At 44.7% G+C, this 144,179-nt stretch overlaps 2 protein-coding genes across 6 annotated transcripts; one reads left to right on the top strand and one right to left on the bottom strand.

Annotated features, from left to right (window-relative positions):
• Positions 1-3,553: 3,553 nt before the first annotated feature.
• Positions 3,554-67,933, top strand: Ptpmeg2 (Protein tyrosine phosphatase Meg2). Of its 3 annotated transcripts, XM_075681049.1 has the most exons (15): positions 3,554-3,856; positions 5,202-5,318; positions 6,822-6,965; positions 7,061-7,150; positions 7,301-7,425; positions 13,231-13,336; positions 29,138-29,248; positions 30,174-30,304; positions 43,879-44,119; positions 47,711-47,896; positions 52,037-52,116; positions 55,831-55,991; positions 59,776-60,011; positions 60,535-60,742; positions 66,736-67,933. In XM_075681049.1, the coding sequence occupies exons 2-15, from the start codon at positions 5,217-5,219 to the stop codon at positions 66,972-66,974; spliced, it is 2,160 nt and encodes a 719-aa protein (XP_075537164.1). In that variant the 5' UTR covers positions 3,554-3,856; positions 5,202-5,216; the 3' UTR covers positions 66,975-67,933. The 3 variants fall into 3 exon arrangements, with proteins under 3 accessions (XP_075537164.1, XP_075537166.1, XP_075537165.1); XM_075681051.1 differs by lacking the exon at positions 29,138-29,248; XM_075681050.1 differs by lacking the exon at positions 5,202-5,318 and having other exon boundaries at positions 3,555-3,856.
• Positions 67,934-80,797: 12,864 nt separating this feature from the next.
• Positions 80,798-116,649, bottom strand: LOC142572147 (uncharacterized). 3 transcript variants are annotated; one of them, XM_075681053.1, is made up of 6 exons: positions 116,089-116,649; positions 112,844-112,898; positions 112,315-112,405; positions 110,789-110,909; positions 101,550-101,621; positions 80,798-90,451 (listed from the first exon to the last, which is right to left on the bottom strand). In XM_075681053.1, the coding sequence occupies exons 1-5, from the start codon at positions 116,473-116,475 to the stop codon at positions 101,577-101,579; spliced, it is 699 nt and encodes a 232-aa protein (XP_075537168.1). In that variant the 5' UTR covers positions 116,476-116,649; the 3' UTR covers positions 80,798-90,451; positions 101,550-101,576. The 3 variants fall into 3 exon arrangements, with proteins under 3 accessions (XP_075537168.1, XP_075537169.1, XP_075537167.1); XM_075681054.1 differs by having other exon boundaries at positions 80,798-90,561; XM_075681052.1 differs by lacking the exons at positions 80,798-90,451; positions 101,550-101,621 and having other exon boundaries at positions 110,673-110,909.
• Positions 116,650-144,179: the final 27,530 nt, after the last annotated feature.

Below are 144,179 nucleotides of genomic sequence, written 5' to 3' on the forward strand. Positions count from 1 at the left end.
ATTTCTGGCGCGAAATGTAGCTGCGCGCGCACTCTGTCGGTAAGCTGGTCGGGTCCCGGCCCCTCCCCCCTGGAAAAATGAAAACTTTCCGCCTGTGCCTCCAAGTTTCTCCCCATGTATGAGCACCGTTAGAATGCATTGATTGTACACCTTTCTTTTCATTGATAGCGGTAAGCTTCCAGTCACGATCTGGCAATGTCTACCGTATGCACTCCAACCCATTTTTTATTCTTCTGTAAATTTCCTTCTCATGATTAAGGTTCCCTGTGAGTAATGACCTAGGTAAACGTGCTCTTTCACAGACTCTAGAGGCCGAGTTGCGATCTTGAACTCTTGTTCGCTTGCCAGGCTATTGAGCATTATCTTTGTCCTCTGCATATTAATCTTCAACTCCACTCATACACTTTCTCTGTTAAGGTCCTCAATCATTTGTTGCAATTCGTCCCCAATAACATTGCGCCTGTGAATTCTGTTTTGGCCAATTTTTGAAAAGAACAAGCTCAGAATATGTGTGTTGGATAAGGAAGGAATGCTTGTAGTGATGCCGGAAGGTGTGTGTGCGGAAATTCTGAAAAGGTGGTTTTGAAGAATTTTTATCTTATTGATGTTAAAGCATATAAGGTTAAGCAGCAGGCCCATGCGATGCTACAGGATAGAAATTTGGAAGGCCTGACGTCTCGAGTCAGGAAGACCAAAGGTTTAAAACTGCAGGTTTTTTTTTTTTTCAGTTAAAACCCCTAGACCGGATTTCCCATTCAGGGCCATAATTTCGGAAATGCGGAGTTGGCAATTTGTAATTTCGGGGTATTTGCAAAAACAGCTTGAGGTTCCTAACATTGTTGACCCTTTTTATGCTAGAAGCTCAGATAGCGTGGTTAATTTTCTCAAGACACAGAATCCTGGATCATGTTCGAGTTTTAGTAATGGCCGCGTTGAAGCTATGTTTTGTTCGCTACCTCATAGTGAACTTATGAAGGGTGTCAGGTCTTGTGTGGTTAATGATATTGACGAAGCCAAGTTTGGTGGGAATTCCGGAACATCTGTGGAAAGTTTTTTTTTTAGAATTGTTGTTTTATTTGCGCTTCGTGTATGTTGAATAGAAAGGGAGCACGTTGTTACAGAAGTCGGGAATTTGTATAGGGTTGAGGGTGGCCCCAACCTTAAACAAATTTTGTAGACGGGTAGGGTAAAGCTAAAGTTAATCATTCGCACCACAACTTATGTGAAACGTCTTATATTAAGATAGCTACGGACGATTACAAGTTACTCTCCTCCATAGTCATGCATTTTCTCCTCAACTCGTTCGCCGAGTGATCGGGGCTAAGCTCCACCTTCACTGGGTCTGCGTCATGATGGCACGTCGTGTCGTCGACTTCTGGTTCTCTAGGAGCGAACGCGCGAAGCCTCTCCAAACTCAACGCCAGCTGCTTGGCAGTCGACCTCGAGCGAGAGCTATCGAAGCAGCGTGCGTTGCGAGAATTCTGTCGCAGCGCCGAACATCGCAGCAAGGGGACACGGCCAAGCCCTGTCCCCTTGCGCTTGCAATACCGGACTCGCGAAACGCTATTGCGGTAGTAATCCTCCGGTGTAAAGTGACGGCAGCAATCGCACAAATCCTGGCGCCAATCGGATAGTGGCAGACCGATGCGCTGCAGCCAGTCCGCTCATCTGCTGCCTTGCAGAGGGACACGATGTCGCAGCTTGGGATATTGCCAGTCGCTACGTTTGCAGCCCACAACGCAACAAAGTCGAATCATGGTGCTTGCGAAAAGACTGAGACCGACTCTGATCGCGAAGCTCTCGTCCAAATGGAGCACGTTGTAGCACATGCAGACGACGCGTGCTGCGTGCCGGAAGTGCTTGAGCGTAGTGAGAAATTGTTCTTGTGCATTCTCTTTCTGCTACTTTCTTTTTATAGAAGCAAATTAACTAACATTACAACTATTACGAACAACACTTGTTCACCAGAAAGTTGAAAAAATTATCGATTACGCGCCCTGGGCAGCCAATCGGATAGCTCGCCCTACTAACGTCATTGGGGTAAATGACGTCGAATGGGTAGAGGTAGCTTAAAATTCAGCCGAGCGATGTGTTGCGATTGGCAGAAAGGTACATTTTTAAAACCTTATAATAAATTACACACTTTACGCGGTGAACGTAGATGCGTCAATTAATGATCAGAAGGACCTGCTCTAACGTCTCGGTACATAAATTTGTACAAAATTGTCAGAATCGTTTCAGGGTCCCTTTAAGCCGTATTTTCCTTAGTCGAGTTGATAATTGTGTTGCCAGTTATTTAGGAAATTTGGCCCTTAATATCTTTAGGCATGGTGATGATTTCTTGATGATCACAGAAAGAGAAAACCTAATTATATAGTTAAGCAGCTTTAAAGATTTTTCAGGAATGCGGTAAAGGTTTAAAATTTACTTTTGAATTGCCTGCCGTTGATGAGCGTCAATTCCTGAATATTAGAATGAGTTTTCGGGAGGACCATTTGTGTTGGGTACCGTTCGGCAAAGGCGCTTTTAAATTTTTCCTCACGACACTCTAAAATAGTAAGAAATGTTTACGCTGCGCTGCGCGCAGTGTTACAGAAGGCATGTTGAGGAAAAGTTTGCTTGCCCAGATTCAGACATTACATAACGCTGGCTACCCGAAAAGGGAAATCTTGAGGGCCTGTCTTAACCTTGTTAAATGGGTAAAGAGTGCCAATAAAGTAAAGAGAAAATCAAGGGATTCCGCGCACCGTGACGAAAGGATTGGTTCTGGTGTTATATTTGCACAAGTTTTCGCATTGCTTAAAGAAAGTGGCTAGTAGGTATGGGGTGCGTGTGGTCGTGTCCGCTCCCAACAAACTCGCAACTATTTGTTCCCGTTTGCAGAAAAAATTATGGGGCCGTGGCAAGGAATGCGGTTTCTGTTCCCAGAAGTCAAAAAATAGATACGTTAGATGTAATCTACCGTTGCTCCCTCTGATCTTCAAAATAAACTTCAGTCGAGTCAGCGTCAGTGTAGTGTTCTTTTCCGTCGTGCTTGTCTGTTTAGTGCTGTTAATTTCCGAAACATGAATTACCACCAACTCGCCCAAGTTTCTCTGCTAGTTCATTTTAAAAATAAAGAATTAAGCAATGTATTTCACTATATGCGCGTGTGTTGGCTCTTCGTTTGTCCCGTCTTTTGCAGTGTTCTCTTCAATGATGCCGCTTTACCAACTAGCTCTTGCTAGTACCTCATGGCATGCTACTGACAGGGTTGGTGTAAACGTACATCGTACTCTACAGAAAACAACCGATTATGAAGTGCAATGAAAATTAGCGGCAAAACTTTGAAATTTCTTATTGGCCACGTAGCGCCACCTTTTGCTTCAATGGGGAACAGGGCGCCTAGTTACATTTTGCGTTTTCGCCTTCGCCTGTCTTAATTACAATTAAGGTGCCTACACCGTGATTATAGAGCAATAATGCGGGTGTTTGGCTTATTAGGTTGCTGTATAGCTACAGCTTTTAAAGAATGAAATAAGAAAAAGAAAAGCAATACAGAAACAAGCTGATCCATAACCGCTTGGGCCAAGCTCTCAAAGATGGCCGGCGCGGTTCGGTGAATCGGATCGCGCAAGCGACCGCGTGTTTCCGCTGTTTACCGCGGGTAGTATTTATTATTTCGAGCTTTTTTTAGTGCTGGGCAGAGCGATGGATCGAGCTCGGAGGAACTACGCCACTCGGAGCTCGAGGCTAGCAGCCCATCGCTTGAACCAAACCGTAGATTGAGTGCTACTGTATGTCATCCAAATCATCTCTCGGGTAACGAAGAATGAAACACAACATGGCTGCGTCTCTCAGTTCACAGGAAGAGCAGGTAAAGCTGCCATTTTTCTGTGAACGCTGTTAAACAGGGTGAATATAATGGTTCCGTTTTGTGCGCCGAACTGGTCACGTTGGGTACGCCGATACTTGTCATTCGCTGTCTCACAAATTGCGTTATCACACGAAACCACTCGAGTTACCTGCGACTATTGGGTTCCACCACCTGCGCTCTTTCTCCTTTCCTTTTATTTAATTTACGACGACTCAGTGTTGGCCACGTAGTAGTCCTGGCATCACACTCGAGAATTATGGATATACTGAAGAAAAAGTACGGCTACCTTGCAAGCCTGACTTCGTCCATGTTTTCTGATATGTTCGTGCGCAGTGATCATCATCTATGTTCTTGTACTTCCTGCCCTATTAGACCGCAATTGACGCTCGGGAGTAGTGAGGTTATTGTTATATTAGTTTGAAACGGTACCACGAGTAACGATCCGTTCGTCGAGATGACAAGTTGGAACTCCGTCCTTATTGTGAAGTTAACGTGTTGTAATCTTATCAGTATCATATTTTGTGCACCCCCTATTAATGTGTGTCTATCTGTGCGTTATATTGCGAACCACTGCATTCGGGTTTATCCAAGCTGTCTAGTTTTGATATCTGGTTAGCTTCTCATACTGGGAGTAACATTTGTGTCTATCATAAATGGAATGGGTTGAATCCGCCCGAATATATAAACAGTGAATGTTCGCCTCTTGAGTCCTGACCCGCAGATGTAAGCAGATCATGTCACTTCAGCATTGTCTTCAGCTGCAAATAAGAACGTGCGTGTGTATCAGTGCCGCATCCAAATAAGACTTTCTCTGATTGACACGAAAATTTTTCCGCACTGTTCTGGAAAGAAATCAGTATCCGTGAGCATCATTTGTTCTTAGAGGCCACGCAGCCTTCGCAGGTACCTAGCTTTATATCCCGCGGTACCAAGAAGTGTTTTCGTTGACATTGTAGTGCTTGTCTGCTTCATATCACATGTCTAGTGTTACCGAGGCTGTGTGTCCAACATCCTGACATTCACCATTAGTGTAGCTTCAATGCAGAAATGAAATGAGATGGGCCATATGGAAAGACTCAGAATGAAGTGTGAGGACTGGCCAGTGCTCCTTATGAGACTCTCAAGGCATGTGCAGGCTAGCAGTGAATGCACTCGAGCATTAGCTCTGCTTAAAGAGTCTCACAGAATGAGAGTGCCATTTATGGTTGTAGACAACATTTGCTAGGAAAGTGCTTTGAGAGAGAAGCACTGAGAACTCGGATGGTCCAGCTATGGGTGTTTGAAAAGTAACTGTGCAGTGGAATTCGTGGTCTTAAAATGTGTACTTTTACTTACGGACGTGCAGTGATCACTACAGGAGATGCTAAATCCCTCCGCTACCAGCTTGAAGACATACGTGCAAAAGACGCTACATATTGCTAAACGCTCGGTGGCGGGTTGCTGGAGTTATCTGCACCATGTGGTAGGTAATGGCTATCTGTAGCTTCTGCAGTGTGTGGGGATCGTTCTCATACACCCGTCTTTTGAGTGCATCCCACAGACATTATCAAACCATAGGGGGGGAAGGGGGGTCTATTCTGTAAGTGTCCACCTAGTGAACATGTCCATTTTGTCTGCTGCTGAAGGGCTGATTGGCTGTGTACGCCAGTCCCCTTCTGACGCGTACCTCAGCCCAGTCAATCAGAACTCCAGCAGCAGATGAAATGGACATGTCCTCTAGGTGAACAGTTGCATGCTACCCCCCAGGTCTTGCGCTATCATATCGCATGTGAAACTGTGATGTCATTCACAATTTGTCAATTTTCTTACTGCACAGTTGTTTTTCAAACACCCAGTAGCCCATGCTACTGTTAAAGGGACACTAAAACACTTTTCATGGAACCGGAGAAAAGTGATGCCTTTTAGTGAATGTATTCCTGAAGTAATGCTTGAGAAAAAACTAATATAAGCAGTGATAGAAAAAGTGCAGTGTTTAAATTCTTCAACTTGTCGGTTCCTATCAATTGGGACAGTGCCAATAGCAACACCGTGCATACCACTCTTTTCCTTTTCATTTTTTTTCTTCTTTGTGCGGTGTGCTTATGGTAACCTTTCAAAGTTGTCTAATACCTGCCGTGATGGCGTTGTGGCGTAGGTGTTGTGCTGCTAAGCCAGAGGGTGCAGGATCAAATCCCGGCCACAGAAACTGCATTTCAGTAAGGGCAAAATTCAAAAAACGCCTGTGTACCATGCATTGGACGCACATTAAAGAACCCGAGGTGGTCAAAATTAATCCTGAGTCAACCATTATGGTGTGTCTCATAACGATATTGCGGTTTGGCATGTAAAACCCCAGAATTTAAATTTTGATTGTCTAACAAAGGTGCCAGAGTCGCAGAAGGGTGGTGACAGGACGGTCGGATGCGTTTGCTGCCCTTTCCGCCTTTCTTAGAAGATTGGAAGGGTGCTTGTGAGTAGCTTCTGGTCATGTACAATCGCCCAATGGCTAATAATGTCTGTGGGCCATCACACTGGCTGTAATATAATTGGTGGCATGGAATGAAGCAAGAAATAAGCAGAAGCGAGCAAGTAAAGAATTATGCGAGATTGTGGGGTCCTTGCTGCATGCAGCGAAGTAACGTTTGGTTTGCGTATTCATGGCAGCATGGTCTGTAGAGCGGGAACATTTTTACCATGCTCAGAAAGTTTTTCAGTCCCCCTTCTATGGCAGCAGCTGTTTAGTTGTGTAGCATACCCTTGGAAACTCATAGTGGATTAATCAACATCCTCCTTGAACTTCTGCGCATTGGAAGAGCTCAGCTAGCTCTGATTTCTGTTTCACACGGTGTTGTTGATTGTTAAGTGGTCCATCACAGAGTAATTCCTACCATCTCACTATGTGTATGTTGATCTCCTTTTCAATTGCCTTCAAATGGTAGAGCTTGAATGAGCCTCATAAATGCTATGCATTCTCTTCTCTCAACAGCTGGTGAAGGAATTTATGAAAGTGGTGAATGAACAGAGGTTGAGTCACAGTGCAGGGCCTTTGACATGGAATGCTGCTGTCAAATTCATGATGGCCCGAAAGTTTGACATTCGCCGAGCCCTGTCCCTGTATGAAGCTCACGAGGTAGTGTCTCATTGATGTTCAATATTATGCGGGCTGAGCAGCATCTCACCCAGTGCATAAATTTTTTTCTTTGTTCTTTTTCTTTTTCACCACAGATCACTCGATATCGAGAAGGGCTGTGCACTTTTGACCCTACAACTGATCCCTTAAAAGGGGAACTGGAAACTGGGAAGTTCACAGTCTTGGTGAGCGTTCCACTTTCTTTTGCCTACTTTCTTTAGTTTGCCTGTTCTTGCCTTGTTGCAAAGCATCGAGCATTGTCATCACAACTGCCCAGAGGTGGATTTGACATGTAGAGCTCTTCTTCTGTCTTATTACTACTGCACTGCCTGCAGCCGACACGAGACAGTTCCGGAGCTGCCATCACCATGTTCACAGCGAGCAAGCACTGGCCATTGCAGAGTTCGCACAAGGTCACCCTACAAGGTGTTGTCTACCAGCTAGATGTGGCCTTGGAGAGGTGCGTGTTTTTTACTGATCAAAGCTAATCAATCGTGCACCCACACCTTGAAGCATGCTTGAAGCCTGCTGGTGTAACACAAGATGAGTAGTGCCTTGTCACTGATAGGCATTCATTAGCCCCTTAACTGCCGATAATGAGGTAACTCGTCATCGTAGTGAGTATACTGTGGTGCCGATGACTAGTTAACTCATCGTGAACTTTACACAATTTTTACAAATGTGTGTATGTGCAGTCTCTTGTAATTTTAATTTTGGCAGATATATAATGCAAAATGAATTTTGCTATTCTTTCTTTCTTTCAACAAGACCAGTAAAAGTTCAATAGGCATTCCTGGCGCACTATACTTTTGAAAAAAATTTGCGCAGGATGTGCGTCTCCAAGAAATTTCACACTTCTAAAACATTTTTCAAAATTTGTCCTACCAGTTAAGGGATTAAAAGTTAAACAAAGAAGGAAAAAGGCAGCTCAGCTATTTTCATGCTCGAGTCCTGCCACTTTAGAAAATAATGCTCCCAGAGATGACATCATCAGCAAATTGTGAGTGTTAAAATCATTGATGTGCTATGAAGCAGCTGTTGTAGTACGTGATAGAGACATAGACAAGCACCAGGGACGAGGAAGTTAATAGAAGTTAGAGGGATTATGTAAAATACAGGAAAAGAGAAAGCAAGAAAAATAGTCACACAAGAGATTGCAGACTGGAGCAGAAAGTGGCTGTGTGATGCAACATCACTGCGTAGCAAGGGAGTCGATTGAGAATAGATGGGGATGTTTAGCCCCTCACAGCAGTGCAAGGGACACTAGTAGCATATTTATGTTGTCTACAAGTAATCCTGTTTCCGTTTCTTAACCCTCTGACCACCAAGCCCAAGCTGTACCTGACCTGGCTGTTTGCACTGATATCGGCAAAGACAAGCCGTACTCATCCAGGTCACAGCTTCTTCTGCTTTGTTTATAGGAGGTCAACCACACTCACCAGCTCAGTTCAGTTCTTGCAATTCACCGTTGTCATGGTGTGACAGCACATGCACCTTGCCCTAGCGGATTAGTTGTGAAACGTTTTGGAAGGGACGTGCGGCCAGATATTGGGAGAAGGTACCCAGAAAAAAGAAAAAAAAATGCATGGATGTACACTGCAGCAAACACTTGTGCCGTGTACTGTGTTGGTACTCCACTGGACTATAGCTCTGCTTCGGTGCGGTGCCGAAAACCTGCGTAGCGTAGGACTGCAACTCCACTTTAAAACAGAAAGCAGCTAGGGCTTCGTCCGGACTGCACCGTGAACCATGTAGTTGCCACCGAGCATTGATGGCTATCAAAGTTATCGCTAAACCCCTGTGTTACACTTGGGCGACGCTTCAAAAACATCACTTTGCTGACGCAGTCTTGCTGTTGCAGCGTCGGCCCTCTCTTGCTGGTGGTGGCAGCATGTGCCTGACTTCACGTACTCATTTAAGGGGTTGATAACACACGAGTTGATACGAGACCGAGATGCTGACGCCCACAATTGGCCGCCTATTCAGCACTGTGTCGCTGAGACCATTTGATCATAATAGGCCAACAATGATGCAACCGACGGGCACGAGTTCTCGTAGCACGATGGGCTTTTTTATCGACGGCACCAATAAAATCAATGTGCCGACCATGATCGCTGGACCGAACCACACGTGATCGGCTGTCAAACCAACGTGATAGCCACAGCACATTCTCTTGTATACATAATTAGTTGCATTCAGGATGCGTCGACATGCCTTTGAAATTGAAATGCACAAGCTTCAGTCCTCTCAAGCCATGCACATGTTGATCCTGTTTAGCGAAGGTTGGGTTAGGCCTGGCCCCATCAAGTTTGTGCACCCAATACTGATGGACCTGAACTTAAGAAATAAGCAGTTAGGATGAAGGAAACCGTTCTTATAGTTCACTTGTGGCCCTATAGTTATTTTATATCAACTACTCTTTACTTCGCACAGCATGTACACAATAAGCAGCAAGCGGTGACCCAGCGTTTTGCTAACATCCTTTGCTTTCGTCACCATTCCCGAAGGCTGTCGGTCGTATCTGCGTCATAGATTGTGGTTCTGTGCGTGTTGTTATGCTGACACATTTCTTAATTTGAGAGAAACACTGTTTGCCTCTTTGTCAAACGGGAAGAGACAGTGTATTCGGTATACCAGCATAAATGCACTCGGTTACCAACGGTGTCAGCGATGGCATGCACATTTTCGAGAGAGAAATACACGGCCTATAAGTGAGGGCTTATGCCGAGCACAGATTTCTCTAGTAATACTTCATGGCACATGCACACTGTAAGTGTGATGAAGTTAAACGAAAGCGAGAATTGGTGATAACAGCCCATAATATATGTGTCTAGATCATAGTTGCCGTTGCTTAAGTGGCTCGACCATTCATATTGACTTGTCTAGGGGTGGAACAACGCCACTCATATGTGCAAATATGTATGTTTTGCTACGTTTTGATGTTATTTTATGTCAGTGAAGCGGTGTTTCCACAATATCCGAAGCTAACAGCAATCTGAGGCATTAGATGTCGATGTAAACAAATGCACCGCTTTGGCAAATGTGACGTGGAAGGCTGCGCTCGAAGGCTTCTTGAATATGCGAAATGTTTAATGAATGCTTAAAAAAATATCAAAAGTGAGGTGCAAGCGCAGAAATCAGCTATAACAAACTCCAAGGCAGCCTTGTCGGCAGATGGAATTCGACGTGCCTTTATGGGCTGCACTGTTCGCACAACAGCGCACTCAGGCCTGTTCACCCAGTAGTCGATGGGTGAATGACATGCTGCCCTGGAGAAGCCATTATTAATTAATCGTGATCCACGAAACGCACAACCGACGCACACTCGACACGGGCGCAGGTATAAAAATTTACCGGCGAAAGCCCCGGCACCTTTTCCAAAACATTTCCACCGGCATGCGTCAGAGGGCAGCACAGGAACATAAAAAAGGCATATTTAGTTTTGGCACATGAACATAGTCTCTGATGATTTCAATTCCTTTTGTTATATGTTCAGATACTTATGCTCGGACCTTCCATGTGTGCTAACGGAAGGACTCTATTTTTCAAAGCAGATGTCTTCCATTAATATTTTGATAGAATATAATAGATAAGCCACACATGTAGTTCGTTTTTTAATCTGGATACAGTGTACAATAATTTGTCAGAACAAGAATGAATTTTTAATTTGTGTGCATACAGTCGAACCCACTTATAATAATATTCAAGCACCACGAAAATTTCATTGTTATAACTGGCTTGCGTAAAAAAATCAAAATAGGGGGATGGCAGAGCTGACGTGAAAAAACTATAATGGCGGGGAGGCCAGTGCCCCTCCCCACCACCTTCCTCCATCTGGGTGCTGATTGTGTTCACTCATTTAACTGCTTCCTGGGCGCTCCAATTGTGTGTAACAAGCAGCGGCTCTCGGCGTTAAAGAATAGCAGTGTTATAACAACTGCAAAGAGGGGTCACGGGTGGCAAGTGATATGCGAGCACCACCGAGGCATTGCTTTGGTGGCCCCAAAAGGGGCTTTTGAAAAATGCAAAGAGGTTGCCACGGCAGCCTGTCAGCTTGAGAAATCCGGAAGAAATGCTGAGACGAGATCGCCACAAGCATCTCGTCACATACTTCTCACTGACTTGCATGAGAAAACCCTATGTCTGTCAGCCTTGCATGCTTTATGCGACGCTTGCCGACATCATTCTCCAAGGTATCCAAGTGCTCCACATAGTTCAGTGGAAAGTTCTTCGTGAAAACAAAGCCCCGGAGGGACTGAATCATCTGCCGGGCTTCCTGTGAAGACAACATTGAGGCAGCCTGCCCTACCATGTGATCGCTACTGTCGTCACTGTCACTGTCCGATGAAGGCACGTTCGCAGTGATCACCTCCTCGGTTAGAAGTACTTAGTTTCCAAATCTATAGCCGTGCGCTTCTTTTTCACCAGCAATGTCATGCATTGCCGATTATCAGCGGGCGGATCAGCCTTCTTCCGTTTCGGCGGCGAGTCAAACAAGGCTGAGAAACCATATGGTCAAGAATGATTTCAACACAACCAACAAAGATGAATACGAGCAATTAAGCTGTTTACAGGACTGCGCTGAATGAGAAACCAGTGCGCAACTTGCAATTCGTGTTTCGGAAGGTGGCGCGGCGTAGAGCTATGGGCGCAGCCCATTCGTATTCAGAGGGGTGGAAGGGCGACAGGAGGGAGGCATGGGGAGAAAGCTGGAAAATGAATGCGCGGCAGCGGTTGGAGTAGCAGGCTATCGTGCAGCGGCTCAAATTTCTCTCCCTTTTTTTCTTTTCAAGGTTTTCCTATTTCACTACCTTTCGGCTCAGACACCCAGCAACCAGATTTCATCGTTATAACTGATAATGCGGCATCGGGACATTGTAGTAAGCAGGTTATTTCACCATAGAAAACATACAAAAGTTGACGGTGCAGCAGCTTCTCATTGTTATAACTGATATATTGTTCAAACCGATATTGTTATAAGTGGGTTCAACTGTATAACTAAAAGAACTGGGGAGTTGAATAGTTTTAAGCCTTGCAGCCATAAGGGTTTCTGTACAGGCCCGCTGCACAATTGATGTTAAGCACAGGCTTGTAATTGTTCTGAACTTGTCTCCATAACTTCTCATTTCTTGTTGGCCTAAAGTTGATTATACGGTAATGTTCTGCTGGCTCTCCTTGATATTGCGTTCACTTGCACACATGCAATTGCAATTGCCAGGTTCTGAAATGTTGCCTGTCCGAATGTTGACGATAAGAACACTAAGCATGAGTAATGTGGAGGAGGTTCAAATAATTGTAAGTAATATGCCACTATTTATCGCACTGGCATGCGACTGAACTGGGACAGACTATAAATAGCCCAACACTGTTCCCTGCCTTTTTTACTTGCCTCGGCATTCTTTCAACTACCACTTGTGGCTCTCTGTAACTTATGTTATTTCTCAGTTGTGCTGCATGTTGCACTAAAAAAGAAAGAAGAGAAACAAGGAAAACATAAATGAAAGTATGAAAATGCCAATCATGAATATGCATCAATTAGCCCCATTTACTACATTGCTGAACCTTATGCTATATATAATAATCTTATACTATCAGAAAGCAGTTTAAGTTCTTGAGGTGGCACATTGCTACGTTGTGATTCGTAATTATTTACTTAGTGTACTTGAATGTAGAAATTATAGTCACGATCAGCCTGTGACTGATGTGCTTCCTTCTGCATCACAGGCATCGAGATCCTTTTAGTGCACACAGTTTCACAGTCGCCTGATGGAACAATTGATTACCGTTGGCTTCAGAATAAAAAAATCCCATGTTTGATCGTGACCTGAGGGGACATATTTTTTTCTATGATAATGCTTACCATCGCCATGGCAACATAATTTAGGCAAGGGTGCTCTTGACTGCTCTTGGTAGCTTCCCAAATGTGGGCTGTCACCCATAACGATGTTCATGTATGTCACACTCGGATGGTCTGAGCAGATCGCACTCTGAAAAATACGATAGCTACCACATTCAGAAGAGCTACTAAGCTACGGTGTCTTGTTTCCAAATGCATCCTTAAAATAGATAAGCACATTCTTGCCGTGCAATTCAGATTAACACTAGAGTTCAGCGTATCTCTGCTTGCAAAGTTAGATACATTTTGACAGATTGCGCTTCCACTTTTTGTGCTCTTGGCCATCGTTGTAAATCTGTATTGTTTTGGCCAGCAGACGGTTCTGTTGCATTTTAATCTTTTCTTTCTTTCTTTTGTAACAATGTGCAGCCTCGAAAGCCAAAGATGCGGGATAGTGTTCATATACAACATGACCGGCTCAAAGTACCAGAACTTTGACTACGAGCTCAGTCAAAAAATACTGAATCTTCTCAAGGTGAGGGCTTTTGTAGGACACTGTTGCTTCTTTCTTTCTCTTTTTGTGCATTTCTCTTTGTGCATTTCTCTTAGAGCTTTATTTCATTTGATGAGTTACTCGTTGTGGAAACTTATTGGTTCTTGTGTGAACAAAGTGGGACTGTGACTTGATGAGATGTATGTATAGAAATTAAAGTGATGGAATGGCTCTCTTTCTGTCTTGACTTTTACAGATTTGCATTGTAGAGCAATGTTGATGCCAGTGTTGCTATGCAATATATAATTGTTCCTCTTGGTCATAGAAGGCATTTTTCACTTGTGTAATGCGAAAATTGTGTGCCAACATTTTAGTGCATGGGAAGAAAATACTGTCACGTGGTAGTGACGTTGAAGAACACAGTAGCAAATACTGTGAAAGACAAAACTAACTTTTATTGGGCGAACCTGTACCCACAAAAACAGGCTACACTTCTAGCACAACGATAGCGGCGAACACGGTCGGCGGTCGTCGAAAATCTCATCAGCGGGTCAAGTGCGTCGGCTTTTATACAGCAGTCATCGAATGTTCCAGACTAATCGTTGGGACCCGCATGCCTTCCACAAAGTTCTACAACATTCGAGTCACGTGATGAAATCAGATAACACAAGGTTCAGCGACAACAGACAGCGGATAGAAGCATCAATAACTTTCCAGAAACTTCGGATACATGCAGACGCGTCCCGCGCTGTGCGATAACATTTGTTAGGCGGCGAAACGTGGTCACCCGTTAAATATAAGTACACGTGTCAATACCCCCCTCTTAAAAAGCATCGACCCGATGCTGCAAACAAACGAAAGTAATAAAGAAAAGCACTGGTAGCAAAGAAAACAACAAAATATGGAAGTTCGTTAGCGTCCGTAAAAGTGTTTAAGACGCACCACGTGGACCACTTCAGATTGTGCGCGGCGTCGCTGTGAATGCGAAATGTCGTCTGGCACGACCTCATAGTCCAGTGCGCCAATACGTCGGATGACCTTGTAGGGTCCGAAATATCGTCGCAGTAGTTTTTCACTGAGTCCTCGTCGGCGTATCGGGGTCCACACCCAAACACGGTCGCCGGGCTGGTACTCGACGAAGCGTCGTCGGAGGTTGTAGTGTCGGCTGTCGGTCCTCTGCTGGTTCTTGATCCGCAGGCGGGCGAGCTGTCGGGCTTCTTCGGCCCGCTGGAGGTAGGTAACGACGTCAAGGTTCTCCTCGTCAATTACATGCGGCTGCATGGCGTCGAGCGTCATCGTCGGGTTCCTGCCGTAGACCAGCTTGAACGGCGTGATCTATGTTGTTTCTTGCACCGCCGTGTTGTAAGCGAATGTTACGTACGGCAGGACGGCATCCCAGGTCTTGTGTTCGACGTCGACGTACATCGCTAGCATGTCGGCGAGGGTCTTATTCAGCCGCTCCGTAAGACCATTCGTCTGCGGGTGGTAGGCCGTTGTCCTCCTGTGCCTTGTCTGACTGTATTTTAGAATGGCTTGGGTGAGCTCCGCTGTAAAGGCCGTTCCTCTGTCGGTGATGAGGACTTCTGGGGCGCCATGTCGCAGCAGGATGTTTTCGACAAGGAATTTCGCCACTTCGGCTGCGCTACCTTTCGGCAGTGCTTTTGTTTCAGCGAAGCGGGTGAGGTAGTCCGTCGCCACGATGATCCACTTATTTCCGGTTATTGACGTCGGAAAGGGTCCCAGCAAGTCCATCCCGATCTGCTGGAATGGTCGGCAAGGAGGCTCGATTGGCTGTAGTAATCCGGCTGGCCTTGTCGGCGGTGTCTTGCGTCGCTGACACTCTCGGCATGTTCTGACATAACGGGCGACGTCGGCGGTCAGGCGCGGCCAATAATACTTTTCTTGTATCCTCTATAGTGTCCGGGAAAATCCGAGGTGTCCAGCGGTCGGATCGTCATGTAGGGCATGCAATACTTCCGGACGAAGTCCTGACGGGACAATAAGAAGGTAATTGGCGCGGACTGGGGAGAAGTTCTTCTTCACGAGTAGATTGTTTTGAAGCATGAAGGAAGATAATCCACGCTTAAATGCCCTGGGGACAACGTCGGCGTGCCCTTCCAAATATTCGACGAGGCCTTTTAGCTCCGGGTCTGCCCGTTGCTGTTCGGCGAAGTCTTCCGCGCTTATAATTCCAAGGAAGGCGTTGTCATTCTCGTCATCTTGCGGCGGCGGGTCAATGGGTGCGCGTGATAGGCAATCGGCATCGGAATGTTTTCGTCCGGACTTGTAGGTTACAGTGATGTCGTATTCTTGTACTCTGAGGCTCCACCGCACCAGTCGTCCTGAAGGATCCTTTATATTCGCTAGCCAACACAACGCGTGATGGTCACTAACGACTTTGAATGGCCTGCCATAAAGATAAGGGCGAAATTTAGCTGTAGCCCAAACGATGGCGAGGCATTCCTTTTCGGTCGTAGAGTAGTTGCCTTCCGCTTTTGACAGCGACCGGCTAGCGTAAGCTATCACCTGTTCGACTCCGTTTCTTCTCTGGACTAGAACGGCACCGAGGCCTAGGCTACTGGCGTCAGTATGGATTTCTGTATCAGCGTACTCGTCGAAGTGCGCAAGTACCGGTGGCGACTGCATGCGTCGTTTGAGTTCTTCAAATGCGTCAGCCTGCGGCATTTCCCACTTGAAGTCAACATCACATTTAGTTAGACGTGTCAAAGGCTCGGCGATGCGTGAAAAGTTCTTAACAAAGCGCCTGTAGTAGGCACACATGCCAAGGAATCTATGCACTGCCTTCTTGTTGATGGGTTGTGGGAACTGTGCGATGGCAGCTGTCTTTTGCGGGTCTGGACGGACACCAGATTTGATGATTACGTGGCCTAGGAACAGAAGCTAATCGTAAGCGAAGCGGCATTTTTCCGGCTTCAGAGTAAGCCCTGACGACTTGATGGCCTCTAGTACTGTCGCAAGCTGCCTGAGGTGATCGTCGAAATTTCCGGCGAAGACGACGACATCATCCAAATAAACGAGACAGGTCTGCCACTTCAATCCTGCTAACATCGTGTCCATGACGCGCTGGAACGTTGCAGGCGCCGAGCACAGTCCGAATGGCATAACCTTGAACTCGTAGAGGCCGTCTGCAGTGATGAAGGCCGTCTTTTCGCGATCTCTTTCGTCGACTTCTATTTGCCAATAGCCAGACTTGAGGTCCATCGACGAGAATTATTTAGCGTTGCAGAGCCGATCCAATGCGTCGTCTATTCGTGGGAGGGGGTAGACGTCCTTCTTCGTGATCTTGTTCAGACGACGATAATCGACGCAGAAACGTAGGGCTCCGTCCTTTTTCTTTACCAGGACAACAGGGGATGCTCACAGGCTTTTCGACGGCTGGATGATGTCGTTGCGCAGCATTTCGTCGACTTGTTCTCTTATAGCTGCACGTTCTCGCGGCGAAACTCGGTAAGGGCTCTGGCAGAGTGGTCGAGCGCACTCCTCGGTAATTATGCGATGCTTGGCGACTGGTGTTTGTCGAATCCTCGATGACGTCGAAAAGCAGCCTTTGTATCGTCAGAGCAAACTTCTGAGCTGCTGTTGCTTAATCACGGGGAGACTTGGATTAATGTCGTAGTCTGGTTCGGGAACCATCGTCGTCCGGGTAGATGCGGCGGAATCCGAGAGGACAAACGCATTACTGGTTTCCAGAATTTCCTCGATGTACGTGATCGTCGTGCCCTTGTTGATGTGCTTGAACTCTTGGCTGAAGTTTGTCAGCAACACTTCAGTTTTCCCTCCATGCAGTCGAGCGATCCCTCTTGCGACGCAAATTTCACGGTCTAGCAGTAGACCTTGGTCGCCTTCGATGACGTTTTCTACGTCAGCAGGTGTTTCGGTGCTGACCGAAATAACAATGCTCGAGTGAGGCGGGATGCTCACTTGATCTTCGAGAACACTCAAGGCGTGGTGACTGCGAAAGCTCTCCGGCGGTATCGCTTGATCTTCCGACAGCATTATCGATTTTGACTTCAGGTCTATGATTGCGCCGTGATGGTTCAGGAAGTCCATGCCGAGAATGACGTCTCGTGAACACTGTTGGAGGATAACGAAGGTGGCAGGGTAAGTTCGGTCATGAACGGTTATTCTTGCCGTGCAGATTCCAGTCGGCGTAATGAGGTGTCCTCCAGCGGTCCGAATTTGGGGGCCCTCCCATGCAGTCTTAACCTTCTTCAACTGGGCGGCGATGTGTCCACTCATTACGGAGTAATCGGCCCCTGTGTCGACTAAGGCAGTGACTGCATGGCCGTCGAGAAGTACGTCGAGGTCGGTGGTTCTTTGTCTGGCGTTGCAGTTGGGTCTTGGCGTCAGATCACGACTGCGTCGTGTTGAACTGAAGCTGGAACGTCGCGTCGTCAAGTCGTCTTTCGTCGGTGTAGTCTTAGCTTCCTGACTTCGTCGGGACGGCAGCGTGTCGTCATTAGGTTGTCGAGATGGTTTCTTTGTCGGCTTCGTCGGCGGCGGAGGATCTGCGTCAGTTCGACGAACAGCAACCGCACCTCCATCGGTTGCTGCTTTTAGTTTTCCGGATATGGGCTCGCTGACCGGCCCCGGGCTGGGCCAGTGTATGGTCGGCGCTGCGGCGAGAGGTAGCGGCCTGGTGATGGCGAACGCGACGGTCGTCGAGAGCTCCACTGAGTAGTGGCGAGGTAGTCAGCGATATCGCGAGGGCGTTCACCTTGCTGCGGGCGCGGAGCGTTGACGGCAAAACCTCGCAGTCCCATTTCCCGGTATGGGCATCAGCGATACACATGGCCGGCTTCTCCGCAGTGATAGCAGAGCGGGCGGTGGTCGGGGGCTCGCCAAATGTCCGTCTTCCTCGCGTAGGTGCGCTGGGCGACGGGTGGGCGTGCTGGCGGCGGCGGACGACGGAATTGCGTCGTTGCAGGGCCCTGGCGCGGTTGTGGAGGGGGACCTTGACGGCGGGCGACGGCGGCGTAGGTCATCGCTTCTGGCTGGGGCTGCGATGACTGTCGTTGTAACTCGGGAACTCCGAGCGATCGCTAAACTTCTTCTTTGACAATTTCGGCGACTGTGGCCACTTGAGGATGCGATGAAGGGAAGATCCTTTGAAGCTCGACTGCCCTGATGACTGCCCTGATGGTCTCGCGCAGGCCGTCGGTGGCCAGTGACTGAACTCCGGCGTAGTTTGTCGAGCTCGTGCGGCGGTTGAATTGCCGGTTCCGCATTTCGAGTGTCTTCTCAATGCTGGTGGCCTCGCGAAGGAACTCTTCTACAGTCGTCGGTGGGCTTCGTATCATTGCGCCGAAAAGTTCCTCCTTTACACCACGCATCAGCAGGCGGACTTTCTTCTCCTCGGACATTTCTGGATCGGCGTGGCGGAGCAGACAGTTCATTTCCTCAGTGAAGATCGCGATCGTCTCGTTTGGCAGCTGCACTCTGGTTTCTAGTAGTGCTTGGGCTCTCTCTTTTCGCACGATGCTTGTAAACGTTTGCAAGAAGCCGCTTCGGAACAGGTCCCACGTCCTTAAGGTGGCTTCTCGATTCTCGAACCAGGTCCTGGCGGCGTCTTCCAGTGCGAAATAGACATGCCGCAGCTTTTCTTCGCTGTCCCAACTGTTAAACGTAGCGACCCTCTCATACGTCTCGAGCCAGGTTTCCGGGTCCTCGAATGTTGATCCACGGAACGTCGGAGGTTCCCTGGGCTGCTGCAGCATGATGGGGGACACTGGGGCTGCCATTGTGGTTGCCTTGTCCACAATCTTCTTGGTCTTCTCAGGTAGATGTCCGTGCTCTGGGGGCAGCTGTTGAAGACGGCGGCTTGCTCGATGCTCCGGGACTACGTTGGTGTTCACATTGCAGTCCGGGCTTGGATCACGGCTTGTCGGGGGCGTCCGGCATATGAACGAAAAGCACCTCCACCAGATGTCACGTGGTGGTGACGTTGAAAAACGCAGTAGCAAATACTCTGAAAGACAAAACTAACTTTTATTGGGCGAACCTGTGCCCACAAAAACAGGCTACACTTACAGCACAACGATAGCGGCGAACACGGTCGGCGATCGTCGAAAATCTCATCAGCGGGTCAAGTGCGTCGGCTTTTATACAGCAGTCATCGAATGTTCCAGACTAATCGTTGGGACCCGCATGCCTTCCACAAAGTTCTACAACATTCGAGTCACACGATGAAATCAGATAACACAAGGTTCGGCGACGACAGACAGCGGATAGAAGCATCGATAACTTTCCAGAAACTTCGGATACATGCAGATGCGTCCCGCGCTGTGCGATAACATTTGTTAGTTGGCGAAACATAGTCACCCGTTGAATATAAGTACACGTGTCAATACAAAGATAGTTAAACCACAGATAGTCAAATTACATATATGTGTGCCTGGATTAAACATCTCTCCTATAAGAATAGTTTTCAGTGCGACATCGATATCTTGAGGCTCTACATCTATACAGTGCTCCATTTTGTGCATAACAGGCAACACTGCAGAGGCTAGGGCAACTTTTCACACCAACTGCATTCACGAGGCATAATGTTGCCTTTATATGTTGCAGCTGAAATTAGGAAGAAATTATTACATAAAATGTGTTGCATATCTGGACCTATCCACTACGAGCAAAACGACATGTTTGTGCACCCTCACCTTTTGCGCAGGCTCAAAAGCAGAGTGCTCTTAAACAGAATATAGTTCGGCACATACTGGAAGTGAGAAATGTATAGAGACAATGCGGGACTTGACACAGCGTTAGTTCCATTGGCTGTACTCCTAATATACAGTCAAATCTCGATATATTGAATCACGCGGGACTGCCTAAGATCGTCCATTATTCTGAAAATTCGTTATAGTGAAAGCCCCAAAATTAATCATTCCGCCCATCAGCTCATAAGTTCATAAGTTGCCACCATTTGAGCTATCTGCAAAAACGTCGCTGTTGGCTCTCGGCCCGCGTTGTTGCTATTTTCTATAGATTCCGCCGCCACGCACCACTGTATAATAAGAGTGACGTGCGCAAAGCAGATGCTGAGAAAACTGCTGACAAATAGGAAGCTCCATGTTGCTTCCAAAGCACAGTGTTTCTTATTTGTTTGTTTTCACATCTCTTGCCATAGACGCTGCAGCTGTTTCAAACTATTCGTAAACGCAAGCATCCGTAAATGACACCATTCGGAAAGTGCACAGTGCGATCGTGCGGCATCCCCATGAGTACAGAGGTTACATCTCATGGTTATATTTCTGTGCGTAGCTAGTATGGCCACAGAAAGAAGTGCGAAAGAAGGAAAAGACACACCTCCATCGCTAGGCAATACTTGCCTGAGCAGAACATGCGCTTGCAAAACCGGATGCCTCATCGCCTCCAGAACAGATTTAAAAAAAAATGATCTCCCACGTTTTTTTTTTTTCTTTTTTTTTATTGAGCACCATCTCACATTTTCTCAACCCTTGTGCCATGGTGTCCGCTTTCTGCGCCTTGTGGTCTGCTAGCCTACTGTTTCGGCTGCTGTGAAAGATACACAGAAATCCAAAAGTCCCCCAGATTTCAGAATATTAGTTTGTAGCACTGAGACATTGAAACGACGAGGAAACTGAATAATGATTGTTGTTCTGAAAAGCTCAATATTCTGAAGTTCGTAGTACTGAAATATATTTACATTGACACCTTAAGAAGTCAGCTGGAGATTTTTGAAAAGCTTGTCAATCTGAAAAGTTCGTTAATGTGGGGCTTGTAGTAACAACATTTCACTGTACATGCCTGCCAACTCTCCAAATATGTCACGGGGCCTCCCAAATTCTGACCAAGTCCCCCGATTGTATGGACACAGCCATAAATCTCCCAATTAACTGCCTCAACCCCACAGCAAGAAACAAAAAAGACGCGTCATGCAGCACAGCCACATCATAATTGCCATTATGTGCTAAGTAGTTAGTGGAACTCAGATTCAAATTTAGCCCATTTGTATGCAAGCATTTGACTCATTTGATCAACTCACGCCCCTCAGTCTCCAGCAGCTGCGGAGCACCTGACCAAGGCAGCGGTCCGACCTGTAACACAGCAGAGGGTGCTCAGAATCTCTCGACCAGGACAAACCACCAATGGAAACTGACCCTAACAACCTTTTAACACCCGAACTCTGTTGAGTGAGGCTAGCTTAGCAGGACGCTTTGAGGCACTATCAGGCATTGTTTGGGATATAATTGGCCTTAGTGAGATTAAAGAACTGGTTAGACTTATGCAGTGCTGACTAACGGCCATGTCCTCTGCTATAGAGGTCTTGCAGGTAAGAAGCAATGTGGGGTAGGATTCTTAATTCATTAGCACATAGCGGGCAACATTGACGAATTCTACAGCGTCAATGAGAGGGTAGCAGTAGTTGTAATCATACTCAATAAGAGTTATAGATTAAAGGTAGTACAAGCCTACGCTCCAACATCCAGTCGTGATGATGATGAAGTAGATCAGCTTTATGAAGATGTTGAATTAACGATGAGAAAAGTGAAAACTTAGTATACTGTAGTAATAGGCAACTTCAATGCAAAAGTAGGGAAAATGCAGGCTGGTGAACAAGCAATTGGCACCTACGGCGTCAATTCTTGGAATGCTAGAAGAGAGATGCTGGTAGAATTTGTGGAAAGAAATAAGCTTTGAATAATGAGCACCTTCTTCAGGATGTGTAGCAACAGAAAGTGGACCTTGAAAAGCCCTAAAGGTGAAACAAGAAATGAAATAGATTTCATACTTTCTGCCAATCCCAGCATAGTGCAGGATGTAGAGTGTTAGGTAGGCTAAAGTGCAGTGATCATAGGTTAGTGAGGGCTAGGATTCACCTCAATTTGAAAAGAAAAGGAGTAAAATTGGTCAAGAAGAAACAGGCCACCTAGACGCAGTAAGGATAAAAGCAGACTAATTCAGGTTGGCACTTGCAGACAAATATGCAGCCTTAGAAGAGAGACGAGGGTGACATTGAGGCAATGAATGAAACCGTAACTTGGCTGGGCTTCACAAGCAGCAATTGACGTGGGAGGTAAGGCACCAAGGCAACCAGTAGGTAAGCTGTCCAAAGTAACAAAGGACCTTAAAGAAACGACAAAGAATGAGAGTGTCCAAATCAAGAGATCAGATAGAACTCGCAGAACTGTCAAAACTGATCAACCAGGAGAAAATAAGGGATATTCGAATTATAACGTGAGAAAAACTGACGAAGCAGTAACAAATGGACGCAGCATGAAATCAGCGAGAAGGAAACTTGTCATAGGAGAAGCCAAGACGTATGCACTTAAATATAAGCGGGGTAATGTCATCAGCAATCTCAAAGGTATGGTAAAAGTAGTGAAAGAATTCTATACTGACCTGTACAGATACCCAGAGGTGCCACGATACCTCCATTCGAAGCAGTAATGAACAGGTTGCAGGGACTCCTATAACTAGCGATGAGGTTAGAAGGGCCTTGCAAGACATGAAATGGGGAAAAGCGGCAGGAGAAGATGGAATAACATCTTCAAGGGGTGTACGGTAGTACGATTAAAAGACGGGACAAAAAAAGACACACAGGGACACACACAGCGCTGTGTGTGTCCCTGTGTGTCGTCTTTTGTCCTGTCTTTTAATTGCACTACCGTACACCCCTTGAAGATGCATTACCAACAAGCCCACATTGCAACCCTCATGGAATAATACTCAATTTAATCAACGATGGAGGAGACATAATGCTTGAAAAACTGGCGGCTCTCTATACGAAGTGTCTATCGACTTCAAGGGTCCCAGAGAACTGGAAGATGCAAACATTATACTAATCCACAAAAAGGGGGACGTTAGATAATTGAAAAATTATAGGCCCATTAGCTTACTCCCAGTATTATACAAAATAGGCACCAAGATAATCTCGAATAGCAACACTGACTTTAGTCAACCAAGGGAACAGGCTGCTTTAGGAAGGGGTACTCTACAATGGATCACATTTATGTCATTAATCAGGTAATCGAGAAATCAGCAGAGTACAATCTCTCTCTATATAGCTTTCATATATTACAAAAAGGCATGTTATACAGTAGAGATACCAGCAGTCATAGATGCTGCTGGTATCTCTACGTATTAAGTAATCAAGGAGTACAGGACGCTTGCGTAAATATCGTGGAAATTATCTACAGAGATTCCACAGCTACCTTAATTGTCCACAAGAAAAGTAGGAAGATACCTGTAAAGAAAGGAGTAAGACAAGGAGACAGAATCTATCCAATGCTCTTCACTGTGTGCTTGGAAGAAGTAGTCAAGCTATTAAACTGGAAAGGCTTAAACGACCAATGGCGAATATCTTAGCAACCTTCAGTTTGCGGATGACATTGTCCTGTTGAGCAACACTGGAGATGAGTTATAACAAATGATTGAGGACCTTAACAGAGAAAGTGTAAGAGTGGAGTTGGAGACTAATATGCAGAAAACAAAGATAATGATCAATAGCCTGGCAAGGGAGCAATAATTCAAGATCGCCAGCCAGCCTCTAGAGTCTGCGAAGGAATACGTTAGCTAGGTCAATTGCTCACAGGAGACCTTGATCAGGAGAAGGAAATTTACAAAAGAATAAAATTGGGTTAGAGCACATACGGCAGACATACTCAGATCCTGACTGGAGGCTTACCATTATGATTGAAAAGGAAGGTGTACAATCGGTGCATTTTACTAGTGCTAACATATGGGACAGAAACTTGGAGTCTGACAAAGACGCTTGAGAACAAGTTAATTAAGGACTGCGGAAAGAGCAATGGAACGAAGAATGCTAGGCATAATGTTAAGAGACAGAAAGAGAGCGGTTCGGATCAGAGAGCTAACAGGTATAGCTGATATTCTAATTGACATTAAGAGAAATAAATTGAGCTGGGCAAGTCATGTAATGCATAGGTTAGATAACCAGTGGACCATTAGAGTTACAGAATGGGTGCCAAGAGAAGGGAAGCGCAGTCAAGGATAGCAAAAGACTAGTTGGGGCAGCGAAATTAGGAAATTCACGGTCGCTAGGTGGAATCGGTTGGCGCAGGACAGGGGTAATTGGAGATCGCAGAGAGAAGGGAGGGGCCTTCATCCTGCAGTGGACATACAGTAGGCGGCACCGCCGCCGCTGCTGTTGCCGCTGTTGTCGTCGTTGTTATTGTTGTTGGTTGCATATGTTGCTGTAAGCATCTCAGCCAAATTTTGCAGTCGTGCTCAGCGTGTGGAGCTCACAAACAGACTGCGAAGTCACCTTTTCTTCAAGTGCTCTCTTTTCAACAGAAGCTTGCTTCTCATTCTTTTTTGAACGCTTTATCTTGTAATACATCAGATTCCCATGTGCGGCTGCTATTGGCCACTAGTTGACATCAATCAAGCAGGGTGTTTGGATCACTGTGCTTTTTCCTACTGTTACTGCGTATATTTATTGACCCAGTTTATTAACCAGGCTAAAGTAAATGGAAATCTGCTTTCAAATTTCTATAATAATTACATACCTCCAGGTAAAGTTGACTATTGTCTGCTCACACTCGGCCGCAGCCGCCTGCCTAATAATTAAACTTTGACCACCCTGCTTATCAGTGTCGTAGCTTTCGGGTCTCGCTAATTTCGACTAGTTTTGAACACTCAGCTAGCCTCAAACCATGCGAAACTGAAGGTCAGACCTCGTGCACGCTTGCCAGTGCAAGCTCGTTCTTGGCCACTCCTGGTTGTATGTCTTGGCAGACTTGACTTTGTACTGAGCTATTGATAGTGCTTCAAACTGTCCAAGTTGGATGTGGCTACTATCCCTTGGACAACCTGGTGCAGGGCAAAGCCGGCCCGCACCACGTAGCATGGCCAGGCTGGAGTATATGAGTGCAAGAGTGTACTCAAGCCCTGGTATGCACAAAGCAAACCAGAATCAGAATTTATTATTAGAAGTAGGGTCACATTACAAGTATTTAGTATGCGAAAGGAGGTCCCACAGTCAAATGCTGCCATAAGCACTACAGTGCATGTAGCTGCGGTCTGCTACGTAGCGTACATACTGCAGTCACCACGAGCTGTCACCACGAGTCCGCTGGCTGAGCACAATGCGGCTCACTAAAGGCAACCATGCTTGGCACATTGTGGGTGTCAAAATCGGAAGTAGTTGCATCTGCATGGCCATCCAAAATTAAACTTGAACTACGCACCACGGTGACGTTCAGTAGACTGTTGAACGTATTAAAGTACTTTTTTGGAGCGAAGAATTTCTGAAACAGTGTGTTTTAACTCCAAGTACATTTCTCGACTGCAATAAAAGATGGTTCAGGGCCACTTTGAGAGTGGAAAGGGGCCAAAAGAGCAACTGTCATGGGATGTAGCACGTTTTCCTTATTAAAACCAAAGCTTTTTCTCCGGTTTTCTTGACCGTGCCTATGGCCTGGCTGTTTCCTTGCTGAATAGGCCAACCATTTGCAGCAGAGCACACGCGCTGTTAGGTTCCTTACAGCTCCTCCAGATGGTGCTCGCCTCGGCGCATGCATGGCAGTGATGGCGCTGGCCGTGTGGGGGAAAGGAAAAAAAACAAACCACAAAGCTTGCCTTGCACATTGCGGCTGCACGCTAATGAGGAAGTGAACGCTTCTTGCGCTTAGAATGGAAATTTGAATTGCGTTATGTACATATGTGTGTGCTGCCTCTGAAACCATAGTGCATTCAAAGCATCCGTCATACTCGCTTTGAGTGCATGCATGTGTGCTCTTGTTTCAACTCCTTATGCACTCGCACAAAGCTTCACCGTATATAGATTCCAACTCATTGAATCTGCTGCAACTCTTTATACACGCTTGCGTGCGCCGTCTCCAGTCACAGCTATTAGTGCCAAGACGTCTAATACCTGTACTGGCAGCCATTAAGAACTCTTTATGACATTATTGTCGTGATGTAATTAGCAGTGTGGAAATAGTCGAATGTCACCGACTCCGATAAAATAGTGAGTGTTCAAATAATTTAATTCGAAAATTGGATATGTAGTAGTAGATTTTTCTAAAATTCGATATAGTATTCGATGTGGAGACCCAAGCAGGTGCCGAATTGGCCACACCACCCTGGCTGACGCGGTAGCAGTTTTGTCAGTGTTAGCGCCCATCAACATCAGCCCAATGTGAGGATCGCATGCACTGTGCCCAAACGCCGCAACTTGCAGAACAGCGCTGTGCCGACCATAGCCGCCACTGTCGGTGCAAGGTTCGTCCAGGTCAACAGGACTGACCAAAATGATAACATGACTCGGTGAGAGGGAAAAGCAACAAAATCAGCGCATATTTCGGGAAGTTCGAAGATTGGGCCAATTAGCTGCTGATAGGCACGCAGATCGTGTTAGGTAAGTGGTGATGTAGAATATGCGCAAACTTTCCGTGACCCTCCAGATTTTAGAGAGCAGCTCTTAGGTGCCCGTTCCTGCAGCATGCATTGGCCTCAGTATTGGCGCAACCGAGTGAACGAGCACAGCGAAAGATGAACGTATAGTGCAGTGGGGGGGATGAAAGATGCGAGGAGGAACGTAGAGGGCGGGGGGTGCAGCACAACGAGAAGGCAGATAGCGGATGAGAGTATGGCAAAAGGGTGAGGAGGAAAGTGGAGTGCCAGCTTGACCAGGCATGTAACCAGCACGGAAACAAAGTGTTGGCATGGGTTTCGAACACACTGTGCATGTGCTATTTCACCTGCAGTGTCACCGCCACTACAGAATGCGCTCAGCGCGAGCCACATGTTCCCGTGTTCATGCTTTCTCGCAACTGATGGAAATGCTTTGTCTGCCACTGTTGCTAAACGAGCTGCCCGAGCAGAGGCTCAGTGCCGCCGCTGAGAGCATATTGTCCTTCAGAATCCAATTCTTTGTCCTATAATGTCACCAAGTCAAAACATCTAAACAGCTGCACTCGAAATTTGCATTAGGGAGTATTGTAATCGTCAGTGAAATTTTTAAATCTTTTCACAGGTGGCAAATTACGCCGAAACTGACAGTAATACAGAGCGGATGGCATCTGTTTACCGCCGGTGCCATCTACTTGCGAAGCAGTGACCGAGTCACATGATACGCGTTTTTTTCGTCTGTTGCTCAGATTGACTTCACTGTAACTCACTTGCCGTAAAGTTGGGATAGTCCTGCGGTCCTTTGGAGAAATAACAAAAAAGCAGAACTTTCTATGGAATTTAGATTGCTGCAAAATGCTTGTCCACTATTAAACTGATAACCTCATTGGTATTCAATATGACAGAATGTCACTAATTCATTAGTTTCAGAGGAAGAAAAGCACTTGATTTTATTCAACATAAATTTATTGATAAAAATTTTCCAGCTGTAGTCAAGAGTAGACCGTGCAGTATATCTTGATTTCTTTGTACCTAAGTTACTTATAGCTTGCCACATTCTTGTTATGCAATGCTAGGAGGCTCCCGAGGATGTGCAACACCGTAGTTTTTTGCCCAAAATTTGTAAGCATTAAATTTTCTGAAAGACGTTCTGATATTTAATGTTCAATTCAATATTTGATTCGAAGTCTACTATAGTCAACTCTTGTTACAACCGACCCTCATAATCCGACAAAAAACGTCCGTTTTATCCAAAGTCCGTAATATCCAACATGCCTCATTTCCGAAACTTTCGTCATGATGTCTAATAACTTTATTGCAAAGAGTGAGTGACGAACTTCCAAAGTAAAAAAACAAGCAAAAATAGTCGCAGTTTCACCCAAAAGGCGAAGCATCGATTGCTATACCAAATTAAGCAAGTTAAGTGCAGCAGCAGCAGTGAGCATATTGACCTTCGTGCTATCTCTCGCTTCAATGTGAACTAAACGTCGAAAGCACAGCACATGCGAAGCTACCGGCACTGGGCACACTTTGTCCACGTCACAGATTGCTTTGAAGATGAGGCCCCTGCGGGTGCACGCTTTGTTCACACCGCAGATCACCTTCAAGATACCGCGGCTGTGCCATAAGCAGCAGCCAGTGGAATAGAGGTCCCCTCCACTGTGCCTTGCGCGCGAAACAAGAGGGCACATTCCTGCCCTGCCTTCCTCCCTCGCATGCACGATATTGAGCCACGATCATCAGCTGACCCTCGCAAGTCAGTTGTCAGCCCGTGTCGACATGCCAAAAGTATGTTTTATATGGCCGATTTTGAAAAAATATTGGCGCCAGTTTCGTCCGCTGTAGCTGATAGTCTGTTAACGCGGTCTGTTAGAAGTGAACTTAGCTGCATTAATAAATTAGGTGGGACAAACTAAGACTGAAATATGGTCCATTATAACCGAAAGTCTGTTGCATGAGGATCTGTTGCAGTGAGCATAGACTATATTCAGTATTCATACGTGCCTAGATTTAGGCCCTTCTTTCGTCCACCTTGCACACCTCGCTTGAGGCCATAACGGGGCCTGGTACACATTTGGTCACAGTATGAGCACCGAGGTGTCTAATAACTGTACTGGCAGCCATTCAGAGCTGTGCTTGATGTAGCTGTGGCCCACCAAAAGAAAGGGCGAATTATTGCTGTTGTTGACCCCCTCGACTTCCTACCCTTGTTTGGCAAATCTGAATTTTGAGGTCGTTATGTTGGTAGGTATGATCGTTATGTTGGTAGGTATGAATATATGAGTAAGTTAGTATCCAGAATTGGACATTGCATATGAAAAGGCAGTTAGCTGCAAAACATGTGGAGTGATACACTTCTGCAGCTACACTACTTGAGTAGCTTCAGCAGCATTGCCTGCTAAGTATAAAACGAAGCAAGAGATAATTTCAAGTTCTGTGCTGGTCTTGACTATGCTCTTACCGAGACTGTGGTCTGATGCATTGCAGGGCGCCTACCCAGCAAGGTTGAAGAAAGTCTTGATTGTTAATGCGCCATTGTGGTTCAAGGCACCATTCCGAATACTTCGCCTTTTTGTCAGGGAAAAGCTCAGGGACAGGGTGAGTTCAAGCTCTTTGAGCATCAGAGACAGTTTTACCTGAGTATTATGAGATGCATGCATTGCATGCGCTGATATGATTGCTATAAACTCTATATATATTTTTCCTTGTTGCACATCAGCTGTTTCTGTGCAAGCAAAAGTTCAAATCTCTTTAGAAGTTCTCTTGCATCACACTACAGGATTTTGCCATTGTTTGAATTTGAACATTTTGCATGAGTGGATGCTATGGAATGTGCTATGCTGAGAATGTTGTGGAAATGTTATAAAGATATTGCGGCACAATTTTGCATAATGGCTTCAACATTTAACAAGAATGAGGTGTTATTGTGAAAAGAAAGGACAAATAAGGTTTTTGTACCTATAATTTAAATGGACACTAAAGGAACTAAGCGAAGTTAGATAGATAAATTATTAGTCTAGAAGTCTATCATCATTTTATGTGTGCCTATATACGACTGTTGCATGGGCCACTGAAGGTCCCACTGCTGCTCAACTTGAATCACCCACACCAGAGTGGATGAGTCTGTGTAATCCCCACGTGACCTCCTCCTCTGCTGCTCTCTGTGAATCAGCTAGTGTTGACGTCACATGACAGGTACCTTCATTCGAAATACTATTAGGTGGTGCCACTTCGATTTTTGCATTTGCGTCATTTTCTCGCTTACAAAAGCTTCGTTCTCTCTACGAATTATGAATTCGTTATTACAGAAGCCTAATCTTTCAATCTAGCTCAGTTTAATATTTTTCTTTAGCATCCCTTTATAAAGGTAAATCATGTACTTGATTTTGGCATGCATATGGTCCCATTATTCTTATGCAGAGATTTTCAAGGTTGATGTACATTTTGTATTTCAAAAGCTGTCTTTCTTTTTTTATTTTATCCTTCATAATGTGACTTGTGATCCCGGATTAATCTCGTGCAGGTGACTACAGTTAGCCTGGAACAGCTAGGTGCACACATTCCATACACTTCATTGCCTCGAGAGCTTGGAGGCAGTCTGGCTATCAACCACAAGGCCTGGCTGCTTCATTGTCTCAAGTCCATGGCTAACAGGTAGACTAAAAATTTTGCTCATGACATGGGAACATATTGGTCAATGTTTTCTTCACACCTTTCTGTCGTAAAATGTGGAGTGATGCGCTGGCTAATGTGGCTATTTTGTGGTCCATGCCATAGAAGCTCTGATAGAATGAACTTTAATGAAATTGCATCATTGAAATGTTCATTGATTTGTACTTGTGATCACAGAAAATAATGACTGTCCATGCAAAATCACACTAATGGAATCTTTGGCTGGTCATTTCAGAGCGCTCTAGACCACCCTCTCTCTAGCAGCATTGTCTTTGGCTGGTTAGTTTCCATCGACCTCCTCCCATTTCGAGCACTCTTAGGCAGTTCGAGCCCTGTCGTTGGAGCAGTTGACGAAATTGAGAGCATTTCTCTCCACATCATTACACACAGCGTCACTGCTGTTCTCAATGATCCACTGTAATCTATAGGCCACTGTATGCTGATGTCTCAATGAGTTCTCGTTTGACCACGCTGGTGAGACGTTTTTCCCGGGAGCTTTGGGTAGGCGAGATCGAATGCCTGCTGCAGTCACGTGGTTTCGTCTCTGCTATTTCCTCCTCTTAAAGCGAATAGCACATTTGACTTGCATGCTTATCCTCCACCTCTACCTGGACTCTCATTCGGAGAGTGGAGGTGACTAGTCGAAGGGTACTACAAAGGGAAAATGTGAGCCGAGGAGGCCAGCTTAAGTTGGTTGAACAAGCTCATGGAGTGTTCTGATATACCGTAAAAACCCCGCGTATAATATGAGATTTTTTCCTATTGTTAGCGTCCCAAATTTTTGCCTTGGACTATATGCGGATCCGAATGAAAATTTTAGTCAGAAATTTGGGCTAGAAGTTTTGGTTTTGTTATTGATGTGTGGCTGTGGCTTAACTTTGTTATTGCTGCTTGGCTGCGGCTTGGCTTCCTTATTGCTGCATGGCTACGGCTTGGTTTCGTTATTGCTGCGTGACTACAGCATCGTTTCTTCATTGTTGAGTGTGCACCTTGGCAGCTCACGTGCAAACCATGCTTCGCGAAGTGCATCTTTTTTATTCTGCATTGAAAGACCAAGATGCCCGGACCACGAAAACAGTACTCAGCTACTTTCAAGAGAGAGGTTATTGTAGCCGCACAGGACATCAGCAACAGTGCGACCGGGAGGCAGTTTGACGTCAACGAGGGCAGCATTCGCAGATGGCGTCGACAGAAGGAAGCCCTTTTCGCATGCAGCAGAACACGAAGAAGCTTTCGCGGACCAAAGAGGGGGACATTCCCGGAAATCAAACTCGCCCTGACGGAGTTCGTACGCCAACTGCGAGCCACGCATCTAGCTGTGCGCTTATGCAGACAAAAGATAACGAGCTTGCAAGAGAAAAAGGGCTACCGAGCTTCGCCTTCAAAGCGAGCAAGCACTGGATTTACCGCTACATGTGCCGTGCTGGATTTTCCTTACGCCACTGAACTTTGATTTCGCAAAAGCTGCCAGAATCGTTTGAAGGGCTGCTTGCGGCTTTCCAGCGCCACATTATTTCGCTGCGCAAGTCCAAGAACTTCCAGATGGGGCAATGCTTACCAAACGCCGGTTTATCTGGACATGCCATCCCCCCTCACTGTGCATGAAAAGGGCTCTAAACAAGATTATGTCCGGTCCACTGGCAATGAGAAAATGCGAGTTATCGTCATGTTGTAGTGCACAGCAGACGGACGCAAGCTCCCACCCTATGTCGTCTTCAAGCGCGAGACAGTGCCTAAAGGTGAGGAGCTGTCAAAAAATGTGGTCGTGAGATGCCATGAGAAAGGCTGGATGAACGAGAATATTGTGCTCGACTGGATAAAGTACATCTGGTGTAGGCAGCCCGGCCTGTATTTTTGAGCATAAAAAGGACATTCTAGACAAAATCCAGAAAGATTTCCGGCACCAAGGTTGTTATGGTTCGCGGTGCATGACAGCACAAAAAATTTCGGGAGGGGGGGTGCTGAGGCCCCATAAGCCGCCGCCCCCCCCCCTGAAATTTTTCGTGCAGCTATGTACATGTGTTCGCACTTTTACGTTGCTCATGGTGACACGTGACTTTGAGAATTATTCAAGCCAGCATCTATTATATGTGTAATATGTTGCTAGAATTCACGAATTAAAGCTTAGAGAAATAATAAAGTTCAGAAACTGAATGTCCGCATGTTTTTGTTTTACTTTGCACCACAGCAAGAGAGATGTACGTTTGTTTCATCTGCTTGTTCCCATGTCCTGAATTCGCGCGCGCAGACACCAAAACTACAGTAAAACCTTGTTAATTCGAAATCCCACGTAATTCGAAGGTTTTCCGTGGTCCCGTATTTTTCAATGTAAATTTGACCGGATAATTCAAACTGGCAACCTAGCCAGCCCGGTTAATTCGTCGATTTGGGGTGCTATGCAGCAATTCCCGATCCCCATTTCACCACAAACCCGACGAAACAATGACCATTCGGAGCCACGAGGCGGCACCACATAGCAATCGCGATTATTTATAGATGAAGTGCCCGACCCGTAGTAGTTCTAGCACAAAAATCACCCCAAGGTACGCCCCGCGCATCGCCAAAATGCGCACCTGCAGAGGAGAAGGCGTGCTTCACTGCAACGCAGTGGGCATAAGTTTTTGTCACATGCTTTCGTCCCCCCACTCTGCACGCTCCTCGCAGTTACAGCATCTGTGCGTGTTCCGTGCCACTGCCACTGGCTTCCGTTCGCCCATTCTCTCACTGCACCTGCGGCGACGTGTCTGCGCGCAACACCAGTCTGCACCATTTCTTTGTGTGCGGTAGTTAGGGATGTTGCAGCTAGCGTGGTGTTCTTTTCTTTGTTTTTTTTTTTTTCTGAACTGTGCAGAAGTGCCAGTGAGTGAAGATTCCAAAGTAGAAGTCTTTAACGCTGCAGCAGAAGTTCTGCTTGATCCAAGAAGCAGGTAAGAACACGTGTTCCAAGACCGTATTGGCTGAGAGGCACAGCATGCCTTTCTCGATGTTGTCCACAATATAGAAGAACAAGTCGAAGGTACTGGAGGCCTACAGCAAGACGTATTCTTCGAAGCGGTCGCAAGTACGGGCTCCCTCGTGCTAAGATGTGGAATCAGCTTTACTTCGCTGGCTGCAGAAAGCAAATGCAGCCCACCTTCCTGTGAACGGAATGATACTGCAGGAGAAGGCCAACGACTTGGCTCTACAACTTTGGCACAAAGAGTTCAAGTGTAGCAATGGATGGTTCAGCCATTTTAAAGAACTCAATAATTTGACCTTCGTAGCCGTCTGTGGCAAGAGCAGCAGTGCAATCGAGAGCGTCGTCGACGACTGGAAGAAACACACGTTGGTTGCTTTACTGAGTACGTTAGCGAGTACGGTGCAGATGATGTGTACAACCTTGACGAGGCAGCCCTTTTTTACAATATGCTGCTTACAAAAATGTTCACAGCGAAGGACACTGCAGTCAAGGGTCGAAAGCAGGGAAGGAAAGAATTACCGTTCTGTGGTCAAGGGTCGAAAGCAAGGAAGGAAAGAACTACCGTTCTGTTCGACGCGAACAAATGCGGTAAGCACAAGCTGCCGCAACTCGTTGGAAAGAGTGGGAAGCCTCACTGCTTTAAAGATGCACGGCTGCCGCCAAGGGATGAGCTTATCTACCAGCACAACAAGAAAGCCTGAGTCACAGGTGCAATATTTGAAGATTACCTTCGGCAGCTTGACTGCAAGTTCGCAGCCACAGGCAGGAATGCACTCTTCGTTGTTGATAATTGCCCGACGCATGGTGACATCCTACACCTTAAAGCTATCACGATGGTATTTTTCCCCCAAACACCACGTCGATCTCGCAGCCAATGTACCAAGGCATCATTCACCACACGAGGAAGATTTACCGCCACCACCTTCTCAAGCGCATGCTACTTTGCTACGACAACAGCAAGGAGTACTCCATCGACTTCCTCGGGGCCATATGTCCTGTTGTGCATGCATGGAAGCAAGTGGAACCCACTTTGATCATGCGGTGTTTTGAACACGCTGGCTTCTCGAAGGAAAGCATCGTCAATGCTGATGCTGACTATTCGTGTGCACTTGATGAAGAATAAATGAATGTTTGATGTTTAATGGTGCAAGGGCCAAGTATGGCCAAAGAGTGCCATCCCCTTCTCGGCTCCTTCTTGATGAAGAAGGAGCCGAGTATTGCGACCGCACCAATGCACTCTGCACAGAGGATAGAGGACCCGCTCTCAGGGAAGTTATCAGATCTCTGAACGTTATCCGCAGTTTTGTTGAGTGCCACGGTGGAAATTCTCAAATGCTCTACATAGCTGGCCAACTAGAAAACATGACCTTTGGAGCCTCGAACTACAGGACACGGCAAACCAGCATCTCTGATTAAGTAATCCAAATGTTGTCGAATAAAGGTAGCACATTCCTGCAGCGAAATTTTGTCTGGTTTGCATTTTTTGTGTTCGGTTGATTCGAAAAACCACTCTATTCGAACATTTTTTGTGGTTCCGATGATTTCGAATTAACAAGGTTTTACTGTACGTAATTTTTCTACGATGTTCCAGTGCGGGATCATGCTCTATGATCCACTTGTGTCTGCCTCAGTATTCGTGTAGCACGGACTTATACTGCTAGTCAGGTGTGCTCGTGCAAAGCGCGCAAAATAGTGTGCTGTGCGAAACGAGACAATCGCAACAACTCGCACGTGACGCCGTCAGTGAAAGTGCGCCGCACAGCAAAAAATCGCAGGGAAAAAAATATGAAGGCAGAGCCCGTGATGTATGCGTCATGCGATCCTCGAAGTGTGGTATGGAAGAACGCAGGAAAGGAATTTAGCTTGCAGAAGCTAAAAGGGGCAAGTAGAGAGAACATCTATGTTTACGGTGAAGCTCGCCTCCTGAAATCATGTGTTCGTGACACTGAAATATTTTTTTTCTCAGCTATTAATGAGCCGATCTGAAAATGTTTTTTCGGCAGAATGCTCCCTAGAGGACACAGGGGGCGTAGCCATGGGGGGGCTTATGGGGCTTCAGCCCCCCCCCCCCCCCCCTGAAATTTTTTTCGTGCTGTCCATGGACTGTCGACCAAAGCAACCCCCGGCGCCAGAAATCATCCTGAATTTTGTCTAGAATGTTTTTTTCATGCTCGAAAAGACATTTCACCGCGAATATTGTGAACTCAGGCTGGATTTCGTGGCAACACTCATTCACCAGGATTCACATAACGCAAGCAGCCCCATCTGAGCAAAAAATTTCTAGGGCGTTTTGATGGCGAACGGGCTCGTCGCGGAATTGCGTGAAGGCCGCGGAATCTACGGAGCGCGTGGACGTCAATTCCGAAACTTTATGGGTATAAAGTTCTCATAAACTTTTGAAGTGAAAGGTGCATTGACATTTCGAAAGTTGTGCTTTAGATATTCAATTGCGGAGGTGTGTGGGTTTGATGTTGTTATAAACATTTGATACCAACTACGCATTGACTTCTCTAAAGTCTTTGATCGGAACATACGAGACAAGCCAAATCAACACACTATCAGACAAGTTGACAAAGCACGCAATGAGGTCCGATGAGACGAAGCGTTGTGGTGGTTCATTTGTGCCGTCATGTCGCATAAAAAATATCAAATTTTTTTTTTCACCTATGCCAAAGCATCCATGTCAAGATACTGAAGCCAGCCAGGGTAACTACAGTCTTGTCGATTGTTTTTTCTACTTTGACTTTTATTCGCGAAGACACACTGAGCACTCTTCAATTTTTTTCATTCTCGCTACCCTATACCCGCGGGCTGCCAGAGCCAGCCAGAGCGCATGCGTTTTTCTCATGTTGCCCCGACCACCATGCGGGGCACTGTGGTGCGCGTTTGGTTTTTCTCTGGCTGAGTGGATTTTCACCTGGCAGAGTTTTGGACACCTTCTGGCTAGCAGACGAGAAAAAGAAGCAATGGTCGCTCAGCGCCATCTCTGTGAGGACTCAATGGATTGCACCGCATTCGCTTGAGCGCAACCTCTTCGGAAAGTCTTGTCTCGCCAGTGTAGGATACCAAGCACTATGCGTATGGTTCTTGGTAGACCAAGCGTCTCACGTTTTCTTCTATATTGATTCGGTAGCCACATTAGATGCCCAAAGTAGGCATTGGATATTGGCCAGCTTACTCTCCTTTGTATTTTTTTTTTTTTTTCATTTCAGTGCGCCCACCCCACAAAAGGAAAAAAAAAATACATTGTTGCGGAGCAGCAAATTATTGCATGGTGAAAGTTCGATTTTGTTATTTCTTTTGCGGAAAGCAATTGGCCACGTGGCACTTAATTTGCCGGATACATGTAACAATATTATTGTGATAGTAACTATATGGACACTTCAGGTGCATTCCTGCTGTCGCCGTCACTCTAATGTTTCGTATGAAGTCCAAGGGCGATAACTGCGTGACCACGCGCCGCATGCTGTATGTGCGAATGAAAGCATAGGGGAGGGGGGAATGGGTGAGCCCACGATGGTGGCTCAGTCTTGTGTGTGCAAAGGAGAAAAGCGGGGAGCAAGCGCGCCGCCTTCCGTCGCGCGCGATACATCGGGGGGAGTCGATGGAAGGGGGGCGGGATCTAGGATTCTGTGAATCTGTGATTGCGCAACATGTTTATTTGCCATGTTTGATGCATTATATACAATGACTTACTCTTAGATATGCAGATTTATTGGAGACTTACATGTATACTTAAATATCTTGTTACGAGGTTTTCTGTATACATGAAGTGAACTTTCTTTCCAGTGACACTTTTTTTTACCCTTTATCAAACGTTTGTATATTCCAATGTGTCTTCGCATTTCTAATGAGCGAGGGCGGGTCAAGTGAAAGTGAGCCTACCCATCTCGCGCAATAATGGTTCAGTTCGTTATATGCGAGGCATGCGCATAGCACACTGGCATCTCTCATTTACAAAAATGACATGCAAGTGTGAGGGTAAATGTTCTTTAATGCTCTCATACACTAGGTTGAACATGGTTGCGTGACATAATGGACTCTTCAGAAGTTGAGCAGCGTGGTGCTGTGAGATTTTTGACAGCTGAAGGTGTTTCCCAAAAAGAAATTAGTCGTCATATGGCTGCCATGTACATTGAACATTGCATTTCATTGGCCACTGTGAAGCGTTGGAGTAAACGGTTGAAAGAAGGACGTGAAAGTTGCAAAGAGGATCCAAGACCGGGCCAAAGCCATCGTGCAATCACCCCCAACAAAATTGCAAAAGTGGATGAGCTGGTGAGACAAGAACGAAGGATAAGCATCGATGGACTGGCAGAGCATATGAATATATCAGTCATGGTTCGCTTCACACCATAATTCATGAACATCTCGGTTATCGGCTCTTGTGTGCGCAATGGATGGATAAGATTTTTAACCACCACCAGAAGACAAACACATTATGTTCAATGGCCGCTGAATCGGGGACTTGATTTTACTACTTTTAAAACGAGGTTTTACTGTATTATTTTCAAGATATCTTCAAGCAGGGATGGAAGTGCTATGCCAACTGCGCATCTGGCGCCAAGTCACCGAGCTGAGCCAGCCTGTGCCAAAACACTAATTTCGAATGCAGTTTCCAAATTTAGCAAGATGTGCATGTTCAGTGGCAACCACACAGCCGTAGACATGCATGCATTGGCTAGTGCTTAGCCATGCAATCAAAGCCTAAGCACCTAGTTTCAGTGCCGGCGTACTTGGAGTGTGGGTGTGTTTGGTGGCGTAATTATAACTAGGCCACGGGAAAATGAAAACTGTTTTGTGCTATACAATGCATTACAAATGTTTTATAAAAGTGTTATGTGTTGGCATATATGCAGACCAGCTAAAGAATATTTAAACTGGCACTCATTTCATGGGGCAGTAGGGTAGAAAAGCCGCGGCGAATAAATAAGGTCATACAGTCTGTTCAGCATGCAGCTCATCAGTTCCATTACACAGTTTAGCACTGCGTCTGGCATCCAATTAGTAATCTGCATCAATTAATGGGCAAACGCCATGCGTGTGACGTTCTAAACCTATTTCGCAAGTGCACCATGTCCGGTTACCAGGATGATAGTGCGGCACACTAATGGTCTGCTTGCTTTGATGAAACTTCTTGGTCACAAATATCCGATGGTAACTGCAATCGTTATTCATATGTGCACTCAGACTACACAGTTTGCTGCTTGTCCACACCACACAAAATTGAGCTCTTGCCGCAGCAGAATGCAAGCCAAGGATCTAAAGTTTCATTTTTAGTCTACGTTAGCGGCCAAATTGTGGTCATAATTAAATGTTTAATGAAACTGCAAACCACCGAAATTGCATTCGTGGCAATGATGTTCACGACGTGACTTGTGCAGGTCGAGTGCAATAATTATAGTAAACCATTGTTCGGCGCATGAAATATCAGTTGCCATCTTACACTAGCTGTATGGCACCTGTGGCGGAACCATGAATAGGCCAAAATAATCGAGCTCATCCAAATATTGATCGACAGTGCAGACGGGAAAGCCTGGGAAAATTTTTATCCCTTTGTCATTTTCAAAAATATCTCGGAGATTTTTCTCGGCAAGCGATGTGAAATGCTGGCAAAGAAGCAATGACCAGTACATCCACTTCACATTTATTCTGTGGTACTCTTCCATCTTAACTGAAGGTCACGAAGAATTAAAAATTATCTGAGGGCACTACACGAACAGCGTTCCCTATACCTTGATGGGTGTTGTTCTTGGTGGCCACAATGAACATTTATCGTTCATTGTGCACAAATATTTTTGATATGCTAAATTTATAAGTTTGTTTAATCAATGAGATGTCAGTAAAAAAGTTGTGGATGATGTTGAGAAAGGACTGATAACAGCATTTAAAACAACCTAGGATTCATGAAGACTTTTTTTTTTAGAAAAAAGAAAGCCTGTGAACTAAATAAAACATAAAAACAAGAAATAACCCGCCGTGGCTGTGACAGCACTTCTGCACACCAAAGATTGCATCCATCTTTACGCAGACCTCGTCAAATAGGGGCACTGGGAACGAGCGGCTGTAATTCTTTCTCGCCACGGCAGCAGTTTTTGGCACACATCTTCGGTCCCTATCATAATAATAATATTTGGGGTTTTACGTGCCAAAACCACTTTCTGATTATGAGGCACGCCGTAGTGGAGGACTCCGGAAATTTTGACCACCTGGGGTTCTTTAACGTGCACCTAAATCTAAGCACACGGGTGTTTTCGCATTTCGCCCCCATCGAAATGCGGCCGCCGTGGCCGGGATTCGATCCCGCCACCTCGTGCTCAGCAGCCCAACACCATAGCCACTGAGCAACCATGGCGGGTTCGGTCCCTATCATACGTGAAGTAGTGCAATTATGTAACAGTTCACTTTTCAAACCATTATAAGGCCATGGCCCAGGTGTGCACGCTATACACGCTATACACAATGCACTGATGACGACGTTTACCTCTGAGGCCACTTATATTACTGGTGCAGAGACTCGTCACATGGATTTTTAAAAAAAAATTCACAGGCTTATTCTTGTTGTTCTTTTCTCCGTCTCTCTGGAACAAAGGACCACATAATACCTAGGTCGCTATATGCACTATTATCACTAATTTCTCTATGTATTCCACAACCTTTGCATTGACGCCTTATTGAATAAGTAAGGTGATAAATATTGGTTCATCAAAATTAAATATTACTTGCCTGTTTACAAAGAAAAAAAAGAATGTCGACTAGCATTAACACAAGCCTACAAACATAAAGTGGGCGTTGTTCATGGAAAACCTTCGATTGATGTTTTTCTTGGTGCCATTTAGTTGGCACATAGGGTATGTAAATTAAAGAACCCCCCACCAGGCCCCATAGCAAATTTTGGTTATATGCTGGAAGTAGTTATGTGTCCTCTAGGGAGCATTCTGCCACAAAAATTTTTCAGATCTGTTCATTAATAGCCAAGATATAAATATTTTAGTGCCGAGAAGACAGGATTTCAGGAGGCGAGCTCCACTGCCAAGCGAGACACTCTCTCCATTTGCCCCGTCTAGCCTCCGCAAGCGAAATTCCTTCCCTGCGTTCTTGCATGCCGGACCTTGAGGATCATGTGACACATATGTCATGGGCCCGGCCTTCATTTTTTTTTTTTCTCCTTGCTTTTTTGCGACACGGTCCCCTTCCACTGACGGCGTTGCGCACAAGCTGTTGTGATTATCTCGTTTCGCGCAGCGCACGATTTTGCGTGCTGTGCACGAGGACACCTGACTAGCGTTAGCGTATAAGTCAGTGCTACACATATACTGAGGCAGACACAAACGGATCACAGAGCATGATCCCGAGCTGGAACATAGTAGAAAATGGCAGTTTCATAGTGTCTGTGCGCGCGACTGCTCGACATGGGAACAAGCAGACGAAAAGCAAGTGTATCTCTCTCGCTACGGTGTGAAGTGAAACAAAGACATGCAGACATTTGGTTTGTGTGTTTTGTTATTTCTCTAAGCTTTAATTTGTCTATTCAAGCAACATATTACACAAATAACAGATGTTGCCTTGAATAATTCTCGAAGTCGCATGTCACCACAAGCGATGTCACAATGCAAACACTTGTTAGTAAGCATGCTAGCACGTGTGCGTCATCCTCTGGCTTGGAGCGCGGCGACCACAAGAAGGGAAAATGGCATTCGGCTTGAAATTTCAGATCTTTCCGCGGTGCTTAATGAGGTAATACTTAGTAGACACGATCGTTATCGCACAGTGTGTGCTCTACGCTTGTCAGCTCAAAATGGCCAGACCTGGTGAGGGGCCTGTAGCGGTGGTTTCTGGGACACGTGTGTAGGTTTCCTTTGTAGCTTCATGCTACATTCAGGTGGATGACAATTTTTCTTTGCCATGAATTTTGATCGACTTACGGGCTTCCGCAGAACTGATCTGCTGTAACCTAATACCGTTCTACAAAGTTGAATAAGGAACACCTTTTCTTCATGTGTCTGTATTTCACTCATATTGACCTTTACCAGGCTGCTCCAGAGTGCATGTTTGCTGCTCCAAACCGGACAATTCATGCTGTAAACCTGCTCCAAAGTGCCAAATTTGCTGCTCCCAGAGCTGCTTCAAAACTTCCTTGGCTGCTTCCATTTCTGTAGGCAACACTTGCCTAGGCAGAGCATGCTTTTGCAAAACTCAATATGTCGTCGCCTCCGCAACATATAAAAAAAATATCTCCCATGCTTTTTCATTGAGCAGCGTCTGAGGTTTTCCGAACCTGTACGCCACGGCATCCACTTTCTGCACCTTGTCGTCTGCTAACCTACTGTTCTGGCTGCCCTGAAGGATACACAGAAATCTTAGAATCCTCAAATTTCGGAATATTAGTTCGTACTACCGAGGCGTTGTTAACATGACACAGAAACTGAATAATGATCATTATTCTGTGAAGTTCGTAGTACTGAAATATTTTTACATTGAAACCATAAGGAATCAGCAGGGGATTTTTGAAAAGTTTGCTAATATGAACATTTTTTTAATGTGGTGGTTGCAGTAACAAGGTTTCACTGTGTGTGTGTGTGTCTGTGTACATATATGTATGCATGCACTTGAACTTCTATTTAACCAGATCGGATATGATGAAATAATTGATGTAACAAAGTAAATGCAGTTCCCTTTGTTTGAAATCCCCCATAGAGATCCATGTATTGAAAACCTCATTTTAATAAGGTAAAATTGTTCTGCCAATGGATATAATGAACTAGATTTGTTAAAATATTGACTGTTGCGCACTGAGTATGTCGCTTTCTGCTGGGTTCCGCACTCGTTTGGTGCTTGGTAGTTTGGTAGTTAAAAATTCCCGAGTTGAACACACCATTGAGCAACACTGGTCTTTCGAACTGCTGCACAGTGGCCACACAAAAGCAGCACTTTTCTATCTTATTGCACCTCTCTCACTGCAGCATGTAGCTATAAGGCCGATGGCAGGGCTCAGCACAGTGATCACTGTAGTTGGTAAACCAGCATGATAGCTTTGTGCTTCGGCATTTCCTCTTTGTATTGTAAAGCGTTGATATCCAAAGGGGACCGCATAAAGAGAATCCTAAGGCTGTTTGTGAGGATACAATTTCCGTGAAATGGCTGAGTGCATCGTAGAGTACGGGACAAACAGGACAGGAAAATAAAATGGGGAAGGAAAGAGGCTTAATACCGCACTAAGACCTAACATGTCCATGCCGTATGTTCGGACTATGCCCTATATAAAACAAACAAATCTATAATCCAGCACGTACCACTGCTTCGGACACTTGCGCTGTTCACAGCTGGTCACTTTACAGGTGTGACTGCACGTTATGCTGCTATTACTAAACAAAACTATTTTGTTCGTGGGCGGAAACTTCATCCAGTAAATGAGGTAGTCAATGTATCTGCAAATAACAACTTAAACACTTGTGAAAATAAATAGCACCACTTATTCCCCAGCAGAATGATACTTACGCTGTTAGGATTGTCATATGTTTCATAACTGCTCATTGCGGCTAAACCACAGCTTAGCATTACAGTGAGATTGATGCATGAAGGTCACATTCGTGAGACAATTTTACAGAAATGCACAACTGAAATCTGAGGCTGATTGTAGGCTCAAACATGTGCGCACACATCGTGCTGGGTGCTCCACCCGCCTAAATGCCATTAGACACCCCAGCTCGGCCGACTCACGCGATTTCAGTACGTCTCCAAGCACCGTTTCCCACGTAGAAGACATCACATTATACTAAATAGGCTGCGTGACCGTGAAATAACCACCAGAAATTACTGCCAAGTGTATACCTGGCATACAACACAGAGTGCTCACCCAAACCAGCTTGCTGGCTGCCCTTGATGCACAACCACCTGCGCAATATGGTGGTGCCCATGAAAAAAAGGTGGTACAACCTCACTGTGAGGGAAAAGAGGCAGAATCTTGAACTTCAAGACCTAGAGATCATGTTTTACAATGATAGGTTTTAATAAGATTTCTAAGCACACAGCATTCAATGCTTCTTTTCTTCCTGGAATGTTTGTCGACTTCTATTCATTATACACAAATTTTAGCTTTTCCAATTAACCGCTTAGTAGCTTTCCTGGCGTCTTTTGCGTTTTTCATGCTTGCTTCACCAGGTGCGATTGTAAACACGAAAGCTTGGCTAATAAATGTACACTTCCTGCTTATTGTGTCGGAAGAGATGTATTAAACATGTTGGTTACAGTATGCCGGTTGACAAAAAGCAACCTCTTGAGCACCAGTAAAGCTCTGGAATCAATGGCTTGTACAGAAAGGTTGCTAGCTCACAAGTGAACGCTACTTCAGGTTTCTAGCCATGAATATTAGCAATGAGCATTTATTACAGAAAACATGTCACGGTTTGTAAAAAATTAATGCGCCTGTTTTGGCCTCTATGGTGCCCAAAATAAGGCTTTAGGTGCCTGGCACCTAAATCCCACACTTTTAGTGCCCAAATATCTGCCCTCTACTCATAATCTATGACTAGCGTGTATTGGAGGAGTCGCAGAGCAAAAGCAGTCAGCTAAATAGTAATAATCCATTCTTATGCAGGTACAACTTGTCAAGCGAGGTGCCAGTACCACCGGCTGTGCTTCCGACCAATCCTGCAGAGTCCGTCGAAAATGATGTTGTAGCAGGGGAGGTGACAGAAGAGGAGGAAGAGGAGGCCTCTTCTGCGGCGCAGCCTGCAGCCATCAAAACTCAAAACTCCGTCCAAGAGAAACATAACTGCGAGGAACGTGAGAAGGAAGTTGAAGTCATCAAGGAGCCTGTCAAAACTACCACAGCAAAGGTGGGTGAAGTGTGTACTACAAGAACAAGCTTTCTTACAAGAAGTGTGGAATGCCATCCGTAACTTAATTGGGCATCATTACACAGTGAAGGCAAAAAGAAAGAAAAACAGATGGTACTTTACACTTGCAACAGCTTTCTTTTTATTTTTTAAAATTGAGACGTGCTTTATTTTTAATGAAAGAGGCACCTGGAATTTATACAACTAGTGACACTCTAGTGACAGCTAGTACAAAACCATGACTGACACATCTAATGCACCTACTTCAAGCATCCTGTGGACTTCAATGGCACAAGCCGCAGTAAATATTGAATAATGCCTTGTCAGGGCACAGTTTCTTCAGTGCCCACAGAATTTTCTATAGGGCTCTAAATGGCTCATATTGTTGTGCGCTGTTGCTGATTACATATTGTTTTCGTTGTTGTACGCAACATGATGATGAGCATCCTTTCAGTTTCATGTTTTTCTTGTGTTTTGTGCAACACACCATTGTACTCGCCTCCTGCAAATACACCTTTGTGCGCAAGTTTACCGTAGTACAGTTGAACCTCAATAGAGTTAAACCTTGATATAACGAACTTCAGTATAACAAAATTCTCGATATAACAAAGTATTTAACTTTTCATAACCTCTTGTCTATGGAACACCATATACATAGAACATCAATTTAACCCTTTCAGGGTCGATTTTTTTTTGCCATATGCTACTGCCCAGGGTCAATTTTTTTATTGCAGATTCCAATTCTACTGAGGGACCCCTTTAAAAAAAGATTACCGTAGCTTTTCTAGGGTGACCGTAAAGTGAGAAAAAAATATTTTGCATTGGTATATATGTACTGTTTCTTCATGAATAACAACAATAAAAGAAGGAAATAAACTTATAAGAATTAACAATTTGTTGCATTCTTATACACATATTTCAAGGCTTAAAAAATGTGCACACGAGAATATTTCGCAAGTCTCAAATGCTCCTGCTCTTACACTAATATTTACACCCAGAGCGTAATCGAACTGCGTAGGTGAGCGCACTCAAGAAAGCTGTGTGGTTGTGTGCAAGTCAAGAAAGCAAAATGTGTGAGAAACTTTCACTAATCTTCATCTTATCGCCAACCAGATGCAATTAGTTATCGCGCATCTCCAAAAAAGAAAAGAAAAGGAAACGCATGGACAGTGGCATCCTTCCTTTGCGCATCCTTGTGAGCACTAAATGAGCGAGAAACAGATGGTCACCCTTTGAGCAATTAGTAATGGGATAGCCATCAGTTTTACGAGCACAAGAAGCCAAAACCACCCACGGAACAAAACCCAAACCACTGCCTGCACCCGTGCCAACGTGCGAGAGGTAGTATATAGACGCGCTGGAGCAAACTAGCTCTAAAACAAACCATGTAACGAAAACAGAGATAGGGGGACGCATGAAAAAGATTCCCTGTATTCCCAAGTAGTGGCAGAACATGCCAGAAGAGAAAAAGTTAGGAAATAGGCGCGCCTTTTAAGCGTACAGACGGTGCCGTATATATACGGCATCGACCATTTTGGCTTGTTCACGGCGCTGTATATCCACGTAATTGACCATGAAGGGGTTAAGGAAGTGTGTTTGTATGCAATTTAAATGTAACGAAATTTCGCTTCTGTCACAAAGGAATTCTGAGACAATAAATGGAAAATTATGCGGACACAGATGGTCAAATGGTTGAATGACAAGCGACTGCTTGCAAATGCACCTCTCAAATCACACGCGGTACGAAAGAGCGACCTCCAAAGTGGAGCCACATCATGTTATATCCGTATGAAGTCCAAGTGCGATAAGATCATATTGCACCCCGCGCGCACACTTTGTGCTTTAGGTGCAAGTGAAGGTGTGCAAAGGTGAGACAAGAAAGATGGTGGCTTCCCGAGTGTTGCCCTCCCTCGTGAGGTAACGTGATCAAGCGCGCGAGAGGGGACTGGTTGGAGCGTGTTTCGGTTTTTGGCACGTGTCTCAGCTGTGGCTGCACATGGCTGTAAGCGCGGGTGAGTGCATGTGCAAAGAGTGGGCGCAGCAAGACGGGCCAGCATCATGTAAGCTATCTTACCACGCATCTAGTATTAGAGCTTGCGTAGCCTCAAGTTTCGGCGACTGGACCCATTGGAGCAAGAGGCAAACAAAGCATTCACTCCCTGCTGCCAGTGCTTCTTATGATAGTGTCGTCTCTATGCGGGCAACGCTATCAGCTGCGGGGGCATAGTGCACGAGAAAGCGTAGCTGGCTTCGCTTAGTTCGTACCGCAGATCTGAAGATAACGTCGCCGTGGCATGAAGCCTTATCCTTCATTGCCGACTCCCAAATTCATCAAAATGAATTGTTTTCTCATTCAAATTTGCTTTTTTCGATTGCCCCATAATTCGAAAAATTCTGCGGCCCCTTTATGTGTAAGAAAAATCGATCGACGACTGTACTTATTTGCATAAAAAGTTGAATTTCAATTCGACGAAATTTCGATATAACTAAGCAAATTGCCGATTTCACCTACTTCGTTATATCGAGGTTTAACTGTATAACAAACATGGACGTAACAAATTAGCAAATATAAAAAAAGTTAATCTCAAGATTTGTTGGCCATGCTTTGTTTAAGTAGTTAAGTATTCTTCATTACATTGAAAGTGAAAGTGCTTGATGCGAGAAAGTACCAATTACAGCAAATCAATAATTTGTTGACTGGCAGTTCATAATTTGTATTTTGGTAGCAAAAATGTCAGGTACTCAGCAAGAGCAACTTGAAACAGCACATTCTGAACACACAGATGTGTTTTGGCCAATATCTTGGCTAGGCTGGCCTACATTTGGCAAGCCAGCGTGCTGACCCTGCAGGATCACACAGATCACAGCTACATTTTGATGGCAGTGCAAAATACATCCATAATTTGCTGTTGTCTGTGTGACACTTGGAAGTTAACAAAGAAGCTCGAGAACAATTTAAGGACCGTGCAAAGGGTAGTGGAACAAGAAACGCGAGGTGTAATATAAAGAGACAGGAAGAGAGCGGTATGGGATCGGAAAGCAAATAAATGGGAATAGCTGATATTTTAGTTGTATTTGAAGAAAAATTCGAGTTGGGCAGACCATGTAATGCGTAGAGCAGATAACTGGTGGACCATTAGCAGTGCGGAATGGGTGCCAAGGGAAGGGAAGTGCAGTCGAGAATGGCAGAAAATTGGGTGGGGTGATGAAATTTGAAAATTTGAAGGCACAAGTTGGGATCAGCTAACATAAGGTAGGGGAAGCTGGAGATCGCAGGAAGAGGCCTTCGACCTGCAGTGGATATAAAAATAGGCTGCTGATCATGATGAAGATCATGATGACGTGCCACAGATCACCACAGACGGGCTGTCAAAATTGACAGGAGACTCTTTGCTGGTGTGTGTCTTTCTCTCACATAGACCTGCCTGTAATATATTTTTATTAGCCAATATCAGCATGCATGCTTATAACAAACAGAGGATATAAAGAAGCTATTTTCATGTCGGATGCACCTACGTTATTAGTAGCAGTGAGGTTCGGTTGCGTTGTCATAGAATCTAGTGACCTTTCTATATGTGTGTTCACCCACAGGAAGAGCCTGGTGAGCAGACGAGGGTCGCAGCAGCTTCACCTGAACTCGTGACAGAAGAAGAGGAAGATGAGAAATGCCCTTCGTCATCATCAGTGTCTTCATCATCTCAGTGGGATGAAGGCACTGCCAACGGCGACCACAAAGATGGTGCCATCACATTGGAGGAATTTATCAGCCAACTTCAAGTGAGCAAGAATGCCTACAGCCAGTGAGCAAAGTGTCGGGTGCATGAGAGAAAGAGACATTTTCCTCTTGTATATCGCCAGCATACCCCTCTCCATCTAGCAATGTTTCTTGGTGCAGAACCGTTCTTTCACACCAAAGCAGTTCTAAGTTTCTTGAACGATGTCAACTTGCAAGTTTTTAGCCTCATAAATTCATAGCACATTCTCTTTCTAAACAATGCCACTGTGATGGTAGTCTTGTGTAGTATATGCCTCCAGGTCCTTGCATCCCAAGGGCTCTGTTAAGGCAATAGTGCTTAATGCAAAAAGTTTATCTGTGAGATATTTCACTATGTCATCATTATCTCACAATGTTTAGTTCGTATCCATTGTACAGCCCTTGTACAGCCCATTAACCGTTGACATAATTTTATCTTGTGTAGGTTTTATGCACTTTAGAGCAACTGTTTTTAGGCCCCTTTACAGCCACCGTTACATCTGACCTTCGTTATTCATAGCTCCCTTGCGAATGCATTAGCACTGGCCTGGTGCTCTTTGGCCACTGTCAGGATTGGGTACTCAATTCCATCGCTCGTAACCCGTTGTCAAGATTGGAGTCTGGCATGAATTCGAAGGTAGCTGGCCCATGCCGTCGTCCAACTTATCCACGCTGAGGACGTTGATAAAGGGAAGGACTGCTTCTCATCGAGAACGAGGAATAAGGGTTTATTTACAGTATTTACATGCAGTTCATCAGTCTAGCATGACTGCGAGAGAAAGTACATCAGTCTAACACGACTGCCTGAGAGAGTGTCTCAGTCTAACATGACTGCTTAAGAAAGTGTCTCGCATCCACATGGCTTATAAGCACTTGGTCTCCCCTTGATTCCAAGGGGACGGAAACGTTTGTCCAGTCATTGTAAACACGCCGCCTCTCCCCGGGGAGGCTTACACACGCACACGCACACACACACACACACAGGTTCTCGGTCTGAAACCGACATCACACGAATTTCGTAGAACTCGGAGCCGACCCGGGTAGCGCACCCGGGTAGCCATTGTCCTGCGTCTTGGTCGGTGCGTGGTAAGGGGCCTTCGTCGACGTTCCCGCGGCAACTCCCCCACTCACAGCAGAACAGGGTGGCGTTGTCGTGTTGCGTACAAAGCCTGCTTCGTCGAACTCATTCAGTCACAACGGCGACGAGGCTAGAGCGTAACGGTGGCGGTTTCAGCACAAAGCCTGCTTCGTCAAACACATCCTAGCTGAAGCGACGGAGAGTGGAGGACGTGCGTATTGTTCCCGACACAAAGTCGACTTAGTCACGCCGTGGCTAGAGGTTGGCGGCGGCGTTCCCAGATGAGGTTGCCACCGCTGGCGTAAATGGCTGGCAAACTTGCACTGCAGCTGGCCGTTCTTAACACCACACTTGGCCCTTGCGCCATAAAACACCACATTCATTCATTCAAGTGTCGGGTGCATGTGCTGTGTTATTGTCTGCTTATGTTTATGCTCTGCTGCACTGATATTTGTCAGTCACATCACCTGCTACAAGTCAAAATACAGTTAAACATCGATATAGCGAACTTTAATATAATGAAATTCTCGATATAACGAAGTATTTAACTTTTCATAACCTCTTGTCCGTAGAACACCATGTAATTAGAAGCTAAATATAACAAAGGGTACTTTCATGCAATTTCAATATAACGAAATTTCACTTCCACATCAAAGGAGTGCTGAGACAATAAATGGAAACTTCCGCAGACGCAGATGGTCAAATGATTGAATTACAAGCAGCTGCTTGCAAGCAGAACTCTGAAATGACCCTCAAAGTGAAGCTGCATCACGTTCCTTAAAGTCTAAGTGCGATAAGATCCTAGCGCGCCTCATGCACTTTGTGCTTTAAGTGCAAGTGAAAGTGTGCGAGGGTGAGAAAGAGAGATGGTGGCCCCAAGCATGAGCGCAGTGTCCCTGCGCGAGCAAAGGGAAAGAAGGGGAGGGGAGCTAGCTCGCGGTAATGCGATCAAGCGCATACAAGGGGCAGGCCGGAGTGTGTGTGTGTGGGGGTGGGGGGTTGGGGGGAGGAGCTTATCTCCTTCCATACCATGGGGAAAATAGGTGTCTTTTGTAGGTTGCACCAGATTTCTTTTTTTTTTTTTGAAGGAATTACTGCACTGAGTATTTTATGTAATACATAAACAAAAAGCTGTATGAATGCACTTTTCACACATAAATGTTTATGTCATAACAAAGTTTATGTCATAAAAGAATATATATAAATTGCCAGAATCAAGATTGTGGGATAATATTGACCATACTCTGTAATGGCACGCTTGTATCTACTGAGAAAAAAAAATGTAACAATAATTATGAGATATACAAAATTTATTGCCGTTGAATAGGGACCATATCCAAAAATATCAAAATTTTTTATTGAACATGTGTTTCACTACAACAATTTAAGTACAAGTACCACAGTTTAGCACGCCGGGCTGCGGCCGCCGATGTTCCAGGCTGGCTTGCGTCGTCGTCATTCTCAGAGTGAAAGTCCTATGAAAAGACCACATCCTCAGGCTCGCTGCAGCTCGATCCATATATAAGGCCAGCTGCAAACACAGTGGAATCGCTAGATCTGCAATTTTTCGAAGCGCGCCTATGGTATACTACAATAGGGCAGTGTGTCATCCAGAGGAAAAAACGTGCCTCTTTCTGCAATGACAGCCGGGAGTAGTGGAGCACGCCGGTCTACTGCAGTGCCATATGTCGCTGCAGCCTGGCGTTGTTGCTGGCAAGAGGAAAAATAACGGTGCAACACTGAGCCTCCGGCATTAGCAGCTATGGTTGTTGCGCAGGACATGCATGTATGTGGGGAGTTCGCCGATTGCTTGCTGTGGTTTTTCCTGCGGTGTTCGCACATCCCTTATCCATCCGCGTGCGTGCGTTCATGCGTGTGTGTGTGTGTGTGTAAATGCCGTGGCTTGTGCCGTGGTTTGTGCCGTGGCTTGTGTCTGTTGTGCTCCAAGAACGATTGGCTGCTCATTATAGGTATGCAGTGCGATCATGAAAACTGAATGGTCTTGCCTTAGGGGCTTTTCATGATCACTGGGCAATTTTTTCCCGAAGTGTGCAACCGTGAAGTTTGCAAAATGAGAGTTTTTCTGTGCACCGTTGTCGATGACACTGTGCTAATCCTACAGTTCGAGTGTCGGTGTTCGCGCACCATCGCGCACCCCCAAAACTAATCGCATCTCCACCTCCCAGCGAGACGGCATAAGCAACGCTTGGTGTTTTTGCTGGGCACCAAATTTTTTCAGTGTAGCGGGCCTCTTCAATCTTGCTTCAAAAGTATGCCTACAAACATAGTAGGAGCACCAATTGAAGCGTAGGCTCTCACTTTACACCAAATTTGAGCAGACTCCTTACAACTCTTATTGTTTATAAGCAATGAATGATGTACGTATTTGCTTTCTCTCATCTCATATAAATTACAAAGATGGAATGATAGATCATAACTATGCTTCAGATTGGTTTTAGGTTCTTAGAGCTTGTAGGGTATAGAATGGCAAAGGTTTTGCTTGAAGTACTCACAATTGTTCATTGTTACATTAAGTGGACATAAATTAGTCGGCATATAAAGCCAAACATTGCCAATCATCTGATATTGTGATCGAATAATGTATTAATGATGATGTTAAGCACAGTTGTAAATTTATTTGAGCACAACGTAAAGTTGTAAGTTTGCTTGTAGGTTGGCTTTCTAACTGCAGTGGTACTTCAAGCATGACACGCAAAGCGCACCCACATATCATTACTATAAATGTCAGCGTTCCTGTGTACTCCAATTTCACAGTGAACACTGGACCCAAACAGGCACCTTTGAAACTTCTTATTGACCATCTTTTTTAATGCGAAGGCTAACTACTAGTTGTGGCTTCTGTGCATAGGATAGGTTAGTTTTATGTTTATGGTGCCTCTTTTTTTTTCATTAAGGTGTTGGTTTTGGTGCACACTGATAAGCATGTTTCATTGCCATGTCACCTGTTGTTCCAGTAAACATGCTGGTAGATTTAACTGCAAGGAACAGATAAAAAGTGGGATTTCTGTCATTGTCTTTCAGCAATCGCTGAAACTGGCCTTGCAATTTCATGCTTAACTTGTAGGTCAAAGGTCGTCGTGGCTTGTACCAGGAGTATTCTGAACTAAAAGCAAAAAGTCCGGAGGGCACGTTTGTCACTGCAAGGTAAGCAGCATTTCTCTTTCTTTGTTTGGCAGGTGGGGCAGCCTGCTGGCAGCCGATGCAGTAGACAAAGAAACAAGCCTCACTTCAATTTAAAAATTCTCCTACTCCTCATTGCTGCACCCTGATGTTGCTTACTATTGATTTTCTAAGTTGTTCTGTTCGATAAGACCCCTATTCATCTCGGTTTTCGCACTTGGTGTGGCACTGTTCAACATGGCAAACAGGACAGATGACAAGACAAAGGAGATACTAGCAGGACAGGCGCGCTGTTTCTACATCACTTCTTGTCATCTGCACTGTTCGCCATGTCGAACGTAAACCAACTATCCCATCTGAGAACTCCCGTGTAATACTGTGATTCATTTCCACCTGTGGTGCTACATGATTAACCCTTTGAAGGTCAATGGTGTAAATATACGGCGCCACGAACGGAGCCCAAAATGGTCGATGCCATATACTTATGGTGCCGTCTGTATGTTTAAAAAGCGCGCCAATTTCCTGACTCTTTCTTTTCTGTCATGTGCTGCCTATATGTGGGAATACAGGGAATTTTTTTTTGCGCGCCTCCCTCTCTTGGTTTTCGTTGCATGGTTTGTTTTAGCGCTAGTTTGCTCCTACGCGTCTATATACTACCGCTCGCTTATTGGCATGCACACGGGTGGGTGGCGGTTTGGGTTTTGTTCCGTGGGCGGTTTCGGCTTCTTGCGCTTGCAAAACTGACGGCTATCTCGTTACTAATCGCTCAAAGGGCAACCGCTTGTTTCTCGCTCGTTTAGTGCTCAAGGGGGTGCACATAGGAAGGATGCCACCATGCATGCGTTTCCGTTGCTTTTCTTCTTTTTTTTTCGGAGACTCGCGAAAACTGATTGCCTCTGGTTGGTGATAAGATGAAGATTAGTGGAAATTTTTCACACATTTTGCTTTTTTGACGGGCACACAACCACACAATTTTCTTGAGTGTGCGCACCTATGCAGTTCGATTACGCTATGGATGTACATATTAGTGTAAGAGCAGGAACATTTGAATCTTGCGAAATATTCTCGTGTGCGCATTTTCAAAGCCTTGAACTAAACAATGCATCAAATTTTCAATTCTTATAAGTTTATTTCCTTTTTTATTGGTATTCATGGATGAAGAGTACATATATACCAACACAAAATATTTTTTCTCACTTAATGGTCACTCAAGAAAAATTACGGTGAATTTTTTTCGAAATAAGTCCCTAAGAAGAGTTGGAATCTGCAATGAAAAAAATCGACCCTGGGCGGTCGCATATGGCGAAAAAAATCAACCCTCAAAGGGTTAAAGGGACCCTGCAACGCTTCTTGAACATGGTAAATAAATCTCTTTAGTTGCCCGACAATGTTGGCATGAGCATCTGAACCAAATATTATCCCTGTACAAGCAACAGGAAGCCTACAATTTCGCTCAGGAGACCACTTGCTCTTTCTCTGAAGTTCCTGAAATCGCTTCTTCATTTTGTGTTCATTCTTTACTCAATTCTCGATGGCAATAGCACAGCTATAGGCCATGGTATTTATCAAATTCAAAACAGTAAGTCTGACAAGATCAGAAACTTAGAAACGTCATAGCTGATAAGGTGATAGTGCACCACCTGTTATAGCGGTGAATGCCACAGACATGTCACCCTCACCACACAAGGCACATTCTGATATTTATATATACGGGGGTTGATCCAGAAATAAGGTTTTCAAAGAGCTCCAGCCACACAGGCAGGTGCGAGGTGAAATCCGGCAACACTGCTGCGCATGGCTCTTCCCCCACTCTCGATCCCCCCCAGCCACGCTTTGCTGCGCCGCACATTTTCGGCTCAGCAGCCGTCCGATATGGAGGTTTCCATTGTTGATTTCACCAAGTGCGAGATTCGTCCCGTAATTCGCTTTTTGCACGCCAAAGGGACTCCACCCGTGGATATTCATCGTAAGTTGACAGATGTGTATGGCGACAAGTGTATGTCCGTTCAACACGTTCGAAAGTGGTGCAGGGAGCTTAGTGCCGGTCAGAAGGAAGTCCACGATGAAGAACGGAGTAGAAGACTGTCAGTTTCGGAGGCAGTTATTGAGATGGTTCAATGCGAAGTGCTTCAAAACAGGAGGATCACTTTCCGTGAACTTGTTGCGCAGATTCCTGGGAGTTCTTAAGGTACAGTAGAAAGAGCTTTGACTGAAAAATTGGGGTATCACGAGTGTTGTGCTCGATGGGTACCGCGGCTATTGACATCAAACCACAAGGAGAAACGCCTTGACTGTGCTCGCCAGTTTCTTCAAAAGTGTCAAGAAGTTAAGTAAGGATTGTTGGACTCCACTGTTACGGGAGACGAAACGTGCGTGTTTCATTTCACTCCAGAAATGAAACAAAAATCTAAACAGTGGCATCACCCAGAGTCACCAGTTGCAAAGAAGCTCAAACAAACTCCTTCTGCTGGCAAAGTCATGGCCAGCGTTTTTTGGGATCGCAAGGGGATACTGCTGATCGATTTCATGGAACGTGGGACAACAGTCAACGCAAACAGTTAATGTGCAACAGTAAGAAAACTCAGGCGAGCTATCCAGAACTGCTGGTGAGGATGACTGCCAGCCGGTGTAACGCTGCTTCACGAGAACGCCCAACCTCATGTCTCCCGTCAAACCGAGAAACTTTTGTCAAACTTTGGGTGGAGTGTCATGCCCCACCCACCGTACAGTCCAGACATCACGACTAGTGATTATCACTTGCTCCCCAAGTTAAAGAAACATTTGAGTGGCCAATGCTTCCAGAGCGACAATGAAGTCAAACAAGAGGTGAAACGCTTTCTCAACAGCTTGGCGGTGGAGTTCTACGACATTGGGATGCAGAAATTGGAGCACCGTCTACAAAAATGCTTAGAAAAAGATGAACAAGAAGAAAGGGGGCTAACCGAGGGGCCCGATTTTTATTAGTAAGAAGCCAACAAACACTGACACCAAGAACAACATAGGGTAAATTACTTGTGCTTAATAAATGAACTAAAGAAATGATAAATTAATGGAAATGAAAGTGGATACAAAAAAACAACTTGCCGCAGGGGGGGAGCAATCCCACAACCTTCGCAACCTTCATTCAGAAAAAGATGGCAATTATGTAGAAAAATAGAGCAAAGTTTCATCTTTCCAATGAAGTAAATTTCTATGAGAATAAACAATGTTATCTATTTATAAAATTGATGGGAACCTTATTTCTGGATCAACCCTCGTATATATATATATATATATAAATAGGAAAGATTCATGAGGCAGATTTTCTTCAATGCTGTACACATTACACGCCTCTAATGAAAGGTGTTTCAGAGTTTCTTTAACTGGAAGCGTGATCTGCTCCTCAGTGGTGTGAGCATGAACTGCTGTTTAGAGTCATACTGCAGTGGAACCCCGCTGAAGTTGAAGTTGAGCACCAGGACATCTAATAACTTCACTGGCAGCCACTCGGACTGTTTCTGAAGTGCTGTGGCGGTTTGCGCCGTTTCTCATGGTCACATTTTCCCAGCTGGTACGTTGCTTTTTTTTTTTTTTTTTTCTCGGTCCCTTTAAAAACTTATCAGAGGGGTTCTACTGTACTTGTGAAACTATGGCATGTTCTTTTGTTTGTGCACACCTGTGTTTTGTTTGTGTTTCCCTCAGCATGTAAAGTGTCAAGTAAATAAAGTGCCTTTCTTTCCCCATTCTTTCTGTCCACAGAGTGAAACCAAACCAGTGCAAAAACAGGTACACGGATGTGCTCTGTTTCGACCACAGCAGAGTGGTTCTGTCCATGAGGAATGAAGATGACTGCAGCACATACATCAACGCCAACTTTGTAGATGGTTACCATCAAAAAAATGCTTTCATATCAACACAAGGTAGGGAGCTTAGTGCTGTATTGTTGCTTGTTAAGCTGTTAGCCAATCAAGGGTGACATTCCTACTTTCTACTTCAACAAGCTACAAAATTCGTGTTCCCAGTCTCAGAAACGAGACCAGGGATTAGCAACTACATGCTGTGTATAATGTGTAAAAACTAAGAGAAGATGACTGCTCAGTAATTATTTTCAAAGCATGTAATTACTCTAGACACTTCAAACTTTCACAGTGCCCGTTACTCATACAGTGGCCACAATTTTCTCAAAATATGAAATCTCTGCTATTTATGGTCCTTTACAGAAAGAAGAAAAACTTTTTATTGTTTCGTATAATGCTTCTAAATGGAAAAAAAACGAGGGCTTAACAATTTTCATTTAAACTCTAATTGACACCGACATTGCAAAAGTTGCCTGCCTATTTCCCCTAACAATCCCAATGTTTCCTCAAGAGATAGTCTCTGCGAGTTATTTAGTTTTTTCATAAAACTGTGAGAACTGGCATATAGAGTTTTTGGGTGCTTCTAGTCACCATTAACAGCTTCGCTGTAATAAAAATCACATAGTGACCGCACTGGGGAACATCACTGAGTCAGAAACAAAATGAGCCACTGCTTCAAAGTAATTCGAAAATAAAAAAACGAAGAGCATAAGACATTGATGACGATTTAATTCATAAGCAAGAAGTTTGGACAACTTAAAGTACAGCTCTAGCCCCACTTCCTGTAAAAGGACCGTATACACTGTGTGCACTATTTGGACAAGATGTAATGAGCTCTGAAAGGGTTTATTATATGTCCTCTGAAGCCGTGCCAAAACTTCTTGTTGTCCACCTAATCGCCATCTACAATATCTGTCGAAGCAGGGGTTTTCCAAACCGCACCAGTGTCTTGCACATTCATTGTAAACACAGGGCAACGGAGACAGCTGAGGCACGCAATGGACATGTCACCATGTGATCACGCATGGTGGCACCTATGGAGTTGCTATGAAAAGGGGTCTATACAGAGACATAAGTGCATATGCGGCCCATGCCCCCTATGTTGGGTGTTGTCTGTAGTGGGTGCAAAGGCTGGGCAAGCCGAGAAGGCTGGTGGCTTCAGGTGCCCTCTCTTCTCACGTGTCTAGTGTGGCAAGCCGCATAATGTCAAGTTTTGGAGATGTCTTGAAGCCAGAGGCAGTACGAAGCGATCGCTCCCTGTGGTCATCGAGTGAGATCAAGTTTTCCTGTGTACCATGCTTGTTAATTTAATTACTAAGTGAATGTTAACTTCAATTTAAACAACTGCTAAAACTACGAACCTCACTTCGTGTAGTTGTCATTGCATTGCTACCACTATCAATGTTTCACGTTTCGGGTGAAACTACAGCTCTAGTTTTCCTCAGAGAGGTGGAATCTTCGCATCTTTTTGCACTTTTATGTTTAACTGGTGAGTGCCATCCATGGCGGCTGTGGGCACTAAGCGCAGCCATCCATGGCATCTTAAGATTTGCAGTACTCTGTGACGCTCCATATGCAAATCTTGAATGTTATGAGCCGCACAGATGCATTGCCAATGCAGTGCAATGCCATCTGTAATTGCACGTGCTGGTGCTCTTAATTGTGCAATTACTGCCCAATCTTCTTGTAATCATTTATAAGTGCTTACTGACACGGTATTATCCACCAGGAATATTCTGGTAATGCGTGAAATTACTTTTCCTACTGAAACTTTAATCTCTTGATTTGAAAATTTGTGATTTAAGTTTTTCATTGCAAGACTGCAAGTACAACTTCGTTATACCAGAGTTTCACTGTAATTGGCAGATCATACTTCTCAAATTGCAAAATAGGCCAATCTTTGTCTAATTGGAAGCTCGGAGATCCAGAAAGGACAGACAGTGGTTTGTTTATCAGTTAAAACAAAAATAAAGAAAAGTAGACATTGCATTCAAAAGTTGGCAAGCACTCAACGTGCTAAGTATTGGGAACTTGCCTGTAGCACTTCATTGAGCAGAATCTTTGGTTTGTTACGCTTCAGTCACGTGCATCATGGGAACTCCAATGGTGACAGCAGTTATATTCTCTGCTCTTATTAACTTCATCAGTACTTGCAAGTGGGGAGTTTTTCAATTTGGCTGTACAGTTGAACCTTGTAACAGCATTCATAGGGCATGCAAATACGAAAACATTGTAGCAGAACCTTGTTGTCGCGAATGCAACTTTAGAGAGAGAGGAGAATAGCAGGCCAAAGATGAGACCTCGTTTTGAAGAACTGAACAATTTTAATTTCTAAGTGACTGGCATTGACTGTTCCTTTGTTGTCTGACAGCAGCACTATGACCGTTTCTTGCAAGCACTCTGTTACTGATTTGCAACTTTGTCATGTGTGTGTCGTTAAGTTGGTTATGTCAGACATATAAAAAACTAATAGTACAGGTAGCAAAGGACTAGGGTGGGACACCTTGCCCTGCACATCATCTTTTACAACAGCATGATTTGTTGTCGCATATGCGTTTTATGTTATATTACCTTCCAATTTTTCGCATGCTACACTAAGAGAATCTTGTAATGTACACAGATTCAGTGAGCAGTTATATGGCATTTTAGGGCATCGTGCATGAACTCTCATCTTGACAGCGATCTGCTCTGCAGTGCATGCAGATCTGGTTACCTGAAATAACAGGCTGCAGGCTGTGGCTATGGCATGAGTAGGATGCAGTAGGAGTAGTAGTATGAGTAGGAGCAGTAGGATGACAGTAAGGAGCAGTAGGATGACAGTCAGCAGATAAGAAAGGATGTGAATGTGGTTTGATTTCTATGGTAGCTGCATTCCACAGAATGATGCAGCAGCATGTTTTGATTTCAAAGCTGAGTACATTAGGACCTTGTTAGACCTGTGAAAAATTCGAAGCGATAACGGCACCAACTTCTATGAGCAGGTGCTTGTCATGGCTGCGGTATGGCTAGCAAAGCCTCAGGCCACAGCTGGCACTGGGACTTGGTTCTCTTTGTGATAACTTGCACTAAGATGCTGTATGCATTCTGGTTGGGAAGTCCCAATGGCAGGTATCTTTTTGGAATTCTTCGTCTTCTGATTTCATGTGAAAATTTAGTTTTGCCTAGTGACAACTGGGACGATATTCTTGGGCAATCACTTTCGGAGATAGTTTAAGTGAGGTTTCGTGAGAATGGACATTAGACGCATCTGCATGAGGGTCGGGCAAACACTCTCGTTGGCTCTCATGGGCTGAGTCTTGTGAAATTTCGCGAAAATGAAACTATCGCTTAAAGTTATTACCTGAGAACACCACCCCTGAGCTAGTGTGGAAAGGCCAACGAAAATTACCTTGCTATCACGGGGGTTGCATATACACTGAAAGCCATTAGGTGTAAGTCATGAATACTTTGTAGCATTAATTGTAGCAGGATTCAACTGCAGAACTTTACTTATTTGTTGTTATTATTGATTGTTGCATGTTTTCATTTCTTCCCCATTCCCATGAGTTACAATAGCGAGGCCACCCACTGGAGGTTGCTCAGTGGCTAAAGTATTCTGCTGCTGAGCGCGAGGTTGCAGACTCGATTCTCAGCCACTGTGGCTGAATGTCGATGGAGTTGAAATGCAGAGGTGCTCTTGTGCTTAGATTTAGGTGTGCATTAAAAAGAACTCCAGATGGCCAAAATAATTCGGAGCTCTCTACTATAGCCCTTGTGTTGCTTTAAGATATTAAAACTCATAAATAAATAAATAAATAAATAAATAATTCAATCAATAGCAAGGCCTGCTTGCTTTCTGTTCATCCAGGACCTTTGCCAAAGACATACACAGACTTCTGGCGAATGATCTGGGAGCAGCGCTGTGCAGTAATTGTCATGACGACACGAACCTTTGAAAGAGGGCGGGGCAAGTGCGGCCAGTACTGGCCACCTGGGGAGCCTGGTGCCTCCATAGAGCTTGAAGACCTGTTCAAGATCACCGTCTTGGCCAAGGACTCCAAGCCAGATTATGTTGAAACACAGCTGGAACTGTTCAACTGCGAGGCAAGTGCCTTAAATATTTGTACGGCCGTAACTGTTGAGGTATGTAATGTAATTTCTGGCATTTCAAAGGTTGGGGGGGAGAGGGGGGGGGTAGAGTCTGTAGAAATGAAAACGCTGCTTGTTTCTAGACAGGCAGAATTTGATCTATAGTGTGTGGTGTATGAGCTGTCATACCTTTTTCCAAATTGTTGCTTTCTTCAAAGATGCATAACTATAGTTATAACAGTACAAATGTTGCAGTCTCTGCGCATTGCAATATAGATGAACTAAGCTTTGGTGTTTAGTTTTCTCTTATCTCTACTGATAGATTTGTTGGTGCTTGGTTTTTGTGTTCTTTTAAGAAATAAGACATGGGTGTTGCTTTTTAACTGTTGCCCTCACTGATGTTCTTTTTTTCTTGAGGCTTGTCATTCTCCAAGTCTTACATGGGTCTATGAGTGGTAGGCTTCTGCCATTTTTATGTGGTTGCGTAAAATTCGAGTTGAGCTTCTGTTTCCTTTGTTGCATTCTCACACTGACACAGATCCAAGAGTCCCGCTCTGTGAGTCACCTGCAGTTTACAAGTTGGCCAGATTACGGTGTGCCTGATTCAGCCTTGGCCATGCTTGCCTTTCGAGGAGTGGTCCGTGAGAAGCAGGCACAGGCAGTGGCTTCTATGGAGCCCAAGTGGGATGGGCATCCACTAGGGCCACCTATCGTAGTCCATTGCAGCGCTGGAATTGGCCGTACTGGTACGTCATTTTTCAGTCACATTTACATGTTTTAGAGAGCAACTGCAGTGATTTTTCAGGGTCAGCTGATGCCAATAAAATTTGCTGAATATGTTCCTCAGCACACTTCTGTCATTTCTTCAAAACAGCAGGTTTGATAGGTGTGGTGATTTCTTGCAAATGAATTTTATTAATTTTCTCGAACCACCTGCCTGGCCTTCTCCTCAGCTACTGGCCACATTGTGTTATGATGTGAATGGTGGCATACACAAAGCATGCTGGGAATTAATGGCAGATGACAGTGTCAAGGAGTTGGCAATCGTGAGCTATAGTGTTTGTCATGAGAAGTTGCTGTCTGGAGAAGTTGCATTCTGTGTGGACGGGCAAGTGATAGGTGGCAAGTGGTATTGCATTGTTGGCTGCAAAACTTCAGCCCTCGCCAGCCGCGCACTCAATTTGAGCCAATGAGAAACTCGTTCAGCCAAGGTTAGGCATTGCACAGTCGCTGAGTTCATGCATCTGCTACCAGCGGACCTGACCTGATAAGCCATTAGGATGAAGATAACTGCTTTTATAGTTGAGATTTGACTACAGATTTCAAATTAGTCGTTCTTCATTTCATACAATGCACACACAAAGTGTGAGAAGCGGTGACACGGTGCACTAGCAACATCGTTCTCGAACACTGCCAGTCGCGCTTACCAGCACCTCTCTAAATTAAATGTGACTTCGTACAAGGGTATACAATCGACTTCCATTAATTCGACCCTGATGGGACTGACGAAATTCCTTGAATTATCTAGCAGGTCAAGTTTAACAGGATGCAGAAAGAATGGCAAAACACACCGTTGATTTATTTGACAGTATTTGCCCGAATCAAATGCACGGCCACTTTCAAGGTGCCCAAAGTAGAAAACTGATGTAGAAATGACATTAAAGCTTCCAAACAAGGTGGAAATCTAATGCATTTCCGATTTTTTGTAATGGCAGCCAGTTTAAAAAAAAAAAACAATCCGAGAACACTGAAACATTTCTTATGAGTTGTGAATTCAAAAGCATTAATGCCCACTTGAACGCTGCTGAGCGGTCATTCGAGTTATGAACTCCTCGTGGGCAAGCGAGCATATTGAGAAGCTTGGCCAATGACTCCAGATAGCACAAAGACGGTGCAGTTCAATTCGTGACATCATGCTACCTTGCCCCACTGCCATAGTATCAAACGAGGATGCTCCAGAGTAAACCGCAGTGATTGTGATGTTACTGCTGTCATCACACTGGGCTTGGCAGGGAAAATTTCGGTCTAAGTAGCATAATGTCGTAAAGCAGAGTGCAAAGGCCTGCTCTGGAAGGCGCTGGTTTAGCCCAGTGGGTAATAAACTCAGCTTCTGAGCGTGGGGTCATACGTTCGAAACTCATTACTGCCAACATTCTTTAGAGTGCATCTCCTAGGCCCCCATTCCTGTGGCGAGCGTCGGCGTAACCGAGTGAACGAGCACAGCGAAGGATGAAAAAGCAAACGCAGAGTGCAGCGGTGGATGAAAGCCGGCAATAGCGAAGAAAGTGCGAGGAGGATGCAGTGGAACCATGAGGCAGAAAGTGGAGGAGGGGGTATGGCGAAAGCGTGAGAAAAAAATGGTAGTGCCATGCAAAATGGGCTCTGCGGTGACAATGGCTACGAGATGGCGTCAGAGTAGCGTGCGTCGTCTAGGAGGTCTGTCTGCGGCGGCTGCTGTAAATAGCGCCCACACGTCACCCGCGCACTGCCTCTCGCGATCTCCTGATTAACGACGCAGTTATGCCACACTTTGCTCCATTTACAATGTGCCACACAAGACAGATTGTCCGTGCCAGCCAATATATCACAAAATGAAAACTTGTAAAGCTGCGCTCAAATTTCACATTAGGAAGTATCGTAATTGTTGGTGAATTTTTTCTTTCGAATTTACTGTTTTTTTTTATATAAATAATTTCTTTATAGTGATTACCGAGGCGAAGTTAGAATGCAGGCTAGAGCTTGCACAAACAAGGAACACGTGGATAATACAGTCTTGCGAGAGCCAGGGTGATGTGGCGTCGCAGCGATGCCTTCTCCCCTCACGCAACACCTGGCGCGCTAGCGCAGCAGCAGGTGTGCCCTTTCAACCGCACTGTGCCATCGAGTCGCGCATTTGACGTGGCGTTGAAGCCAATGGGAATATAGGTGTTGTTTCGCTTATTGCCGGCTTTATTGCTCAATGGGCCATTTGATGCTTTCGCATAAAGAACGCTTCAACGCGCGATTTTTAAAGTCGGCTTCGCCGCTTTACAACCGCGCTATGCTGTAAAGCATAGAAAAGCCACGAAAGCGGTTTTAGTTTTGTATCTGTTTTCATCGCACAGACAATTTTATACCGACTTTCCTTCCTTGGAAAACAAATGGCGAGCATTAAACTTGGGTAAATACTGTAATCAGACACTGTGAGCTATCATTATTGCTTGGAAATCTTCCTAGGGTGAGCTGAAAATACATAGGCATTTTTGACAGGAGATGACGTGTGTTCAATGCATTCACTGTTCCCTAAGCTCCGCTGAGACAGCCGCTGCCACTAAAGAGGTTATTATTGGGGTCACCATAGGGGTCAGGTGCGTGCTGACCGGTCAAGTTTGAATTATCCAGCAAATGCCAATTTTAGGATCAAAATAATGGGACGTTTAGGCCCATAGAAATGCATGGACGCTGTCCGAGACCTTTGGTCAGAATGAAATTAACCGAAAAAAATCTTAATTAACTGAATTCGAATTAATGGAAGCCTTCTGTAGTTATACATGTGTTTCTGACTCATTATTTAACTTCCGAGATGCACTGTTTGCCTGTTATAAATGATGAACAAACATTGGCCCCTTCGACACATTAGCGTAAGCAACCGCCTCATTCAGCTGCCAATGGTGTCAGTACTGGCATTGGTGTTTCCACGAGATAACTATGTGTTCTCTAAATGAGCAATCATACATGCAAAGTCTTAATCTATATCTACCTTACAAGAATTGTTTGCGTGAAAACAGTACGAAGAATTATAAGTAGGCAGTATGACAGTCTCCTGGTCGCTGTTCTCAAAGGTGTTGGGTTGCTCATAGCAGCATGACTCAGAGTGATGCAATGGTGCTTACATGCATAAAATAGGTGTCTTGCTTTGTTCTGGCATTATTTAATGTCAGAATCATATGGCCACTTGCATTATATTTCAAGCAAACAAGTGGTTACTGTACCTCCTGATGTAAATAAATGCACAGGTTGGTGCTTTGTACTGTTGGTGTGGCTTTTCCGGAAAACTTGAGCTCTATAAATCAGCACACAGTTGCAGAAAGCAGCACTTCAAGACATTTTATGGTGATTATGCAAAGCGCTTTCTTGAGAAGGGGCAAGACATAGGCTTGTGCGAAAATTCATAATTCCAATATTCGAACAAATTTTATGTTATTCGATATGTTATGTGGCTCGAATTTCGCTATCTGAAGTTTTCTAAGTATTCAAAACAAATATACATACTTTTCTTGCATATAAGCCGCACCCGCAGTTATGGCAGCATGAAAAGAAAGAAAATGCGCTTGTATAACTCACGGAAATAATGGCATACCATGCAGAAATCTTTCTTAAAAATAGTCTCCCTTCGCAAATGTTATATGTTCTGCCAGTGGTTCCTTCTGCACCTCTTTGGCAACGCTGATCGCAGAGAACTTTGCCCTAAAGGTGGTTTCACAGCAGCACTGACTGCGCTGCCATGAAACTGCACCTTGAGGCTAAATTAAAACTACCATGAAGCCACACTTCAAGTTGAAATTTGAATGTAAGCTGAACCTCAATTTGACTATTAAATTACAAAAAAAAACAATCTTAATGTATGTTTATGTGCAAAAATATGGTAATTATAAAGAAATTCAAAATTGTTTGTTTTTAATTCTTTAGGCCCTCAAAAAGCAGTACAGTTTTCTGAGAGCTGTATGGCCGCTGTGAATAGATTTTTGCAGACACGGCACTAAACCATAATTTTCATGGCCGACACAAGCGAAACAGTACTGATTAGACCTAGCAGCCAAGGCAGGTGCGGTGATGGACGACAAACAGTCACAGGAGGTTCATCAATGATCGAGCTCCAGATAATGCTTGTGGGGTAGACTGAGAACTGCAAAAGTGGCGAGTGTGCCTACTACCTTCGTCTGTTCTCTTACAGAACAGGTTAAGCTTACAAATAGATGAAAAGCATGAAGCTGGATTTGAGACGGCAGAAGCAGCCGGCGTCGCACAGTCAAGGTCGCATTTCACAGCATCATACAATGGGCGAACACAAAACGCTCTCCTGCCCCAAACCGGCCACCACAATATTTTAAGTAGGCTGAAGCATACCAGGGAGCAAGAACCTGTAAAGAAATTTTTGGGGCTGCTGGAGTTGCACGAAATGCTTAACTCGCATTCTTTCACAAAAAATATCTGAATATCTGAATATGTTCACTTTGAAGATAAATTGATTACAGAGATTTTCACAATGTAATGAGCCAAATTTTTTTAGATTTGTCAACATCTGGCTCTTGCATTAAAATTTTCTGCAACACCCATAACAACTTTAACTATTTGCTTTGTAATTATTCCACACTAATTACTATTTGCTTCGACATAGAACAAAAAAAATTGATATTTGCACAAGCATAGTAGGACACCTAAAATAGCAAGCAGCATGTTTCGAACCAGTGGCTAGCGTTACCCTTGGTCTTCATGTTGCGGCGTGATGTGCTGCACTGGGCACTTGCTCTCATGGCGGTGGGTCGAATGCAAATGGTGGTTCATGGCTATTGAATTCATCAGAATCAGAGCTGTCACTGTTCGACAACTCAGAAGAGCTGGCGGAGCTGACATTGTCGCCCAAAGACATTGTGACATTCGTCAGGCGCGGTCACAAGTCGGCTAAGCGTCTGCTCTTTGCCACTTCAGTTCTCGGCGCTTGTGGGACCAGCATGCCTTGTGCGTGCTTCACTGGTGCGCCACAGTTTACGCCACATGAATGAGTTTGCTCGACTGCTCGCCCAAATTTTGTTATAATTTCTGCACTTCTTTTGCTTAAAATTTTCTAATATGCAGAGAAATTCTACTGTTGAGCACGTGACAGGAGTGTCTCAGGAACATAAGATTGCCATTACCAGAAATGGTAAAAAAAATGCTGGAGTTCTTTAAAGCGCAGCTTTTGTTGCAGAGTAAAACAGGTTCTGACATTGTGGTAGTGAGGTGGAGAGCAGGAGAGTTATGTGTAACATAGGCTGCAGTGCCAATTGATTGGTTGCGTCAGTGGTGACGTCATTCTTGTTGTGGCAGATGTGCGGCTGCATGCATTCAAGGCAGGACCCGTAGTACCGGCAATTTGGGCTGGCACATTGTACTTGGATAACCCTACAAAGGTGGCTCCATATACTAGAGTGGCCCATCAATCAGAGAAGAAGTATGCAGCATGCATACTTCTTCAGCATGCATGCAGTATGTATGCAGCAAGTGGCAGCCAAGACAGTTAGACTAGAGAAGCTTGTCTGTCTTGGCTGCCTCCACAGAGCTGGTTTATTGCTGCACTTTTCTCCTCTATTTGCAAAGACCACATGGCACTCTCGTGAACTGGTTCAGAAAGTGCAGCCAACTTGAGACCTTGTTTTTCATTGAAATCCATGATGATTGAATAAACACTGGATCACTGGTATAAAAAGAAAATGCTGGATTGCGAGGTGTGAGAGACGGCCAGGGCTAGTTACGCAAATAAATAAAAGTACTATATGCAGGCCCTCCTCATAGTTTCTTGTATGGACCTTCCTTGAACTATGTTGTTCATCTGAATTTAAGTCGCTGTTTGCGACTCATGCAGCTCTTCAAGCTGTGCAGATTGACACTGTTAACCGTTGTTTGGGTGCGTTTCTGATGACCACAGTTGTTCACATTGCGGGTTTTGCCGTTACTGCCCCGTTCATGCTGCAAGGCTTCACCCAGACTGTTCTGTGTGCAGGAACATTCATTACTTTGGACATTTGCATCAAGCAGCTGGAGGAAGAGGGGAGAGTGGACGTTCGTTCCACAGTGGAACGAATTCGTGCCCAGCGTGCGTTTAGCATTCAGATGCCTGACCAATACGTCTTCTGCCACCTTGCACTGCTCGAGTTTGCGCTACTCCGTGGGCTGCTTCAAGATGTAGCGTTGGATGGCTTCGACGATGACGACGACCGTGACGGCTCGGACTCAGAGTGATTATTTCCATGTGCTGTTCTCCTGTAAAACTGATATCTTTTAATTCTCCTGTTGCAAACTTGTGGCTGCTTTCATGAGGTCACGACTGGCACTGATTCTTCGAAACATTTCCCTTTTAACTAAGTTCAGTTGAGGCCTGTGAATGTCCAAGATAACTAATGGCATACCTATAATTAACTCTTAAGTGATTTTGTGATCTGCCGAGATAGGCGTGTAGGCTTTCTGTTTTGTGCAGACCAATTGAACGAGTTTTATTTTCATTCAGTAGCTGGAATGCTTGCTGAACACTTCAAGAATGCTAATCTGAGATGGTAACTTGTGGCACAACTTTTAAAGTAGTATACTAGGGACAGCATATAAAGCATGCTTAGTGGGGAGGAGTTTCATAGTACTCTTTTTGCCTCTTAGCCCTTCCCCCAATTTGCTTTCTGCGTTGGGCGAGCTGGGCAGGCATTGTTAAATAACAATGTATTCGACTAAGGTGCCTTAAAGTATGTGCACCGCTTTTATTATTAAGAACTATTTAACAATTGTGCGAGATTTGAGCAGTAATGTATTCATGCTAATGCTGTGAACGCTGCACTGAGGCTTTATTGGAATACGCTGGTCATAATCCACACCTCATGCATGCATCAGGGGTCACTTTTGAGTTTTGCCACATTTGTGCAACACCCTTTATACTTCCTGAACCAGCAGCACAAATCTAGAACACTGTTGTGTGTTTTAAAAGCATGTGTAGTCCACTCGATTACATTGGATTGCACTAATTAGCAGTGCTGAAGATAAACGCATATAACAGTGGCTACTTTCTCCAAAGATGTGTGGGCAGCGATTGATAAGTTCAAGAAGTTATTTTTTCACTGTTAGTATAGTGCTAAGCTCTTTGATACCTAACTGCAACAGCAGGCATGTGATGCCCAGAATGTCATATAAAAGCTTTCATGTTGTCTTTATGTTCACCACATTGTACTGTCCTTTGTGTATTATTCTTAGCTCTCAACACCGTTTCAATTTTGGATTTAGCTGCATTATTGTTTGCTCTTTACCGAGAACGAAATGGTGGGTAATAGAAAAAAACTGGCAAAATATACTCATGTATACCAGAGTGCCATGTTCTTACTTTATTTCTTTAAGTATGTGCTCTCTAACTTGTAAGTATTGTGACCTGAAATAGACCTTTGTTTTTTCTTTATCATTTCCTCTTGAGAACTGAGCCATGGTCATTTTTATGTGCAGTCATTGTGAATACATGCCGAATGCGCAGTTATGATATGAGAAAGGCATAGCAGCTTAATTCACCAAAAACAAGGGTGGTGATCAATGGCACGTAAGAATGTTTTGTGAAACCGAGCAAGAAATTATCCCAGCATCATAGTCACGGTTTTATGTGTTCCTTCGAAAGGGCAGTGCAACAGTTTCTCGAACACTAAGAAATGTTCCCAACCTTTGCCAATATATAATATAAGGCAAATATATCGCATTATAGCCCGCTTGCTCTGTCCTGCGGCTTTGAAAACCTACACTTTTTTTTTTCCTACCCTCTATAATGTTAGCGATTAGGTTCTATGGGATACAGCGGCCGCCCGTAGATGCCACCCATGGGGCACACACATGCACACCCTTTCAGATTTTTTTGAAAACAGGGAAACAGTGGTTAGTAACATATCGCGCCCATCTTGTTGTTACTTTTGGTTGTTTGAGGGTTTACCAGAAACAAGCACACCCTGGAAAGAGAAAGAAAGGAAGGAGCAACAGGACAGGGTATTGCTTTTGGTGCTTCCCCAGCTAAGAGGAACCAATGAGCTCAGGGAAAAATGGGAAAAGTGAACATTGTGCTCTTTATATCTCTGTTGATATTAAGTCCTTTTCAAAAATATCTTCAGGAATGTAATTCTTGAAAGGTGTCGCACTCATTTCCAGAAAAGATGTTCAGGTCGCTTTGGAATGTCTGACTTTGTAAGTGAAGATATGCTCTTTTTTTTTTTCACATAAGCATGAAAAAGAGACATTTTTGTTTATGAATTATGAATTCCAAACTAAGTTACGAGCAAGCTCTGGGGTAGTACCGTGTAGATTCATGTAAGGGCCACACTCCGAACTTGGCAGCCCAAATTTTGGAGAAAAGAATTTCCAATGGAGAAGCAATCGCATTCAATGCCCCGACGCCACATGCGCACATCGGTGAAGTTTCGCCTGCTGTGTACTTCCACTTGCTGCTACTAGATGGCGAGAGCTGCAGGTTGACCTGCGATGCAATGGTGCATCCGGGGATCTGGGGTGTGCACAAGTCATTGGCTGTGCTGGCACCATTTTAAGCAAAAGGGTCGGTCCTGTGTTAACGGCTACACCTCGTCAAAATTGTAAAAAAAAAAAAAGTACGGCCGTTACAAGATTCTATACAGTATTCTCGTGTGATCACTTTCAAAAATAATTCCACCTTTTGCAAGGTTTTACGAAACTAGCACCAGGCAAGTTCAGCGTTGACGGGCCACAGCATCCTCACAATTTCCAACTGTGCTAAGACAGCATGCCGGGAATGCAAACACTGTCGCTTGTAGACACCGACACTTCCAGTGCTAGTCTTGTGAAATCTTGCAAGACCGAAAGTATCTCCGAAGGTGATCGCCTGAGAGTACTGCCCCTGGCTTCTGGGGTTACACTAATGAAATGCCTATTGAAAGCTAAAGGCGAATAGCAAGTTCGTACTAGCATGAGTTAAATTTAACTGAAACCACATGGAACATATTTCTTGTGACATCCATTTTTGCCATTTTTCTTGTGATGATTCTAGTACGTTAAAATGGCATTCAGAGCACAGCAGAATGTGACTGAACAACTTCAAACAAAAGAAACCAAGTATAGTAAGCACATGTTTTTAAAGGGACAGACAACTGCTCAGAACATGAATCGAGAGAACCCCCGCCGATGGAATGATTCCCTACTGTAGCGGCTAAAACGGACCATGTTTTTCTCATTAAACGTGGATTTATATTTTAATTCATCACTAAAGGTTGCGAAAAATGACCTTTGGTGCCCCATGCTACAAAAGCATGAAGCTGTTTAAGAGGTCCACCACGTGACTGTCTACTAGTGTACACGGTTCCTGGTCTTTTTATAAGTATTGAAATGCTGTATACTTTTTATTACCTTAAGTTTTTCCTGACATACAACGTGCAGATAAGCCTTTGTTTGTAGTGAGCAGAAAAGGGGCTCTGTCTTCGCCTTCGTTTTCTATGAGTTGGCTTGGCTCGTCTGTCAATAGAACAACGCCGACTGGGCCCAGCCAGCCATTACGTAGACGTTTACTTGGGGAAAAACAAACTACAGATATAAGAAATGTCTGTACAACAATGCAAACTAATTGCACCAGCTTTCTATTTTGAAAAGTGATTGAAAAGGTCGAAATGGTAGGTGCTAACCCTATTTACTACGCTCACTCTTATGGAAGCAGAAGGATGGGCAGCTTTCACAATTTGTGAGGCGGGTTATCAACATCGCTCTCACTTCTCAGCATTGCTGGAGGAGGAACTCTTACTTTTTTAGAGGCTGCTCTGATTGAAAAATTATACTTACTGTGTATCCACGTGCTTTTAGAAATAACTGCTGAATACGTAAACGCTACCAAGAGTAAGCTTCGTGTTACGCCATAAAAAATTAGGTCCTTAAAGATCAGTTGTCAGCCCCTTTAAGGTATAAATAGTGATAGCACAAATACAAGGAAGTGCTTATTAAACACCTTTAGATCTCCATATCTTACAATATAGTGTGCTGTAAGACGAATGCTACCAATTTCACTGTAATGTCCATGTTATGAGAGATTCACAATCTGCTCAAATAACCTAAGTATTCTTGTGAACCTGCTGGGAATGTGCAGAAATGTCTTGAGTGAATTTTGCAAAAGATCCACTGTCTGTTACAAGCATGTTTTTCCAGTGAATGGGCCAAATAGTTACTAAGCAACAAAGCTACTAAAGTGCCAGCACTAGTGTTGAATGTTGGGTGTCAACATGTCGATTTTACACTTTGTACTTAAGGCACTTCATTTTATTTATTATACTACAAGGGTCCCATGAGGGACATTACATGAAGGGTGGGTACATGGGGATATAACTTAATTACAGTAAAGATTGGTGAATAAATGTCAAATGAATACAAGTGAGTTAGTGAATACAAGGTATGATAAGTAAAATAATAATGGCACTTAGCAGTATATGCGATAATCCTGTGGATTAACCTCAATGTGTGTGAGGGCAGATTTGAATTCTGCAGGGTCGGTGATCGTAACGATATGGCTGGGAAGGCAATTCCAGTCGTGCACAGTATGAATAAAAATGACTCATGAAACGTTGAGGTGTGGGCACATGGAGGGACGACGACGTTTGGATGGGTGTTGTGTGACATGCGATGGACGGGAACGATGGGTTCATTTTTAGGCGGCAAACAATGAAAGCACTTGGGATAAAGATTTAGTTGAGAATTTCTACGACGCTGAGCCAGGGTGGCTAAATTAAGTTGTGATTTTAGTGCTGCGATGCTAGATTTGTAAGAATAGTCACTCAAGATGAATCTAGTAGCTTGGTTCTGGACTGCTTCAAGTGCTTTAATTAGGTTTAATTGGAAAGGGTCATATATTGCACTTGCATAATCTAGTTTTGGACGGACTAGTCTGTTGTATGCCAAGAGTTTAACAGAGGAAGGTGCAAGGGTGAGATTGCGACAGATGTAGCCCAAGACACGATTTGCAGAATCAGTAACTTGATTAACATGATTGGACTAAATTAAGTAATGGGAGATGTGAATACCAAGGTATTTGAATGAGTCACTGAGAATTATAGGACAGTTGTTAATGGTGTATTCAGGAGTTGAAAAGTTGCGATGCGGTGAAATTAAATTAGTACAGCTTTATTTAGTTGAGAATCTTGGCTGAAATGCATTTCACATAATTGCATATTCAGGTAGAATGGTAGCCATGTATGGTTTTTTTTACAGCATAAGGTGAATACATTGACACTGAGCTAGGCCATGCCGAAGATACACTAGAAATATGTTTCATGTGGTTGTCACTCCACTTTGCACTTCCAAATTTCTACTTTGTTTCCTTACTATGTCATTATGTGTGACCTTCAAGAAAAAAGAAGAAAGAAACCTACAGACAAGACTCGGCATCAAGTTGATTGTACTTGCGACACTTTTGACAGCACTATTTGGTTATGCTTGCCCACTGCTGTCAAACATCCATCTTCTCACCCCTATGTTCTATATGTCAAAGTTTTTCACCGGAAGCTACCTCCATTTGACTGCAGTCACTATACTGTTCTACACAGACCAGAAAGGAAATGAGTAGAATTGCTTTTTTTTTTTAATCAGAATTTGCTGCAAGGTGTAATGAGACAAATGAAATTGCCAAAAATTGTGCAGCTCTGCTGCATTGTGCAGGAGCTGTAGCAGTGTCTTTGAAGAATTGTCCATTGACCAACATGGTGCCCCTTTCAAGTGATAGACAGAATTTTGATTACTGAAAGCCTGTCCCAAAGAAAAGCACATCACAACAAAATTTAAATTTTTTTGCATTGCTAACATTGCTTCTTTATAAATGCCGATTTGTTTGTTTTATTGCAGTTATAGCTACTGCAAGACAAGCTCTACAAAACTGCAATCTTATATTTGCAATCGTAGTAGGTTTGCGAATATCAGTTTTCATTTCATTTTGATTCCAAACAAGGCTGGCTCGTGCAGCTGCTGCTAATGATGTGGCACTCACTCTCTCTCGCTTAAGAGGGCTCTGAACCATCCCTCGGGCTTGGTGAAATAACATAGAAATAACACGTAGCACATGCTGCTGCGAACATCTCAGCCAAGTTTTGCTGTCGTATGCAGTGCGTAGAGCTCGCAAGTGGATTGCGAAGTCACCTTTCTCACGACTGCTCTCCTTTCAATAGAAGGCCTTGTCCTCACTCTTTTATGGACACTTTATTTCGTCATTCCCTTAGACAACTGCTGTTGGCTGAAAGCTGACATCAAGCTGCTGTCAGCTACATGGTGTAAATGCCGCGGCTGCGACAGGTTGCCGCCACAAGTCCACTGGCTAAGCACACTGCACTGAGGACAACCATGTTTGGCTTATGTATAGTGCTTCATAGGCACCAAAGGCGGAAGTCGTGGCATCTACATTGACATCCAAAATGAAATTTAAACTGCGTGCCACAGTGACAATTAGAAGGCGGAGCATTGTAGGCACGCCCCACTGCGCCGTAGCCTTCGCTCTGCAAGGCATTGAAGAAGGAATGGGTGCACAGCAGAGGCCATGTTTGACTGCCAATAACTCCGCTACTGCTGAATGCACTGAAGTACTTTTTGAGGCAAAGTGTTTCTGAAATAGCCTATTTTCACTTCAGATGCTTTCTCTCCACTTCAATAAGAAGTGGTTCAGGGCCCCTTTAAGTCATTGCACTTGCCTGGCTTCAGAAGACATTTGCAGTGCTGCTTGGGTCAAGAAAAAAAAAGTGATTCTTTGATGCAGTGCAGTGATCACGTTAGCTAATTGTGGTTTTGCATTAGCTAACAACATGATCACAGCACTGCATCAAAGAATCACTTTCTTTTTCTTTGATGCAGTGCTGTGATCATGTTGTTAGCTAGTTGTGATTTTGCATGGTGCTGCTAAATGCAGCAGAGAACCAGTCTGGCAATGGTCTGGCACTTAATACATTACTGTACCAAGTGCAAGCAGGCCAGGATTAAGCATAAAACAGGATAAAAACGAACTAGACATTTGCCCAGCAAGATTCATCCACTGATGCCAAGGCCCTTGGGGCTAGGGCGTATTAGCGGCTTGTTACGCCAGAAATGCAAGTAACAGTTTCAAGTGTAATCATACACTAGAGCTGGTCTCTGGCCTGCCTTGTAAACTTCCTTCTTACATACTATGTTGCATGAAGCCCATGTCATAAAATTGATCAACGGTAGTCGAACAAGAAATGTCTCTGGAGCCTTGGCCCTCATGAAAACAAAACATTGGCTTGACAGACATCCCTTGTTCAACAATTGCTGATAATTTCAAGTTTATGTTTTAATGTGAACCTCAGTCTTATTGAATGTCATAAAACAAGAGGATCATGGTTACGAGTGCTTCCTCCTCGCTGTCTCCTTATAGCAACGCTTATTATTGTAGTTGTGCATGGTTGCATAGTGAAATCAAGAACTCACATTTTTTTCCTAGCAAGGCGAAGATAAAAAGGCTCCTTGTGCACATATTTAGTGAATGAAAAGGCCCTTATTTGCCTAGACACTGACAAACTCGCCTTTTCAGCAAAAAGGCCTGCAGTAGCAAGGTTTAGACCGAGCCAGTAATTCTTGCTACCCTGCAGCTATGCTTATATGCAAATGCGCTGGGACTACCAAATCGCTGATTTCCAACACTTATTACTGGTGTTCCTGGCACGTGTGCTTTGGAATGCTTTGAGGTTTTTTGTTTGTGTGTTTCTCTAAATATATTTTTTAAAAAAACAAGGATACATGGGTATCCCTCACTCAAGAAAGAAACAATTGCTGGATAGGTTTGCCAGTTGGTCCCAAAAATAAGGATTGCAACTATGTCGGCAGCCTCAGCGGTTTCAGTAACCGCCAAGCCTGCAAGCCCAGTGAGAGTTTTATGCAAAAGTGATAGATACTATATAGGGAGAGCACGTTGAGTGGCATATTTGGGACTTGGTTATGGGCATAGAAAATTATTTGCCATTGCTCTACCGCTGTGTTTTGAACATAATTACACTTTTCCAAAGTTTCCCTTTTTTGTTTTTGCTGAATAAACCTCCCCATAGGTTTCCGCTTATCACCTTTTCATGTACAGTCCTCATCATGCTTAACCCAGATATGCATTAAACACCTTGAGTGAGCACTTTCATGACATATTCAGCTGGTAATTTCAGAGCATGCCACTTAGTCATGCAAGGTAGCATTCAAGCTTTGGTTCAAGAATAATTTGGCTCTAACACTGATACTAACTAAATTTCATTGCACATATTGATGCTGGCTTTTAGTCCTGTAATAAAGCGTGGTCACTGCTTTTCATGACCATTGTAGTATTTCCTGCAGATTCTGAAATGACCAAAGATGCCATTACACACGAAAAATATATATATACGTATAAACTTCAAAGGCTTTAAGAACAAGCTCCAACGCTTGTGCGCACCAGACTTTCACACATTTAAAAAAAAAGATAAGTAACAGATTACAATTCTTTCAGAACTGTGATTGATTACAGTTACCAATCACTGCCCTGTGAAAGTGATTGAGCAATTATTAAAAAGTAATCCTTTACTTTAATGATACTTTCCACCTTGTTAACATTGCACAAATTCAGTTCATAGTACGAGCTGGCCTGGCTCTTTCAGTGTATGCTCTCCAGCCCTTCACATGTTCATCTTCAGTAAGAATCGGTCTTCAAAATTTTCTTCTTTGGTAATCTTCCCTCATTTTCTTGTGGAGACATCTCCAGTGATATTAAACACTCACTTGATGTCCACACTATAGAGAAGGGCTGTGTCATAATGTACGACCACCTTGCTCACAAGATTGTGGTTACTCAATGCTGCGATGCTCAGGCCTGGGTCCTCTGTGAAGTGCATCACTTCATTGTTGCTGGGGCTAGAGGAAGGCACTCCCAGTAGGGAAAGCGAAAAACTGAAAAATCTTCCATAGGTGATTATCTGGCACCGTCTGAAGTGTCCACTGCTGTCTAGCCATAGAAGCACATTTCAGTTTATCGACCAACATCTGGTGATCCTTCTCCCGGCACCCTTCATTCGTTATCAATATAGACTTAAAAACTAATTGTAATGAACGCCACCAAACGCTTACATTCCTTCAAAAGGTAGCCAGATCTAGTAATATAATATAAAGCTGCATGTTACTCAGCCCTAAAATGCTCATGTGTTACAATTGCAAAAATAGGTGTACATGAGTCTCGCATATCTCAAACAGATAAAACCATTTGCACTAAGCGAAGAATTGAAGAGCAGCTCTTACTGCCTATGAAGGCCACATAAGGGTGCTTCCAGGAGAGAGAAACTTATTACGAGATAAAAGCTGAGAGGTCGGACTTGCAAGAAGGATGTAGAAATGTGAAAGCCTACCATGATCATGTAATCGAGGTGTAGCTACAGGACGCTGATTGTGGGAAGAGGGTAACCCATGTATGTGTTTTCATCCCTTTGGACACTGTACTTCCCTCCAAATTTAAGTGCTTAAAGCTGCGTCCCCCATTATAGCTTGTTTCATCAGATATGTAATTGGTCACATGTAATTAGTGGCTGAAAAAAAGTAATGAGTTGCAGTGAGCACTACGGAGTAAAAGTAATTGTTAAACTGCAAAATTACCAAAAAGGCATAATTGATTGCAAGTAATTAATTAGATGCAATTCGTTACGTACAGGTCTGGTGTACGCTCAGCACTGCCACACAGAGGTTGGAGCCAGAACTGGAAATTTCAAAAATAAAAATAAAGGAACGTTCTGGAAGAGGCATTGTGTTAAGTATGATGAGGTCTGAACATAGGTCAAGACTTGGATGGCCATTGTGAGAGTGTATGTATTGGAATTTTTTCCACTTGATCAAATAAGGGCTTTATGTTTTCTGATAGATTAACATGTGGTATAGGCATGTCACACATATTGCATATTACCTCCTCGTGCTGCTGCTTACTTGCCATGTGTCCTCACTTATCAACTGCAGCCTTGAGCTGCTTAGGTTTGCATATGAATGTCTCTTTGGCTTTGTGCACGAGAGGCAGCAACAAGAAGTATTGTATCGCATTCCCAATCTAGTACGGACTTGTTTTCCTGAGCACTGACATTTGTAATTGCCTCGGGACACTTTGCGCGGTCTTGCTTTCAAGGATACTTTGTAAATATTGTAGTATTTTAATTGTGCAAGCAAGAAGCAAGCTGTTTTTCTCCAAATGTCCTTTGTTTATATGTGTATGTGTTAGCATCCAGCTTTGCTGTTGGTCCTTTCCATAGGGAATGTTGTTCTTCCTATTTGAGAATTGTGTATACGGATTTCTGCAAATACATGTCTATTTTTTTTCTACTTAACACAAGGAAGCCATGGCTGGAAAGGAATCTTGTTACCTGTGTGTAGCACATGCAGTACCAAGCAGTTGCAGTCTTGCACAGCGACAGATGCTGTAATATAATTCCTTTAACACAAAGCTTTGAAAATAAATAAATAAAACAGCACACTCGCATCACAACAGTATAAAAACAAGCATGCACCGTAATTGCTTTATACAGCGTGGGAAGCAGCCCGGTGCTCATCTACAATTGTACAGCTTTCCAATCTTTTAAAGGAGCCTTGAACCACCCCTCAGACTTGATGAAATAACATAGTCCGCGGGTAGCATATGCTGCTGCGAACATCTCGGCCAAATTTTGCTGTCTTGCGCGGTGCATGGGGCTCGCAAGCGGATTGCGAAGTCGCCTTTCTCTAAAACGCTCTCTCTTCAACAGGAGCCTGCCTCCTTACTCTCTTATGGAGGCAGGCTTATGCTTTATTTCGTGATAAGGCAGATTCCCATATGCGACTGCTATTGGTAGCTGCAGTCGGCTAGATAGCGTAGATACTGTGGCCACCGCAGGTTGCCATAGCGAGTCCACTGACCAAGCGCACTGTGGCTCGCTGAGGACAGTGCATTTGGCTTATGTTTAGCATGTCGTACGCACCAATATCAGGAGTCGTAGCAGTACATTAATATCCAAAATGAAATTTGAACTGCGTGCCATGGTGACAATTAGAAGGCAGAGCATTGTGGGCATGCCCCACTGCGCTGTAGCCTTCACAGTGCAAGGCATTGAAGAAGAAATGGGAGCACAGCAGTGGCCATGTTTGATTGCCACTAACTCCGCTTCTGCTGAATGCATTGAAGTTCTTTTTGCAGCAAAGTATTTCTGAAATAGCCTATTTTCGCTTCAAATGCCTTTCTCCACTTCAATAAAAAGTAGTTCAGGGCTCCTTTAATAATGTCATGCAAGTTTTCACTGACAGATCTATGAGCACAACATGACCATGTGTAGAGGTGAAATGTATGAAGGTATGCCTGTGCACACAAGGCAGTGTAGATATTCGTCTGCTAGGCTGGTATAGTATCTTTCGGCAAACACCACAACTCCTACTGCTTATCGGCTTGCTGCTCTATCTGCATGTAACTGAAGTGCAGAAAGAATGTGGGTTCATACAGGTGACATGAGCTATGTCATAACTAGGACATGCTGAAAGCAATTCAGTTTTTTTTGCATCGGTGCTCATTGCAGCAAACAGGCCAAAGAGCAAAGACACACACTTGGGACAAGTGCTGGTTACATACTGGACAAACAGCATTCATGTTAAGCACAGCTATTCTTGATCCTGTCAAGCTTTGCTATGTTAAATTGTGTTGCATAATGAGAATGCAATGGTAACATTGTGTTCACACCAAGTTGAGCTAGTTGTTTGGTTATCGTGCTTATGCATCACACTATAGCATTTTGACAAGTGATGGACAAAGGAGCTTAAGGCACAGAACAAACACTGAAGGTATACTGTCCACACAGCAGTTGTCCCCATGTGAATCTTTGTGTAGTCCTGTCAGTTATTGTGGTGGCAATTGTAGTGCACAATGAGAACAAGGCACAGCAGTCATGTCACCTTGCTCACAGTCAGGTGCCTTGTGTACACACGCGTACCCTCACCCATTTTACCGCTACTGCCTGTTGTTTGTCTGATGCTGCCCAATATTTTGGATTATATTGGCATGTTGAAAGATTGAAGAGCTGCAGGTCCGACATTCTCACCAGTTATATTTCTTGGCACGCAACAATGACTAAACACCATCCCTGTGCTGTGTCCAGCTGCTCTTGACTTGCACTGTTTGAGACTGTTCACTCTCATCTTTTCGATGACTGCTGCTACAATAACAGCTGTCATTGACACTATTTTTAGAGTTTGTCGGGGACCTTGTGCGTGTGTGTGTGTTGTGGTCATGTATGTGTGTCCTTCCCCGCCGCGTATTATCCTAGTCACGTTTTAGGCGTGTGAATCGTGTGCATTTAACAAGCTGTTTTCTTATTCTTATCACCTGATGTCACCTTGCTAGTGTATTCTGATATATGCTGCTCCTTGCATGCATAACACCAGTGAGACAAGAAATCAATTTTTATTTTTGTTCTCTGTTGATGTATTGTGCTATTTAAAACAATAGTACTTTTCCAATGTATGACGGAGCTCACCTCTTGCCAAACTGATCTGTTGTATTTCACTTGTGTATGGGATATTTTGCTGTTGCCATTCACAATCTGGGTGCTGTCTCTCAGTATCATTTCTTTACCCCCAGTGTCTCTATTATTTATCGAAAGCTTGAAAAAGCTTATCCGCTATTATTTATTTCCTTCTTTCTTTGGCTTCTAAAAGCTGTTCACAGATGCCAAAAAACAAATATGAGCCATTCATTTGCATGTTTCTTGGTGACAAAAAATATTTCCCCTAAATTCAGTACACAGGCATCCTCAGTTTGGCAAAAAATCGAGAATAATATACATATTCAAGCAGCAGGCTAACTGAAAGGTCCCTCAGTGCATTTAAATAAAAAAAGCTTTTACACCAGACATTCTGTTTCAGTGAAGCCGTTAGTAGAAATAATACTACTAATGCCTTTGTATGTCAGAGGTAATTCCGGAAAAAGCTCCCGCCCTCTTCTTTTTTTCTTTCAACTGAAGCTTGTAGCCAACTTTCTTAGCAGAACAAAGCCGCAAGCAGAAACATATTACTTAAATGAAACTGAAGAGGTTATCCTGGCCACAGGCTAAACATGCTGTTCTAATTGTTTGTTACCCTTGAAGTAACAGTTGCATGTTCTGTTTTCTACATGCTTCTGTCTCCTTCACCCAGCCACTCGCATAGCCAGGAAAGAGAAGTTGAATGTCAGCCTCTACACCAATTCTTTTGCTTTAAGCAGTTGCTGAAATATAATACTTCACATCATTTCTCATCCTTCCCAACATATACATGGTTGGTTCATAAAACGTGTTTCCAAATGCATAAAATCTCGTAGCTGGTGCAAAATATGCTGCTATGTATTGCCAATTTCCGCAAGCACCAGTCAGTGTGTGCTGTCACTAGCATTTGCTTGATACCGAAGCAAACACTGCTTGCTTCCAGGATCACCTCAGCCCAGAGTGAAAGGTGTAGTAATTGTTTGCTTTGTCAACTGGTTACACTATAAAAAGAACAAAAAAAAGCAGCAATTGTCAAAGTTGGCCAGGATGGTACAGTTTTTAGAAAGTGTAAGGTTTCAGTAATGTAATTCCATCCTTTCAAACTGAAGCTGGTGACTGCATGCTTTCTGTACTTCTTACAACTTTGGTTGAAACTGCAAGCAACACGATTACTGAGAAGCACGACTGTAGTGAAGCGAAATTTCTAGGAAAACAGTAGATTTGCTGACATTGGATGTTTTAATGCTTGTGCAAAGTAAGCCCTTATTTCTTAACTGCAAGTGCTAAATGTACGTTGCACAGCTTCGGCCCCCAGTCATGTTAGTCTTCTATTGTTCTATCAGACATATTCGCTGATTAATGTTTTAATTGCATAAGGTTGGTTTTGTAACTTGTGTCATGTGCATGAAGCAGTCAAAGCTTCTTTTGGTACAGACCAGAAGTTTTCGGCAGGAACTTGCTTGCACTGGAGCAGCCTAGCTGCATCTTTGATAACACCGTGGCAGAAGCCCCCATTACTTGTTTTTACGTTACTCACTGAAGAAATGCCAACCAAAATGAAAAAAGGAGCTGTGATGCTACATGAGTCATTATTTTATTACAACTCTCCACTTACAAACATTTCTTTTTCTCCATTTCATACAACACTGCATCACCGGTACAACTTTCCAAAGATTTACAGTGTAGTCCTGATTGTGGAGCTTGGTGACTTTCCCTTTTCTTTTTTCCTTCTCGTTTGAGTAACAGAGTTTGCCTCTTGACGGCAACACCTTGACTCACAATCACTGTTCCGTAGTCCCTGGGCCTCAGAAGGGGGTCCGTGTAACATTAACACACTTTTTATCACATGTAGCATGGAAATAAAACATATCGTGAAAATGAAAACTGGGTCTCTCTGTGAACCTCTCATCTACTGTACTGCACCAACTGTGTGATGCAAAGCACTCCTCATTCTCTCCTGGTTGCCTGCTACCTTCTCTCAGTCAAAAGTGCATACATGCCTGATGTTGGTGAGTCATCCTTACACTCTTAAAGAAACACGCCTCAACTTGAAGCAGTTGCTCAACTTCTTAGAGCATGGGATATAGCACTGCCCTTCATCTGTAAAGTAATGTTGCTCTTCAGTAAACCTCCCTCATCTAATTCCTGCAATAAGGGGATGCTTCAAACACACTGCTCTGCTCTTTTTGAACATTGCAAAAGCCTGACAACCTTATTACAGCTTAGGGAACACAGAGAAACACAGCGACTACTTCTGTTGTGGGACTCGAGTAATCGCTGCACCTTCCACTCTCTGAAGGTCGAGAAGCTGCTTCATATTGAGGAAAATTCAATGTTGCCAATCAAGCGTGCACTTGAAAAAAAAAAAAAGTTGCTACTGACTTTTCTAAATGTTCCACATGTCACACTTCAAAGGAACACGCAACGTACTGCTATTCAATAAAAATTAACTTCCATATCTAAGCTTTCTTTTAGTTACAAAAGCGGCAGCTATGACAGCCTAGGAAGACGTTCAACAGAAACCTGGCCTAATATGTTGGATATTAAGTGTTCCCACTGAGTGTGACAAGTAATTGAGTCGTCGGAATATAGATGCTGATGAGAGGCGCTCTAGTGAACTTGCAAGAAAACTGCCTATGCAGGAATGTTGGTACTACAAGCTGAATCTCTTGCTTGGTCATTTGCAAAGGCAATGGCATTGAGGTTGACACTGTTAACCTTACAGCACAGAGACTTCACTTCTTGAAACAGTTCTCATCAAAGCATGCTTGCAACTAATGGTAGAAACCAAACTTAAGAAACTGTGCTTGGCAAACATAAAAAGGTTGCATGAGCAAGCACTTTGCTCTGTGCATCGTTCTTGTGCAACTAATTCGCAGTAAGGCAAGGTCTTGCCAAGAAAACATAATTGGAGGCAAGTTTCTTATTATTTACCTTTCATGCAGACCAGCCACCTTATGGCAGGCTGAAGAAGCATTCACTAAAGTAGGAAATGAGTAGCAAGTGATAGAGGCATTGCTTAATAAAGCCATACATTTAAAACACTGGTAAGGAGAAAAAGTGTCAGCAGTGGAAAGCAGTGAAAAGAAATATTGCTTTGGTGTTATTACAGAGCTGTGGCTAAATTCTAGGATGGACAGTTCTCTTGCCACTTGCAGCAGATGCGAGCTAAATAATCCAGGAAGAGACAAAGCTGGTGAATTCGCAGACGGGCCACATTTCTTTCCATCAGCATTACTGTATTACTAAAATGTAAAGCTACCAATGTCCACGACAATGACAACTAAAATACAAGAAAGTACCTAGATGGGAAGCAAATGATGCTATGGAATATAAGAAAAACATCTGCAATGATGGCACTTCTAAAAAAAAACACCACCATTGTTTCACTTGTGACTGCACCAAGAAAATGGTCAGAATAAGTAAACTAACAGCATGAAAGTAGAACTAGAACAAAAGAAAAGGGAAGGAACAAAACATCGTCATTAACATTTTGTTCTTGCGTCCTAGCTTTACTTTCACACTTTTTAGTTTATGTTCAACCAACTAGCCCAAATCTGCACCTGGCAGCATAAATGATTTTGAAAAATGCCTTTTGGCTTCATGCTCAATGACGTCTGTTGCAAAAGAAAAGAGAGGAAAAAAAAAAGGACGTACAGCTTAAAATTATCGCACCACAATACATCCTTGTCTCTGAAATAACTACCTTGTCATATTATTTTGCTAAGCTATATTTTCAGCATATTTGGTTAACATTGAACAGCAACTTAACACACTGCACAGAAACATGGGTAGCCTTAAAGGGGCCCTGAAACACTTTTCTAACTAATCATGGAATAACATCACTATTAAGTTATGTCGTCTCGTAAATCTCCTGCCACAATATATTTTCGAATCCTTGAACCACAGGAAAAGTTAAACTGGACCAATGCGCAGCTTTCTTTCTCATTTCCACTAGCACGCTGGAGGCTACACAGGAGAGACAGCAAGGGGGCACAAAGGAGCAATGCCCCGCTGGCCCTGCCCAAAGGTTGAACGTCTCAGTGGCGAGACGTTGAATAGCAACATGCAACTGTTGTGTGTAGACTGGCGATGAAAAGATGAAATGGTTTTTCTATTGTTTTGAGGCCACAGATGTATAAATATATTTTCCATTTATTTACCTCAAATGAGCAATAATTGTATTCGTACTGAGAATGTTGTCACGAGCACGAAACCAGCCAACAGCGTTGGTGGGTCTAACTGCTAGCGATGCCACTGACGACATCGCGAAGGAGAGAGCAAGCAATTTTTTACTGCTTTTGACAGAACATTTTAAATTGCCTGCTACAAGCAGTGCAATAATATTCAGCTCACATGTTCACAGGAGCTTCTTTAACACATCGGCGAACTTTTCTTGCTATGTTCAAAGAGTGTTTCAGGGCACCTTCAGGGCCAGCTTCGTGAAACATGTTACAAATGCAGGGTCACATACCAAACTTGCATGACAACCTGTACGTATGATTATCAAATGGAATTTCTTAAAGCCAGAAACGAGTTTTAAAATATTGTAAATTTAAAAAAATATTTGGCAAGTTGTAGCAAGCACGAAAGCATGAGCAGTTACACATACCAAATTGCTGAAACATGCAACACTCAACAAGTTTCGAAACTTAAAACAGCGGCACGAAACTGGACAAGAAAGTGAGACACAGTGGCACTGGTCTAAATTTTAAAATCACGTTCCAACTAGCCCAACAGTAAACTCTTCTAAATTCCACAAGTGTCGCATGTATACACGAAAGACTCAGTCATGCACTTTGATGCATCAAGTGCACCTACATTACACGAAAGAAGTAAAGGAAGACTGCCACAAAATAAACCGCCCCACAGGCAGGAATGTGGATTTTTTTTTTCATTGCATTGCAACGGCAACTGAAAATAGTTACTGAGAATATAGAGAATAAGTGGCGACAGTTAGAGGGACACTAAAGAAAAGCACTGAATCAGTTTGAAATTATGAATTTCTTTGAAATTTTGCTTAATTTTGCGGCAGGACGTTTATTACTGAAAGATAAGATGAAGATGAAACTTCGACATTTTAAATTTCGTACCAGAGCCCCGGCACTGCTACGCAAGTGTGACACCATGGATTTCAAAGTATTCTTTTCTTCGCATTTGGGCAGCAATGGCGCAGTAAATGTTCTTAAACTAAGTTCACTCTTTGAATCCTTTTGAAAAACATCGACAATGACAGCATTTAAATTAAGAATGACTTCCCTACCCTATCATCCATATTACACCAACAAAATGGCCAGCATAAGTAAACTAACAGCACGAAAGTAGAATTGGAACACAAGAGTAGTCTATCTTCACTGATGGAAAAATACTGTGGAGAACCATTAACGACAATTGAGTGAGGAAATAGGCGAACACTTTTAGAAAGCTATTCAAAAGGAAGGGTCCACTTGACAACTTATATTTGTTGCAGTGAGGGTCTTTAGGTAGCGTCTGTTGTCGTGTTGTGCTGTTCCGTAGAGAACATAACCGTTAACGAGCACATTTCTAGTGGTAGTATAAGTGGACAGTATGTGCATCTGCATAAGCTACAACAGCTGGCATTCGACAACGAACATGCCTCACAATGCAAGCTCGCACGCCCTTTACATCGGCGCTTTTGTTCCAACCTCCGACCACCAACCGCTGGCCACTGCCAACCGCGAAACACGGAAACGGGCGAAAGAGCCAAAGAATGCTACTCGCCTTAAAATTAACTATGCTGAGCAGATGTAATAAAAATCCATGATGTCAAAGCACACTGGTGCGTGAGCTTCAAGGTGGTGTTGCCACAAGTCTTTCGTACTTGCATCTTTCATGCTCACCAAGCCTCCTTTGCGGTAAGAGCAGCTTTTTTGGTACCGTAGGAGGGTAACTCACTAACAGAGCTCTGAACTAATATTTCTCTCTTTGGTGTCCCTTTAGAGTGCCACTAAAAACAGGCAAATACTGCAAAATGTAAAGGGAAGGACAACAAATTCAGTGTGTAACAGTGAATGAAACCAGCAATAATTTCAACAAGGGAAGCACAGTTATAGTGCAAATGACTGGCTGTAAATGCCATGACACTTCTGACAAAAGGAACATCAGACTTGCAAAGACAACACAATGCTGTCATACAAAAGGTAACGCTTACACAGAAAAGGAAAAGTAGTATAGTACATCGACACTGCAATGTTTCCAGTGAAATATGAGATTAGGCCAGGTTATTCACCAGGTAACATTTTTCTATGCACAGGGATACAATTGAACCTCATTACATTGAGTAGTGACACAACTGATAGTGAGGGTAATGTGTAACTCGAATAATTGCACACTGTGAGAGATACATTTTAAAGTAATTATTTATATAACTTTAACTATCTAAACCTTGTTACGTATTGTGAAGCCCCCCTTACCCAATGCCCTTTTCAATACTGTAAGGCATTTTGAATAAATAAATAAATAAAAGGTAATTTCACTGCATTTTACAAAAGACACAGCACAAGAACTTGTCGCAAAAATTTCGCTCAGCTTTGCATGAAATTTGGTGGTAATCATTATGAATCAGTCTGAAGATTTTTATAATGTGCTACAGTCAAACTGTGCTAACTTGAATTCTTAAAGTTGGCATATTTTTGTTTACATTACAGACCAACCAGCCTTAAAATTTGAAAGTTAGTTTAGCTTCAGTTGAAAGCTACTAAAATTTTGTGAAGAATACTAAAAGTTGTCTCACTACTGAAGATGTTGACTGTCTATTAGAATTTTCGCCAACTGTACTGGTGCCCTGAACAGTCCTCCTGCTGTATAGTCACAGCAAAAATGACCGGCTCCAAAAAAAAAAAAAAAAAAAAAAAAGAAAGAAAGAAAGCAAACTTTCGTCAAGTTTATCAAATATTCATGTACCATTGGCTGAAATTTTGAATGCTATTATATACCTGTTTTATAAGTTGGAGGCACTGCTGTGGGTAGGTCTGAATGATTGGGCGGGCCGAAAATATCGGGCTATGAAAAATAGGTCAATTGTTTGTTGTGCATTAATTTAAAATTGATGCTGTTTTAAAGCGGACACAAAAATTTTGTACATACTAGAATTTTTTGTATCAATAAGACAATTGTAAAGAACCTCTGAACATTGGACATTTTACAATAAAATCATAAAAGTTAGCAGGTATGGCATTATCAGGTGCTTGAAATAAATAAAGCGTACAGTACAAAACAAGGGCCAGACCTGTTATATAATCATACATAGTCTGTACTAGACAATTCTGTGCAAAGCACAGGCTGTGACCATGTTCAATAGCAGAGAGAGAGGATCCTGTGGGATCCTGTGCACATGCATGCCAAATATCTGAGTAGCAAATGTGTGGCCATGTTATTTGCGTCCTGTTGCAGTAACACTCGTCAATGCCAATGGCAGCCTGAATATCAAACGCGGGTACGTCCCGACTATTCATTCCTTATTCTCCTCAGGCCCAGGAAAAGCCTAATGACACTATGCTTTTTATATTCAACTCTTGTTGCCAGGTAGTCTCTCATGAAAAAAGTATGCAGAAATAATTGCAGATGACTGTCGAAGTAAGTGAGCAGCTTCCCAAATCCGCTGAATTATCCGTGAAAGTCGCTGGCACAATGTTTCTTCCTGTTCCTCTGCAGTCATGGTGGCCTCCCGGTGATGCCAAGCCTCATGTCATTTTTCCAAGTTCTGTTCCTTTTCTGCTACAGTCTTGCTGACCCACAAGGCTCTGTTGTGATGTCAGCATCTCTCCCAACCATTGAAATCCAGAGACAATGGCAACTTTCCCTCTCCCCCAGTAACCTACTTTCTGTCCAGTAGGTCCGTCTCCATAGCAGCTCTCCCCTCCTTCCTGCAGCACTACCCTCTCCTGATTCTATCAGCAAAAAAATTTCTGCCACTGACCACGAAAAACGGAGAAAAAAGACAAAAAAAAAAACTAATCACTTCAACACCCTTTGTTTGGTCAAATGGCATGAATATTTGACTTAGCAGCGCCTCTATGTGTGTAGACGATGTGACATCTCTAACGCTTGTTCTGGTATAAACCTATTTTGCTTGCCTTTAAAACACAGATAAAGCGTAATGCAGCGGTTCATTGGGTAGACTTTTTCATTTCAGATAGCAGCAACATTTCATGGCATGTCAGATGTGGGTACCTCCCAGCCATTTTTCATTGTCGGAGATAGCACAGTAGATTTCCATTATTTCGACTCTACTTAAGTTGATTTTAGGGTTAATTCAATTCTGACTGAAGGTCCTGGCAAGCACCGACGCATTTCTATGGGCCAAAATTTGTGTTACTTTGATCCCAAACAATTGGCCTTCGCCAGATAATTTGAACTTGACCTGCCAGCTCGCACCCGCCTGACCCCTATGGTGGCCCCAATAGAGACCCCATTAGTCACAGCATCTGTCTCGACAGAGCTTAAGGGTAGTGAATGAATTAAACACATGTTGTCTCCTGTTGTTCACAATTGGCTGATTACTGTATTTACCTGATTCAAAGGCACACTTCCTTTATTCCCAGGCAAATTGGACCGAAAATTACCTGCATAGTGCAAACAGACACGAAATCCAAACCGCCTTTGCAGCACTTGTATGACATAAGAAGAACGTACTGCGGCAAAAATCACTTTAAATAGTTGGGCATCGCCAAATAGCTCGGACTTCGCTGTGGGACGGCGGCACCATCTAGAAGCGATGGCTCACACTACTTCACCTGCAACAATGGAAGGTAGAAGGGGGAGGGGAAGCTGGCCTGCGCATGTGGGTGGTTGGCCACTGGTGGAGAGGGCAAAGGGGCTACGACGTGGAGACCCGCGATGAGGCGGGAAAGAGGGCACCAGAGGTCATGGCCTCACGTTGCACATGCAATGCGCCGCTTGGCAATTGTGCAGACAGTTGCATCTGCACCTCCCAGGGGAGGTCGGTACCTCAAACAAATGGCACAGAAAGCCAGCTTGCTTCTTTCAATCCCTATAGCGCTGGCTGTTTAAAAGTACCCTGCATTCTTTGCAAAGATGAATAAAAGTGTTCGGTTTCACTTCGCACTCACATTGAATAAACACAAACACGTGTTTAAGTACTTGCATATTTACAGAAAGCTCCACTGTATATAGATTCCAACAGGGCACATCGGATCTGCTGTATTTTTTCTTGCTAAAAAGTCGGGTGGGCATTAGATTTATACTTTGTTTAGGAGTGTTAACGTCATTTCTACGTCAGTTTTTTTACTTTTGACACACTGAAAGTGGTTGCACCACTGTTTTGGGGATGTGTTTATGGCACAGGCAAACACTGCCAAATGAATCAGCAGTGTGTTTTGCCATTTTTCTGCAATGTGTATAATTTGACCCACTGAATAATTCTATCAATTTCATCAGTCCTGTCAGGGTCAAATTAATGGAAGTCAACTGTACAATAAATAGTCTCACACAAAGCAGTATCAATTGTCTTTAAATGCAATGACAACAACATGATTAAACTATTGATATTGGCTGCCCACTCTTCAATTTAGACATTTTTTCCCCATCACTTCAATTGTTATTTTTAATAGCAAAGCTGACATGCAACAGGTTAGATATGAGGTCTGAGGAGGCTCTGCATCTTCTGCTTAACAGCAATTTTTGGCCGCAATCTGTGCCCTGAGAAGCCAAAAAGTTTCAATGAAATGGAAGTTTTGTTTGAATTAAGTGGTTTCACTCTGCTTTCAAAATGCAAAGGGCAAAATACTGGACATTTGCTTGAATTACAACAGAATATTTTATTTTGCTTCCGGCTTCTACTTTGGATTATCACAAACTGACTGGATACTTCAGCTTCTTATCATTCTATCCCATAAGCTGGTGGCAGCTTGTTATGACTAGTGTGCATAATCTCTGGCTAAGTTGCAGCTAACTAGTACTGTATTGCCAACAGCATGACACAGTGATGCCTTCACGTGCTTACCTTCAAAAACCTTCTTACTTGTCAAGCTTGAACATGGCATCTCGATACTGCAGTGCTTAATGTGAGCCGTGCGATCACAATCAAGCTCGAATTCTTGTACATCTTTTTGCTGTACAAATGGCCACTTTTGACTTCCTACACAATCATGCCATTTCAACCGCACTCTTTTATTGGAGTGCCCTGAAGAAAAGCTAGGGTTTCGGGCAAGATCAACCAGGATAACTGATGTTAGACTTAGCGGTCAAATGGCCAACTGAAGCACCAAGTCGAAAGTTATGAGCGACAAGATGAACGGCAGCAATTTTGTTGACGGCTGTAAAATATGCAGTACAGACCATGCACATCATGAAAACAAAATAAAGAAAAGCATCATATGGCATCCAAATTTAAGTTCTCGTCACAAATCTTTTCCAAGAATTCCTTGAAGGCACCTTATATGAATTGAATTATCAGCAATAAAATGTTGCTGATGCCATGCACCAGTGGACTTCCCCTCTCCTTCCATTGCAGCACTCACTATAGGTGGGACCTAACACTAAAGTCATGTTACAAGTTAGGTTAGGCCAGCTCTTCCCACCATCATTGCTCTTTCTGTAAAACGACTTAGGCACAGTCCACTCAATATCCCTAATGCTACTCAAAGTGCAAGTTAAAGGCATTGCAAACTTAAATGAAGCTCAAGTTTCACGGCAGCACTCTTCTGTGGAGTCTAATTGCTGATTCATCCATGTACACTTTTGAAATGAATGTCACATGCAATACAGCAATAGCTTTTTTCGCTAAGTGTCCTGCTTCATTGTAATGAGGTTCAAATCCCAAAAATGTTATTCAATTCAGTTCTTTTTTTGGAATAAGTGTCCATTTCACACTGGCAGTGTAGCTCAAACATGGCAAACAAGAAGTAATCTCACTCTTACATACCTGATTTTGTTGATATTGGAAGCACTGCTAATGATGGGTAGAAATACGTAGAAAATAAATCAGTGAATTGATTTGCGAGCCTTGAGGTAGATTCAGTAATTTTGACCACAGAACGATCTGCTGCAACAGGACACTATAACCAATGTGCAAGGCTCCGAGCTGGATGAAATAAAAAAAAATGAAGATCATCTGTGAGGTCTTCCTCACCATAATGGGATTCTGATGTGCAGTGACAAATGACAGCAGATAGCTGGAGGAATGGGCCACCTTGGACGCACTGCACCTTCAATTCTCCTTTCATCAGGCAGCTATATCGACATTTGCTGTTAAAGCAAAAAGACAATTTCAGTATGTTATAGAAAGTCACAACTATCACAATATGCAAAGTCATGCCTCCTGTCCCACATCGCCTCCAGCAGAGAAACCATAAGTACTGTATGAAAAAGGGAGGCAAGAGGAAGAAACAGTTCACGTTTACATTCAATGTTACCATGTTATGTGTCAAGCCGCATGCATTCAGCTAGCTCTATCATGCAATCTTTTTTATTTTTATTTTATAATACTGTCAGCCCGTGAAGGGCCATTACAGGAGTGGAAAATACAAACACATACAAGGATACAGTATGACAACAAAAGCAAGTAAATGAACAACTGTAGACATTTCAGCAGGGACGTGAATCAGTTTAAATTCTATGCACCTTACAAACTTCCCCCAAAAAATAAGAAGCAAAATGAACAGATACACCTTTGGCAAAGTTATGATATACATATTAGTTATCGGCAAAAAGAATAACGTGTACACATTGCAAAAATTCCTCAACGCATGAGGCCGACATGACAGAGTCGGGGAGCGCATTCCATTCCGTAATACCTCTCGGGACAAAGCTGTACTTAAAACAGTCACTTCTGACTTGAGGGGGTGTGATGTACTGGCTATGACGATGTCTGGATATTTCATTTGTCAAGATTTTGAAGAAGTTGTGTTTGTCGACAAGCAAGTGACCATTAATGATAAGGTAAATTAGTTTCAGTCGCTCATACCTGGTACGCAAATCTAACGGAGGTAAGTCGGCAAGTTTACAAAGTTCAGTGGGGGATTGGCAGTAGCGACACTTGTTAAATATGAACTTTGATGCTAACCTCTGGATTCTGTCAATCTTTTGTTGGTTGGATTTAGTGTAGGGATCCCATACAGCTTTAGCATACTCCAAGATAGGACATATTGCTACGGGGTAGTATTTCCAATGACGAAGAGCCGAGCAGGAAGAAGACGAAGACGACGATTGGAAGCTAGCGCGGGCTGTTGCCTCTTCGTCAACTGCGGCGTATCGCCTTGTAAATATACTTGTAAATAGCTTTTCGTCGGTGTCTTCCTACGTAACATATTTGGTGGAGGTGGATGTTCCCTGTACCTCGTCACGGAGCTTCGCAGTGGACGGTACGTCGAGCCTTCCTTCATGGCTCCTGGTGACGACAACCCGACTCCGCCGGCTCCGACACCTGCTGCCACTTCGACGACCTACATCACCCTCTCCGCTCCCCGTGATCCTGGCGTATTCTCGGCAAAAGATGGGGAAGACGTCGAGGACTGGATCAGCCTGTACGAACACGTCAGCCGCAATAACCGGTGGGACCCTACTATCATGCTCGCCAACGTCGTCTTTTACCTCGGTGGCACACCTCAAGTTTGGTATCGGACGCACGAAGATGAGCTGACCAGTTGGGATTCGCTTAAGCAAAAGCTTCGAGACTTGTTCGGCAACCCCTACGGTCACCAACTTGTCGCGCAGAAGGCGCTTTCCGGTCGTGTACAGACGTCAACGGAGCCCTACGTCACGTACATTCAGGACGTCTTGGCTCTATGCCGCAAAGTTGACGCACACGTGGGTGAGTCCGACAAGGTCTCCCACATCCTCAAAGGCATTGCCGATGATGCCTTCAACTTGCTCGTATTTAACAACGTCGCGACGGTGGATGCAGTTATAAAAGAGTGCCGCCGCCTGGAATTCGCTAAAAGCCGACGTATCGACCAACAGTTCGCCCATCTGCCCAACACCCCAGCGACATCTTCCTGTGCCGACGCTCCTCGTCCCAACAACACTGGCGATGTTACCAGGATTGTTCGGCGTGATATCGAGGCCGCCTATCCGGCTGCGTTCGACTCCAGCCCCTCCAATGCACCTGCAGTCACTGTTTCCCTGATCCAGGCTGTTGTCCGCCAGGAGTTCGCCAACATGGGTATTCACACCATCTGCTCGGCCCATCACCCTGATGCCCACCCGGCTTCTTCGATTCCACCCCATCCCGCACCTTCTTACCCACCACGTTTCCGCAACCCCTCTGAATGGCGCACTGCAGACGACAAGCCAATTTGTTTTCACTGCCATCGAATTGGGCACATTTCTCGGCACTGTCGCAGTTGCTGGAGTTCCCTGAACCAGTCTACATATACTGCCTACTCTCGCCCCCAGGTGGCCCTTCTCGTCCCTATGCTGTCCGATCAGATAATGCCGCCACCGATTCTCCGGCGCCGAACCGCCCCTCTTTTCATTCGCCTTCGCCCCAACGACGTCAATCTCGCTCTCCCCAGCCCCGTCGTTCCTATTCGCCGACTCCCTTCGGACGCCGCTCCCAGCCGGAAAACTAGACGATGCAGCGCCTCGAGGTGACGCTGCATTGCTCCCTAGGCCGCCAAATCCTCTCCTGACCTTGCCCACTCATCTGAACCTTCTTGACGTGCAAGTCGACGGTGTTCCTGTATCAGCTCTCATAGACACTGGGGCGCATTTGTCGGTAATGAGAGCGGACTTTCGTAACCGGCTGAGGAAAATAATCACGCCCGCCACGACGCCTGTTGTCCGTGTCGCCGATGGCGGAACAGCCCCTGTAATTGGTATGTGTGCCGCCCGTGTTTCCTTCGCCGATCGCTCCACTACCGTGCTATTCACAGTCATCGCCCACTGTCCCCACGACATCATCCTCAGCCTCGACTTCCTCTCGGCACATTCTGCTCTCATCGATTGCTCCGCCAGTACTCTCCGCCTCGACCTGCCTGTTCTGGATCCCGCTGAACAACACCTTACTCGCCTCAGTTCCGTCGATTTCGTTCGCTTGCCACCTTCGGCGCTGACTTATGCTGACTTCGTGTCATCCCCACCAGTGCCCGACGGTCACTACATCGCGGCTCCTCTGCAAGACGTCCTCCTTACACACGGGATCACACTACCTCATACAGTTTTATCTATTACGGCGAATTGCGTCTGCCTGCCAGTGGTCAATTTTGGCTTGACGACACAAGCGCTGCCACGCGGGATGTCTCTGGCCCAACTTTGCTCATTCGAGGATCACTCTGAAGCATCGATTTCAGTAGACTACAATTCACCCGATCCTCCTCTACCATCGCAGTCGGCAACTTGTACCATCGCCGACTAACAGAAAATGATTGCACCCGACCTGCCGTCCGAGCACGCTCGTGTGCTCTACCGCGTTCTGCTTTCCTACCAAGATATTTTTTACTTTAACGATCGTCCTTTGGCCCAAACAACAGCTGTTAAACATCGCATTAATACCGGAGATGCCCCTCCTATTCATCGCCGCCCGTATCGCGTATCACCAGCTGAGCGTCAAGTTATTCATACCGAAGTTCGCAAAATGCTTGCCAAGAACATTATTGAACCGTCATGTAGTCCATGGGCGTCACCGGTTGTGCTGGTAAAAAAGAAGGATGGCTCATGGCGCTTTTGCGTGGATTATCGACACCTTAACAGGGTTACCAAAAAGGACGTGTATCCCCTACCTCGCATTGATGACGCCCTTGACTGCCTCCACGGTGCTCGCTATTTCTCCTCTATTGACCTTCGCTCCGGCTATTGGCAGATTACCGTGGACGATCTCGACCGCGAGAAGACTGCCTTTGTAATACCCGACGGTCTTTATCAATTCAAGGTGATGCCGTTCGGCCTATGTAACGCTCCTGCCACTTTTGAACGCATGATGGACTCCCTTCTTCACGGTTTCAAATGGTCCACGTGTCTGTGCTACTTGGACGACGTTATAGTATTCTCCCCAACATTCGCTACGCACCTCGAGCGCCTCTCAGCAGTCCTGGACGTTTTTCGGCGAGCCGGTCTGCAACTCAACGCATCGAAGTGCCAATTCGGCCGTCGCCAGATTACTGTCCGTGGACATCTCGTTGACACGAACGGAGTGCAACCGGACCCAGGCAAGATCCATGCTGTTACGCACTTCCCTGTTCCGAAGTGTTTCAAGGATGTGTGCAGCTTCATCGGCCTTTGCTCGTACTTCCGCCGTTTCGTCAAAAATTTCGCGGCCATAGCACGACCACTAACCGAGCTTTTGAAAAAAGACGCCCCTTTCCAGTGGGGCGACAACGAGGCCTCTGCATTCTCGCTTCTCATCGATCTTCTCACAACGCCTCCCGTTCTGGCCCATTTCGATCCTTCTGCGCCTACCGAAGTCCGTACTGATGCCAGCGGTCACGGAATTGGCGCAGTACTGGCACAACGCCAGCGTGGCCACGACCGTGTTATCGCTTACGCCAGCAGGCTCCTCTCGCCCGCGGAGCGCAACTATTCCATCACTGAGCGTGAGTGTCTGGCCCTAGTTTGGGCGGTTGCGAAGTTCCGCCCATACTTATATGGCCGACCCTTTTCCGTTATCACAGACCATCACGCGCTTTGTTGGTTATGCTCATTGAAAGACCCTTCAGGAAGACTTGGTCGCTGGGCCTTACGGCTCCAAGAATATTCGTTCTCTGTCACCTACAAATCTGGCCGACTACACAAGGACGCTGACTGCCTGTCTCGCTACCCGGTAGACGAGCCTGACGACGCCGACAGTAGTACCGCCGACGGCATTTTCTCTGTGTCTGCCTTCGCTAACATCGCCGATGAGCAGTACCGAGACCTATCGCTGCGAGCACTCATCGAGTGTCTGCGCTCTACACCTACCGACGCATCCGTTCGCCGATATGTCCTCCAGGGCGGCATTCTGTGCCGAAGGAACTTCCTCCCTGATGGCCCTGATCTTCTTCTTGTCGTGCCAAAACATCTACGACAGACTGTGCTCTTTGAGATGCATGACGCACCCACTGCAGGACATCTTGCGGTAACCCGCACGTACGACCGCGTCCGCCGCCGCTTCTATTGGCCTGGTCTCGCTCGCTCCGTCCGGCGCTATGTTGCTGCCTGTGATCCCTGCCAGCGTCGGAAAACGCCTCAGGTGCTACCTTCCGGTCATCTGCAGCCAATCACCATCCCTGTGGAACCGTTCTTTCGTGTTGGATTAGACCTCTTTGGTCCCTTTCCCACGTCATCCTCTGGGAACAAATGGGTAGCCGTCGCAACTGATTACGCCACCCGATACGCTATCACGCGGGCTCTACCTACCAGTTCCGCCACTGACGTCGCGGACTTTCTCTTGCGTGAAATTATCTTAGTGCATCGCGCCCCGCGACAGCTGCTTACTGACCGTGGTCGTAACTTCCTCTCGAAAGTTATCGCCGACATTGTGCATTCCTGCTCTATTCAACACAAGCGGACTACCTCATACCATCCTCAAACCAATGGCCTGACAGAGCGGTTAAACCATACTCTTACCGACATGCTGTCCAAGTACGTTTCGAAGGACCACCACGCCTGGGATGTTGCCCTTCCTTACGTCACCTTTGCTTACAATTCTTCCCGGCACGACACCGCCGGATTTTCTCCATTTTATCTACTCTACGGTCGCGAGCCGACCTTGCCCCTTGACACGGTACTTCCTCCTGCTGCGACCTCAACAAACGAGTATGCGCGCGACGCCATCGCCCTCGCCGACCATGCTTGCCAGCTTGCCCGTGCTCGACTGACGGACTCGCAAACCACGCAGCAGCGTCAGTACAACGCCCGCCACCGTGACGTACAGTTTTCACCTGGTGCACTCGTGCTCCTGTGGTCGCCCTCTCGTCACGTCGGACTTTCCGAAAAGCTCCTTTCGCGATACACAGGGCCCTACCGCGTGCTGCGCCAGGTGACGCCTGTGACGTACGAAATTGCTCCTGTGAGCTCAACCTCGTCATCTACTCTGGCGTCTAGTGATGTCGTGCACGTCAGTAGGCTCAAGAGCTACTACACTGCTTCAGCGTCCGGCCTTTAGTCGCTCCGGGACGGTGCTTTTGCCGCCGGGGGTAGTGCTACGGGGTAGTATTTCCAATGACGAAGAGCCGAGCAGGAAGAAGACGAAGACGACGATTGGAAGCTAGCGCGGGCTGTTGCCTCTTGGTCAACTGCGGCGTATCGCCTTGTAAATATACTTGTAAATAGCTTTTCGTCGGTGTCTTCCTACGTAACAATATTAAGGATTTATAGGCTAAAATTTTGACCTCAGGTGTCGACGCACTTATATTCCGTCTTAGGCTCCAGAGCGCTTTGCTGGCCTTACCACATACAGCATCAATGTGTTGATTTCGTCTGAGGTCAGAAGTGAACGTTACTCCTAGATACTTATGTTTATCGACTCTGCTAACAGTTATACTATTTATGTTGTAAGGGTAACACAAAATTTTTTTCTTTCTCGTTATGGACATAACAGACTTAGCTGCGTTTAGTTCCATCTGCCAGTCGTCACACCATTTTTTAATTATTTGCAGACTAGACTGTAAATTGGCCTGATCATTACTATCTCGAAATTTATTATACATCACACAATCATCAGCAAACAGTCTGACAGGGACACTAACATTACTGGGCAAGTCCATTTATAACGATAAAAAATAAAAGAAGACCTAGGACACTTCCTTGCGGAACTCCAGACACAACACGGGAAGGGCGTGATGTGTACCCCCCGAAATCAACGTATTGTTCTCTAGAAGAAAGGTAGGATGAAAACCACTGAGTGATTGCGGGGCTCTGAAATACAGAATTAATTTTTATGATTAACTTCGGATGGGACACTTTGTTGAATGCTTTTGCAAAGTCGAGGAAGATTATGTCTGTTTGACCACGGGAGTTTAACGTTTCAGAGAGGTCATGTACAATTTCAATGAGTTGGGTGGTTGTTGAGAGCTGTTTTCGGAAACCATGCTGTCCAGGAAAAAACAAGTTGTATTTGTCCAAGTAAGAAACTAATTGTTTATTAACAATGTGCTCAAGGAGCTTAGAACACGTGCTTGTAATAGAAATTGGTCTGTAATTTTCCACTTCCACTGTACTGCCACTTTTGTGTATAGGTATGATTTTTGCGCGTTTCCATGCTACCGGGAAGCAACCACTATCAACAGAAGACTGAAAAAATTTACTTAGGTATTTAGAGTTCCATTCTGCATATCTACGTAAAAATTCATTTGAAATGCCGTCAGGACCAGGGCTCTTCTTAACATCAATATTCAGCAGAAGATTTAAAACGCCTTGTTCATTGATTTCAATGTCTGCAATGGGTGGTTTAGCAGCTGTGTAGGCTACATGAGGTGTATGACCATTATCTTTAGTAAAAACGGATGCAAACTAAGCATTAAAATTATCAGCTTGCATTGCAGCAGTACTGCAGGATTCTGAGGATAACGGTCTTGTGGATGGGTTGACATACCGCCAGAACTTCTGCGGCGCCTCTTTAAGGAACTTCGTAAGTGTCACATTATAAAACTTGTCTTTAGATTCTTTTATAAGGCATTTCAGGTCATGGCTCATGTGTTGAATTGAGATCTTCTTATCGGGGGTTGGATTCCTCGAACAGCCCCCACGTTTTCGCCTTAATCTTCTCTTTAGATGTATAACTTCCCTTGTAATCCAAGGACTTTTCCTTTTAATTCTTTTATAGCACTTTGGTATGTAGTTTTTAATACAATCCATGACCGTTGCAAAGTAGTAGTCCCATAAATCATCTGTGCTAGTGTTTGACTCAAAGAGATGAACAAAATGGTCGAAAGAACGCTCTAAAAAGTCTAACACACCAACATCATTGGCAGAGGAAAACTTCAAAAATGTTTTATGAAGAGCACATGGGTATGGTACAGGTCCTAAGCTTAGAAATGCTTGCACCATTTTATGGTCCGAAAGACCATTCTCCGTTTTACATATTTCTAGATATGGTATTAAAGAATTTGACAGAAAAATTAAATCAAGTATTGATGACTTAGTCTCACAGATTCTTGTATAATCTGTCACTACCTGGGTTAGGCCTAAACAGCTAGCTACAAAAGCTGGTCACAACTTGAAACCTCAGTCTGCCCCGGTGAAAGTGTCGGCCAATCAATGCCGGCCAAGTTAAAATCACCTAAAAGTATAATGTTATTGCCTTGATGCATGTTAGACTCCATAAACTTTTTTAAATGCAAAATAACATCTACGGGTGAGTTAGGAGCCCTGTAAATACAACCAATAAGGACTTGATGTTCACCCAACTTTGTTCTCGTCAACAAAAACTTGCACATTAGCTCATTACTTATTACTCATTACAGAGTCAAGAAAACACACTGAGAGAAAATTCACTCCGATGAAGGCTGGTCCTCCGGCCGAAACAAAAGTTGCATAAACAGGGTTAAAGTGCCTCAGACAGGCTGGCCGACATTTTGATAGGTGGACCTAGCTTTGTGAAAGTTGTCCTAATAGGTGGAAAGTTCATTTTTCTGGGCAAAGGGGCGGGGGGGGGGGGGGAGGCTGGGGCACTCGACCGTCTTTCCGAACCCCCCCCCCCCCCCCACACACACACACACACAATATGTGTGTGTGTATATATATATAATTTTTAATGACGCCTGCACTTGAAGGAACTTCGTGTGACCTCAAAGAATAGTTCAGTGAAGTAATGACCTTATATGAGTAGTTACAGAGCTCATAGTAGGAGACAGTTTAATTTCACAGCGTGAGTGCCCTCGCACCTCCGAGAGACTGGCGTCTCTCTGATGAGCCATATGGCAAGTGGATTCATTTAAACACATTAGAAGAGATATGTGTTTTGTGCATATTCGTTTGCGCAAATAGACAGCAATGAAGAAAGTCATGTAATGCGGTCTTATAAAGTTTAATACACATAGATAAAATAAAATATTTTGCTGACGAAAGGTCATTTCAGAAGACCTAACATATAAAAATGATGCAATATATAACACTTTCTGAACACAACTTATGACTAGAATTATTAGCATAAAGCAACGCGAGTCCATAAGGCAATCATTTAATTACTTGTCAAAGCATGCCTTATGCCATTGGTTTTATTTATTTCCTGTCGGCAGAATAAAGGATTATAGGGTAATAAATTATCATATGCACAAATAAACAACCATATTAACAAACGAATCAATAAATAAGACATAGTGATATCTCAAAAGCATGAAAATAGACAAGAACAAGTAGGAACACTGTGCATTGCGTTATTGAGCTGCTGATAAAGCATGTGAGGAATAAAAATTAGTAAGGAAAATGCACAGCATACACTATGGTGTTTTACAAATAGCACTACCAAGCGTCTTTGCTTGCCCAAAAGGCTGCAACCTGCTTGCGCTATTATGTACCCGATTTTCGTTCCTTTGTATAACTTTTTCTGTTGTTTTCTAAGCCAGGTGGTCTGCTTGAAGCTTGCCTCAGTTCCCGGAAGCTTTCCTCACTGCCTTCTCACTTTGTATTACCACCTGATAACTTTTGCCAACTGAATACCTCATGCATGCCTTACTGTAGAAGGAGCACTCTGTAAAACTGGCCCCTGGTACAAAACGGGTCAGAACTATGCAATAGCTCTTAACTTCTTTCTTTTATCAAGACTCATTGCCACAAAACGTCCATGAAGACGCACCCCTCCATTAAAACGAGAGCTAACAGTTTTCCAAATCAGTCAGTTACGCCGAATCAGTTCGTTAAGCGTGCGTTTTCTCCTAGTTTGTAGTGGCTGTGCTTGGCTGGCTGTGCATTTGAGGAGTACTAAATATGCGGGTGGCATGCCTTATTTTGGAGGTGATCTACGCCAGGTTCAAGCTTGCAATTCGAGATGGCTGGTCTCTCTGCGTGCACTGTCTCCCCATGTGCATAGCGTTATGTTTCCGCTGGTGGTTATATGGTGGGAAATACACTTCCTTCTCAGCGTCAGATGGGTTCTGGCAAAGTACTGATTAGCGACTTGCTCACTGTTAGCTTTGTCGTTGGTGCTCATGCTGTGTTTGTAGCCGATGCACATTGCAACGCCTGCAGCCACGGTAGAAGCGAGCTCGACGCACGTTTTCTATTTCTCATTTTATTTCTCGTTATCATTGTGATGTTCGGTATGAATGCCACATGAATGAGCGACCCGCACATCATGGGTGCGTGAAAAGGCATGTGACAGTGAGCCGAAAAGGATGGCGGCTCGATGAGCATTAGCTTCCCACGCACTCAATATTTGGGTTAGTTGGAGGTCACACTATCAGATGCACTTGAAAAGGAGAGCGCGCCTTTTCCTCTATCCCTGCCGTAGCTGCAAATGACTTTGCGTGGCAGACATTTCTAATTGTTGGTGATTATTAGTGGGTGCAATGATAAAGGATGAGCAGGGATTGCTGCTGACTTCATGTGCATTGTCTTCCTTCCCAGGCTGTCTTTCCGTGCCCTTTGTGTTGCAGATTCTGTAGTCTTAAGTTAAGAGACAGGGACAATTGGAGAAATCACTGACAGAAACTGTCTTGTAGTGCACATAAAAATAGACAGATGATGATGATGATCCTAATTTGCAGAGTCGCAGTGAATTGCGCAGCCGTACGAACCGTGCGCCCCCATGGCTGGCATTCTTCACAAAATGCCAGCGTTGTGACATCAAAAGCTCGTGATCATCCAGTGAGATATTCAAAGGTTTACATGGTCTGTGCATTACATTATGCTTATTTTAATTAGTAAGTGGATGTTTACAACAATTTATATGGTCAATGTAACTAATATATAGACTCGTCTAAGGGCTGCACTTTGGTAATTAGATTTTAGAGGGGGGGGGCCTCGGCATCGCCGGGAAGGGGGGGGAATCTGCACTTCCCTCTCCTGGAAAACTTCAGAGGGGGCTCGCACCCCGGTGCCTATAGTCACCCTTGCCATTCTTGGTCTTTTAGTTTTAACGGGTTAACGGCGCAACATAGAGCATAGTAGAGTTTCCTTTACAGGTAGGCACCGCCGTCAGCGACACCACTTGACATCATTCTACTATCCCCTTAAGACTAACACTCTAAGCATGAGAAGGCTGCCTTTGACAAGGATAGGTCCAACTATCAAAACGTTGGCAAGCCTGTCTGAGACACTTTACCCTTATTTATGTAACTTTTACGACTCGTGTATGTATTAGGCGCATCCTACAGTGGTGAAGCAGCTATCTAATCTCCACTAAAGGAGGACAGCTTCATTCCAAGAACTATTGGATTAATTTCTGCGACCTATGCTATGGCTTACATGAAACACGTGTAGTTATACTCACATAGTCTTGCTGTGGTCTTGCTGCTCTCTACTGTCCAGCGTCCAGTAGTGGATTCACATCAGGATCTTGCATCTAAATTAGACCAATGTAGACACAGTTACATACTAAAAGGATTTGTAAATGTCTGCACGTCACAAAAAGAGCACACGCATAACGAGCAACCAAATGAGCTTAATATATTGGGCAAGAAGTTGTAAAATATGCTATAACATGATGTCTCAATGTCTTAGGGAACTGTTGACTAATGTCCTAACAAGGCATTTTGCTTGCAAAAGAATGCAACAACTTAAGTCACCAATCGAGCATGAATTTGGGTTGCAAAAATTTTTAGTGTGATGCTCATGGTAAAATTTTCAACAGTAAAAAGGCTATGGCAAATCAGTTCTGCAGAAATCTTGGGCACAGTCACTTTATCATCTGAGCTCACCGGGAGGCAAGCAGAGCGCACAGCAAGGCTGAATTAATTGATATCTCGAAGCAACGGGACACACACTGTAGCACAAAGCTACAAAGAAAACACAGATTTTTCAGAAAGAATGTTTCAAATAAAATTTTGTCCTGGCCCGGATATCGAACCTGGGACCAATGCCTTGCTGGGGCAGTCACTCTGCCATCTGAGCTAACCAGAAGGCTAGCTGATCGTAGAGTGAGGCCAAATTAATGGGCAACTTGAAGCACAGGGACAGTGAATGTGGAAAATCAGTTCTACGGAAATCTGCATGCAGGAAGAAGTTTCATTGAAGGGGAATATTGTCATCCACTTCAGAATTGTGCAGAGCTACAAAGGAAACCCAAAGGAAAGGCTACTGAAAACGTTCACTGTAACTAATGCGCAAAGGAGATGAGGACACAAGCAGTGAAATAACAAGGACACATTAGTTACAACGAATTAATTCCAGCTTGCCCAACTTCCAGTAATTCTACTGAAAACACACAGGTGAAACCCGTATGGGTTTCACTGAACAGGCTCTCACGACAGTATTGACACAGGCAAAACAAAATTTCAATGCACCACCTTTAAGTGTACAGCCTTCATCAAAAGAAGCAAAACCACTCTGACTTCGAGGGTTGCCAAATCCTAGCTGCCTCATGTTGCAATCACGAAACTCCTGGCACTGGAAAGCCTTGAAGGATAAGAGCTGCCCCCCCCCCCCCCCTCTCCAAAATTTTTAAGCAGTGCAGTTGCCAACAAGAAGTCCCACAGTCAGGTGCGGTCCAGTGCGTGGTTTCTTTAGACAAAGGCTGCACCTGCCTCTGCCAAGAAAAAGGTTTTCATAACGTATGCATATGTGTGTCTGTGTGTGGGAGGGGGAGAAGCTCTGAAATGAATTAGCCACTCTGGCTAGTTCTCAACTCCGTCATTCATATCCATATGACTTCTAAGGCTGGGCAACTTATTCAGTTTCTGATTAATTTGTTAATACATCAATTGAATTTGTAATGAAGTTTTTCATAATAAAGTTTTTCATCCATCAAACGTATATCTAACCGACGAGGGGGACTCAAAGAAGAAAGCCTTCTCCGACTCGTCCAATCCGTTGTCATATGCCACATTACCTACGTTGCTGCGTACCTCAATTGGTACCGGGCTGAGCAAAACAAGCTCGACACCCTCATACGAGGGATCTAAAAGCAAGCACTTGGTCTCCCGCACTGCACCAGCACTGAACTCTTCTACCAACTGGGAGTTCCCAACAACCTCTCCGAACTCGTTGAAGCCCAACAACGCTCTCAGGTTGAACGGCTCACCCTTACTGAAACGGGCGCTTTATTCTGCCCACGCTTGGCTTCACCTACCATCAGCAACAGGGCCCCAAACAACCGATCCCGACCGACATCCGTAGCTGGATCTACATAGACCCTATCCCTAGAAACATGCACCCTGAATATAACGGGGCCCGGCGCCAAGCTCGGGCCGGAGCTATCATAAAAGCCCTTCGCCATGTACCTGGCATCACATTTGTTGATGCAGCCCAATACTCCCATGGCGCACGATTTGTGGCCGTCGCCACACGCGATGGAGTCCTACATCACGCCTGCAGCGTCACTACTCCCACTGCCGAGACGGCTGAAGAAGTGGCCATCGCCCTGGCCACTTTAGATCCCACCTGTCACACCATAGTGTGCGACTCTCGCTCAGCCGTTACTAACTTCAGCAAAGGCCGTATTTCTCCCCAAGCTCTTCGCATCCTCTGCCAGGCACCACACTCTAAAGACAGCAAAATCTCCTGAACATGGATCCCGGCCCATGCGGGCCCTGTCCACCCACACCTCCCCAATCTCAACGAGGTCACCCACTCCATTGCGCAAGGCCTAGTCAACCGCGCCGGAGTCACTGGAGATGAGTTGGACACCAGGGACAATCTGAAAACTTATAACGATCTCGTTAAGGCCTTTTACCTCAGTCACCGAACCTACCCCCCGCCTCACCCAAAGTTCAGCCGGGCGCAGGCTACCACCCTGCGTCTACTACAAACAAACACGTACCCTTCACCCGCCCGCCTCCACCTTATATTTCCGGACGTCTACACTACCCCCAACTGCCGGTGCTGTGGAATTCACCCGGCTACGTTTCCGCATATGCTATGAGAGTGCCCAGCACAGTACACACAGACTAACACCACGGCTCTCTCGTCGAGGCTGCATGAGGCTCTGCGGAGCTCCGCCCTCGACAACCAAACCTGGGCGACCCAGCACGCCCGCGAGGCGGCGGCGAGGCAAGCCCTCGACGTCCCTTCGTGGGAGGCTTAGGCCCGGCCATCATAAAGTGCTGGTTCTACAATAAATGTTTATTCTTCCTCCTCCTCCATCAATTGAATTTAGAACAGTGCAACAAGGGTCATAGACAGCAGAGGACACACAGCGCTTACTTCCAACTCTGCGTCATTACGAAAGAGCAGACATGTGCGAACAGACAAAAATAAAAACAGCACAAAAAAAATTTAAATGATATGTAATCATGTTACGTCACAGTCGGCATTGGCACCCAGAAACCGCAACATGTTCCCAAGCAACTAATCTCACTTTCTCTGAGGATTTCTCTTGTGAACTCGTTACAATGCCTATGAAGAATTTTAGAGCACTTAAAATGCCGGCCGCAATTCAGTTTTTTCTCTCCTTTTTTTTCATATTGTTTTTACTTTGGTCTGCTAGTGTATGTTTGCTCTTATGGGATAAAGCAGAGCTGGAAGTCAGCACTGTGCGCTTCCTCTACTTTCCCTGTTCCTTGCTGCACTGTTCGAAATCCAAGATGTTCAACCAATAAGCCCAAATTTTGATGTTATCTCAATTGCAATTCCTTTGTAAAGTGGAAATGGTAACACACCTCAGGCCAAATTCAACTCTTAGTTTTCTTGCGGCGAGTGCCACAGAGGAATCCTTGCCTTGCAGGGAGGCTTACTTATTGGTTTAACAACGAGTCCACTGACGGTAGAAAGCACAGTTATGTGCAATGCCACTGTGTGTTACCATTTCCACTTTACAAAGGAATTGCAATTGAGATAACATCAATATTTGGGCTTATTGGTTGAACATCTTGGATTGCCTATTGCCATCAAAAATGCACCACAAAGCAATGAAAGCACTTAGATGCTCTTTTGAAGACTGACATTTGTGATGAATGTTGACTCTACTGCATCGTGTGCAATTGTGTTTCATTTGTGCATCTGAAAGCTGTGTACTCTAGACATCTGTAGACTTTGCTTCCAGGAGAACTTTTGGAGAGAGATTTTTACTCCTAGTGTGTTAGATGTTGTTCTGTTTTGTTTAACTACTTCCTAACGCAAGAATTTGTTTTTTTTTTTAATCCTACATAACTAATTTACTAAGTGAAAAGGCATAGCCGTCACCGCCAAACAGTGACAACTCCTCCTCTGTTTATTTTTATTCTAATAAAAAAATAAGCTAGTGCACAATATCGCCAGCTCCCTCCAGGTAAGAATAGGAATTAAAGTAACACTGACATGTCATTTTCGACTGGTCATGCTTTCTCATTTAATGAAGGTCTAAACCCTCTAAACCTTATATAAAACATACTGGCAGGTACCCAGAGAGCCTACATAATTCAATATACTAATATAACTTGTTTCTACAAACTGGTTTTTATTTAAGTACCTAGGAGCTGGATGTGTCATAATGTCACAATATAATGGCCCACTCCATTCTTGTGAAAACTGTGGCTGCAACATGACAAGTCAGAAGAAACATATGCTGCTGTCTTTGCTTATCTTTTTATGGGCAACACCATCTTAGTCTTATGACACTCCACAACATCATCAAATTTTGCTTTGTGTCAGGGTGTCATATAGTGTCAATGAAGCCAGGTTCATCATATTCAGATAACTTTAGTACTAAATTAGAACACAGTTTGAACCGGTTACAATGAACAGTTAGGCACTAAAAATGGTTCAACATATAAAATAATTCAATATGCCCAAACTCACCTATCTTACTGAGCTCACTCATCCTATCGAAAATTTGTGGTGCACTTGTTATATATGGATTTTTTATAACCAGTGAAGAAACGAAGCATAGAAGGGTTCCACTTTGGCAGACAAAACTACATACATGTAGTAGGCAGTAACTTTTCCTACGCATCGAACTGTTTCTCAGTGTCACAACGAATGGCGGCTTGATAAGACTTCACTTCCAGTATGCTTATGACATACCCCCCAGGCATTTTTTTTTAGTTATTTGTTTACAACACAGAGATGCAGGATGGCCCAAGCAAAAAGTGAAAAATTTGCTTGAGAAAAACCCGAGGCCCCCCTTTACGCACGCATGCTCGAACATAAGGAAACAGTAAAATAACTCTCCTCAGCGCAGCGTTTATGACACGCAAGTGGTTTTATTGCACTGGCAGCGGACGTCCCGAGTTCAATACATCCAACATTCTGGTCAGCAAGTTTTGTATGTTCAGTGTAGAAAATATTTCACTTTATCTGGGTTTGTTCCCAATTTTCACACTTGCCAAGTCCAAATTTTTTACATGCAAGAAGAGTACGGTAGAGTTCCTACAACACAAGTGTCAGTGCTCCACTATTTAGCAACGCAAGGTTTATTAACTCTAGTAGCAGTGTTCGATTTACTTGTCTTGCCCACTCTCACGTGGTGCTGTTGACTATTCCTGGGGCTCTATAGTTGCTGTTGGCTATTCCATTCACACTACAGTTAAGCTTCGATATAACGAAGTCAGTAAAATCGGCAATTTGCTTCATTATATCGAAATTTTGTTCTATTGAAATTCCACCTTTTATGCAAATAGGTATAGTCGCCAATTTATTTTTCTTACACGGAAAGGGGCCACAGAACTTTCCCAATTAACGGGCAATAGAAGAAAGCAAATTTGAACTAGAAAAACAATTCACTTTGATAAATTTGGGAGTCGGCGATGAATGATATGGTTTCATGCCAAGAATGTCGACGATTTCTTCTCGGCGGTACGAATTAAGCGAAGTCAGCCACGCTTTCGCGTGCACTCTACCCCCGCGGCTGATAGCGTCGCCCCCACTGCAACGACGCTATTGGAAAAAGCACTGGCAGTGAGGCGAAGCACTGCTGCGGCTGCCTCTCACTCCAACGGGTCACTGAAACTCGAGACTGCACAATCTCCAATACTAAACGCGCGGCAAGACAGCTTACATGGAGCCACGCCTCTCGGCACGCCCACTCTGCACACTCGGCAGCTTACCTCTAAAGCAGTGTGCACGGCTGCGTATGCGCTCACCCGCGCTTACAACCATGCGCAGCCACAACCGAGACGCGCGCCAAATATCGAGACGCATGCCAACTTATCCCCCCCAACGCCTCGCGCGCTTGATCCCTTTATCGCGAGCTCGCTCCCTTCCCCCTCTTTCCCTTTGCTCGCGAGGGAAGGCGGCACTCATGAAGCCACCATCTTTCTTGTCTCACACTCGCACCTAAGGCACACAGTGTACGGGTCACAATAGGATCTTATCACACTTGGAACATGCCACCACTCGACTTCGGTGGCCGCTCCTGTTGCGCGGCGTGCGATTTGAGAGGTGCGTTTGCAAGCAGCCACTCGTAATTTAATCATTTTACTATCTGCATCATTCGCGTAATGTCTCAGCATTCCTTTACGGTGGCAGTGGAATTTCGTTATATTTAAATCACATACAAACACACTTCACTATATTGAAGCCTAAATACATGGTGTTTTATGGACAAGAGGTTATGAAGAGCTAAATACTTCGTTATAGCGAGAATTTCGTTATGATGAAGTTCATTGTACCGAGGTTTAACTGTATATACCACACATTATTACATAAACCGTGTGGTAGGTAATGCATACAGCACTAATGCAGGTGAAATGAACTGCACATTGTTATTTTTGTTCTTCTGACCAGCCAGCACATAATACACTAGAACCTTGTTCATACGTTTTGGAATAAAGCTCAAGAAAAAACATACTAAAATGGGAAATGTATGATACGAAGTCACTAAAAAAATTTGGCAAACTCTACTGTACTTGACATCTATATATGGCGAACCGTTGCGCGAATTGTTACAGTATGAGATGCCGACGCATGCCAAGGTGGTGACGTAAGAGTGGCCCGAGACGAGCATTGCTACTTTTGCGGCTTTGGCAAGCTTACGGATGCATCCCTCAAATTTAGCCTGGGTCAGCAGCTTCTTTGGTTGCATTTTGAGGGACGTTTTGACAGGCCCACATGGCGCAAATCGTTGCGGCTCCAGACGTTGAGACGTGTCGAGCTGGAGGGGCCCGTCTTCCTATTGTTGTCTTCCTATTGTTGTCTTCCTATTGCGTAGTGTTTTACAACAGGAGACAAACGAAAACTAGCTGGTGGGCGACGGCGGAATACGATGCCTACAAGCCACCAGAGTGAAACATTACGCTTATTCCTTGCCACCTGCGGCAGGGAACGGCAGCATGCTTGGGTTATCACCTATTAAAAGCATGCAATATGTTTCTACAGTAAAACCTCGTTAATATGTACCCGTTTAATAAGTAATTCTGGTTTAAATATAGTTGCAACACATCCCCTGCTCTGTTGCCGATGAGCCTAACATATTGGCTGACCGCTTAAGCCATAGTCACTTAACGCATGCCAAATGGCTTGTGTGAAGCATGTTTACTTAATTTTTCAGTGCGTACAAGCGTGGAGTCAGCAAATTGTTGTGCGTGCAGATAATAGCAAAACTGTGGTGCACGGACCATTCTCAGACTGCAGTCGCAACCGAGAGTGATGTCAAAACATGGTAGCCATGATGTGTTTTCCTGCTCCCATAGCTTTTCACACTTCTACGTCGTTGTCATGGATGACTGTGTGGATAATGGCCCTTCCGTATCTGACATGGCTAGTGCACTGACTGACGGTCATGCAGCTGCTTGCAGAGAAGTGGGGCCTGAAACTGTCTCGCGGCCTTGCTGAATTTTAAGGTTCGAGTGTCGCTGCAAGGCCAACATCTTCAAACTCGGCAAGGTTGCTATGGCGGCAAGTGAAAACCACAGGTTTTTCGCTGTTTGCTTGAAAATAAAACTTGTTTGCGTGTGTCTTTGAGTGAGAACACTTCTTTTTTGGACCAGTAAGTCCATAGCAGCTCATCTACCATTGTTGTTTAATTAGTACGTTGCTTAGTGCGTACCTGAACCACATTCCCTGCAAACTATGTAATAACGAGCTTTACTGTAACGGCATTACACTCCACTTGCTGTGAAACTGCCAGGTGAAGATGCTTATTGCAATAAGGTTGGCGGCAATAGCTGTGAATGCAATGTGCGACAACCTGGGAGGAGATTTGTTGCTACCGGAACAGGAAAATGAGTGCGTGCCGGCATTTTCACACGAGACATGCAGGTAAGTATTGTAGGGAAGCTGTTGTAACGGACGACTACTGCTCTCGATCACACGCATTTCGAGCCTCTTCTTGTTTACATGGGATTTAGCAGCCGGTAAACGTATCATACAATCGAAGTTTGGTGATGTACTGAACATTGGTACAGAAAGATTGTAATTTGAAGGAACACATGAACTGGTAAAAAAAGAAGCCTAACTGTATTAGGTAATTTTTTGTGTTCTCAATCGCAGTGTTGGAGCCGGGAAATCGTACAAAACAGGATTGTAGTATATCTACTGTATATCCTTTGTTGCCCAACATCAACAACTCCCCCATCCAATACGAAAATAACTTCTATCCGATATTCGTCATTTGCATATACGTATTTATTACGTGTTGACTTGAGCAACAAAATTTCTATACTGACTCTTGTTACATCTTATAATTCACTATACCTATGCTTGTTATGCAGGTAAAACTCGATCTAACGAAACCTGATTTTATTCCCGATATAACGAAGAAATTTAGATTACCCAGCAGGTACCCATAGGGTTCAATGTTATCATCAACCCGAATTAACAAAACAAACTTGGCCGAGCTCAATTTAATGAACTTTTTTCCTCAAATAAATAAGTAAGAAAGGCGGTAATTTCTTTCCAATTTCAACACAGACGAGTTCTTCTTCGAGTGTGCGCTCTAGAGCTACCGCATTAAAACATCTAGGCGCCATGGTCACATCCCTAGCTTTATTTTGACGAGGCTGCACGCCGCACCATGCACAGAACAGCTGACTCAGCACCGCCTCGGTAGGGGCAGCAGTGGTTGCTTTCGTTATTTCATGGTTTATGCAATAGATGGCTAAATTAGTGGCAAATACAATACCACAGTAGCCTTTGCATGTCGCTACATTACAATTTTAGATTTCGAAGGACCAAAAAATGTATTTCTTGATTTTACAACCTTTCTGATTTAATAAAATAATTCGAGCATGGTCATCACTTTGTTAAATCGAGTTTCAACTGTATCAACATTTGACTATAAAGGTTCTTGCCTCTGGAAAATGTTGCCAAATGTGTTACAGTCCACGCACACTACATGGAAAAGTATGATTCCAATGGCTACATACCACTTCTATGCTTTACCAAAATACAAAACGTTGTCTCCGTCTGTGCATTCAGGGCAAATAAAAGGTAAGAACGTGTGTGTTTGCTGATGTCTTCAAGGTGATTGTTATCAGTATCACTCGTTATAGTCGATTACAGTAGAATACAGAGCAACTACAGTCATGTAAGATGTGAGCCGTCTGGTGAATGAATGAATCTTTATTGTGGTGGTGATAGTAGAGTTGGATGATTAGCATGTGTCTTTGTCCCTTGTGTGGCGATATTAGTGCTCCCGGGTGTGCCGTTACCCCTCACCATGCCATCTTGTAGCCCAGTTCCAACTTCTTTTGCTGCCTCTTCTTTCTTGGCAGGTGACAGTGGCTCCTTGATCAGGTTTTGATTTCTCTCAGGTGCTGCTGTCTTTTGGCTGGCAGGGCTGTGCAAGAAAAATTGAGGCAGAAAAAAAAAACAATCACGGTCTGTTTTGCCGCCGACAATAGGTCGAGGCATGAACGAAATTTCCTTTGCCAAAGGGTGCTGTCGAACAAGGTCAGACTGTCACAAGTGGACTCTCTGTTATGTGGAACAACGTAGAACTTTCCAATGGGCAACAGCAGTGTTGGCAATCTACAGGGAGCAGAGTAAGCACAAAGCGTGTTTATTTGCCCAGCCACTACAATGAGATTTCCCAAGTTGAGCTTGCAAAAAACACAAGGGTCACACAGACTGTTTCTGTAGGTGCCACAGGTGGCCAGTGCAATGCATGTGATAACCTGTCCTGGCACTGTCTTCATATATATACTGATGCAAGTCCCTCTCTCTCTCTCTCTGCAATTTCCAGACTAAATGTACACTTTGTGAATACCTTGGAAAGTGCATAACATTCTCAGGCACCAAATTATTTTGTTCACTGAAAACATAGCTTTAGCACATTTCTTCCATCTTAAGAATTATGGAAAGCATGGAGCTGAAGATCAGATTAAGAATTTTTAATTCCGTAAGTTTTCTCAAGATTACAAAATGCGAACGCCATGCAAGAACTCCCTGCAGGAATGTCTGATATGAGAACATTAACTACTTTGTGTCTAGCACACTTGGAAAGCATTCAGCCACTTGAAAATAAGCCTGATGCAAAACATTGTGAAAAACAATCAAACTGAAGCAGCTAAATGATGACAAATTGACAAAGAGCAAGCACCCAGCCATCTAATTTCCAACTCATTTTACTAAAACACTCGAGTTATTATTCAGGCCTACAGCGCAGGTTAAGTGTTTCAAAACTTATCCAGCATGTTCTGAATATTATTTTCATTGGGGCTCTTAGCTTCTGATGCATTATCTTGGCACAAAGAATTGTGCATACAATGCCTGAAAGGGTTAATGCAACTGGGTGGCTAAGAGTTCCACTCCACAAGCTCAAATAGTGAATAAGTCACAGAAGTTTCTGAGCTGCTAGCAACATGCTTTGCAAGAAGTTTCCATCGCATGTTGCCCTGTGCAAATGCTTTAATAGAAAAGCACAAAGATCTCTAGTTGACACTTATCATGACTTCAAATCGGCTGACATTCAAATTTTAGTGCTGATTCTCCACGCAACCCCCCCCCCAAAAAAAAACCCCAAAAAAGAGAGAGAGAGAAAGAATGCACTAGAATAGAATATTTTTTTAGCTGCAAGAAGCATGTCTAAGTCCCAAAGTTCATTGAAGCATGACAGAAATACACAGTATTTGAACATTCACTTCTTGCAATATCGTACATCATGATTGGAGATGATGATTTTTTGTCAATGCTCAATCACATCTTCACCTAAATTACACAGTAGCACTAAAAAAGGAACTTACTGTGCACCAGCTACAGCAGCTGCTTTTGTTTCAGCAGCCCTGACGGCTGCCTTCAGTGCATCAACTTCACTGGTGAGCTTTGCAAGCGACACTGTTGTTAGAAGTATATAAAGAAAAATGACATACTTTAAGACTACAGCCACAAAATTACTTTTTACATAAAATTCATCAATGTTACAATTTGTTGCCTGCTATGTGCCTTTCTTCTGCCTCATCTGCTTGTGTTTCAACACTTCCCTTTTGATATGCAACATACCAGTTGTCACACAACTACTTTTGATTTATTATGAACAACCGACTTGCTGAATGCAACAAAACATAAATAACAAACAGAGTCGATGAATACACCTCCCTAGCAGCCAGAACTTAGCTTACATGCTACAATAAAGAGGGCGACAACTGAGGCAGGTTAATAATGCAGGCTTTGTATCAGGATTATTGATCAATGAATATAGAACTCAGCCGAATGCAACATTTGAATGTTTTGAAGATAACCTTCAGGAATAATAAACACCAAGCAGTTGCTTACTTTCTTTCTCGGATAACTTTGAAGAAGTCTCATTCAACCTTTGCAGACATCCAGTCTGAAACAAGTAGATAAAAGAAGTGCATACAGTGTCAAGTCTCTTGCAAAGCATTTATAAAAGGTGTTGTTCTCCCCAGGTCTCATACAGAGTATCTGAAGGATTGATTACACTTTAAAAGTGTCCCTGGCTCACCTCCTGATTTGATAATACATTATACGAAATTCCACAGGCTAATTCCGCGTAACACCTGTATTATTCTGTACACAAACCAAATATCCAGCCTCATACTGCTTCAATCTAGAGTCATACCAGTACCATAGCCAGAACTGTTTTTATTTATTTTTATTATTTTTGTAGAGGTCTACGCCTCTATACTCCTGGCTCACATACATGAGCATGTGGGATAGATGGCACTATACTCTGTTTCATACTTAGGAACGACACAAAAGCTACCCAAGTAGTGTGGTCGTAGAACCCTCACTCCTTTCACAGTGCAATTGTTTTTGATCTGCAATGCTTTCTAGACAATAAATATGTTACATATTCCAATACAACTTGTGGACATAAAGTTATGTCAAATTACAAATTATTTGTGCATCCTTGCGCTCTTTGTGTACAACACACTATGCATTGGTTGTGCTCTGGCTGCTGGTCACTGAACGTGTCCCTCTGCTTGTTTGGTGGTAGGTACGTTTAGACCTGTGATGTCTTCCATGCAATAGTTACATGAATTAACGCAGTAAGCTGGGTGAGTTGGTGAATGAACACATTCCTAGGGGTGGGCAGTGCAACCCAGACGAAGGACAAAAGGAAGTAGATGACACAAACGCATACCACATCGTATTTCACATCATATTACAATTAATTACATCATATTTTGCAACATAATAGTGTGAGATAATGCTACACTAAATTAGATGGCGCACATGTACACTGTTATTTTAAATGCGAAACATTTCTTGGCGAACAGTTGCCACTTTGACAGTATCTATCTACCTAGCCACCTATGTCTTGGTGCTCTCATGGTTGTTTCGTTAACTTGGTATGTACCAAAACTGGCACAGTATGACAAGAGTATATGACGAACATAAATATGTCACGGCATGAATATCATAACATGCATGTCATGTAAGTCATTAAACAGGCACCTACGTCTTAGTGCTCTCATGGTCATTTCCTTAACTTTTTATTCTGTTTTTTTATATTGTCATGCTGTTAACAAGTGTTCTTATTACTCATATGCTATAAACGTGTTTTGATATTACTCTTAGCTCTCATCTGTACTACTGTTGCTTTAAACATCGTATAACATCATAAGCGTCTTTAACAGGAGGTCCCGATAGTCTAAGGAGGCCCCATACAGACTATGGGGCCTCCTTATATATACCATGCACATGTAATTATCTGCACATTTACTAATAAATAAATTATGAAATTATGAAACTTGGTATGTAGCAAAATTCGCATAGTTTGACAAACGTGTATGACGAACATAAATGATAGCTCATGACATGCATGTCATGAGCTATCATTTATGTTATGTTATGTTATGTTAGTTATCATTTATGTCGATCACGAAACAGCTGCCTACGTCTTGGTATGTAGCAAAAGTGGCATAGTATGACAAAAGTGTATGATGAACATAAATGATAGATCATGTCATGACATGCATGTCATGTAGATCATGAAACAGCTGCCTATGTCTTGGTGCTCTCATGGTCGTTTCATTAACTTGGTTGGCTCCATCTGAGCATATGCAGCCACACTGAGGGCACTGCATCGACTTTTTTTCGCCATGCTAGTTACCAAGGCTTCAACAGCTGCAATCATCTGTGATTGCCAGTGAAAGCACTGCGAGATCTGGGAGTAAAAGCAAAGATAACACATAGTAAAACTTTCAGGGAAGCTCGCTTTCAGGGAAGCTCACTTTGAGACATGCCACCTGTGCGTTTGCTCAGCAACCCTATGGCACCTTCACCGGCAATTGCAGAAGTTTTGGTAGCAATTCCATCAGTGTGGCGGTGCATGCCAAATGGCCAGATGCAAGCCACCTAGAACCAAGTGTTATCGGTATGCAGTGCTAGTGCAGCCCAAAGCATGGCATTGAAGTGCTCTAGACAACCGTGCTGACGACTGTACATGATAATAAGCATTACTGAACGAATCACATGTTGCATTAGACAAATTGAGAATCATTAAAATTGAACTCTTCCATACACCAGAAATGTGCAGTAATTTGCATACCACATTAAACAAATTGTTCATCCTGATAACTGAACTGTTTGATGCAATGTAAATGTGCAAAGCACATTTCTGGTGACCTACTCCCTCAAGTGTTACAGCCTATTAAGAGTGGATGCCGACAAGGTTTGTCTAGGCATGTGTAGAGAACTGTTGCCAGAAAACACAGGATCTAACACAAGTGCAAGGAAGACGGGTGCTTGAGCGTTATGTGTATGGCCACCCACATTTGAAGAGATGCAGCTTAAGCTCGCTGGCAGTTTTCTTGTGGAGAGAATTAACCAGGTAGTGCTTCAATCATGAGCATCAACTGGTGAAAGTACTTGCTCAAGATGATTCACGCTGAACACAAAGCGGAGGAAAGTTATGCTACTGGTTTCGCCACTTTGCACTATGTGATGCTCCTGAACATGATTTTTTAGTTACGCGTAATTACAGATTCAGAGTTACTCGTTTTAAAATGCCACTGGGCACTTCTCCGCATGGTTAGGTTCTTTTTCTTTTCTGCCCTAGTTTGCCTAACGGCATCATATGAGAGTGTTACACATAACTGTGAAGCTCTGTATCTTGCATAAAGTACAAAAAGTTAATCTGCGTCACTAGAACTTCGAAACGGACGGAGTAGCTACAATGCAGCAATCGCGTAGTTCCTCCCCCAGCTTCGGCAGCGTCACGCATGCTGAAAAGAAGCAGGTGGTCACATCTGACTCGCACGAAATGGCAGATGCAGAATACGCACACGCACTCGCACAGACAGCTGCAGCTGCTGCACACGACACGCGCTGTGTGCAGCTTGGCATTTACGCAGACCGGGGTTTCGCAAACTCCAAGTCGTATCTTACCATAGGAGGCTATGGATTTACTTAGCGCTGTCGATACGACTCAAAGCGGCATTAATAAATAACGAACGAGAGAGGGCTAGGCACAGGGAAACACAAACAAAATATGAGCTGGTAACGACTCGCCAATCCACGGCAATCACAACACAACTCGAAGGACTGCGTACCAATGCTTTCGCAGCTGTGTCGGCCTCACGAGACTTCGTCATCAGCTCATCTTCTTTCTTTCGAAGCGCAGTTTCAACGGCAGCTCTGTCTTGCTCTTTCTGCAATAGCTGCTTATCTTTCTCATCTAGTGACTTGGAGTTGTCCTCGAGCGTCTTCTTGAGCCTGTCGTAGCGAAGCTCCGCCGATTCGTGCTTTTCTGCCACGGCCCTTAGTCGCTCTTGCAAGTCCCGGTATTGCATATCCAAGGCACTGTACTGTGACGACAGGTTGTAGTAACAGAAGCCGATGAGCACGAGACCGATCAACAGTGCGGCAAGCAAGAAAGGTGGAGCTCGTCCGCCGTAGTGCGGCCGCAGGGCACCGCGGTTGCTCCCGTTTGACTTCATCACAGTGCCAGTACTGTTTAGATTACAGCGCTGCTTTGGTCGAACTACGATGAAGGCTGACTCTAAATGAATTTCAACAACTTCGACCCATAATTGCACAATGACGCTACCACGCAAGTTCCACAGTCGCACAGACAAACGTAGAAAATGCGGACGTAAATAGTACACGGTTGCCGGACTTAAACCTAGTCTGTGCTAAACATAGCCGGCACGAACGGACGTCACTCGAATCATTTTCAATTTTGTGCCCCGATTGCGAACATTTTCTTTTTGCACATAGAGATAACGCAATGCCGACGCTACCACTGACCGGACCTGTCATCACTATACGCATTCTTACTAGCTATGTGTCAAGCCTTACCTTTGATTTCAGTAAATACACGTTCGCAAATGCACGCACAACAAATAGCACCAGTATAAACTGGAAAAATGACAAAATAAAAAAAGCGCATTTCCAGCCACCTTTGACAGCCAGTTCACAATTTTTATTGAACAACAAAACGTGGATAAAATGAATTCGACGCAAAATAGTCACCGATGGACCTGCCACATTTATTTCACACACGCAAAATGAAAAAAAAATAATAATAATAAATGTGATGTACAGTTTAAAGTGTCCATTATACAGCATGACGAAAAGATAAAAGAAATGAATAACGTTCAGATTATGAAATAACTCACAATGCCACCGAAAAGTGGCGCATAAATAAGAACAGCCTCTTCTTTAAACATATTTTGACCTCAAACCAAAAAAGTGAATAAGTGTCATTTTTTAAAGCGCCCACATAGAGAAGTGCCATACAAAAATTTCCAATGAGAGTTTCCTTGTGCATTGCCGTAATGTCTTCTGGATGGTTGTATATCTGCGTGACCTCCTTTTTTCCTTAAGAGAACTGCAGAAATGGCACAATGTGTGCTGTGTTCACACCCAACAGCCCAAAGAGATCACAGCCCCCTGATGGAAAGGAGGAAAGTGACATATACAGCTTTAAACTCTGTGCTTAATGTACACTTTATAAATATGAGGTGCATGAACATACTCATAAAACACTTGTGCCAGATCAAACTAACAAATTCAACATGTCATATTCTTGGAGTTTAAAAAGTCCCTGCTTGACTACAACCTTTGTAAACACAGTCACTCCCCAGGCAAATTAATGTGCACACATTATGACATTTAAGAGAAGTTGCATGCACAACCAATAAATTTGATTATGTAATAGGCACAGCCTGCTACATGGTGATTTCTTGCTTTCTAAGCACATGTCTCCTTCTCGGCACATTGTCAGTTTTTGAAGAACAGACTACGTTTGGCGACACTTTAGAACTCAACTGAACAGTGCGTGCTTTAACAGGGCTTCCAGCGTTGCCTGCAAGACTAAGTCCAAGCTTTTCATTGTAGCTGGCAAATGCATTCTCTACCACAGTCCGCTGCACCGACAGCCAAGATAATGCTAACCAATCTACAATGTGCAACCTTGTCGCTGTCTGTCGTGGTCTCCAAAGTCCATCACCAACGATCCAGTCTGTGTAAATGGCAGTCAATGTGGACAAGAAACTGGAGCAAACGGTATCAAAAAGCCCTGGTGCCTCAAGAATCTGTGTGCCCTTGTCAACAAGGATGCGATGTACCCTGGGATCAGCCATGGGGTTGCTGCTGTCCAAAACGAGCATTGATCTTCTCATAGATTGTGGGCCACACTGTGATAGCCAGATGGTTTGAACCCAGTCATGAAGAACATTGTTGTCATCAGTAATGTGACGCACCTGAAATCCAGAAGAAAAAATACATAGCAAGTTTAATGACGTCGGTTTATAACAGTGTAGAAGCAAAAGGCGAGCAATTGTTACCTAGAACTGATATGCTGTAAGGTGCTACATAAAGACCAGCTGAATGTTGAATACAGCCTCTTATATTAAGTACTGCAAGTTTTGTAAGCACTCATGAGGAATGAAAATGGTTCCGCCAGTGCAACAGAGGTTCAGTGAAAAGAAAAGCAGAGTAACAGGCCAAATGTGTAAATAGGGTCGTTCAAGCTTGACAACTTGCTCTTTAGTACAAATGAATAAAAAAGAAATGGATTAGCAACTCCGAACACTCACATGAACATTACTGGGAAACAGCGAAATGTCTTGAAGGTATTCCTTGAAGCCTACATAGAGAGGCAGCTTTTGGCCGTCTGCCGTACACGAGAGCACGACGTTTACAACCCTCGAGGAATCATACTCGCAGCTCCTATCACTGACGTTAAGGAAATCCGCGGGCCTGTCGAAATAGAGGGCCACTAGACACCAAATGCCGATTTGGGAGAGGGATGATAATTTTTCAGTGTGGTGCTTGGAGAAGACCGGATATCGTGGCGTCTGTATGCTTTTGGCGCCACCCATGGAAAGACCTTGCCTTGTCAAGAAGCGGTTCATCCATCCTCTGGATGCGCGAAACTTGTCTTGTGAAACACCGTACGCGGTGGCCAGCACGCGCGCCTTGGTTGCGATCATGCTCCATGTCACCTTGACACCTTTCTCGCGGCTCGCAACAAGAAAGGCAGCCAACTCCGTTTCGATAAATGAAAGCCTGCCTGCTTTGGGTCCTCTAAATGAACGTTGGTCAGAGTTGCAATGCTGAAGCCGATGTTTGTTCAGTCGCCACCTCCGCACGTTACGCTCGGGGACTGCATAACGGCGGCCCGCACAGCGGTTTCCCACCTTTTCAGCCAATGCGATGACTCTTAACTTAAATTTAGCTGTATACTGCTCCCTTCTGGCAATGTTTTCAGCAGCCATAGCAAACTACACGTTTCGGACGCATTATTAACTAACAGCACAACGATCGTTGACGCATGGTTGACAAGTTAGTCTTTATTCTTTGGGTTGACCACGGATGACGACTCCCCGACCCCACTTCCGCTTCCCCGATGCGGTGGACGGATGGATATGGCTGAAGTCTTTGAAGCGGACTGCTGCATGCGCCATCTAGCCGTGACTAGTAATGTATTTTGTACTTCGTGGAGCGGGAAATTTCACTCTTGCCTTGATTTTAGCCAGCTAACATCCGTTTGGTTATTTCTGCCTGCTTAAAGCCTATTTTTCCTGCACTGTCCCTAAACCCCAATGCTTTCAAAAAGTCCGCCCGTTGCTTTGAGCTGCAGGGTGAAGCCCTTTACAAAAAAGTATCAGATGTTCAGACGTTTCCTCTTCCTTTCCTCAAGCACCGCATAACGTGTCTGTCCCTTGGTATTATAAAGGTTCTAAACAGGGATAAGGTGCCTCAGAAGCGCTGGCCAACGTTTCGATAGGAGGACCTATCTTTGTCAAAGGCGGCCTCGTCATATTGGGGCATATTAGTTTAAAAGGGTTAGTGCAGTGACGTCACGTGCGGTTATTGTCGGTGGCGGCTGGTTGTAAAGGGAGAGGCTTCAAAGAGAATGAGCGCTGTCGCCTGACGTCTGTGAGCGTGGTTCCCAAGACGAGGGGACAAGAGCGGGAGAGTGGGAAGACGGGGAGAAAAAGCAAAGAAAGAAAAGAAGAGAAAAAGGGGGGGGGGGAGGACACCAAGAGGCAAAAAGAAAGAAAGAAAAAGAAAAAGAGGGGCGTGGGAGGGTGTTGGGGAAGCGAGAGGTTAGGGAGCATTCAGGGAGTGTCGTTGACAGCATGTTTTAGTGGATTTAGAAGAGCCGGTCAGGTGGTCCTTGCGTGAGTAATAAAAAAGACACAAAAAGGCATCAGTTGAAAAAGAGACTTTAGTAGCGTATCAGCAATGCGTCGAGTAATGTTGAAGGAGTTAAGATGGCGACAAGGAGTCTGGTGTGAAATGTATGGGGTAACTGGAAGGCAGCGGCATGGTCTTTCAATGGACTTTAGCCCCAGTAGCTCAGCGTAGGTGTCGTTACGGCGATACCCTGTGTGGCTGAGGCGCTGAAAAAGGTATACTGGCATCTGGGACTTTGGAATGTGTTGGTGAGGGCGTTTCAAAAAAATATATAATGAAAAAACAGACAAAAAAAGAGGGGGTGGGGGGACCGAAACCGGAATAACAAATAGGAGGGTGACGTGCACAGATGCGGGCGGGGGAAGGTGTACTTGAGAAAAGGGTGTCGTACGGTTGACATAAAAGTAAAAACATGAAAGAGTAAATTAAATTGAGTAGTAGGCAGGAAAAAAAAAAATACTTCGAAATGGAGGAATAGGTGAGGTTGAGAATTAAGGTTAGCTGGTGGCATAATGTGTTTTGCGCATTGGTTGATATGAGAATTTACGATTTAAGTTACCGCTTTTAAAGATTCTAAGTTGCCACGTGCCAAATTAATTCTCGTCGGGTGTAGACAATTAAACTTGTGTATGAGGTACGATTCCATATATTTCCTTCCGCGAGGTGAACGGATGTATGGATGGAAAAACTATTTTCGTCAGGACGCATGTGCGGACGATTTGCTTGTAGTATACAGAGCCCTGCTTTGTCAAATATATGACCATGTTCATTAAAGTGGCTGGGTACTGCTTTGGGTAAATTGTTTTGTAACCGCGCGGTGACCGTTGAGTCTTGTATGAATTTGTTGTCCAGTCTCACCTATGTATTGTTTGCTACAAGCGGCACATTCTAGACAGTAGACTACGTTGCTTGATGTGCAGGTGAAACCCGAAGTTACCTTGTGTGAGTAATTAGACGCCGTACTTTCTACTGTAGTAGTAGATTGAATATGTTTACATGTAGATCACCTGGGGCGGCTACAGGGACCGGTTCCTAACTTCGTATTTGTCATTAATTTGGCATGCACATTGGATTGGATTGGAGCCAACTTTATTTGTGCCTGCCATGGTGCCTGCAGTTGGGCGCTCGCGTGCCCCGACGAGTACATACGTCATCAACGAAGTCGCCGTTGCGCGGGTCTCCGCTCGCCGTTGCCGGCTCGCTGGGTCCCTGCCTTTCGAGCGCCCCGAGGACCTGCTGGACGGCCCAGAGCTGTTCGTCTTGATCGTAGCTCTTTGCGGCTGCCTCGAGCCGCGGTAGGATCATTCTTGATCTTGCTTCTTCTGGATTTTTAACGCAGTCCCACAATATGTGCGTGTAATCTGCCGTCTCCCTCCGGCAGACTCTGCACTTATCGGTCGGACATGTCTCGGGGCACATGCGATGCAGCAGTCCCGGGCTCGGTAGCGATCGGGTCTAGAGCTGTCTCAGTAGTACCGCCTCCGCTCGATTCAGCCTCGGGTGCGGGAGTGGGAGAGTCCTGCGAGCCAGGAGGTAGGCGTTCGTGATTTCGTTGTAGTCCGTCATGTGGTCTTTGGTTCCGAACCATGTCGGACGATCTGTCGCCGGGGAGCGGTTGGTTAGCGCTCGCGCCGCTGCGTGTGCCGTCTCATTGTGGGTCTCATTGCGTTCCGACGCGTCGCCTGCTGTGCGCTGGGAACCACTTGAGTCTTACTTTTCTGTCTTGTAGTTTGGCGGCTCGCAGTACGCGCTCGGCCTCCCTGCAGATTTGGCCTTTGGCGAAGTTTCGCATCGCCTGTCTCTAGTCACTCAGCACCGTGGGGCAGTCAGTGTCGGCCATAGTCAGTGCGATGGCTACCTGCTCCGTTTGTTCCGCTCCGGCGGTTCTCACGCTCGCTGCCGTCCTCGTGGCGCCGGTTGACGCCTCTATGACGACCGCTGCGAAGGCGTTCCGTTGGTATTCGATCGGCCGCGTCCACGTACCACGCGTGTTCGTCGTTGGCTGGTCGATGAGAGCCTTGGCCCACGCCGCTCTTCTTCCCTTGTTGAACTCGGGATTCATGTTCTTCGGTATGGGGTCGATTCTGGTCTGGCGTCGAACTTCTTTGGGGACGGGGAGCTTCATCTCCACGTCGTTCGAGCGTCCTATTCCGAGGTCGTCCAGTATCTTCCTCCCGGCTTTGGTGATGGACAGCCGCTCCAGTTGAGAGGTCCGTTGCGCTTCGGCTATTTCTTCGAGCGTATTGTGTATCCCGAGTTGTAAAAAGCGGGCCGTGCTCGTGGACTCGAACAGGCCCAGTGTCGTCTTGTACGCTCTTCTGATGATCACGTTGATATTGTTACGTTCGTGTTGCAGCCATCTGTGGTAGGCTGCAACGTACGCGACGTGGCTGATGATGAAGGATTGCATGGACGAGTGTAATTAGGCTCTCCTCTCTCATGCTAGCCTTTCGGGAAGTGACTCGTTTGAGGAGTCGAATCGCGTTGGCTGCTTTTGCCGTGAGACGGGTGATTGTTTCGCCGTTTCTTCCGTGCTTTTCAATGACCATGCCTAGGATCCTAATTTTGCCGACCTCGGGGATCACGTTGCCGGATTTGGTTACGATTCTGATTTTTTCGTGTTCGCGTTGTCTGGTCTTGCCTCTGCTGTTTTTGGTAGGTGGGAGTATGAGAAGCTCCGATTTGCTCGGCGAACATCTCAGTCCGGTGCCTTCCAGCTGATCCTCTATTGCGTCGACGGCCGCTTGCAGCGCGCCCTCGATGTGGGCGTCGCTACCACCGGTCACCAACAGCGTGATATCGTCCGCGCAGATGGTGTGCCTGACGTCTTCGATGCCCGCGAGCTTTTCGGCCACTCCGATCATCACCAGGTTGAACAGCATCGGCGAAATGGCCGATCCCTGCGGTGTGCCGGTGCTCCCGAGCTTCTCTTGCGTCTGTAGGTCGCCTGCTCGTAGCTCGGCGGTCCTGTCCGTGAGGAAGTCCTTGATGTAGTTGTAGGATCTTTCACCCATGTTGAGCTTGGAGACTTGGGACAGAATGGCCGAGTGTTTCACCTTATCGGAGGCGCTCTGCAGGTCGAGCCCTAGGATTGCTTTGTTGTCGCGGGCGCTGCCGCCATCGTCGATGATTTGATATTTGAGCTGCAGCATCGCGTCCTGCGTGCTTAGGTTCTGTCTGAAGCCGATCACCGTGGCCGGGTACAGCCCTTCTCGTTCCAGGTAGTCCTGTCACGTGTTGAGCAGGACGTGCTCCAGCACTTTGCCCACGCAGGACGTGAGCGAGATGGGCCGGAGGTTATCCGTGTCCGGCGGCTTCCCCGGATTGGGGATCAGGATGGTCTTGGCTGTCTTCCAGCTTTGGCAGCGCGCCCGCTCTCCAGCACTTGTTGAAGTATTTTGCGAGGTTCTCAATCGAGCCGTCGTAGAGGTTCTTGAGCGCCTTGTTCGTGACGAGGTCCGGGCCGGCTGCCGACCGGCTGTTGAGGTCGTGCAGGGCCGCGCGTACCTCCTCGACGTCGATGTCACGATTGAGCTTCGCGTTAGGTAGGCCGCCGTACGGCCTACACCCACCGGCCTACACCCACGGTGGGTGTAGTCGGCAGGTATTTGTGGTTAATGCGCCTGGTGGCTTCGTGGGCGCCGTGTACCGAGACCGCCCGATATATGAGCCTGGCGAGTCTCTCCCTTTTGTGCGACTTGCTCTTGGTTTCGTCGAGCAGGTGCCGCAGCAGGTTCCACGTCTTCCCGCTGTGCATCTGCCCGTATGCCGCGTTGCAGCTCTCGTTCCACTGTTGCGTGCAGAGCGCGCGGCAGTGATCCTTGATTACTCGGTTCAGCTCCGCCACCTTCTTTCTGAGCCTGCGGTTAAGTCGTTGTTTCTTCCAGCGATTGAGAATCGACTGTTGGGCTTCGATGAGATGCGCAAGCCGGCTGTCTACTTTGTCGATCTTCGCGCCCGTTTCAATTTCTTTGGTCACGTCGCGTACGCTCTTGGTGATTTCGGCCGTCCACGAGTCGATGTCTCGATCTCGTCGTCACCGTCTCTCTTCTGGCTTCTGGCGTCTCGAAAGGCATCCCAGTCTATACATCTGTGTGTTTTGATGCTGGTGTCGTTGTGTTCCGGTATGCGGATTTCCACGATGGTGTGGTCGCTGCCGAGGTCGGTCCCCGTGTTTCTCCAGGTGATCGCGCCTCGGATGTCGTCCTTGATGAACTAGAGATCCGGAGTGGTGTCCCGGTACATGGAGTCACCGATTCTCGTCGGATGTGTCGAGTCCGTGATGAGGGTGAAGTCGAGCTTTTTGAAGGTCACTCTTTGGGTGGTTCCTGTTTGAGAGCGTTTCTTTAAGGTGATTGAGTCTATCTATGTAGTCTTGGTTTTCAACGCAAATGCGACGTAGTCGTGTGGCTTGGCCTTTAAAGATGCCTTGTTTGCAATGTCTGGGATGGTGGCTCGTATATTTTAGGTACTGTTGTTTCTCTAAAGGTTTCCTATACACCGTTGTCTTTAGCGCCCCATTGTCAATGCTTATTGTTGTGTCCAGAAAGTTTATGCGCTCAGTTGAGGATTCTGATGTGAATTTTATTGTTGGATGAAAAGAGTTTAGAAATGCTACATATTTATGTCTTGACCATGTCCCCATATTATGAGTATGCCATCTATGTATCGTAGGTATGTGTGGGGCTTGTCAGTGCAGCGCGGTAGGAAATCTGTTTCTAGAATCCCCATAAATATGTCCGCGTAGGTTGGTGCAAGAGGCGTACCCATGCTTGTGCCGTGTATCTATAGGTAGTAACTCTCCTCAAATTCGAAGCAGTTATTTGTCAGAACTAATTCAAGGAGAGAAAAGTAGACTTCAGTAGAGTGCTGTGCATTGTGTTTAGACAGTGTTTGTCTTGTCGAAGATAGACTATCGGGAATAGGAATGTACAGGGCCGTCACGTCTAGTGTTGCGAGAATTATGTTGTGGGGTAGTGTGCCTTTAGTATTAATGTCCTCCATAATCCTCAGCAGGTGGGGCGTATCTTGTACAAATGACGGAAGTGCTTTTGGCAAGTCACCAAGGAAGTGGTCAAGGAATGTGGAGATGCTCTCTGTCGGGGTGTTGTTGTTTGATACTATCGGGCGACCTGGGATAACAACGGTGTATAGTTCAGTGGATGGAATTTTATGAATTTTTGGAAGGAGGTAGAAGCGCCCCGCAGTTTTGTTGCTTGGTTTAAAGATTTGTATTCTGTCGGTGTAATCAATTCATTAGCCAAAAGTGATTTCAGCGTGTTGGTAATTGTCACTGTGTAGGATAATGTCGGATCCTTATCTAGCTTACGGTAATGCTGTGGGGTGTTTAGTAGTCTGTAAGTTTCGTGCTTGTATTTTGCTACTGGCCAAATAACTATACTTCCACCCTTATCTGCTTCCTTAATAGCAATGTCATTCCGGCAACTAAGATCTGTCTGGTCCAAGTGTTCTTGAGGTGACTGTCCCAGTTGTGTTGTTCGGGGTGGCACGGTCGGCAGAGTCGGTGGGGGTGGTATTTGAGGTGGATTTAAAGAGTGTTTTTCTGTACTTGTCCATAATAAAGGATTTGATGTGTTGAGAAACTAGCTGCATTCCTCTGCGGCTTAAGTGGAAACCGTCCCAAGCTAAGTGTTCGTGTGGTGCTTCGTGTATTTCTGCGTGGTGCATCGTGTCAACGTTCTAGTGGAAGCGTTCTAAGTTGAAAATTAATGAATTGAGCTTGTTAGTTTCCTCATTGTGCTTCGTGAGTGCGTTAGGTTGGTGGATTAGTGGGCTGTGTTTGTTTTGTAGGCGGGGAGCGACAGTTGTTACGGTTATGTGTGCGTTTGGGCGAACGGCTTGAATAGTTCGTATTACGACGTTCATGGACTCGAACGTTTCGGACTCGATCGAGTGTGTGGTGCCAACTGGCGTATCACAAACTAGCGGGAGAATATCTGATGTTTGCGCACCGCTCAGGTATCTTATGTACGTCGCGTGTGGGCCTGGTGGAAACTGTTCCTTCATGTATCCGTACTGACTATCTCCAAAGGCTGCTACATGGGCAAAGGATAACAAGGGGCACTTACCCTGTTCCGCCATCGTCAGCTGGCATGGAAATCCAAAATCAAGAAAGGGGCTGACAGATGGAATAGCACACTGTGGTTTCATTTTTTCAACTCTTGGTGTCCCCATCCCCTTTTTTTCTCTCCTTTTCTTTGCTTTTCTCCCCGTCTTCCCACTCTCCCGCTCTTGTCCCCTCGTCTTGGGAACCACGCTCACAGACGTCAGGCGACAGCGCTCATTCTCTTTGAAGTCTATCCCAGTACAACCAGCCGCCACCGACAACAAACGCACGTGACGTCACTTCACTAACCCTTTAAAACTAACCTGCCGAGGATGACGAGCCCGCCTTTGACCAAGATAGGTCCTCCTATCGAAACGTTGGCGAGTCTTTTTGAGGCACCTTATCCCTATTTATAACATTTACACCACAGCTATTCCATCTGTCAGCCCCTTTCTTGACTTTGGATATCCCTTGGTATTGGTACTTGACTCGACACGTCTTAGTATAGCGTACTAGAATATTCTAGTACACTGAAGTCTTAGTTCGCAATACTCAGCACTCCACAGTGGGAGCTGGAAAAATGGTTTCGGTTTTGGTGCCATCGCCGCTGCGATGGGCCGTTTGAGGGCCGATCGGCCGTCTGCGATGGACCGATTGAGCCGTCGCCGCTGCCGCGGCGACGGCTCAAATGGCACGTATATCGAAATGAGGTGGTGTAAGGATTGGTCAGCTCTGCGTTAAGTAGGTCAGCAAGGGACGTCGCGCACGTTCTTATTAAGCGTCCCCTAACATTATAACCCTGCAACAAAGTTGAGCAAGGGCATTAGGGTTTTTATGACCTCCGAAATAGTAGTGGCAGTAGTAGTTACCATAGAGTTTCTTACATTTATAGTTACAGGTGTGCGCCAAGTCGTCGGCGTGCCGCCGCCGCCGCCGACGGAAACTGATCGGCTCATCGCCTCCACCGCCACCGCCGATGTTTCTTGTCGGCGAGATCGGCGCGACATTGAAATAGGTATAAAGGTTGCTTTTTTCAGTCAATCCAGCTTCTTTTGAGATTTTGTGTTGTCTTGTTTAAGTCTTTTGCCTGTCTCAAGCATAGAATCATGTCAAAGTGGGGAGCAATGAATAACACAATACAAACAAAAGTAACCAAGCTCTCCACGCGTCTGGGCATGTGTGTCGTCACAAGTCAGCGCAACGTGGCATTCCGAAACTTCTCCTGCAAAAGCGTAATATAGTAAACGAGAATGAACAGCGGCCTCGGGACGTTGGAATCACGGCTCGAGGGTCGTGGGCACTGTAGTTGCAGGTAGAATAGGCGATATGTCCAATAGCGGCATTGACACGAGAGATGCAACTTGTAGCCAAATGAAAGGAGGTTACCCAAGGGGCCCGATTTTTATTAGTCATATCATAAGAAGCCAACAAACACTGACATCAAGGACAACATAGGGTAAATTACTTGTGCTTAATAAATTAAATAAAGAAACGATAAATTAATGGAAATGAAAGTGGATGAAAACACAACTTGCCGCAGGTGGTGAACGATCCCACAACCTTAGCATTTCGCGTGCGATGCTCTACCAATTGAGCTACCACGGTGCCATTTCCCCGTGCTCTTTATTTGATTTATTAAGCACAAGTATTTTCCCCTATGTTGTCCTTGGTGTAAGTGTTTGTTGGCATCTGACTAATAAAGATCGGGTCCCTCGGTTAACCCTCTTTCTTCTCGTTTATTACATAACGAGGGTCTCGGATTCAGCAACATTGATGCCTTCAGGTAGCATGTGTGGGTTTATTGACCGGTTGCCTTCACCCAAAAAAAAAGATCACGTTTTGGTGACCCCTGCGTCAGAAAGAATGTTCCACGTCCGCTGCCAAGGTCTGTAAGTGGTGGCGCTGGCTAACACTCCCAGGGTTCTACAAGGAAACATAAATGGTAGTGACTACAGTCGGGGCCGGTACTTTAACATCTGCGCTACAGTGACAGGGCCCGGCACTTTAACAACAGCACTACAGTGACGGGGCCCGTCACTTTAGCAACAACACTGTAGCGACGGGGCCGTCACTATAACCACCACCCGGCGTGGTTGCTCAGTGGCTATGGTGTTGGGCTGCTGAGCACGAGGTCGCGGGATCGAATCCCGGCCATGGCGGCCGCATTTCGATGGGGGCGAAATGCGAAAACACCCGTGTGCTTAGATTTAGGCGCACGTTAAAGAACCCCAGGTGGTCAAAATTTCCGGAGTCCTCCACTACGGCGTGCCTCATAATCAGAAAGTGGTTTTGGCACGTAAAACCCCAAATATTATTATTATAACCACCGTTTATAGATCCTTTAACGATGTCGGTATTGGGGCCGAGCATAGAGTTTCCTACAAAAACACTAATAGGGGGCGAGTGCTTACGGAGTCGCCATCTGTGGGAAGCGCCTCACTTGCGTAGTCTGAAGGATAACGCGGCGCGCTCCGCATAGCTAGGTTTGGCTATAGGCGCTAAATAAACATACTACGCGGGAGCTCTCCTGGACATTTTTGCAAGTACTTTTTAAATTACAGAAGTATGTTACCTTTAGAGTAATAATCTTGGACAAACAGAAGGCACAGAATGGTTTACAGACGCTATCTCGTTACCTACTACGTACGGTAAGCTGGGACACTGCGCGCGGTCGCCGCGATCGATTCCCCCGAACCGGTTTCTCGCGTTAAAGGCAGCAATCGCTGAGAGAAAACTATGTGAAATAAGTTCTTATAGTGGGCCGTCTGTGTAACCAAATGGAGCATCACAGGATGAAGCTTCAATGCAGTGATCGCATGGGTTCGCGGTGACCGACTGCGCGTCTGCGTGCATCCGCGCGACAATGTTTCGCTTTCGCTGCGAGAGCGTTTTCGCACCGTGCCATGAGCTTTAATTATGCCGCAGTGTATGAGCATTTGACCGTACGCAAGCAACCATTGCTGCATGTACACCATCAGAGCTGTTCATAAAAAATTTCGTTATAGCTAGGGACTTCGACGTCTACGACGACTTGTGCTGTGCCGTCGCGATGATTTAGTGTTTTCTTTTTCTTTTCTTCTAAAGTCTCCAAAGCTTCAATATCATTATTTCTCAAGTTGCACCGCACTGGATGCTTATCGGTATTCTAAGCGAGCAATTACCCGCTGCTTCTTTTTCTTAATCCAGTACAGTATTCATTGTCTGGTGCTACACAAGCATCAACATATGTCATGACTTTGTACCGTTACCTTTCCATTCTAGTAAACTTTCTTTCTTTATTATCATCATCATAGGTGTTACAGTGCATACGCAAAAAACTGTTGGACCCAATAGGCGCAAGCTAGTCAATGGGTCCGGATGCGAAATATAATACACATTCGGTACAAGCATAGGTGGATCAATGCAGAGGATGAATGCAACACATTATCACATTTAAAACAGAAAAAAAAAGAATTTTTTTACAGCATGCATAAAAATTATCACCAGTTACATAAATTATCAAACCGCAAGGAAGAGAACACCAAGCAGGAATACATGCACCAAATCGCGAAATGCGAAGGTTGTGGGTTCGGTTCCCACCTGCGGCAAGTTGTTTTTTCATCCACTTTAATTTCCATTACTTCATCGTTTCTTTGTTTCATTTATTAAGCACAAGTAATTTCCCCTATGTTGTCCTTGGTGTCAGTGTTTGTTGGCTTCTTATGAGATGCACCAAATCAGTAGTTTATAGCTAATAAATATGATTGTAGTGCTTTGCCAAAATTTTGTGCTTTTTTTAGGGTATGTTGTTCCATGTCTCCAAAGGCTATCAGGGGACACAAGATTGGCGAAAAAGGAATTGAAGTCACCCCTGAGAAAGTTCCTTCAGCATTTCTGGACGACAGAGTTGAGATAGGTGAAAGTCGGAACTATTTCACCGATGATGGGTGGGCCGCGCTCACTGCAACAATTACTCACAAGCGTAATCATAGTTTGTGGACATGTAGTGCATGTCGGCAAAGGGTTCGTGATAACGCCATTGGGTGTGACGCGTGCCTGAAGTGGCTGCACTTTAAATGTGCGTCTGTCACATCTGCGCCAAAAAGTAAGGTGTGGTATTGTCGGAATTGTGTGAAATTTTCGAAATTATGCGAAGTTTTCTCAACATGGGCGTGTTCAGATTACGCTAATCAAAGTTCCATTACCATTTTTTTTTGTTTTCTATAGAATTTTTATAGGTGATGGGCGAATATGTTGACACAAAGGAATAACCCTTAGCTCGAAATGCTCTAGTTTTCTTGGGAAAACGTTTTATATGACAAGAAATGGAGCACGCTATTTTTGCGATTTCGCAAAGTTCCAAGACTGGGGCCCTCCTGCATGCACAATTTTTTTTGTCATGCTTGAGTATTTTCTCATGTAAGCCTAACAACTTGTTTGTTTCAAAACTATTTCTTTTGTTGTCTTCTTATTCTGGGAAAAATTCCTAAACATTTCTCCACGAGCTACGTGCTACGAAGAAGAAGCCACTTTTCAGCCCAACCTTCACGCAAGATGTATCGAGATTTGATCACTGATCGCTGAGAAAATATTCATGTGCAACAAAAATGTATCGTGTATGCAGGAGGGCCCCAAACATGGAACTTAGCGAAATCGCAAAAACGCTATTCTCCACCTTTTGTCATATACGATCATGGTCATGGGACCTCCATTACCGTTCTTATATCAACATGTCCATATGTATGTTCGTATTTTTGTCATATGTCAATGTGGTTAAAGAGCCGGATGCCGCCTCTGTAGTGTAGATGTTAAAGAGCCGGGCCCCGTCACTGTAGTGTAGATGTTAAAAGTGCCGGGCCCCGTCGCTGTAGTCACTACCAACATAAATACCTAAGAAAAAAGACGGGGAACCGGCACCGCGGTAGCTCAATTGGTGGAGCCTCGCACGCGAAATGCGAAGGTTGTGGGATCGTTCCCACCTGGGGCAAATTGCTTTTCATCCACTTTGATTTCCATTAATTTATCGTTTCTTTGTTTCATTTTTTTAAGCACAAGTAATTTCCGCTATGTTGTCGTTGGTGTCAGCGTTTGTTGGCTTCTTATGATATATAGACAGATTGAAATTTCTGGTCCCGGTGTGTTTTAGGATGCCGGTTGGAAGTTTTCGCATTATTCCGGCCGTTGCATTCAAATGAGTTTTTCTACATTTTTACGTGTGAAAACATATTTTTACATGTTTACTGCATGGTGCTGTTTCTTTGCAGCTTTCATATGAATAATTGAATGCAACTGGCACCGACAGCTGCAATGAACTGTAAAACAGTTTCGACGTGCAGGTTAAAAAAACTCTTTTTTTGAGGGGGGGGGGGGTGTAGTTGTTCATCCAAGCAATGCCTGCATTTCTACTAATACACACTTCGTTCATTCAACCTGGTGATGACGTGTTACCAAATTGGGGAAATTAGTTTTGTACCGCACCATTTCTCAGCTGAAAAAAGAAAATGTTCACCTGCTGCGCAAAAAAAAAAAAATATTTTGATTATTTTTTCTTGAAGAAGAAAGGACGTTATAAGAAAAGTTACATAAGCAAAGGGTGAATAATATTCAGAACAAATTATTTCACTTATTGTCCAGTCGGGAATGTGCGTTATAACATCTGCTGATTGGTTGCTAGCTTAAGCGCTGAACCCAGCAAAAGTTGGTCATAGAAGAGATCTGTTTTCTTTTTTTCGTTTTTTTAACGTAAAGCATGTTGTATAAGCACGATCCCATTCAGAACAAGTGGAAGCAAGGCTAACATATCTAGAGAGTGTCACGGCCGTCGGCGCTGGCTTAGCAATTCTAGACGAAATCACTGATTCTTTGCTCAATTGAAAAATATAGCATTTTTAAAAATTTATTTCACAATACTGCCAATCCCGATAAGCATTATTACAGGAGTGGGCACATAATCATCAAAAAAGTACTATGAGAGCAAAATAGCAACGAACAAACAAGAAATTAGCATAGAAAAAACATGGACACTTAACAATAATTTAATGACACATTGGTCTTCACAAAACTGCTTTTGTCAAGTAGAAGAAACTAAGTTGTGGTCACGACTGTTTCTTCTAAATGATTTGTAAATGTTTCTAACGTGGGCTATGCAGTAATAGCAGGGTTTAAGCAGTTCCACTCTCGCACAGCTCGCGGAAAGAATGAAAAGAGAAAAGTATTGTTGTTACAAGGAAATTATAGCGTGAAAGCGTGCTTATGTCATGTCGGTCTGGTGTTTGTACTTCACAAAAGCAGCTAGATCCAACTTCAGCGCGCTGTGTAATACTAAGTATAGGAACATTAAGCGTTGAACCTTAGCTCGAGTTTCGAGGGTAGCGAGGCCTGCGCGAGAAAGAAGTTCGGTTGGCGAATCTGCACGTTTAAAACTATTATAGATCAATCGGGCAGCTTTTCTTTGTATTTGTTCAAGCGTATGAATGTGGTTTTTGCTATGTGAAACCATACTATGTTGGCATATCCGAGTGCCGCGGTCTGATAAAGCTGACGTAATCAAGCTGCTTGTTTGGCTGGTGGAATGCGATAAGGTGCGTTTAGGTAGAACAGTTTGTTTTGGGCATTTTTAGCTACGTACTGTATGTGTGCATTCCAGCTGAGGTCGGATGAAATGATTACTTAAGTATTTGTAATGGGTGACGCTTTGGAGAAAAGTGCCATTGAAACCGTACGGGAACTGTAGGCTTGATTTTTTGTTTGTGACCGACATGCAGGCAGTTTTATCAGAATTTATCACCATTTGCCAGTATGCACACCACTGCACTACCTTATTTAGCGGATTGCGCAGTTTTCTTTGGTCGTCGTGGTTACTCACAGAAAGAATGCAGTCGTCTGCAAACAGGTGAATGGTGATGTCGACTTGCTTTGTTATATCATCTATGTACTATAGCAACAAAAAAGTAAAAAAAAAGAAGATAAAGCGAGGCATAGTAAAAAAGAAAGTTGTAACTATGACGCAACAGCAAGGCTCTGCATATTCATGGAGAAAGGAATATACAAACACACTCAACATAACCGCTTCTACAGTAGGATACAAATTAAAAAACAGCAGTCGGCAACCAAGGCACACGGACCGCGCAGGGTTGTTACTCCGGCAGTCAATCTCAGAAGCAAACAAAATCGTGGTCAGCGCGACCATTTCATTATGGCGTCGTACTTGATATCTCTGGAGCGTCTTCTATTCTTGAAGTCTTTTCATCGCTGAGAGCGACGAGGTGTGCAATAGACATGAACAAAGTGTATGGAGTCTGATCAATTCACTCTTCAAAAGTCCGCGGTACAGTTTATTTCACTGCTGAGCCTGTTTTACCCATGAAACTTCACTGGCAACTGAAGTGAAACTTGACAATAAAGGTCCGTCCGATTGGCCTGCACCATGCACTGTGAACCAGTTCACGGCAGTTCACGAGAAGTTTAGAAATTGTGCAGCTCGATTTTGGCGGTGCAAGCACAGCGCGGCACTCGAAACGAATGCCAAGGTGCAGACGCGATGCAGACGCGATGCAGACGTTATGTTATGTCCGACCAACGTGCACGGAATACGTATGTTTTAGAGGTCCTGCACTGCAGGTATGTGATCGGCTACTGGGGCATAAATACACACCACGCTTTCGTAGACACATCAGAAGTGCTTAAGCAGGGCTTTAACGGCACTCGTGCCCGTGTGCTGCGTCGTCTGCTACGCTGCTGTTTTGCACCTGTACGCCTGCACCAAATCGGCACCGACAGTGGAGTGGGTGCAGCAAAATCGCGAACCAGCCCTGCACCTTTCCAGCTCCTTTTGAAACGAACGGCATGGTTAAGCGGGCGACATGGCTGCAGCGTTGAAACGAACGGCGGCGTGCAGCACCTTGTGAACTGGTTCATGTGGTGCAGGCGAATCGAACGTACCTTAAGTAGTTGCAGCAAAGCATGCGTTTTATTTCAATCCAATAAACAATTAGGCTTTCACTGTTCCACTGTAGTAGACGAGTGGAAACGCGCAACATTACGCGCTTATAATTTTACTTTTGTGGTTACCGCCTTATTTAGGTAACAGGGAAAGTTTGAAGTACGAACTGTTTGCAGCCTCGCGGAGTAACAGTGGCTGTCGGTTATGAGGGCGTGGGCGGGGCTTCACTGCATACTTAAGTTGTATCCGACTATTGATATGTGCGCAGGTTTTCTTTGAATTTGTCGGCTGAAGAGCAGAAAACGTACAAAACGTATTTTATTTCTCTGACTTTCAACGCCCCTGTATACGGTCTTCTCAGCCCTTAGTATGCAAAGGCCAGAATTTCAACCAGTTTAGCAAAGAAAGAAGTAGCGAAACGGCTTGTTAAATTTGTGCTTTCGGTTTCCACGCCGCCGGCGCCGCCGCCGCCAACGAAAAATGGCCGTGTACCACCGCCGATGCATGGATTATTCCATGGAGGAAGGAAAAACAAACCCATCGATTCTTCCTTCCTCCATGCGCCGATGAATAAACCGGTGCAGCGCCCATGACGCCGCCGCCAACCAGAAACAACCCACCAATCCGCCAGTCGAAACCGACATGGCGCCCACCTCTAGTTATAGTGAGATACTCTATGACATTAACTAAGGAGGTTATATAACTTCTGGAGTGCACGTGGCTCACCGAAAGTGAATCTGGTCGCCGCCATCTTGTTCGGGGCAAAAAGCCCGTGCCACCGTGGTTAGTCGTCGTAGCAGAACACGGAGTGTACTGCCGCGCTGCTGTTGTAATGGTATTTAATGATTGTGGCTTGCAGAAGGGGGTGCTTAATTCTTCTTAAACTTATTTCTGGGCTGGAGCCACTTGAAAGTCCTTAGATATGTATTAACTCTATGTTCTTGCCATTAGACAGGCAGAAACACAGCAAGTGAGCTGAATTGTGCAAAAAAAAAAAAAACATACAGTGACGTTTCACTTCGTTAACGAAGGTGACGCCAAATAATAATAATAATATTTGGGGTTTTACGTGCCAAAACCACTTTCTGATTATGAGGCACGCCGTAGTGGAGGACTCCGGAAATTTTGACCACCTGGGGTTCTTTAACGTGCACCTAAATCTAAGCACACGGGTGTTTTCGCATTTCGCCCCCATCGAAATGCGGCCGCCGTGGCCGCGATTCGATCGCGCGACCTCGTGCTCAGCAGCCCAACACCATAGCCACATGACGCCCAAGCGTATGAGTGCTATAGCGCACACGATGCTATCGGTCCTCGGTGCGCCTAAACGCCTACACCGTCCGCATCGGAGATCGTATTCAAGACGGGACTCTCGCGGCCGCGCCATACGCAGCAGCCGCCAGAGTAGAACGCTTCCTTGTAAACATTCGCTTACTGTCTAAATTAACTAGCATAGTGTCAACACGCGCAGGCAAACATGAACACTTCACACTTGGCGACCGCGGACGTTCTCTGTCAAAACGCTGGCGTGAGGAATGGCGGCAGCAGCAGCGAGCGAAGTGACGCTCCAACGCAAACTGAGGGGTGAGAACACCGCGCACGCAAAGCTACGAGTCGTCGGCCCACCTAGACTGTGCCCCCAGAGCAGATCGCTTTCAAGATAAAGCCCGAGCGACGGCGCGCGGACACGCCTCCCTCCCTTCCCCCGGAATACGGCGCGCTTCCTCCCTTGCGCACGCTAAGCGGACGCGAGATTGAGCCGCCATCATCGGCTCACCGTAGCACGCTTTCACTCACACACACAGTGTACGGAGTGCGAGGACGATCCCTGTACGTGTGCATTGCAAACAATACCTGTAGCAACTGCCAGCCTACCTTCGTCCTCCGTGACGCTTCACTTCGTTTGTCCTTCCCGCCTTTGCTCAACGTTACGTACACGTTTCGCTAGGTGGCGTTAGTTTGCCGCGTGCTCTAGTCCCTGCGGGAGCATATACAGGAACACTAGCGCGCTCCTGTATACAGTTATGGCGCGCTCGCGCTCCTTCGTACTTTCCCCGGCGCGTGATTTTCTTCACCTCCAGGCGCCTTCTTCGTTCGCTTGCTTCGCGGCGTCAGACAGACACCGCCGATTTGAAGAGCTAGACAGTTAAGCATGCGCGTCAAAAAATTTGATTTTGTACTATTGAATTACCTTGAATGCTCTAACGAATTCTTTAAAGGTGTAATTATATAATATTTGCTTCTTCTGTGCGTGCGTGTGTGTGTGTTAAATGGAGGTTCAAGACCTCTAAGCCCCAGAAAATATTGTGGCGAGGCTCAAAGCGCCTTCAATAATCTTATATATTCGCTTTTCTATAGCCAGTTTCCGTTTCATCTCCCGAGGGTTATCTTGCTGTGTTGTGATGTCATGACGGAGAAAGTGGCCACGTGGGTTCAAGACATTGCGAGGCTTTTAAACGCGCCGAGGTCGACTCGGTCGCCTTCTAGGCTGCTGCTCGTTCTTAAGACCGATGTAGCAGCACAGCAGCTGACAGAGCGAGTCGGTGCGAGTGTCAGAACGTCGCAGTGTCCTGCTCCCACGCGACCACCTTGTGCTTCATGACGTCAAAACACGGCAGAAACAAAACCGCAACTGACTGTATAAAAGCGATTGCATTAAGTTATTTAGGTCGCTCTGAAACTTGCGGGTATATATTGTAGGGCTTAGAGGTCCTGCACCTTCATTTAACGCAAACAAACGAGGTGTCAAGAATATCATGTCAGTAAGCATTTGAATAAATATGCCACAGAGCATGACCGTACCACCTAGTCATGGCTTATGCTAGGTGGTGTTGCCTGGGCTATAGAGTTACTGTGTGTGGCTCCTTTTACTGGACCCGTATTTGAAACGCCATCTAGCTACTCTAGCTGGTGTTGCCTGGGCCCATATTCTTTAGCGCTACATTTTATTTTCCTTATTGGCTTATCACAACGGCACTCCGAGTGGGCGTCCACGGCGATAACGGTGGTATGGCGGCGTGCGATGCAATGGCAAAGAATGAAACGCTAGGATGACGGAACGTAAGAAATGAAGAACCAGGAAGGGTGAAAGAACGGAAGGTTGGAAAAATGCGGCCCCCGAAAACAGCGCCCCTTTCAAAATCTTCGGCCCGAATATCTACCGCGAAATTCAATGGTTTTCCAGATAGTTTTGGAATCCTTCTAACGCTGATGCATTTTGCCAGAAATTTGGGGAGATGAAATTTGAAACTGTTCCTATAGCCTTCGGATTCCTACACTGTGCATAGAACTTCCTACTAAAAATTTCAATAAGAAACTCAATCCATGACGAAATGGGCATTCCCGTGCACTGATTGGCAAAATTTTAACACCTGCACTACCGAAATTAATGAATATGTTAGCAAAATTACGGTAGGTGAATTGGTTATTAGCGACTATCTAGGATATCTGCGTATGGCATACAAATCACGGGTAAGAATATTGTGGCAAAAAATAACGTTAACATAAGTGATACCCAATGAGCGACAAATGTGCTTCTAAGGAGATCTTTCGAAGCAAAGAACACCATAAATAAACAAATTTTCATTTCATACACTGTGCACACACAAGAACGAAGCACAACCGGCAGAGAGGGATTGCAACCAGTTACAAAGTAATAAGTGGGCTCCTAGACACCTTTCAAAGCAAATACCACGAACATCGTAAGCTATAATAATACGCACTGTTAAACACACACAAAAAAGAATAAAATAAATTAAAAGTATTAACAGCACATCCCTCCGCCTATCCCGTCGGTTATTAGTGACTCTCTTCAGTATATCCGTGATACGCTTATTATTGGTTAGATGTTACGTATGTGAACATCAATGAAGTTTTCCATTATAAAGAAACCCTAGATAATATTTTCTTTACATGCGAAAGAGCAGCTTGATTATGACAGACATGCATATATACACTGGACTAGAAACAGAAAGAAAATTACAGTACTCCTGTTCACGTTGAGCGAGAGGCGAGAACCGTCTAGCCTTGTTTCTTGAGCAAATAATTATTCCTTCAAGAAATCATATTGCGACTAAATATCCGCTACGGGAGAAAGACAGGGAGAGAGAAACGCTTCATCAACGGAGACACAAGTGCTTACGTTTTGATCAGAGGGGACTCAACTGTAAATAGAAGTGAAGACGACAGTGGCGCGGAGAGCACCCTAGGGAACGCCACGTGTCTATTTGAGCGCTTCCAAAGAAATGCCAGTTCGTATCCAGTAAAACTCCCTGCCACGCAACAACTAGGGAGTCTACGCTGCAAAAATTCCAGGCAGGCCGATGTCATGCATCGTCTCTTAAAAGTACGACAGTATCGTACGCTTCAGCAATTTATAGGGCTACAAAAGCTGTCTAATGCTGGCTCTCGAGATAAACATGAGCGCACCACTGTAAGATTTGAAATTTCCAGAAATTAAAAAAGAAAACACGCAAGAAAGGCATGACAAAAAAGTTATTGTTTCTTTCAGAAACCTTGGAAACACTGGAAAAAATATTCTAAAGTACTGTAGCATAGCCAAGTAAAAGCAACTGCAAACGAGGGTCCACGCAAGTAGACATTTCCAAAGCAATGCTGAGATTGTGAAACCACTATCCCACTTTTTCATTCGCTCAGAAATCCTTTATAAGTTTTGGGACTTTCACCTAACGACCATGAACACTACTTTTAGTTTTAGTCTGGTAACAAGAAAAAGTTGGTAGACTCGTGCTTGCAGAACTTTAGTTCTTTCGAAATAGATATTGCGGTTCAGTTTGCTTGTTACTAGGTCAATTACATGTTGCAGGATCGGCCATGCAGAAACAGGCAGCCACAAGTTGATTACGTTTTGCCAGGCGCTTGGAATCAATTTAGAATGACAATGTAGTTATTGAAAACTATCTTGTTTTATAATGCGAGGGAAAAGCTCAATTATTAATTCAATTTCATTCTCGGCGACAGCTCCAATTGCTACATCTGTTAAAGCTAATCGATGTCAGCATTTTCTCGTATTTGAACTGTTGGCGTCACGAAAAGTTAGTACTTGCTAAGTTGAGATTTATTGAAACCATACAAATTCTGTCAAAATTCATGACATCGCATTCGTGGCATGAGGAAAAATGTCTTGTGGTATCCCCACCTTTCTTTCATTTTTGCTTTGTGCCTTGCCAAGTCTCCTCTGACAAAACGTGTGTGCTTTGCCGTTACTAAAGCACAAGTTACTAATACAGGTCAATATATTTGTTTAAGGTTGCTTTAAAATATTCAGATTGTCTGCTTGATATCGTCTAGTGAATCAAGTTATTTGCCTGAAGCAGCATCCATGTAAAGGAATTTCGAACATTGCCCCTTCGGCAATCTGTTGAACTTCACCGCAATACAACAACGTAACTCAATGGACAACATTAAGAAAAATATGCATTTCAAAAGATTGCCCCCAGTTTCAACAAGATTCCGATAACAACGAACTATATATGTGTTCGGATAGGCTTCAGACCGCTTACACTTTCCGAGCGGTTCGTGGGTTTGTACACCCGTTCTGCACGCATAAATATTCGCACGCGAACGAAGAGGAGAAGACGCAACAGGGCCGACTTCTTTCGCACTCTGGCCCGCGTTCGGCACCGTTCGAATCACCAGGACCAGTCGCATCTTGTCGTGTCCGCATACGCGTCACATCGAGCGGTGGGCACCTTCGTCCCTATACGTATAGTACACGTCGTCACGAGGCGATAAACTTTGCGCATTGCGACGAGCCGTCTTTCGCAGAGCTAGTGCCTTCCTCTCGATCTCGATTACAACAGAAGTCTTTCTGTCGAGCTCCCTGCATGACTCGGTCCTTTATTCTTGCCCCACCCCACCCCTCTCCTTCCTTCCTGTTGCCCCCTCATATCTCGAACACTTTTTGTCCACCCTCACGTACGGCGTGCTTCCGCTGCTGCTTTTCCTCGTGCTCCGCAGTGGTGAGCAGGGCTTGTGGCGGCTAGCGGCTGCCGGCAGAGACGCCACTGCTTCGCGCCTGCGCGCTCCATCCCCCTTCCGCCCCAAACACAAATGATGCCCGCGGAAGCAACATACCCGCGGTTGGCGCATTCTTCAGGGCAACCGGCCTGCCGCTGGCGCCGCGTGCTCTCTCTCTCGCTCTCTATCTCTCTCTATCTCTCGCACGAGCGGGGAAAATAATTGATGACCGGCTAATTCCAGAGCCACGTCTATGTGCGGCTGCACCTCGTCCGTCCTTCCCCGCTCGACCGCCGGTCCCGTTCTTATTATTTTCTCTTCCCAGTGGCGTTTGTGTACATTCGGACACCGAGGCTCGCGCCCCGTGGCGTCGGCGACGCGACTGACGGAGGAGAGAGAGGCGCGAACGCCGGGATTCTGTGTTCGCGGCCCGAGGCCTCGGGGGCGGTGGTTGGAAGCCTCTGGCCTGGACCTCGGGACACGAAATTCCGCGCGTGCCGTCAGCGCCTCGGCTCGCCCGCAGCGAGAAATGATGCGCGCCCACTTCGGGTTTCTTCGCGGTCGGAGCGACCGCATCGCGAAACGCTGCGCGCGAAGAGTTTCCGCACGAGCCGGCGTGGAGCGAACCTTCAGTAGCGCGGGGTTTCAGTCGGCGTTTGTGCGATTAAGGACTGGCATGTCTGAGCTCGCATTGAAAGGTGCGCATGATGTACCGGTTTCGCCGGTGGCCGCAACATGTCATGCACAAAGTGCAAAGATATATTGAAGGGGCGTAAACGCTGCCTGCTTGCTTTCCTTGCTAGAAAGATTTTCAAGGGACCAGCATTTCAAGGAAACCTTGGTTCCTTGAAAATCATTTTATAGCTAAGGAAACGGCTAACAGAATTAACAAGAAATGTATGAGAACAGTGTTATTGAAGATTGGCTTGAGCGTTCTGTGTGCTCACTCAGTACACTGTCATTAGCATTGACATTGTGCCTTTCGTGTCGAAGGCAGGGAAACGTCACTATATATCCCCTATAGCGCATGTGTGGCCAAGACATGCCTTGACATTCAAATCGATTTCTTTGCAGCACTGCACCTGAGAGCAATAGAGCCTCGTTATTCAATGATATCAAGCTGTAGTTGATGTGGTTTATTACAGTAATAAAATTGCAAATAAAATCGTGGTGACGCTTGCTTTATTTCCTTCGTTTACAAGAAAATAATGTTTTTCTTTTTGCAATTGTAGAGTAATGTGGACTACTCTGTGTCAACACACACACACACACACACACACACACACACACACACACACACACACACACACACACACACACACACACACACGCACACACGCACACTCACTCACTCACTCACTCACTCACTCACTCACTCACTCACTCACTCACTCACTCACTCACTCACTCACTCACTCACTCACTCACTCACTCACTCACTCACTCACTCACTCACTCACACACACACGCACACACACACACACACGCACGCACACATTATTATGTAGTTCCAGTACGTCACGAAATTGACCGTTGGTGAAATAATAGGAACATGTTCATGACGCCAACTGTTCGCTATTAGAGGGTTCTCTTTTAAAGATCATCTCTTCTTCTCAAGTTCTAAGCATACTGTATGGCCTCTAAAAGTAATGTAGTTTCCACTATCGTCACAAGTTCTTATATAAGCTTAAGAGAGGCACGACAGGTCAAAAGAAAGCGTGAAGATCACTAAATACTACTGATACTAGCCTATCGACGCAATAAACTTGCTCTGACTAGTACGCGCGCGAAATAATTAAACGTTTGCACTTAGAAAAATCTCACATAGAGTTTCAAGTTCGCCACAGTTAAAGAATACGGGTACATGTCTATAGACCATGCACTTTATATGCAAGGCTGGAAATCTTTAGGCCGCACTCAGTAGATATGTTCACACGCGGAGTTCTGCATATATACCTGAAGCAGTATTGAATGAACCTCGCGAGTGCTGTTTACAGTCTTCATTATTATAGAGATCGCATTCACGCCCGTAATACCAACGGAAAACATAGCTGACGCTGGTAGTCTGGGCTGCACTGCAATGGCGATGTGAAAAATGGTGAAGCAGCCGCTCCTGGAGCTCGCGCATCCCCTTTGGATTCAACCGCAGCTGGAACATTCTTCATCTTCCGCGCGTTTCGAGATGAACTGCAGTTTTTGTGTTGTCCTTTCCCGCACCTGATTCTCTCCCCTTCAGTTGTCGCGGTTCAGCATTTTCGGTTGTCGTAGCTCATCATCGCCGCAAGCGCAAGAAAAAGCACGCTCAGTGTAGCTCAGTGTGGAGCACGTACGTGCATTGCAGTGCGTGAGAGGTGGGGAAGGCGAGAATTACGAAATGCCGGCGACTGCCATTTTAGCCCGATTCACAGAGCTGTTCGTGTATAAGCTCTTTGCGCGAATGGGCATTTCATGATTTCTGATTGTGTGCGCGTCCAGATTATTATTATTATTATTATTATTATTATTATTATTATTATTATTATTATTATTATTATTATTATTATTATTAGCCTGACGTTTATTTTCTACACAGGTAGAGTGCTTTTCTGTACCTTGCTTTTAGTTTCCTAGTTCTTTTCCTTTCTGCCGCCGACTGCTGACTGCCGGGTGTTAGTGTGTATTGTTGCACTGTTATGGGTGACGGTGATGAATGTATTGTGTGTCAGAAGGCGTTGCCCGACGATGGCCGTTATATTAGATGTATGGATTGCAAAGAATCGTACCATTTGGGGCAGAACTGCTCTGGCATTGCTCCAAATACGTTCAATACGATGGGACCACAAAAACGAGAAGTCTGGCTGTGCAAAACCTGCCGTACCAACAAAAAACGTACTGGCTCCAGTTCGCAACAGGTGCCACAACCTACAACCTACGGATAACTCCGATGCGCTAGCAGCACTTTTAGCAGAGATAAAGGTCATCAATCGAAATGTGGAATCTCTGCCAGAGCTCCACGCGAAGGTGGATTCCCTGCTTCTGTTAAAGACAGAATTCACAAGGCTTTGTACAGCGGTTAATGTCGTAGAGGAATCCGTGAAGTTCCTATCTGCACAATACGATGATGCGGTCGTACAACTTAAAGCTGATAAAGAGGAAGTCTCGGCTTGCAGGAAAGAAGTGCAGCAACTACAAGAAAAAGTGCTCGCCCAAGAATCATTGATTCATCAACTGCAGCAAGGCCTTAATGATTCCGAACAACATAGCAGGAACGCCAACATAGAAATTCATGGCTTGAAATCGAGAACAGATGAAAACCTGACTGAATTCCTTGATGAGCTGGCCGAGAAACTCGAGCTAGAGAAGCCTCGTAATGGAGAAGTGGTGGCTATACACCGTCTTCCAAGCAAGAAGCCATCTCCGCCGATCTTGGTGCGATTCACTTCAATTGCTGTTCGGGAACGCTGGTACGCAGCGCGAGGCAAGCTACAGAGCCTTTGTGAATCTGAATCATTGGACCAGCTGTATTTCAATGAAAACTTGTCGCAGTTCAACAGAAGGTTATTTTGGTTAGCAAGGATCACAGGAAAGAAAGCAGGCTACAAATTCATATGGGTAAGGGGCGGCAAAATCTTCGCAAAGAAAGACGAAGCCGCAACACTCATTCGAATTACTTGCGACACGGACATTGATAGGATAAAATGACCGACCGATCATTACTTAGTACACAAGAATTTCCAGATTTTGCCACGTTTAAAGCAAACTTTGGCCGAAACAAAAATCATGAATTCACGTTGATAAACTTGAATATTCGTAGTCTCCGCAAATATTGGGAACAATTCAAGATTTTAGCAGAAGACTCGGCGGGTTTTGTGGATATATTTGTTCTCACCGAGATAAATGCACCAGAGTCCTGCCTAGATACGTTCACAGTGAACGGTTATCGTGCCAGTTTTAGTGTACGCCCGGCACGCCGTGGAGGAGGGATCGCGGTCTTTGTGAGTGAAAAATACGATGTTTCATCTGTTGACATTACATTTATGCATGCGGAA

Source organism: Dermacentor variabilis, chromosome 2, assembly GCF_050947875.1.
Source record: "Dermacentor variabilis isolate Ectoservices chromosome 2, ASM5094787v1, whole genome shotgun sequence".
NCBI lineage: Eukaryota > Metazoa > Arthropoda > Arachnida > Ixodida > Ixodidae > Dermacentor > Dermacentor variabilis.

Bases quoted from the DNA above. Each gene is read 5' to 3' on its own strand.
- Ptpmeg2 (XM_075681049.1), top strand. From the start codon at position 5,217: ATGCTAAATCCCTCCGCTACCAGCTTGAAGACATACGTGCAAAAGACG. The intron at 5,319-6,821 runs GTAGGTAATGGC...TTCTCTCAACAG, and splicing joins GGAGTTATCTGCACCATGTG to CTGGTGAAGGAATTTATGAA. The intron at 60,743-66,735 runs GTACGTCATTTT...TTCTGTGTGCAG, and splicing joins CGCTGGAATTGGCCGTACTG to GAACATTCATTACTTTGGAC.
- LOC142572147 (XM_075681052.1), bottom strand. From the start codon at position 116,475: ATGAAGTCAAACGGGAGCAACCGCGGTGCCCTGCGGCCGCACTACGGC. The intron at 112,406-112,843 runs GTAAGCAACTGC...TTCTAACAACAG, and splicing joins AAAGTTATCCGAGAAAGAAA to TGTCGCTTGCAAAGCTCACC. The intron at 110,910-112,314 runs GTAAGTTCCTTT...TTTCTTGCACAG, and splicing joins GCTGCTGTAGCTGGTGCACA to CCCTGCCAGCCAAAAGACAG.